This window comes from Heterocephalus glaber, unplaced genomic scaffold (genome assembly GCF_053883595.1).
Source record: "Heterocephalus glaber isolate CG9 unplaced genomic scaffold, H.glaber_assembly_v1.0 deba00000281, whole genome shotgun sequence".
NCBI lineage: Eukaryota > Metazoa > Chordata > Mammalia > Rodentia > Bathyergidae > Heterocephalus > Heterocephalus glaber.
The window spans coordinates 30,867,692-30,989,110 of record NW_028258139.1 but is presented as its reverse complement, the minus strand read 5'-3'; the positions used below and the strand labels follow the sequence as shown (position 1 = coordinate 30,989,110).

General features: G+C 42.0%; 2 protein-coding genes and 1 long non-coding RNA gene across 11 annotated transcripts; 2 read left to right on the top strand and 1 right to left on the bottom strand.

Annotated features, from left to right (window-relative positions):
• Positions 1 to 3,100: 3,100 nt before the first annotated feature.
• Atad2 (ATPase family AAA domain containing 2) lies at positions 3,101 to 76,128 on the bottom strand. 8 transcript variants are annotated; one of them, XM_087184362.1, is made up of 31 exons: positions 76,001 to 76,128; positions 72,663 to 72,742; positions 70,371 to 71,209; positions 61,607 to 61,755; positions 57,550 to 57,583; positions 54,864 to 54,906; positions 54,010 to 54,169; positions 53,672 to 53,774; positions 53,341 to 53,428; positions 52,161 to 52,355; positions 50,253 to 50,370; positions 45,144 to 45,248; positions 42,383 to 42,491; positions 41,662 to 41,777; positions 40,617 to 40,791; positions 33,618 to 33,706; positions 27,947 to 28,106; positions 27,080 to 27,170; positions 26,078 to 26,392; positions 25,829 to 25,958; positions 25,324 to 25,510; positions 24,368 to 24,553; positions 17,984 to 18,119; positions 16,844 to 17,040; positions 16,178 to 16,337; positions 14,595 to 14,717; positions 14,308 to 14,451; positions 9,022 to 9,381; positions 6,800 to 6,933; positions 4,767 to 4,895; positions 3,101 to 4,402 (listed from the first exon to the last, which is right to left on the bottom strand). In XM_087184362.1, the coding sequence occupies exons 3-31, from the start codon at positions 70,962 to 70,964 to the stop codon at positions 4,358 to 4,360; spliced, it is 4,575 nt and encodes a 1,524-aa protein (XP_087040488.1). In that variant the 5' UTR covers positions 70,965 to 71,209; positions 72,663 to 72,742; positions 76,001 to 76,128; the 3' UTR covers positions 3,101 to 4,357. The 8 variants fall into 8 exon arrangements, with proteins under 8 accessions (XP_087040488.1, XP_087040489.1, XP_012925072.2 ...); XM_087184363.1 differs by having other exon boundaries at positions 70,371 to 71,090; XM_013069618.3 differs by lacking the exon at positions 57,550 to 57,583 and having other exon boundaries at positions 3,105 to 4,402; positions 54,864 to 54,910.
• A 325-nt stretch (positions 76,129 to 76,453) lies between these two features.
• Positions 76,454 to 95,885, top strand: Ntaq1 (N-terminal glutamine amidase 1). Of its 2 annotated transcripts, XM_004837995.4 has the most exons (6): positions 76,454 to 76,644; positions 83,590 to 83,689; positions 84,663 to 84,713; positions 89,785 to 89,933; positions 90,603 to 90,727; positions 94,862 to 95,885. In XM_004837995.4, the coding sequence occupies exons 1-6, from the start codon at positions 76,559 to 76,561 to the stop codon at positions 94,969 to 94,971; spliced, it is 621 nt and encodes a 206-aa protein (XP_004838052.1). In that variant the 5' UTR covers positions 76,454 to 76,558; the 3' UTR covers positions 94,972 to 95,885. The 2 variants fall into 2 exon arrangements, with proteins under 2 accessions (XP_004838052.1, XP_021108079.1); XM_021252420.2 differs by lacking the exon at positions 84,663 to 84,713.
• An 8,384-nt stretch (positions 95,886 to 104,269) lies between these two features.
• LOC110347524 (uncharacterized) lies at positions 104,270 to 108,438 on the top strand. The gene is made up of 2 exons (XR_015440212.1): positions 104,270 to 105,121; positions 105,420 to 108,438. It is a non-coding gene; the product is annotated as an uncharacterized LOC110347524 (long non-coding RNA).
• The last annotated feature ends 12,981 nt before the right edge of the window (positions 108,439 to 121,419 follow it).

The following is a 121,419-nucleotide window of genomic DNA, read 5'->3' as shown; positions in this document are numbered from 1 at the left end:
AGGTCCACGCTACCTTCCTCACCTGCTCTCTACTGAGGGTGGCCGACTCATGTGGACTGCGTCAGCAGGGTCCCACTCTGAGAGGTCTTCCTGGACCACCTCTGGTATCTCCAGTCGTCAGGCAAGAGGGGGCTTGCGGAAGGGAGAGGAGACTGCTGGTGAATCCTCGGCCCGGTCCGAGGCTGTATTATTGACCAGAGACTTTTCTGTGAATATCGTACAAACAGAAAACTGCTCACAGCACTGGAGGCCCAAATGGCAGCACTGGAATCCTCTGAGGATCCCAGGGAGCCTGCTTCCTGCTTCTTCCGGCTTTGTCATCGCCTGTCTTGTCTCCTGGGCAAAACCTCCACTTCCCTTTTACAAGGCCACGCCACACGTGACTCACGCGGAGGATCCAGGTTGACCTCCCAGCTTATCTAACACGTACAAGTTCCAGGGATGGCCACAGCCTTTCGGGATCATCGAGCCCACCAGGCGTTATGCGCAAATGTGAACTGTAGAGCACACTCCTGCTGCCTCGAGTCCCGGAACCACCCGAAACCTGCACGCTTCCCTAAGTATTCAACTCTTACTTGAAATGGCAACTTTTCTCCAGTTGCCCGTGTCCCTCCCAACCCTCTGAGAGTCTACCTTTACAACTCTGGAATCGTGTTAGTGGGCACTGACTCTGAAGCGGGCCTTGCTAATGAACTTCCCTTTACAAAATGGCTCTGACCACTCCCCGCCTCCCCTGCTCCCAGCCTGTCACCTTCCTGGACCAGGCACAAGGGCCTGACTCGCATCCTTAGGTCCATTTCCTAGTGTAAGATGGCTTTGGGAGTTCCAGCTGCTGTGACACATGCAAATCCATATGAATTCCTCCAAGAGGCAGAAGGGAAGCACTGAGAGCCAAAAACGCCCTCCTTACTTTTCCAAAAAGCTTTTCTACCAACTGCACACTTCCCTTTGTATCTCAATGGCCAGCACTTGGTCACACGGCCGCGTTTTGCTAGGAAGGAAGCAGCAGGAGCATCATGCACCAGCTGAAGTCCCTGTCCACAGCCCTTTATAGAACAGGGGAGTGGGAATGGGTGTTTCAGGACACCACTGGCAGCTGTTCCCTGTGTCCTAATGGAGTTTCCAATCTGCAGTCCCCAACACGGGGGTCTTTCAGTCACACATCGGAGTGGAGTAGGAAACGCCTACTGGACTAGTAAAGCGCAGCTCTGGGACCCACCCAGATACAGCAGGCGCATGGCGTGGACCAACAGAAAGGGAGAGGGTACCCCGTCGGGTGGTGCCTCCCAGGACACCAATCTCCTTTCATAGCCGTGAACTCAGACTGGCACAGGACCCTGCAGGGGCTCCCAGGCCTTCTGCTGGGGCTGGCACTGCACCCCGTGTCCCTCTTGCTCAGCGGCTTCCGACGTCTTGGGCTGAGCAGCACTGTGGACTCTCTGGCCTCCGATCTTGTGGCAACCAATGTGGACTCAGCCCCTCCGACCCTGTAAACCACCCAGTAAACCTTGCAGTCACATGTATTTTCTATTGATTCTATTCCTCTAGAGAACCCCAATAATTTATTCTTTTAAGCACATAAGTTTAGGCCTTTGAATGATTTTGCTTTTATAATATGGTATGAGGTAATGATCTAACTTCATTTTTTTGCATGTGGATATCCCGTTATTCAAACACTATTTAAAAAAAAATTCAGCTCCAAATACTGTTTTTGCACTTGATCTTAGCCAAAAGGCTGAGAAGCGATCCAAATACTGTTTTTGAAGACTGCCCTTTCCCCATTTCACGAACTTGGGTATCCTTGTCAAAAGTCAATTGACCAAGCTGGGGGTGATGGTGCATGCCTATAATCCCAGCACTTGGGAGGCTGAGGTAGGAGGATCACTGTTGAGTTTGAGGCCAGCCTAAGCTACACAGTAAGTTCAAGGCCAGTCTGAACTACGTATCGAGATCTTGTCTGAAAAAACCCAAACTAACCAATGAACAACAAAAAATCAACTGACCATCTGGGTGAGGTGACATATCTGCAATTCCAGCAGAGGAGCCGGAGGCAGGGGGATCACCCCAAGTTTGAGGCCAGCCTGGGCTACACAGTGAGCTCAAGGCGAGCGTGAGATACAGTGAGACCGTCTGAAAAAACCCCAAAAAACCAACTGGCCATAAACTGGCTTTCTGGACTTTTCTCTTCCATGGATCTGTTTGCCTGTCTTTATGCAGGCACCACACTGCTTTCACTAGCGTAGCTTTGTAGCAAACTTCAACCAGTTTTTCCTCAAAAACTTTTAGGGGGGCTACTTCGAGTACCTTGTGAAACTTTATGAACTTTAGAGTTGATTTTCCTATTTTTCAAGAAGTGATTGTGATTTTTGATGGAATTGAAAATAACTGAAGATTGCTTTCAGGGTCACTGCCATTTTACCAACATCCTGTCTTCTAATTTAAGACTACAGTTATGTCTTCCTGTTTACCTAGGTCTTTCTTCTTTCAGCAATCTGTAGTTGGTGTATAAATCCAGCACCTTTATTCCTGTGTTTTAGATGCTACTGCAAGTGAAACTGCTTGCTTTCTCAATTTCTTCTGGATTATTCAGTGCTAATGTATATATAATGGATTTTTGTGTACTGACTTTCTACCCCGTAACTTTGCATAGTTCATTTATTGGTGCTAATATTTTTTTGGGGTGGATTCTTTAGGACTTTTTACCTACAAGATTAGATAATTTGTGATTATCGTTATTTTCACACTGGAAATATTCCTTTCCAATTTGGATAACTCTTTTTTTCCTAATTGCTCCAGATAAGACTTCATCTTTGAGAGAGAAAAAAAAAAGAATATTCTAGGGGCCAGGGATTTAACTCAGTGGTGCCGCTGCCTGCCTCGCAAGGGGAAGGTCCCGAGTTCAATCCCCGGTGCCAAAAACCAAAAAAGCAAAAAGAATATTCTGTTCTAACTTTGCGATTTCAACAGGGTTTTCAAACACTACACATGAATGCAGGCATGACTTTGGAAATCTACAGAGAGAGTGTCCCGGAAAGGATGGTAAGCACTTCCGTCTCTGCAGCTGAAGAGCAGGGACCACATAAACATTCCAGGGCCAACAGAATTTATTTATTCATTTATTTAATTTGCTTTTTGAGACCTGATCTGATTATGTTGCCCATGACAGTCTCAAACTCCTGGGCTTAAAAAAAAAAAAAAAGATGCATCTGGAAGAGTAAGTTATAATAAAGCTCAATAAAAATTAGTATGAATATGTATATCTCCACCAAAATGCACATATTTAAATGTTCTCAGTGATTGGCATTTTTTAAATGGATTATGTAAGAGTATCTACTAACTAAGGTTTCCAAATTACTGGGTTTTAGAAAGCTTTAAATATCCAGCTGATAAATCAACAACAAAGGCAGCTCAATTTTGAACTGTACCAAAGCTCAGAATCTGGGGCTAGAGGACCAGCTCAGCTGTGGCTCGTGCAGACTCGTGAGGGCCCTGGGTTCCATGCCCAGCCCACCTCTGCAACCACAGAAACACAGGACTTTCACTTCAGGCTCCTACTCCCCATTCCTTGCAAGCCAGGTTTCCAACAGAAGCTATTTCACAAACTGAACGAAAATGTTCACCCACCCACAGAAAAACTCTGCATATGGAGGCAACGGTTTTAGCTTTAAGAGATGTATTTTTGGTATCGGTAATACATTTTATATTTATATATTTGTATATAATAGGTATCTATAGAATAAAACCTAAGCACAATTACAGAAAGATATAAACACTTTTCAAATATAAAAACTGTGTGCTATTAAAGACCTTTAGCAAGGTAGTCATACATTTGTTTTGTATATAATTATAAAAGCCAAAAAATAAGAAAAATCTCTATTATGCCAAATTAGCATTATAAAAATGTTTATCTAAAAACCTTCAATTTGGATACTCAAGCAGAGAACAGGATGTGACCTGGACTACAGTGTTTCAGTGAGGAGCGAGGGATGTGAAGGCAGAGCCAAGGTGGCCAGAGTACAGCCACAGCGGATGGTGATTGGGAAGATTGAGACGGGCGGGTGCTTACTTGGATGATTCAGTGCTGCCAGGTGTTCCTGAGAGCCACGAGGCCTCAGTTCACAAAACAGGTTTATTAAAAACTGGCTACATGTCAACTATTACTACTGCAGTGCCTGTCCAAAAAAGCTTGGTGTTGTCAGTTATCTTACACATGTGCATAATTACCAGGAAAGTTCAAATATGTTTTCCTGTTTCAATTGTTTAAGACGCAGGACTTCATCTTGCATCAGTTACTCTGTGCACACGTGAAAGTAAATTAAATAGAGTCTGAATATAAAAAGCACTTGATAGGGTGCCATCATGATCTGGAACAACTGAAATCTTCTACTTCCTGCTCCATTTTCTACAGAAAGGGTAGGGAAGAAAAAGTAAGTTTTAATATGGAAAAAAATTGAAGAACATAATTTTTTTTCCCCCAATAAACACCCTTAAGGATGGTACTTATGCAGATATCTAACACCGAAAACAACAATTTAGCTCAGTATATGGACTGTCCGATGAACTTTTTACTGATGGGATTTTATATCATACACTCATGGGTACGTGGCAGGCCCCACTTTATACCTTGTAGGTAGTGGTAATACATATCATCATCCAGGGACTATTTTTCAAAATTAGCACTTTAATACTGTCTATAAAGTTAGACTTTAACAATCATTCTGAAAAGGAGCTGTACATCTTCACTAAACACGTAACCAACAGCTTACCTGAAGGAGTGCTGTTTTGTCGTAGTCCTTGCGGTGCTGATAGATACACTGGCTGATCACTGCGTACAAATTCTCCAGTTGAAATATATTGTAGGCTTCACTTTTTCTAACAACAGTCTTCAAAAGATTCTAAAGAAAACACGAGTGTTTAAGAAAATGAGACAAATTCCTTGAGAGAAACCCAACTGTGAAGTTGGGGCTGATCAGCCTCTGAGCCAGAACAAGGGCAGCCTGGTCCCGCCCTTGTGGTGCTCTGCGCACAGGAGCTGACGGTGTCTGTCAGCTATGTCACTCATGCATGGAATGCAACCATTATTCTGCGGCCTTGGCTCTGGCCTGGTAATGCCTGTCCTTGAAAACTGCAGTTGACTGCCCCTGCCTGGCAAGCACAGGGTCCTGAGTTTGATCCCCAGTACCAAAAAAAAAACAAAAGCAAAAACAAAACTACAGTTGAGGAGCCTGCCAATTTCAATTCTAGCCATAAACCTCTACAGAAGCTGCCAGGCATGGTGGTGCATACGTATGATCCCAGCACTAGGGAGGCAGAGGCAGGATGATCTCTGCATGATCAAAGCCAGCCTAGGCTAAGTGAGTTCAAGGCTACTGTATTTTTTTGAAAATAAGACCTAACTGGGAAATAGGCCTTAGCATGATTTTTCAGATGCTTGTAATAGAAGCACATAACAAACATACTGAATTCTAACATTATAAACATTACTGACATTAATACTTAAAATAAATAATACAAATCATAACTATTTGTAAATGCCTAAGTGGGCACCTCTGGATGAGGCAAACGCCTTTGTAAATACGTGAACTCCAGACTTACTGTGGAGAGGCCAATTGGATGCAGACACATGCTTGAATAACACACGCACTGGACAAACAGCGATGTAGTTGTGTCTAATGTGAACCTTCATAACTCAATATGCCGTGCATTGTGACAGACCTGGTTAACACACTTGTGTGAAATAAAGAAAGTTTTCTGAGTTTTGGTGCCTGCAATTTTTCATCGCTTTTGTGGGGACCATCACTCTTAACTGTCAAGATTTTTATTGCCACTCATGTGTCTAAGTCTTCAGGTAACACTTGACATAATGGAAGCCGTGAAGTCCAGCCCACAGGAGGCGGTGACTTGGGTGAAGAGTTCACAGGATGAAACCACTGACGGCTGTGTGGCCAATGCACTGTAAGCAGGCTGCAGGGCCAAGAAGCACTCACTTAAGGAGAGCTCAGCTGCTGGACATGAGAGGTCGGGGCCAACGGTTCCACAGGAAATGGAGCTGCAAGAAACTCAGGCCAGAATTCAGGGTTTGGAGAATTATGATGAAGTTCTACAAGATGACATGACTGTGTTTGAATAAATGTAGATTTTTTGGGTAAATGAATAAATGTAGATTGTTGTCCATGAAAAAAATAAGATATCTCCTAAAAATAAGCCCTATTGCATCTTTTGGAGCAAAAACTAACCTAAGACCCAGTCTTATTTTTGGGGAAATATGGAACATATTGTAGCAAGACCCTGTCTCAAACCATCCCTCCCCCCAAAAAAAATCTTTACAAATTTAAAAATAACATCAAATTAGAATAGAGGAAGAAGTTACTTTTGCCATGTACTTTATGGCAGTAAAAGTATATTATAATTAATTCAATTAATTCCATTAATTCCATTATGTGAAACTCAAAATGGTACTAACTACATAAATGGTGAACTATTTTACCTCTTCAGGGATTTTTTTTTTGGTACCAGGGATCGAACTTGGGACTTTGCGCTTGCGAGGCCAGTGGAACCACTGAGCTAAATCCCCGGCCCTCGAAGTTCTTATCTGTACAAGTAACTGATTTCGAAAAGTGCTTAGAAGCTCAGCTATTTTCCCTTGGAGTCCCGTGACAGAACATCAGATACAATTCCCACATAGGACAGGGAAGGAGGGGGCAGCAGAGGGAGCTTCCAGAAGGAAAGCTGCAGAGTCTCTGCCGCCTGGAAGTTCCTAATGTGCACGCTGAGAACATCATGATTTCAGGGTGCTTACTTTTAATCGCTCATGGTCCACGACAAGTAAGGGTGTGGGCTGAGAGAGAATCGCCAAAGCCTTCTCAACGCTGATGAGCTGCTGCTGCTCAACTTGGGAGCGTCTTGCTCGAGTCATTCGCAGAACACGTATGTCTAAAACAAAAACTTAAATATTATCCTTTGGTTCATTGAAATAATGCATAAGCTATGTATTATACAGGTTAAAAATAATAGCCAGCAAGGTGTGGTGACACAGCCCTGTCGTCCCAGCACTCTGGAGGCTGCAAGTCTTAGGCTGGCCGGAACTGTGTTAGCCAGACCCTGTCTCAAGGAGAGTAAGTTTCCCAAGGACACTAGCTCTGGCTGATTGACTCTTTCTGTTATGAGATTATGATACTGACACACTCAAAAACTAAGTTTGAGCATTCCTCAAATCATACTTCAGGGGGTTTTCCACAGGTTAGACTGTTTTCTACGTGGGCATAAGATTCACAGAATTTGAAGAACTGGGAGGGACCTCAGAATCCGAGGCACCACATGCTCATAATCCAAGCACTCAGGGAAGTTGAGGCAGGAGGGTCTTAAATTCAAGCTCAGCCTGAGCAACTTAATCTCAAAATAAAGAAAAACAGAACAAAAAAATGGGAGAGGAGGGCTGGGGATGTTGCTCAGTGCAAAGGAGCCTGGCTCACTCCATCACTGTCAAAGCAACAACCCCAAGCAGGGGCTGCAAACTACACCAGTGCTGAACTCTGGCCCACGTATGTAACCAAGCTCTCTGAGAGCACGGCCAGGTCTGTTTCACCTACCATCAGCACAGTTCCCCCAGACCACACGGCCCTGCCTCGCCCCTTTCACAGGACAAGTTTACTGATCCTTGGCCTAGAACTTTATTCAGCCATAAACAAGAAAAATGACGTGAAGAAACAAAAAGAGGCTTTTCTAAGATCATATACCTAATTATTGTGAGAGGCAGGACAAGAATCTCCTAATATCTAAGCAGCAATTCCCCATCCTGCTTAACAGTAGCCTAATGATAAAAGATAATATAAGAAAAATCAAACAATTATGATTCTAAATAAAACACAATAAACTGCCAGAAGGTTAATATTTAAAGTAGCCATATTAGGGCTGGGAAAGTAGCTCAGTTATTAGAGTCCTTTCCTGTATCCATGAAGTCTGTGTTCCATCTCTAACACCACAAAATATAGTTTTTGTTTTGAGACTTGCTATGTAATTCAGGCTGGTCCTGAACTTACTATGTAGCCCAGGCTCACCTTGAACTTGCAGCGATTCACCTGTCTCAGCCTCCAAGTGCTGGGATTACTGGTATGCATCACCATGCCGGACCAAGAATTCACATTACCAAGGCTACATCCTCATCAGTTGTTTCTATGATTATCCACATTGAACTCATTTAGTCAATATCTTTTTTAGTTTTGATTTTGGTACCGGGGACCGGACTCAGGACCTTGCGCTTGCAAAGTAGGCAGCACCACCACTGAACTAAATCCCTGGCCCAGTCAATATATTTTTTTAAACAATAAATTTTTGACCCTGCTACCAATCTATTGTATGACTAAATAAAGCTATGCTTTCTCAAAATCCAAACAAATCTTTTTTTGCGGGGAGGGCAATACTGGGGAATGAACAGTCCTTGAGCATGATAGACAAGTGGTGTACCACTGAACTGTATTCCCAGCCCCTCCAAAATTCAAACGAATCTACTGCCAAAAGTTCAGGAGCCAAGGAAGACAATTCTAAGGGGAAAATTCGGGAAGGAGGACCAGAGGAGTAAATACGAACAATCTTGAACTGACTAAAACAGGGGCAGAATGATAGTGTGGGCAGGAAACTTTATCTTAGAAATGAGAGTAGCTTGCCAGGTTTTTAAAGCTGCATACCTAGGCCCTGGGCTCCATGCCTTAGACAGGTTCTTTCAATTTAATTCTTAAAATATCTCACTACCCAGCATCTGTCTACCCCAGATTTGCAGACGAGCAAACAGGCTATCAGGCTAAGTATCTCACCTAAGTGATCCAGAGACTCAAATCCAGGTCTGTCCAATGCCAAGTGTCATTATGAAAATAGTGATTTACTAGTCCAAAGGGAACTAAAGTTAATTTTATTTTTAAAAATTTGCTAACATCTGTATTCTGAAGGCCAAGCAAAAAGCAATAAACCACTACGTAATTAGTTGTTTAGGAACTCTAAGCAACATGTCTTATAACTGAGACTTACCTTTTGCTTCATTTTCGTCAGAAATGTCTATTATTTGAGAGCCAGAAATATCTCCGTTGCAAACAATCTTATCTTTTCTCAATTCTACACATGCTGCAACCTTCCTGGCTTTGAGCTCATTCTCAGTACTGTAAGTACTTGAGTTGTGACTTCTCACTTCTGTTTTGCTTCCAGAGGCATCTTGTTCCTTCTCATTTTCTTCTGAGGACTCTCCTGTGTTCCCAGCCTCCTCCATGTCGCTGTCCGCTCTGTCATGCACAGTGCTCTGGCTGCCATCTCTTGCCTGTGAAATCTTCCGTCGCTTTGTTATAGTGCCTAGGTGCCACTTTGACTTTTTGTGGTTTTTTCTTTTGAAATGAGCTTCAAAGAATAAGAAAAAGTCACCATGCACTAAACTAAGATTGAAGTGGATTAAAGATCTAAATATTAAGACACAAACATTAAATTTGCTGGAAGATAAGTTAGGTAGAACTCTTGAGGCATTGGCATAGGAAAAGACCTTATGAACTCAACCTCAGTAGCATGGGAACACATAGAATCAACAGCTGGGATCTCATCTTCTTAAAAAGCTTCTGTGCTGCAAGAGAAACCACCAACAGAGCTGAGACAACCTACAATATGGGAAAAAATTTTCAGCAGCTGCACCTTAGACAAAGGTCTACTATCTAGAATTTATAAAGAACTGAAAAAAATCAGACTCCCAAATTCAAAGACCCAATTCAAAAATGGGCATCTGAAATGAACAGACATTTCTCAGACAAAGAAGTAAAAGCACCAAATAAACATATGAAACAATGTTCAACATCAGTGGTCATTCGAGAGATGCAGATGAAAACAACACTGAGATCCCACCTCACCCCAGAAAGAATGGCTGCTATCAAGAAATCAACCAATAACAAATGCTGGCAGGGGTGTAGGGAGAAAGGAACCCTTCTCCATTGTTGGTGGGAGTGCAGACTGGTGCAACCACTGTGGAAATCAGTATGGAGATACCTCAAAGAACTAGGACTAGAGGTCCCATTTGACCCAGCTATTCCCCTGCTGGGTATCTTCCCCAAAAGAATTAAAAGAATCATACCACAGTGATATATGTGTACCCATGTTTATAGCGGCACAGTTTGTAATAGCAAAAACTTGGAAACAGCCCAAGTGCCCATTAACTGGAGACTGGATAAAGAAGATGTGGGGTTTTTCTACAAGGTGGAGCACTACTCAGCCATAAAGAATGAGAAACTAGAGACATTTATAGCTAAATGGATGCACATTGAGACCATCCTCTTAAGTGAAATAAATAGGACACACATGTGTAAATACTGAATAGTTTCTCTAGTGTGAGAAACTGAGAGTGTAAATGAGGACTAAAACGAATAAATGACAATTTGAAATAGGAAGAAAAGGTTCAAAGGGGTAGGGGTGGCAGGAGGGGAAAGGGAGAGATCAGAGTTACGGGCTGGAATCTGGAAAGAATCCATATATAGATTGTGTTTAAAACTATAGGAAGAGATGTAGATAGAGACTAGCTGGAGCTCATCAGTGGGTTGGGAAGGAAGAGTCACTGAGATCAAAGGAGTGGAGGGTGTGTTTCCAGGAGAAGCACATACAACTATGTACAGCACACAGTACTCGACAGTGTGATAAATGACTGTTACTGTTTTAGGTACTCATCATAATATGCTGTGCTTTTCATCCTTTAGAGCATAATCCTACTTATATAAGAGTTTACTGTAAAACAGTGTGCTCCTATGCCAGTGGTAGCCTCATGTATCTCGTTTAACTGCATATTTGGATAATACCAAGGGGCCATCACAGATGATTGACGTGTACCTTCTCAGTTTGCACTTAGAAGTTGGCACTCTGTGTGGTACTTTGCGATACACACGGCTGAAATTGCCTAATAACATATTTCTCAGATTATATTTCCATCATGTGTCACATGACTGTATTGAAATTTAAATAAAAAAAAAATTTGGCCTATGTGGAGTCTACTAGTTAATTAAAATTTTTTCTCCAGACCACTATTTGTTCAATATTAGTTTTGAAAATCTTTCTAAAACAAGTCACATCTTCTGATGTCTTGTTAATGCTTGATTGGTTTTCTTTGAATAATTTTAACTTTTGTGTATGTGTTTAGTGAACGATAATAAAGTTATACATTATTTAAAAATTTTATAAAAACAAGAATAAGAAAAAGATGGCCCTGGGATTTAGCTCAGTGGTTCCGCCGCCTGCCTCGCAAGCGCAAGGTCCCGGGTTCCATCCCCAGTACCAAAAAAAAACCCCCAAAGAATAAGAAAAATAAATCATCTCACGACTTTCTAAATTCCAAGATGAATAAGTAAAAACTGGAGATATGAGACAATAAAGAGTGAGGAATCACAGTACTGCTGGAATACCAAAACAGAAGCAGAGTGCTGTGAGGAGCCAGAGAAGGTGACAAGGCCAGGATCATGAAATGGCCTGTCACCCTGGAACTCAGAGATTATTTTTGGTTGTACAAGGACTGAATCCAAGGCCTTCACACTGAACTATGTGATCCAATCAAAAAACATGGTGAATGTTTAAATTAGAAACAAAACATTACAGTAAAAGACTCTGCCATTAAGCCCCCTCAAAATGCTGCTCCTTGCATTAAACACCCTTACCCTATCATTACCGCCGCTTTCTGAAGCAGCTGTCCGAGATGAGAAATACAGTGAATGCTGCTGTTTGGTGCCACCCCAGGATGGCGCTGATGAGAACTAGTGTCCTCTCCCACTTTCCCACCACTTCTGGCCCTGCGACTTCGGGCCCTTCCTCTGGAGTAAAATGACCATGAAAGGGAAACTGTGAGTTCAAGACACCAAGGCAGCCATAGAATTGCACTTAAAGGCACTCACAAAACAGCGTGCCAGAACTGCTTCAGAGGAGGCAAGAATGATGGGTATGTGTATTTGAAGAGAAAGGGAGTACTGTGAGGATTAATGGCGATGCATCTCTCAATGTAATAAACGTTTTAGCTGGGCCAGGTGGAGCACGCTTGTAATCTCAGCACTTGGGAGGCTGAGGCAGGAGGAATGCTTCGAGTTTGAGCCCAGCCTGAGACCCTGTCTCAAAAAACGAAACAAAACAAAACAAACAAAATTCATATTTACCATATTTTTCAATCACACCTGATATCCTTTTTTTTATTTTGAGACAAGTTCTCACTAAGTTACTAAGTTGCCCAAGCTGGGCTTTAACTTGCAATTCTCCTGCCTCAGCCTTCCAGAGTGCTGGGATTATGCACCTCCATACCCAGCTAGGAGTTTAGATTTTTATAAGTGATGTGATCTGATGCATATTTTTGAAAGATCATTTTGGCAGCAGTATGAGAAACTAGAAAGAAAGCCAGAAAGAGCCTAAATTCATTCACAAACACTAAGAACTCTTTTAAGCATGTGATATACAACTCAGTGAAATTTCACTTTAACCCACTAAGGGTGAAATCATCATCATTTTACAGATGAAAAAATGAGGGACCAACAGGATTCTGTGTAGGCCAAGTCCAGTAAAACCACACTTGGAGCTGTCCGGGGGAAAGAGCAGAATGACAAAAGAAAAACGGAGGGTAAGGAGTAGATGTCAAAGGACTTGAAGGGAGCTGAAGACTGGGACAGGAGGAGGAGGCAGGAGCTCAGAGTGGCTCCAGAGTGAGCATTGCTGCCCGCTAGAATGGCACAGCACTTGTCAAGATAAATATGAAAAAGAGGACCTGGTTATTTATACTTTTAGTGGAATTAGGTGACAAGAATCCAGTTCAGTCTGAGTCTCTTCGAATTGGGATATATGTGTGTCAAGGCAAGTGGAAGAAAAGGAATTTTCCAAGGGAAGGAGAGAGCCTGGAGGAAGTGAGCAGCATTCCTGATGTCAGAGGCCGCCTGTGAGCAGGACCAACCCTGTGCTGTTATAGCCACTTCCACCAGAGGTGTGAAAGGCCTCTGGTACACACGCTGGGATCTGCTTTACCCAGCACTCCTCCAGGACTAGCGGGGAGCTTTTCTTCTTATTCTGATGAACAGGTATTTGGCCATTCCCCACCAACAAAACAAAAACCAAATTTTTAAAAAGGATACAACAGGCTTGTTTAGTTTTAGCTTCTGATGGACACATACCAGGCATACATAAAGTACTTGAGACTACACATACAGTGACTCCACAAACAAGAAACCACGTGACCAGCATGCAGCCCACACAGCAGAGCACACCCAGGTCAACATCCCACTCCTGACACCTTGGGTTCGTCCCGCCTATGCCTGAAAGCACATGAATAATGTGTACCAAATATGTGTCCACAGATTTTAAAAATATTTCTATCTGAAAGTACATCTAAATTGGGTAACTCATCTACACAGCTCCAAGTGGCTGAGGTTTAATTGTTCTCACTGATGCATAATAATCATATTTTAAAATTTTGCATAGAGGCGTTTGAGTTGCTCCCAGTGCTGCTTCCTTGAACGTTCTTGTACGTGTTTCTTGGCAGACCTAACACCGTACAGTACATGCAGCCCCCTCGGGCACACAGCTAAGCAGTGACTGACCTAACAGAGCTCATTTCCATACATACACTTGCTTGCAGTTGGTCTGACTGAAAGCTTTCTGGTGGTGCAGGCTTCTTGCTGATTCTCTCTTACCATGCTTTCTTTCCCAGTTACCTCCCTGCTAAAGAACAGCTTCTACTTTATTTCAAATCAACTACCCAACAGGGGTGCAATACAGTAAAAGGTTTTAAGTCTAGCACACGCACACATGCACACCTGCAGGCATACACATACGCCTGCACACACACACACACACACACACACGCATGCTCTAACAAGGCAGTGAGGAATTATGAGGCCACAATCTGGGAAAACCAATGATGAGAGGCTAAGAATCTGTGCAGAGCCTGACATTCATGGGCCTCAAAAATCAAAAACTGGAATGAAAAGACTCGCAAGGAAAGTACGCCCTGGAAAAATCTGAGGTTTTTGGTTGAAATCTGGGAGTTACACCCTAAGAATAAGGGGGGAAAGGAAATAAAAAAAAGAGCAGGATTAGCAAGAAATGGAAATGAACCTCCAATCAAGTCAATTCACAGTGAGTTGGTGAGCTGAGACTCCAAGTGGCACAGGGTAAGCTTGGATTCCAAGAGTGTAAGGTTCTCTTACTTTTTAACAAGATCAATGTAATTTATTGTATTAATCAAGAAAACTGAAAGAGAAAGTAAACTGCACTATAAGAGAATAAAGCTTCCAATATCACAAATGAAAACTAGCCAAGAGTACTTACCAGGCGTGCTGCAAGCCATGGGAGTAGTGAGAATCTTTGGTTTTTCATTCTGGTCTAGATCTGACCTTCTGTCAGCAGCAGGAGTGGCATTTTGCTTTGGCATCACATGGTAGTAAGATGGGGCGTATCTGGAGGAGCTACAACCTTATAAAGAGAGATGTGGGATTTCAAAAAGGGTTCCGACATTTCAAAATTACACAAGGCATTAATTAAAAGTTGCAATACAAAAAAAAAAAAAGGCGCAATACATCTGAAGCATTTTTTCTGATGTCAAATACTTTTCCCACCTCTTTTCTTCCTAGATTCCTGAATCTCTTCACAAAGTTTCTCAAAGTCTTCATCAAGTTCTTCTTTAATTATTGCATAGGCAGTGTCTCTTAATGCACACGCTCTGTGCCTAATAAGACGATCTGAAAAGCAAATAAACAAATACAATTAATTTTCCCCTTTCAATAACTTACCAAAATAAACTTGATATACTGGACTAAAATACTGTAGTAGCCACTGTAATTCCTTTTTATTTTTACCATAAATAAGAAGTTACCAGAACTGTGTTATTCTGTTTGATACTTAAGTCTAATGTTCTGAGCATCCAATTGAGTATGGAAGACAAATTATTTTATTTTTCTGCCCTATTCAAATCCCTTGAAAATATCAGAAAAAACCTAAAAATCAACAGTAAGACTAAATAAAAATGACAAAACCAAAAGGAAAGCTATCAGTATGATCAGTAAACCAAGAATGTGAATTTTGTAAGAGGTACAGAGAATGCTACTAGTGACAGAAAAACTAAGATAAAACAGCAACTGTATTCAGGAAGCAGACTGTGGTCTGGGCCAGAAGGGAGGTAATATGTGTTAACTGCTGGATCAGAACCTCTCACAGGGCTACTGGCTGCTGCTATATTCACTCCCAGGTTCCTGATGACAGAAGTAACTACAACGTGGCCTGAAGGAAGGAAAGGTGGCTGCTCCCAAAGTATGGTTCCTGGACCCAGCAGGAGCCTTAGGAACTTGTCAAAAATGCAAATTCATAGGCCCTGTACGCTACACCTAAACTATCAGAAACCCTGGCAACTGGGGCCCAGTGATCTGTATTTAAGAAGTCCTTTAAGAGGTTCTGATGCCCACTGAAGTAATTTTAGACTGTCACAGCAGAACAAGCAGCACCAGCACAACTGGAATGAACAGAAACATCCCTCTGCCTTAGGTGACGAAGAGATGTTCCCAGCTTGCTGGACAGAGACCCCCCCCAAGTCTTAACAGTGTCCCCTTCGTGCTCTCTTCTGCAGTACACACACATTAACAGCGTCCACCTTTGGAGAAAGGAAACAGAGGAACTGGATTTTTTAATATTACATTAGCAAGTATTATATTATGTTTGTTATAAAAATTATAATGGTCTTGGGCCAGGGATTTAGCTCAGTGGTTCCGCTGCCTGCCTCGCAAGCACAAGGACCCAAGAAGTTCAATCCCCGGTAACCCCCGGCCCCACAAATTATAATGGCTTTAGCTACAAAAATCTTTTAAAATCTATTTTACTGTAGTGTTTATTGTTCTTAGAAAAGGATCGCTGATATACAAAGTCCAGAAGCTGTTTTGGGTCTCAGTAGATGTATCGCATAATTGTTACTGAGCAAAACTTGCATTCAGACTTTGCCTCTGCCCTTCTGACAGTGTGACTTCGAGCTTGGTTAGCCTTTCTGAACTTCACCTTCCTCATCTGTAGAATTCAGAAAGGTGGTTGTGAGGATTACACAGCACTGTCAATGTAAATTATTATTTATAAGATAGCACCTGACATGAAAGTCAATCCTCATTAAGTTTAGTCAGCCCCAATAAGCCCTGAAGAAGAAAGCACTAACATTTACCTCCAGGGTCTCTATCTGGATTGTATTCTAAAGCATTACTACAGATCAGGTCAATATCTCTCAAATAGTCTTTCACAGTCAGATACTTGTGTAGATCAATTTTACTGATTACAGATGAAAGGTCCATTGGTTGCTTTATCACAGTGACATAATCGGGAACCTAAAATTCAAGCAAATGATTAAATTTCTAAATTAATTCAAAACATAAAGCATTTGACATTTCTTTGCCAACCAATATTATAGGGCATAGAGAATAAAAAGGATAAGACATTCATATGAAAGCTTTGACTCTAAAGCTATTTATTTCTACTCTTCAGCAGCTATCTCCTCCAGTAACATCCTGTATTTCTCCTAGTCCAATTGTCACCCATTGCCAATGTCAACTCAAGCCCTGACTCCACTCAATTCCAAATGTGCGGCTCATGGTAACACCATGCAGCACACAGACATTCTCAAATAACTTTCAGAATGTTTGGCTTGGACAGAAAAATTGTCTATTCTTCGCAGGAAAGGACAATGTATTACACGTCCAATTAAGTCTTCATATGCTTAGGACACTACAATACCTGTTTTCATACAGAGATAACCAGTTCAGCATGTAGCATGGAACTACATGAACTATTCCTGTAGTTTAGAACACATTTGATTCAAACAGTAAATTAATACCTCATCAGGGTCAACAGGCTTAGTAAACACTCGGAATCGTTTGTCGATAGCAAGCCTATGTGTGACACTTCTTAGGAAAATCCTCAGTTCTCTGAAAGTATCTTCTTCTTGTTCCTCCAGTCGTTTCACTTCTTCTGCTGTCAATGGTCTTGGCTCAGGTGGTGGTGCTACTGGCAGGACCTCCAAGGCCTGCAAAACTTCATGGGAAGGGAAGACTTTAATTCCTACTCCTGCATATTACCACGGTGACAGTGTAAAGACTGTGAACAGTGCCAGCATCTGAAGGGTTGTATTCCTTGTATCTGCCAGGAACCCAAGAACTTAGAATATGGAAGTACCACCATAATCTAACTACCCCTACATCTCCTCTAGAAATAACTGTTAACTTGTTATTTACAATGGTAATTCCTCAAAGACATTGCCTCTGTTCCATTTCAAGATAATTTAAGAGACTATTAAAATTTTGAAAATGCATTATTTTTCCAGGTAAGAATATTCTAACTATAAAAAGTTATCTTCACTAGTTTTTGAACTAATGAAAATTGTGATGGTTCAAATAACAAAAAAGTTTAATTTTTGCTTAAATCAATATTCAGTGAGTACGGATGCTTAGAAGAAAGAAAATGAGATCTGTCCCAATAATTGGTGACTAAGAATTAATTAACAATGTTAATTAATTAACAATGCCCAATCAGCAGTATGAAGAGAACTATGATGGCTGATTAATTCTGCATGGATGAATCAGGGAAGGCCTCATAATAAAAACTTAAATTCTAGTAAAGGTCAAGTAGATCTTGTAGGCAGAAATGAGGGCCATGTAGGTGTTATTGACAGCAAAATTGTAAGAATGGGAACACGTTGTGTATAAAGACAAAGTGTTTTCTAGCAAAAATAGGTAAGGGAAAGGGAAAACATAAGTCAAAAATATGCCCAAAAGGATAGACTGGGGCCATACTTTGAAACACTTGTGTGCCTCAAGAATTTTACCTGAACAGGAAGCACAGATTTTTAAGCAGTCGCTGTTATCAATGTCATGACTGAGACTTTCAACCTGTGCTATTAGCTGTCAATAATATTAACTGATATTTCATTGCCATTTTCTCAAAATTATTATATTAAACTTTGATATGGTTAACGAACCTGCTTTCTTTTTTGACACAGGAGGCCTAGCAGCTTGTTTCAGAATTAAATCTTCAAAGAATTTTGTCCGTTCTTCTTTGCCTGGTAACTGGACATTAAAAATCTCCCCATAATCATGGAAAAATAATTCTTGCACCTTAAAAAAGGAAAAATGCAATATATATAGAATAAATCCAATAGCAAGCTGTTATACACATATCTTTAATCAAAATTTATATAATCAAGAAGTGATGTTTTTAAACATGTTTTTTAAATATGTTCAATTTATGTATAAACTGCCTATGCAATAAATTACGAACTGAAAATCATAAATTCCTCTTAAAACACAAGCATTCAAACTACAATTAACGTACCAACTGACTAAAGGGTTTGGGGTTAATTCACTTTTACAACCCAACGTGATATGTGAAATATGAAAATGAGTGGTTGCTCAGTAAAAATTACAGACAGAAAAATAAAGTGTTGGCAAAGGACATGGAGAAACTAGAAACTGGATTGTGGGTAGGAATGTAAAATGATACAGCTGCTGGAAAACAGGATGATAGTTTCTCAAAAAGTTAGACATAGAATTACTATGCGATCCAATAGTTCCATCACTATGTATCAAAAAACTAAAAGCAAAAATTCAAACAGACACCTTTATACCAATAATCATAGCAGCATTATTCACAAAAGCCAAGAGGGAGAACAGCCCAAATGTCTGTCAGATTAATATATAAACTGGTGCACATCACAATGAAAAATTATTTAGCCTAAAAAGGATTAAAATTTATGATGTTGCATGAACACTGAAGACAGTATATTAAGTGAAATAAGCCAGAAACAAAAGACAAATGTTCTATATTATATTCTTCTATCAATAACTAGAATAAATCCTTAGAGTCAGAGAGTGTAACAAGTTACCAGGGGTAGGAAAGGAAGGATGAGAAATCATTACTAACCCTTAAATGTCTAGTGATCCAGTTTGGGAACACCCATAACAATGGAACATAATGTATTCTCTTCAAATGCTTGTTCCTTGAGTTTTTCTTGGTAACATATATGAATTTCATGCAAAAGTTAAAAAAATTTCAATCAGGGCCGGGAATTTAGCTCAGTGGTTCTGCCACCTGCCCCGCAAGCACAAGGACCCAAGCTCGATCCCCGGTGCCAAAAAAAAAAAAATTTCAATCTTCGGCATAAGTGGGTTAATAGGTACAGAGTTTCTACTTGAAATAATGAGCAAATTGTGGAAATGGGTAGTGGTAATACCCAGCATTAGGAATATACCTAATGGTACTGAATTGCATGCTTAGTTATGGTTCAAATGTTAAGTTCTGTTACCCAAAATGTTCACACCACAAAAAATTAAAGGCAAAACAGGTCCCCAGAGATATTTCACAATAAAGCTCTCCACCTTTCCCAGTATTATTATTGTTCTTAGGGGACATTACTCACAAGAAGCATGATTTGTGTGGTTTCCTGACAGTGTCTTTGACATGGAGAGGTTCACATGCATAGCTGTTGCCCCTTCAGCCCTGAAGGGTCTCCCGTACCCTAAGACTACTGCTGTAATTCATGATGAGACGTAATCCCTCAAAGCTAGGCCATTAACTGGTAGAACCATCAGGAAGGAATAAATAAATAGTGCCCGGGCCGGGGATGTAGCTCAGTGGCACCGTGCCCACCTCACCAGTGCAAGGTCCCGAGTTCAATCCCTAGTAGCCCGCCCAAAGCGTCACAAAAAGGCCGGAGGGGACTAGCTGGCCCTTTGTGTGTGTAAGGATGTTTACCACATCACAACACAAGGGTGCAAGCAGCTTGGTGACGTCTTGAAAGAACAGAGCTAACCAGTGAGTCTGCTATGCCTAGACTGAAGGAAAAAATTCCCGTTGTTCATGAATTACTCAGACCAAGACCTTTTCATTACAGCAGCACAAAGACAACCATGCAAATGTTTTCTAATGCTTCACACATTTTTCCTGTTATTCCAATGTCATTTACGAAACGTGTCCCTGCTTCCGCTAATTCCCCTTCTAAACCATTTTGTACGCAAGCCTACTAAGTCCTTTATTTACTTATCCATTCTGACCCAATGCCCACCGCTTTAGTTACTGAAGCTTTGTGGAGTGCTTTTGGTAGGCTAGTCCCCAGCACTGCCTGCTATTTAAAAAAAAAAACAAAAAAAACACCTAGGCCAAGGTTCATACTAAGTCTTCAAAATTCTCTTAGAAATTCTAGTGCTTAGCTGGGTGTGATAGCACATGCCTGCACACCAGCTTTCTGGGAGGCCTACACTGGAAGACTCTAAGTTCAAGCTCAGCCTGGGCATCTTGGTGAGACTCTGTTGTGTCAATATTTAAAGGTGTGTGCTTGATGGGAGATACTGGGGATGTAGCTCAGTGCAAAGGTCCTGGGTTCAATCCCTAGTAAGTGCCTCCCCCAATCGAGGACTTTATTCTTCTACATTAAAGTTTAGAATTAACTCTTACATTTTCTTGAAATTTTTACTGGAATTTGTACCTTTTCCTTTCCTGGTGGCCTGGAAGTTATGTGGTGCATTTCTATTTTTTAGTGTTACATGTTTTAACAGACATATTTAAGCTTCCCTTTTGACCACAATATGAGGCCATTCAGGATCTGTGTCATCTAAGATAAATCTGTACATAGCTTCCCTCCCCTCCTTTCATTCACTATGCTAGAATTACTGCTTTCCCACTCTTCTACCTTGTTCATTTCCTCTTCAACTGTGCCTGCTCCTTTCACCCTTCAGAAGTTTTACTTTAACTAGGGAGGGTATTTGATTTATAAAAATCTCTAACTGGTTCTTTGTCACAGCAGTCTGTGACACACATGAGACGGGACTGCCTGTGAGGCGGTCCTCTCTCCACTGCTTATCTGTAAGCTTGTCTTTGCCTCTGACAGCTCTGTCCACAGGTGATGTTCTGGTTTCTGTAGCCTCCACCTCCAGGGATTCTGGAAACCACCTAACTAGACACAGAATGTGTTTTCATGTCTTCTGGGCACAGGGGTTCCCTTCCTCTCGTGACTGTGGCACCATGTAGAAGACACCGTTCTCCACCTGAGGGGAGATAGCCCTGTTCACTGCCACTTGGTACAGGGCTGGAAATGAAGAAATCCCATCACCTCAGAGCTGCCCAAGGTGTTCTTCAACTTCTTCCTAGCACTGACCCAGAGCAAGAAACCACGACGTTTCAGATTTGTGTACATACTTTGGTTCACAGCTACCTTTATCACTCTAATCCCACTGCTGAATTTCATGGGTTCGTGCGTTTCTAGTCTACAGGTGGCATTCTCTGTCACCCCTTCAGACCGCGGAGTTACAAGAGTCTAAGTGTTCTTGCATACTGGTTCATTTTCTAACTAGTTTTGAGATGGACAGACTCTGAAACACTATTCCTCATGTCCAATGCTATATAGAGGGTATCATGGACTCACTAAAACTGTGACACTCAAAGTGGACTTGTATCCATAGAGACTATTCACTTACAAAAATGAGCAATTCCTAATCTAGTGCCCGTTTTCCTCTACTACAGTGTGGTACTGGGATACTTGCTGGGAAATAATACTCTGAATTGGGAAAAAAGTTGTTCTTTTAGAAAAGATCTTTTTGCTGGGGAATCAGTGGTAGAGTACATGCTTAGCACATATATGGCCCTAGATTTGATGCCTAGCACCAAAAAATAAGATAAAAATCTTAGTACAGAATTCTCAGACTCAATAAAGTTTTGCCAGGCTAAAATGATTATAGTTTTTCATATTTTCTACATTCATACAAAGAAAAGTTTGGCTAGTCTATCTTATTAACAACAGCATAAATTCATAATTGGTATTTCAAACTGCAAAATGACTAACGAAGTTTTAGTTGACAGTTAACAGAAGACAATGGTATAATATGGATATTAAGTAGCAATCCTTAACGGGGTTAGTTGGATTCTCAACTGGGGTACTTCATCCTTCATTCATTTTGGCTACAGCCTTTCAAAAGAACAGGAAAAGTAAAGTGACTCGATTTTAATGTGTAGCAGGGTCTGCACATTTCATGTCCGATTTCCTAGCCTCCCTTGCAGTGAGATATGGCTGTATGCCTGACTGGCTGAGCCGCCACTTCCGATGGGGTACACGCAGGGCCGGTCCTTTCAGCTGGCCTGAATGGAAGCAACCTGGAGTGAACAATGGAATGAGAAACCTATTGGCCTGCCACAACCACACGGCACATTGCAAGTTTGCCAAGCTATCAGCTGCTCTGTGTTGTTAGCTGAGCAAGAGAGGAACTATTTTATTAGTAATTCTTAATGAATGTCACAGCATAGAAGAAATTAAGTTAGTATAAAGAAGCGTGGGGCAGAGGGGAGACAGAAATGAACATAAATATTCTCCTATCATTAGATAAGTTCTATACTTCTACAGCTATTTGAGACAGATTAAAGAAGCCTCAAAATAAACTAAACTTTTAATTTTTTTTTGGTACTGGGGATCGAACTCAGGTCCTTGTGCTTGCACAGCAGGCAGCGAAACCACTGAGCTAAATTCCTGGCCCTAAAACTAAACTTTTAGAAGTCACAGCTAACAGAATTGTGAGGGAAGTTTTCACTCTATGCAGCATATTCACATGAAGGAGAGGCTGTAAAGGAGAGTCCAGAACTAGCTAATGAACCAAACCAGAACCCTTTGAGGACTCTCCCTAGCCAAAGAGCCTGTAACACTCACCCAGTCGTTCCCTAGTTTACCAAACTCTCGGGTTTCTGAACTGCCAGGGACACCTGGTTCCTCGCCCACTCCTCTACTCAGCTCCAGCCCCTGGCTGCCTCAGGGCCTCGGCACTTGCTCTGCTGCCATCAGGACCTTGTTCTGGTCCACAGAGACCTGGACGCTCCCTGCCTTTCTCCGGAGGTCTCTGTGCAATCACCTTCTCACTTCTCAGCCGCATGCCGAGGCCTCTTCTACCCGCTTGTCCCTGTGCCCCATCCACACGCTGCAGTGCCACTTAACTGACATTTTCTTCCTACCAAGTTACTATTCTACACTTTTAAAACGTATTTATTTCTCTTTCTGTCTCAACGTGTTATCCCTATATAAGTCAGAAAGATAAAAATTTTTGTCCGTACTGCTTACTGCCTGTATTCTCAGGGGCTAGAACCAAATGTTCTACTAATAGCATAAAAAGTGTGCAAATCCATGGATAAAAATTATTAAATTCATTAAAAAAAAAAATCACACAAGCTAGACAGGGAGGCGCACACCCTGGGCAGTTTAAGCCTAATAGGTTTTGGGCCAAGTTGGGCAACATAGCAAGATCTTGTTTCTTAAAAATAAATAAAGAAGGGCCAGGGATTTAGCTCAGTGGTTCCGCCGCCTGTTTCACAAGCTCAAGGTCCCCCTGGTACCAAAAAAAATAAATAAATAAATAAAAATAAAGAAAGAAAGAAAGAGACATGTAGACAGGGAAATAAGTAAAATTTAAAAAGATGAAAATGTATCATAAAATAAAAAACAAGTCACAGAAGCCTAGCGCATACGGGGCATGTGCTCAGTAGACACGGAGGCAGAACCACTCTCTGCCCTGTATACTCTGGAGGACAGAGCCAGACAGATCCGCGTTTCCTAACAGGCAGTGATGTGAGTTAAGCTGGGATGAGAGCAGAGTGATGGCAGAGAAAATCTGAACAAGATGACATCAGAGGCAATGTCAGAGCACAGACCTGAGAAAAAGGACATCATCTGACAAATCTGTAAGGGAACACTCTAGGCAGAAGCAGCACAAAGTTTTGTTTACTACTGGTAGTTGTTTAAATTAGCACAAACTGGGATATTAATTTAGTACTATCACTACAAGCTATTCCACTTCTAGGAATCAATGCTTAAAAATCCATGTAGCAGCCAGGTGTGGTGGTACACACCTGTAGTCCCAGCACTCCGGAGGCTGAGGCAGCAGGAGGATCACCAAGATTTTGAGCCCAGCCTGGGTTAAATAGTGAATTCAAGGCCAGCCTGAACTACATAGCAAGACCCTGTCTTTAAAAAACAAGACAAACAATTCCCAAAAAACCATATAGGAATGCTCATACAAATTAAAACCCAAGGATACTCGATGCAGCAGTTCAACAGAAAAAATTTAAAAATAAAATACCTGCCAAAGGAAACTTGGGTTAATAAAGTATAGCGCATGAAGACAATGAAAAGGCCATTTTGGTAAGAGAGCAAACTATAATTTCCTTACCACACACAACATCCTAACCATCCTACACAGGCCAAATAGCTAACAGAAAACTTTATCCTATTTTATTTACTTCGGTAGCACTTGAAATTTTACATTTAAACTATGATTACTTTTGCAGAAACAACCGTCTTTTTAAGACTAATGATGCTTCCTCCATACATTACCTCTTCTGGTAGAGCAGAGTGGGGTTTGTCAGAAGTTGCAAGTAGTAAAACTGGAGCAAATGAAGGAATATTCTGTAATAAGGTGGTGAATGTGGCTTTGAGTGTTGGTCCAACCACTTCCCACCACAAGTGGATATGTGGGACATAGACTATACTTGGGGCAGTTCTCTTAGCTTCATGAATCACCTAACAGAAATGAAAGAAAAACCTCTCAGTTTAAGAGTAAGCACATTAGTAATGCTAATTCCATTCGCTTGAAACAATCCTAAAGTTTTCAAAATGTTTTCTTGGGCTGGGGATTTAGCTCAGTGGTTCTGGTGCCTGCCTTGCAAGTGCAAGGTCCTGAGTTTGATTCCCAGTAACCCCCCCAAAAAAGTTTTATTTCCACTCCCACAGCTCTGTTTTTAGCTGTGTTACAAAAGTCTCATTTTTGGGTAAACATAATTGCTTCAAGAAAGTAGAAAATAGCTCAAGAAACCTCAAATACTTTTTGTTGTAATCAAAGTTAAACAAAAATATAAATAAAAATACTTTTGTATTTTAAAAATTAAATATAATAGCAACAAAATCACAGAATACCTGATACTAAGGAGTACTCATTGTTTTAAGTACTGACTCATTTAATTCTCACAATAACCATATTATTATCTCTATTTTGCAAATAAGGAAAACAAGACTGAGATCTAAACTTTCCTAAGACATAAGCTTAAGTGGTACATCTGAGACTTAAATCTATATTCTTTAATGATCAAGCAATTATGCATAGGTCTATTTAATAAACCAGAAATTAGGAAGCAGAACAACAAAAACCCAACTCAATCCAAACCAAAACACCACCAAAACCAAAAGCAAAGCCCTTCCCCAAAACACAATGTGAAAGTAATAAGGTAATTTCAGTTTTGTCTCTGGAAGACAGCTTCCCCCTATAGTTGTCTGTTTAGGCAACAAGGAAGTACCTGGGCACATGTTTCTTCAGGGGATGCGGTGCTGACTCCATAGAGAACAGGAATGTCCAGTGTGTAGACAGTGAACTTTTCCAAAGCATGAATGACAGCTGGTGCCAAATGAGAACCCTGCCCAAATCCAGGTTCTCCCACGATTAATATTCTTGGTCGAAAAGACATGGGTTGGTAACAAGCATTTCTGAAAAAATGATTAATAAACCAATGTTTTAGCAAAAAACAAGCTTGAATGTTTTTCCCAAATGACTAATTATGAAACTCTGTAAGTCCTGTCTATACTACCAGCCAATCACAGTAACGTGCTTCGCATAGTTTCTGGTAACAACTGACTATCACACATTTTGAGGAGTACTTCCGAACAGTGACAATTGCAACAAAAGATTTCTGATACTTTAACTTAAGTAAAAAGCAGACTGGTTGCTACCTGTTATCCTATCAAATAAATCTCACTTATTTTAGGGAATTTACACCAAAAGATTTGCTCCCAAGGAAAATATACCTATTCAAATGAAGAAAATTAAAATTTTCTTTTTTATGAAAGGGTTTTTGAGAAGGTCCATTTTCATAGACTGATGGAACATCATCATCACTGTATGCCAGGTCGCTGTCTAGAAGAGGACAAGAAATATCTACAAAACAGAAAACATTAGTACGTTTTCTTTATGTAATTTTTCAGTTAGCAAATAAGCATGTTTCAAAGAAATTTTTAAAAATTCAAAAATATCTGTGTAGTTATGAAGCTCTGTACCTGCACCTAGTGCTTTACTTGCTTCAATTTCTGCGTGTGGAAAGACTCTCTGTAGGGCTTCTAAGACTCGGCGCACAGTACTCTGCAGGAGGGGCTTCACAATGGCAGACAGGGCCTGCCCGGGGGACACCACAGCTCTCTGAGAGGCAGGTACCATCCTCTGCATGGCTACCTCGAAGTCCCTGGCAGAGATATTAACTGAAGCGAGGTCCAGCTGCAGCTTCTCACTAGTCGTGTAGATCTGTGGGTAACGCCGCCGCAGAGCACACAAGGCAGCTTCGGCGCATACGGACTTAAGGTCTGCACCACAGTAACCTGTCCGGAGCAGCCGGAGGGAAAGTGACAAGCAAACCAGAGAATCTGAAAACTCGACGGACATGGTCACGGCCAAAATAATTAAGTCAACCTATCTACATAATAGCAAAATATTTATAAGTAACACTACTAAAATTCTCCTTTATGCAACGAACTTATATGATGTTAATAGCCATCAACCAGCCAGCCAATCAATCAATCAACCAATCTGTGAATGAAATACAGTACGCAATCACTAAGTACCGTACAACCTAAGGATTAAGAGAAAGGGTTTAAAAATCATACCAGGTTCAAATTTTAGTTTGTCATTTACTAGCTGTGTCATCTTTGGAGAATAACTCAGGCTCTGCAGAAATCGGAAATGACACTACCACATTCACAGGACTAATGTGAAAATTACACGAAATATACAAGGAAGCTAAACAGGGTGACCAGGAAAACAGAAATTTCTATGAAGGATTATTATCATTATTATTATTAGCAGCTACTTTGCTCTCAAATTCTCCCAATGGCCAAGGTGCCAGGAATCTATTTGACACCTAGGGATTTGAAGATGAAAACATGCCACAAGTAAGAGAAGAGAAACAAATATAATCTTGTTTTTAAACATAACTTTGCAAGACTACAACATATTCCAATTTTGAAATGAATGTAATATATCATTTAACTGCTTAAAACAATGTTTACCAACACAGTTTTCTGCTACTTCTTCTAGAAATATGTCCAATGGCTTGGGATTCCAATCCCTTGTGTGAATCTTTAGAATCTCTTTTCGCGCCTGTGAATAAAAACAATTTAATATTTTTGAAACTATAATAATAAAGTGTTCTTCAGTTTATGGGGTGGAACACTCTGTAAACATCTATTAAGTCTATTTGTTCAATAGCTTGGTTCAGTTCTAAAATTTCTTCAGTTTAGAATAATTTCAATATAAATTGTCTAAAATTTTAAAGTAATCAATACTTAATATAAACAGAAATATAAAACAGTAAAAATGAGAAAAAAGACATATTTGTAAGAGTTCAAGGAAATCAGCTTCATTGTTAAACACATCTGCATTTACAATGCCTGGGTTATATTCTTCACAAAAGTACATGGAATAAATTAATAAATTACTGAAATACTGTTCATTCTGGCACATATTAAGAACTGTTTTTAAAGCACTGACAGTTCTACCCATATTTTCTTATATGGTTAACAAAAGCTGTGGCTTTAAAATAATGGATGAAAAGTACTATATGGTGATGTTCAGGAAAAAGCCAAGAATAATGAATTGGCCAAAGACTGAATACTCCCCTTAAGCCACTGAAGTAAAACTGACAATCCAAAGGCTGTGCTTAAACTGAAAGAATTTTAAGAGTAACTTTAGGTGGGCATTACTATACTTAAAGAAAAGAATAAAAAATCACCCTCATTTGAGTTCCTTTCAGCTATCATTTGATTAGATCTTGATACTAAACCTGAGTCTTCAAATTTTTTATTATATCAAGACTTGTTAATAATGAAAAGCAATGTATTTTGTCAAAATCTGAGTGAATGTTATTAAATTCTCACATCTTTATCAGGCAGACTAAAAAGGAACTCTCTGTCAAAGCGACCAGGCCTCCGTAACGCGGGGTCTATGGAGTCCAGTCTGTTGGTGGCACCGATGAGCACAACTTCCCCTCTGCTGTCCAAACCATCCATGAGGGCCAGAAGAGTGGACACGATGGAGCTGAATCGAGAGACAAAGAAGCAGTCGCGCTACGAACACCGGACATGTCACTCAGTAATTCCTTCTTTTGGTAAGATTTAATGCATTAAACACAGAAAGAGATTCTCTCAGTGTACCTAACTACTTTCAATGGATTAAAAAACACCATGGGCTGGGGATGTAGCTCAGTGGTTCCAGTGCCTGCCTGCCAAGTGCAAGGTCCTGAGTTCGATCCCTGGAACCAAAACCAAAACCAAAAACAAAAAAAGCTGTAAAATAACATATTAGATGGAACACAGAAACTGAATTAACAGAAAACAGTCTTTAGTGTGCAATAAATGAATCCTGGAAGTTATTTCACAAAGCATAATTTCACATAATTTCACCAGAGTTCCTGGTCAAGGACACATCAAAAAAATTATTAAAAAAACCAAAACTTGGGGCCGGGGATCTAGTTCTGTGGTTTCGCTGCCTGCTGCACAAGCGCAAGGCCCCGAGTTTGATCGCCGGTATCAAAACTAAACAAAACAAAAAAACCGAAACTCCCTAATGAACCAACTAAAACCATTAAAAAACAAAAAACCCCCACTACAGCAAGGCATGGTGGTGCACACCTGTAATCCCAGCACTCAGGAGGGTGAGGCAGGGGGTTGGCCACAAGTTGGAGGCCAGCTGGAGCGAGCTATATAGTAAGTTCAAGGCCAGCCTGGACTACACAGAAGACCTCACCTCAAAACACCAAACCAGGGCTGGGGATTTAGCCGAGTGGTTCTGCTGCCCGCCTCGCAAGTGCGAGGTCCTGAATTCAATCCCCAGTACCAAAAAAAAAAAAAAAGCCAAACCAACCAAACAAAAATACCCCCAAACCGCACATATTACTTAATCTATAAAATAACCCACATATTACATGTAGATAATGTGATAAGGGATTAAAAACCCCCACAATACTATCACTCCAAAGTAAATAACAATAATTCCTTAATATCATCTAATATTCACTTTAAAAAAAATCTTTTTCAATGTGGTGCTAGGGATCAAACTCAGGACCTTGGGCACGCTAGGCAAGCACTCTACCATTAAGCTCTACCCTCAGCCCCTCAAAGTATCTTTTGTTTGATTTGTTCAATCCAAGATATCCACACAAGGTGGACACTGCATTTAGTCATTTGTTTTGAATTTTAGTAACAGATTTTTGCTAGATTTGTTCCACAAGATGGAGACAACCCTGCGGTTTCCTTACTTCTCCAGATACAGCCAAATTTGAAGGACAATCTTTCCTGCTCACACTGCTTAGAGTTTAAAAATCTGGAAATGGAGCTATTAAAATTTCAAGAAAGGTCCATCTGGAAAAATAAATTCCATGAGCTGCGTGCAGCACTTGAGAAGATGGAGTGTGAAGCAAGGACAAAGGACAGCCCAGAGGGTAGTTCTGAAAATGAAATCCTTACAGTGTGGAATCTGCTGCCAAATAATTTCAAGTCAATGAAAGCACTTGGGATTGCTTTTCTTACTTTGTTTGGATCATCATATGCTTGTGAGCAGCTATCTTCAGCTTGGAATTACATGAAGTCTGGTACCGGAAACAGACTGGCAGATGACCCAAGCGCTGTGTGTGCTGCTGTGAAACTAACAGTGTGAGGCGCGGTTTGACAAATTATCAACGTGCACACAACAGCAAGATCACAGTAGTTGTGCAAAAGCACACCCAATGCAATCTTTAACCCTTCAATAAAAAGCTGTACTGTTAAAAGCTCCATTACTATGTTTTTCTTTGGTACTGGGGATCGAACTCAGGACCCTGTGCTCACAAGGCAGGCGCGATGCCACTGAGCTATGTCCCTGGCCCTGTGGTGTTTTTCTTTTTAAAACAAAATGTTAATGTGAGTTGTTTTTTCTAGACTAAAACCTCAGCCTTTAGGTTTAATTGCAGTGTTGGCACTTTGCGATAAATAAGTGGGATCTGGTGGCAGTTTGGGCACTAGTCTCTAAAGTCCTTGCTATCACTGCTACAGGGATACAGTAAGTCCCCAACTTATGAAGGAGTTAGTTCCACGAGAATGTTCATAATTCAGATCGGTTCCTAATTTGTTGACAGAGTGGGCCTTATAGAGTACACCAAAGTTGAGGACTTGTATGTTGGCACAATTCTCAACAGCTCAGATATGGCACCAACCTATACTTCCATGTGGATGAAGACAAAGTGGTGTAAATACACAACAGAGTACCACAGAGCGGTAAAGAAGACTTTGTCATCTGCAAGAAAATGGATGAAACTTGGGATCATGATATCAAGCTTTTAATAATACAAACACAGAAAGATAAGCATTACATGTTCCTGATATGTGATATCTAAAAAAGACACAAAAAGAGAAGTGAGACTATTAGACAAGAGGAAAGGACAAGGTAAGGGAGAGGAGAGTTTACAGAAGGGTAGAAGTAGCTAGGCGTGATGGCGCACACCTGTCATCCCAGCACTCAGGAGGCTGAGGCAGAAGGATCACCATGAGTTGAGGCCAGCCTGGGCTACATAGTGAGTTCAGAGCTAGCCTGAACTACAAAGCAAGACCCTGTCTCAAAAAAGAAAAAAAAAAAATACGGAGGAGGATGAATATGATCAAGATATGTATATATATATTTTTATAAAAATAGGCAACAGGGCTGGGGATTTAGCTCAGTGGTTTCGCCGCCTGCTGCACAAGCACAAGGACCCGAGTTTGATCCCCGGTACCAAAAAAAAAAAAAAAAAAAAAAGGCAACAATAAAAAAATTTTTTTAAATGAGGCAACACAAAGAAAAATTCTCCCTATCAGCATTTCTATCTTAACTCTTAGCAGCTATCAATAATTATCGTTTAGGTCAAGGTTTCTCAACCTTAGAAATTCTTACATTTCGGACATAAAATTATTTGCTATGGCACACTATCGTGTAGAGGGTACGATGCTGAAGAGTATCTCTGGCTTTCACCTGCTAGATGCCAGTAATCAGACCCACCAGTTTTGACAATCCAATATGTTGATAGGCCAGGCTTGGGGGTGCATGCCTATAATCTCAGCATTAGTTCGAGGCCAGCCTACGCTACAGTGAGTTCAAGGCCAGTCTGAACTACATAGTGAGACTCTGTCTCAAAAACAATAAAAAATGTTGCCAGACACCAGATGTGTCCTCTGAAGGATGGGGGCCGGCAGTGTGCACAGGGCAGAAATTGCCCAGAGTTAAAACCACAGGTCTAGTGATCTACTATTTTATAAGACGCTGCAAAATGACAAATTTCTAATTCGATCAGTCCACTTGTATTTCTCAGGTGTGACTTTCCTACACAGAATTACATTTGTTCATCGACTACTGAATCACCCTAAATTATGCTCTGTACAGGACAGGAAGAAGAAATTTTCACCTTCACTGGTTTTCAGAGCAAGAAGTCAATGATTCAGAAACCTCTGGGGCAATCGACAATGTTTTGTTAAAAAATCATTAAATCCCAACAGGATTCTGTATTTGATGCATCTCAATCTATTCTAATCATCACTTCCGACATGCAGATCTTCCCAACTTTGGTGAACGAGAGCACTTCACGACACTGTGATATGAGCCCAATGTATTTTAACTGTTGGCAGACGTTCACAGGAGGTTCCCGGCTTCTGCTCATTTCCAATTCACTGCTGCACTCTAACATCTCCCGAGTTCTAGTACTTAAAGACCACATTCTAGGGATGAAGGACACTTTATTGCTACTAGGTCATGATGGCTCCTAGGTCATTCTAATGACCACACTTAAGAACTACATTTTCCATATTTAAAAATTCATCTGCAGTTCATGTTATTTCCAATTCAAAGTAAGTATTTTAGGGTTTTAATATAACTTTATTTTTTTTGGTACTGGGGATCGAACTCAGGTCCTTGCACTTATGCAGCAGGCAACGAAACCACTGAGCTAAATCCCCAGCTAACTTTATTTATATTTGCATAATTTTCCTCAGGCTGAAAATCTTATTTCCCAGTGATATTCACATAATTTGTATTACTCTACAATATTATTTATCACTAACAATAAGATACAGTAGAATCAGAGAGCAGATAGAATATGATTTATTCATTTCTAATGTGCTAAATTCTTAAAAAATTAACAAAAATGTCAGATTTTAAGTTTTTGGCATAAAAAACTTAATAAACTTGCCCTATATGTGTGTATATGTATTTGAAGTGGCATATTTCTGGTTGCTAAAATTCCTCCAATTTTTAAAAAATAACCCCAAAATACAGTAAGTAGTGTACTCAATTTACCTGAGTGATGGGAGTATTGTTAAATGTTTCCCCCTATTAACACAAGGAATTATGTTTTTGGCACAATTCTTCTGAGCTAATTTCTAGGAAAAGTGACTCAATGCAATATCTACGAATGGTTGATAACGACATACAATCATATGTAACAGTTTATGATCACTAACAGAATATGGCACAGATAAAACTATTTACTACTGTACTTGATATTTCAATTTACTCAATAAATGAAGTAATCTTTCATCAAGTAAAGAAAGTTATTAGGCTACAGTAAATACTGTTCAAGATTAGACAAGTCAAAACCTACCTAATCACATTATTGTCTTATTCATCCGCTTTATCTACAATATGAAACAATACTGCCATATATGAAGGCATGCAATCATATGCTTTAGAGTCAAATAATTCATGGGACCATTTGAAAAAAACTCTGAAAAATTAAAGACAAAGTGGGACTACAGGTAATTTAGATACAAGATGGGACAGTGGCTCTAGGAAAAGTGTTCCCTTGGTAAGTATCTAATCATGGGGAAAAGGTGCAGTTTTTCCATCCTTATGTAAAAAGGCTAAGCTAGGAACAGTGGCACATGCCGCTAACACTGCCCACCAGGAGGCTGGGGTATGAGGACTCTAAAGACAGCCTGCCAACTTAGCAAGGCCCTGTGTCAAAAAAAAAAAAAAAAAGGACAGGGATGTAGTTCAGTGGTAGAGCACTTGGCTAACATGTGAGGCCCTGGGTTCAAGCCCCATAGGCGAGTAGGGGTGGTGCTGCTAGCATTAGAATCTTAAACAAGTAAATAATACCTTAAGACATATTTTGATTGACCCGGGCAAGATCTTCAAAACACATTAGTTGGAAGCATTTAAGGTATTTAAAATTCAATACAAAACCTGAGCAAGATCTGATTCTCAAGTCTCAGTTCACACAGAAGTGAGCAGGATGAAGTTAATGATGGCTGGCCATGCACTGTGCAAGGACACTAGGCCACATTCCCCTCCAAAGCCCTCCTCTGAACACTGCTCACTTCACTTATCTCAATGGCCTGGGGACACCTGTTTGCATCAGGAGTTAAATCTTCTGTAACCAAGATTTAAAAGCTGTGTTTGGAATACCCTGACTCAAAATATTTACCCTTTCTTTTTATATGATGTACTAGGGTTCTGGTAATTTGCTTGCACAGTTTGTTTCACAATGTAACATTCCCTCACATAACACTGACTCGGCTCAAATATAGGAAAAGGTAGAAGTATTACCTGTGAATCTGGTCTTGCCTGCTTGACCGTACTGGAGCCAGACCATCAATCTCATCAAAGAAAATAATGGATGGGCGCATCTGATAGGCCTAAAAGCAGGTCCAGTGGTCATTCACATGTTAACATAAAAAGCTTCAATTATGTAAATCCAGTATTACCATTTTCAAACTTGCTCCAGAATGTGATTTACAAATATGCATACACACCATTTCAAACTATTCAAAACTGCTTACTAGTACTAATTTGTAAACTTAAAATACTCATGACTTATAAAACTGTAAATTCTAAGAACTATGTCTTATGGACTCAAAGCTGCAACAACATATTCAACTGCAAACATTCAAAGGACACACTCTGCTGGTTATATATCTGAGATTTCATACAGCTATAGTTACTGGGACACACACACTACACCTACTGAAGGCTAACTACGAAGACAAAGAAGATAATGCCAGTTTTCTTCCATGTCAGGATGGAAAAACATTATAAAGAGAACTTCAGAGAATTCCAGAGATTTATAAGCATGTACACTGTAAGTTTCAGAAGAGCAAAATGTATTCTCTCACAATGTGCTGTCAATACAAAGCCACTGTAGGGCAGACTGATCCCCGACTCCCCATTGAGACATAATGCACTACTACTGCCACTCTAAGTACAAGACTAGGTAATGAGACCTACGACTCCAAAGAATGCAGACTAAATTATTTCCTTCTCTTCTAACTTTAAAACGGTGAACTATAAATCAGTGTTATCTTGACATAGAAAATAATATAGAAAAATTATGGTTTTGGTGCAATTGAGTTAATTTTTTAAAAATAATTTTTATTTTATCCCATTCCCCCCCAAACCCTGTCCCCTATGTACAAAAGTTTTGTTTCCATTTTTTTCCTGCTATTTTCATGTCCCTTCTTTCCTTTTCTCTCTCCTTCCTCCCCTGTTCCCTTTTGCATTTGGACACTTTTTTCCCATTTCCAACATCCATTATACATTTCAGTCCTATTGCCACTTTCAGTTTCTCACACCCTTCTGAGTTAATTTTTTTCCCCCTTAAATTCTTTCATTGGTACATTTTAGGTATATTCATTGACATTTATCATTGGGTACTTGTGCCTGTACATGATGTACCCCAGTTCTTATTTTTTCCCCATTCCCTGTCCTCCCTTCACCCTTCCCTATTTACAAACACTTTGTTTCCATTTTTTTCCTCTTATATTTTTTCTTTTTCCTTCTTTCTTATCCCCTTCCCCTCCCACTTCCCCTGTCCCTTTGGGCCTTTTCTTCCTATTTCAAATTATTAATATTTCATTTCAATCATTTTAATCCTTATTTACACTTTCGGTTTCTCACACCAGAGAAACTATTCGGTATTTACACGTGTGCCCTGTTTATTTCACTTAAGAGGATGACCTCAATATGCATCCATTTAGCTATAAATGACTCTAGTTTCTCATTCTTTATGGCTGAGTAGTACTCCATTTTATTAAAAAACCACATCTTCTTTACCCACTCTCCAGTCGATGGGCACTTGGGCTGTTTCCAGGCTTTAGCTATTATTACAAACTGTGCCGCTATAAACATGGGTGCACATATATCACTGTGGTATGATTCTTTTAATTCTTTTGGGAAGATACCCAGCAGGGGAATAGCTGGGTCAAATGGGACCTCCAGCCCTAGTTCTTTGAGGTATCTCCACACTGATTTCCATAATGGTTGCACCAGTCTACACTCCCACCAACAATGAAGGGTTCCTTTCTCCCCACAGCCCTGCCAACATTTGTTTTTGGTTGATTTCATGATAGCAGCCATTCTTTCTGGGGTGAGATGGAATCTCAGTGTTGTCATCATCTGCATCTCTCGAATGACCACTGATGTTGAACATTTTTTCGTATGTTTATTTGGTGCTTTTACTTCTTTGTCTGAGAAATGTCTGTTCATTTCAGATGCCCATTTTTGAACTGGGTCTATAAATTTGGGAGGTCTGATTTTTTAAAGTTCTTTATATAGTCTAGATAGTAGTCCTTTGTCTGAGGTAGAGCCGCTAAAATTTGTTTTCCTCCATTGTACATTGTCTCTTAGCTGTTGGTGGTTTCTCTTGCAGTGCAGAAGCTTTTTAATAAGATGAGATCCCAGTTGTTGATTCTTTGTGCTACTTCCCGTGCTACTGAGGTTGTGTTCATAGTCTTTTCCTATGCCAATGTCTTCGAGAGTTCTACCTAACTTATCCCCCAGCAAATTTAGTGTTTCTATTTTAATATTTAGATTTTTAATCCATTTCAATTTCAGTTTAGTGCATGGTGAGAGATATGGGTCTAGTTTTAATCTTTGGCAGGTTGAAACCTAGTTTTCCAGCACCATGTATTAAAGATGCTATCTTTCCTCCAGTGAGAAGAGTTGGCTCCTTTATCGAAGATGAGGTGGCTGAGTGTATCTGGAGTTGTTTCTGTATCTTCTAATCTATTCCACTGATCCTCAGGTCTGTTTCTTTGCCAGTACCATATTGTTTTTATCACAGTAGCTTTGGGCTGGGGATTTAGCTCAGTGGTTCCGGCGCCTGCCCTGCAAGTGCAAGGTCCTGAGTTCGATCCCCAGTACCAAAAAAAAAAAAAATCACAGTAGCTTTGTAGTATAGTTTCAAGTTGGGGACTGTGATACCCCCTGCCATGTCTCTGTTGCCTAGAATTGCTTTTGCTATTCTAGGTCTCTTCCAGTTCCAAATGAATTTTTGGATTGTTTTCTCTAGTTCTGTGAAGTATATTGTTGGAATTTCAATTGGCATTGCATTAAATCTATATAGTAGTTTTGGAAGTATGGCCATTTTCACTACATTGGTTCTCCCTACCGAGGAACAAGGGATGTCTTTCCATTTTCTTATATCCTCCTTGATCTCCTTTTTCAGACTGCTATAGTTTTCAGCGTAGAGTTCTTTTGCTTCCTTTGTTAGGTTGATACCTAGATATTTCATTTTTTGGGATGCTATTGTAAAAGGAATTGTTTCCCGAATTTCTCTCTCAGTGAGTCTATTTGTGTATACGAAGGCTATTATTTTTTGAGTGTTGACCTTGTATCCAGCTACTCTACTGAATCTGTCAATTAAGTCCAGAAGTCTTTTGTTAGAATTTTTTGGGTCTTCTATGTAAAGTATCATATCGTCAGCAAATAATGACAGTTTCACTTCTTCTTTTCCTATCTTTATTCCTTTCTCTTTCCTAATTGCTGTGGCTAATGTTTCCAGGGCTATATTGAATAGCAGTGGTGATAGTGGGCATCTTTGCCTCGTTCCTGATTGTAGCGAGAAAGTTTTCAGTTTTTGACCATTTAGTATGTCAGCTGTTGGTTTTTTATAGCCTTAATCAGGTTGAGATAGTTTATCATGAATGGGTGTTGGATTTTGTCAAATGCCTTTTCTGCATCTATTGAGATGACCATATCGGGTTTTGTCCTTGGCTCTGTTAATATAGTGTATTACATTTATTGATTTATGCATGTTGAACCATCCTTGCATTCCTGGGATAAATCCAACTTGGTCAGGGTGTATGATCTTCTTGATGACCTTCTGTATTGTTTGCCAGTATCTTGTTGAGGAATTTTGCATCTATGTTCATTAGGGAGGTTGGCGTGTAGTTCTCTTTTTTGGTTGGGTCTTTCCCTGGGTTTGGAATCAAAATAATACTTGCTTCCAGGAATTAATTTGCAAGTATTGCTTCCCTTTCAATTTCATTGACGAGTTTAAAGAGTAATGGCAATAATTCTTCTTTAAATGTCTTGTAGAATTCAGCAGTGAAGACATCAGGACCTGAGCTTTTCCTTGTTGGTACATTTTTAATTACATTTTCAATTTCACTCATTGTAATAGGGGTGTTTAGAATTTTTATATCTTTTCATTTAACTCTGGCAATTCATATGTATCTAGGAATCTGTCCATTTCTTCTGTGTTTTTCGTTTTTATTAGAGTACAGGTTCTCAAAGTAGGTACTGATGATCCTCTGGATTTCTGTTGACTTCACCTTTTTCATTCTTAATTGCCCTGCATTCTTAATTGGATTTGAACATTTTCTTGGGTACCAGGGATCGAACTCGGGTCCTTGTGCTTGCACAGCAGGTGGCGAAACCACTGAGCTAAATCCCTGGCCCTTCTTTCCTTTTTTTTGATCAGGTTGGCTAAAGATTTATTGATTTTATTTATTCTTTCAAAAAACCAATTCTTGGGTTGATTTTTTTTATCGTCTTAATCTCCATTGCATTGATTTTGGCTCGGATCTTTATAATTTCCTCTGTTGTACAAGCTTTGGGTTTGTCAGGCTCTTCTTCTAGGAGCTTGAGGTTCAGCATTGGGCTATTTGAGCTCTCCCTGTTTTCCTAAAATGGGCCTTCACTGCTATGAATTTCTCTCGTAGAACTGCTTTGTGTCCCATAGATTCCTGTATGTTGTACTGGCATTTATCATTTACTTGTAGAAACTGTCTAATTTCTTTTTTAATTTCCTCTGTGACCCACTGGTTGTTCAGGAGAATGTTACTCAATTTCCATGTGTTTGTGGGGGTTTGGGGATTTCTTATGCTATTGATCTCCAATTTTATTGAACTATGGTCTGATTATATACATGGGGTAACTTCAATTCTTTTACATTTACTTAAACATGTCCTATGAGCTAGCATGTGGTCTATTTTGGAGAATGACTCATGTGCAGCTGAAAAGAATGTGCATTCTGATTTTGTGGGTGGAACATTCTGTAAACATGTTAAGTCCACTTGATCAATAGGCTTGTGTCAGTTCTAGAATTTCATTATTGATTTTTTTGTCTGAATGATCTATTTGTGATAGCGAGGTACTGAGGTCCCCCACTACAATTGTGTTAGTGTTTATTTGGTTTTTTATGTCCATTAATATTTGTTTTGTATAGTTGGGGGCATTTGTATTTGGTGCATATATATTTACGACTGTCATCTTTTCCTCTTGGATTGCTCCCTTCACAAGGATGTAGTGACCCTCTTTGTCTCTCTTAATTAGTTTTGGTTTGAAATCTACTTTGTCTGCAAATAAGATTGCTACCCCTGCTTTTTTCCAGGTTCCTCCTGCATGGAGAACTGTTTTCCATCCTTTTACTTTCAGTCTATGAATTTCCTTTTGAGTTAGGTGTGTTTCTTGTATACAGCAGATTATTGGATTTTGCTTCTCAATCCATTCTGTCAGTCTATTTCTTTTGATTGGTGAATTGACATTAACACTGATGGTTATAATTGATAGATTTTGACTCATCCTTGTCATGATGTTTTACTATTGTTGGCTGATTTATTTATTTCCCCGCCTTCCCTTTAGTTTCTTGCCTTGCCTGGTGGCTTCGCTGTTGGGCTTCATGCAGTTGTGACCTTCATTGTCTTTTTCTAGGATATTGTTTAGAATTGTTTGGAGTTCTGGTTTGGTGTTCATGAAATTTCTCTGGTGTTCTTTGTTGTGTAAGTATCTAATTTCCCCATCAATTTTGAAAGATAATTTTGCAGGATACAACAGTCTAGGTTGGAAGTTATTTTCTTTTAGGGCTTGAAATACTTCACTCCAGGCTCTCCTTGATTTGAGGGTTTGTGTTGAGAAGTCTAACGTGATTCTGATGGGCTTTCCTTTGGGGGTGATTTGTGTTTTTTCTCTAAGTGCTTGTAGGATTTGTTCTTCTGTTGGGTTTCTGGGATCTTGACTATTGTATGTCTAGGTGTAGATTTTTTTTGATCATGGCTAGTTGGAGTTTTATATGCTTCACTTATCTGTATTTCAAATTCTCTACCTGTGTCTGGAAAGTTTTCTGCCATTACTTCTATGAACAGGTTTTTATGTCATTTGTACTTTCTCCCGCTTTTTTGTGGACTCCTATCAGTCTTAAGTTATTCTTCTTTGCATAATCTAGCAGATGCTGGATTGATTTCTCCTAGTCCCCTCCTATTTTCAAGAAATCTCTGTTTTTAGGGTCACTAACCATAATCCTGTCTTCTATATCTAATATTCTATCTTCACATTTGCTCTATCTGGTGCGAATATTTTCAATGGATTTTTTAATCTCCTGGATATCCATTTGAATCTGTTTCATTGATTCCATTTCTTTCCCATGTTGGATGATCATGGTTTCCACTTCTTTCTTATGCTGGGCATTCATGGCTTCCAGAATGGTTCTGAGCTCATCTATTTATCTGTTTCCGTTCTAGAGCCTCTAAGCATGTCTTTCACTCTGCTCACCATCTCTGTAGTTATCTGGGAGATTATTTCTGCGCTGAATTTTTCTAGAGCCTCATTCATCTGTTTCGTTACTTCCTGTGCTCACAGTTCAGGGTGTCCAGGCTGTTGATTATCAGACTTTTCCACCTCGTTTCCCTCAGAATTTGCCTTTGGTGGGTGGAAGTCTGGGTTTGTCCCTTGCTTAAATGTCTTCTCAGTTTTGCTTTGGGTACTGTCCTTGGTGTAATTCCTGGGTTGATACTTTGAAATTGCTTATTGTAAGTATCTTTGTTGCTTATATTTAGAACCCTTATGGAATGATTACTTCTCAGAGGTGTCTTCCAGATATATTTGGTCTTTAGGTTTTGAGTCTCTAATGGCGCGGAGGCTATCTCATTTTCATCATACCAGGAAGGACAACTGATTAGATCAATCACAACACATCAGCCCAAGTGATACAATCAGCAACACCATAGAATCAAGCACAGCTTAGAAAATGACAATTTGTGGTAGTTATTAATCTATCACCTTTAACTGTGTTAATTAAATCAAAATCAAGGACCTGCCCAACACATGTTTATAGTGAATAAACTCTTTAATATAGCAACTTTACCCTTTGGGATGGGGAGCTAGGAGTTGGGGAGCGAGGGATAGATAGGTAGAAGAATAGGGAAAGGTTAGAAAGTGTATTTACTTTCCTTTAAAACTAGTAACAACTGTCTTCTGAGTTAATTTCTATGAAATGGACTCAATGCAGTATCTACAGATTAGAGATTGAAATGAACTGTAGTCTCATACCTGATCAAATAGCAACCGAAGCTGTCTTTCAGACTCCCCAACCCATTTGCTCAGACAATCAGCACCTTTCCTCATGAAAAATGCTACTCTTTTATCTCCTTGACTGCACTCATTGGCAAGTGCTCTAGCAACCAGAGTTTTTCCAGTTCCAGGTGGGCCATAAAATAAACAACCTCTGTAAGACAATATGTTAAACACTTTAGCACTATATTAAAGAGTAGACTATTGAGACAAAAATTCGGAACTAATACCATGATTTACTTAGTGGATTAAAAAGTATAAAGCAATTGAAAAATAGTTATATTCCACACAGTACAATTTAAAACCTGGTAGTTGATATTGATACTGTAAAATTCATACAGAAGGTGTAAATAAAGCCTATTATTTGAAACATTGTCTTTTACTTGCCACATTCACATCACTTCAGCTTACAAATGCACTCATGCAACAAAATTGTGTAATTTGATTTTGATGGGGAAGTGCATATTTGTTTCTTTTTCTGGGGGTACTGGGGATTGAACTCAGGACCTTACACTTGCGAGGCAGGTGAGGTGTCACTGAGCTAAATCCCTGGCCCCTGAGTAAGTGTATATTGTAAGGTAGGAAAAACAACAGAAAATTTGAGGAGTTTGTTGTCTTTTTTAATTCACAAAATTACTTCAGGTACTTCCCACATGCTTATGTTATTAATCTTAATTTCTTAAATTATGTTTACTTCAAAATTTAAGAATGTTTAAATTGGTCTACAACATTACCTTTATAAGGAAAAGAAAAAGCTTACTAATTTAAAATCAGTGTCTCCATACTAGGTGATTCAGGGAGAAAAGTTGTATAAAGAAAAGGGAATTGGCTGGGGATTTAACTCAGTGGTGCCAAAAAAAAAAAAAAAAAAAAAAAAGAAAGAAAGAAATTAAGAAGAAAAAAAAAAGAAAAGGAAATTGAGCACTAGGATTTAAAAATGGGTTAATCAGTAAAGGTACATGAACCAGAAGCAGTAACATCATAGCACACACTATGGCTAAAATTAAAAATACAATTAAATTACCGTGGTGGTTGAATTTTGAATTTTTCAAAGACTTCTGGATAAAGTAATGGAAACACCACCATTTCTTTTAGAGCTGCAATATGATTGGACAGGCCACCGACACTATCAAATCGTATCTGGTCATGGAAAAGAACATTAACAATATTAGATTAAAAAAAAAATCTAGTTCTGAGATAGGGTCTTGCTATATAGTTTAGACTACCCTTAAACTCACTATTTAGCCCAGGATGGCCTTGAACTTGCAGCAATCCTTCTGCTTCAACCTTCCAAGTGCTGGGACAATAGGTGTGCATGCCCGGCCCAACAATATCACATTTTGATCAATATTAAAATGCTACCCTACCTCTAAGCTATACCAACCCATACATGGTAGTAGTCTCTTAGTTGTGCCCCAAAGACTCAAAAATAAAAAGTATACAAATATCAAAGTTTCTGATAAGAAAAAATCCCCTGCCTTTTTTCTTAAGAGTTCTCCAGTAGCAAATGAACACAGGGCCTTTGCACTGAGACACTCCTTTAGCCCTTCAAAAAGTTTGTAAAACTTTGAGACAGGGTCTCACTGGGTCAACCAGGGTGGACTTGAATTTGTGATTCTTCTGCCTCAGCCTCCCAGAGTGCTAGGAGTACAAATGTGTGCCAACACACCCAACTCATGGGTTTCAACTAAATAAAAATAAAGAATACTATAGTTCAATTATACATTTTAAAACAAAGTACTCACTGAAGAATCCAGTTGCATTGGATCCACATCAGCAAGGCTTGCTCCAATTTTCATTCTATCTTTATAGATTCCTCTTAACTCATCTTTCCGAAAATTTAATGGGAGGCACCTATTAAAAAGTTTAAATAACACACCCATCAACTCAACTTCCTCCCCAGATTCCATGTTAGAAATTATCATTTTTTAATAATCAAATGAAAGTATTCAGTCATTAAATCATAACACAAGTACATAAAGTAATTCATGGTGAATTCAGTGACAATATTCATTGCAATGGCTGTGTCTCATACAGATCATTTATCATTTGCCAGACACTCTTAATTTTAGGTACTATGTATTAAGTCATTAAATACTCACAACAGTCTCATGAGGTATGATTTTCCTCATTTTAGAGGAGCCGAGGCATAGAAAAGGGTAAGGAATTTGCCCAAGACCACCCAAGTAGCAAGAGCCAGGGCTAGGAATGAAAGCCACTCTGTCTCCAGCTCTGAACAATTCTCTCCACCTGATCACCTCTCAGCAAAACATTCCTCACTTGTCAGCAATCCTCTCAAGCAACAATGTATCACCAGTTTTCCAGAAGAGCTACACAGACTATGTTAGAGGAATACAACCCGAATGTCTAAGCAAAGAATTACTGGTGCAAATGAACACAAGTAAAGGCACACCACGCTGGCTTCACGTGGTAATTCTTTCTGGACTCAAACTACATGAGAAACTTGTTTATTTCATTTTTAGTTGATGCATTATATGTTTATGTGGTACACTGTGATGTTCTGATACATGTATACACTATGATGAAATCAGGGTATTCAGCAAATCCATCACCTACTACATTTATCACTTCTTTGTGGTGGAATGTTCAGAATCCTCCTTGCTTAGCTACCTTGAAAGGCTCAACAATATTGTTAACTAGTCATGGTACTCTGCAAGAAAGCAACACCAGGAGGAAATTTAAGAATGAAATTTAAGATTCACAAATTTTCAATTATAGCTTCTTAAAAGATATTTAATTGAGTAATATAAAATATATTCAATTCACATTTCCAAGAATAAAGAAAAAAAAAATCCACATAAGGCTGGGGATTTAGCTCAGTGGTTTCACCACCACTTGCCGCGCAAGCACAAGGACCCGAGATGGATCCCCAGCACCAAAAAAAAAAAAACAAAAACCAAAAAAAATTCCACATAGAGCTGGGTATTTAGCTCAGTGGCACTGCACCTCAAAAGAGCAAGGTCTTCAGTTGGATGCCCACTATGGAAAAAAAAATTCAAGTAGTCTAATTATAGAGCTTTTGGATGATTTAACTCATGGCTGTCTAATAGCACAAACTGCAAGTCACAAATGTAATTTTCCATTTTCTATCAGCCCAACTGAACAAAGAAAAACAAAAGTAATCTTAATATTTTATTTATCTTAATATATCCAAACTATTATCACTTCAACACATGACCTAGTATTTGAAAAAAACAGATTATTTGACATTTTTGGGGGTATTTTGTCTTTGAAATCTAAACGTGTATTTTATACAAAGACTGGCATTTTCTACCACATTTCAAGCGTCAACAGCATCATCTGGCTAGGCTGCCTAGCGTCTAATTGGCAGGGCAGATAGAACATGATAGACAAGTAGAGCTCAGGATACAAAGTTATAAAGTTGGTTGGGATGCTCCTTCAACTATCATGCTCCCACTGCTTGGCCAAGCATTATTTTTTACTCTGGAAGCATTGTATTGGAGTCCAAGCACTGCATTCTCATTCATCCACCTACACCTATAAAATTGTAGGGATAGATAGGATCCCCTAGGCAGGCTCAGAAAAGGGAGGGTCCCTTTAGAACTTGGAGCAAAAAAACCACCCCTGTGGTGTTCCAATAAGCAGTCTGCATACTGCTTTTGCAACATTGTCCACCCTAGCTCACAATACTGAACCAAACCCCTAACAAGAAGACGGACAAGCTACCCGGGGTGGGGAACCCACACCTCAGCCCCATAAATACAGGACTGCTGCCGGTGCTCAGCAGTTAGCCTGCTCTGGGGCCCACTCCTCATGGTGGCTTTGTACCTCTTTCTTCTTGCAGTAAACTTTCCTCTCGCTCTTTCTACACTTGAGAGAGACAAGCCCAGAAAAACCTGAGGGTGGCCTGGAGACCCCAGACCCATCCAGGGACACGAAATGTCCTTGACCTATCTGTTCATAAAATTATTGTGAAAAATCAAATGAGTTGATTACTATATGTGGACTTATGGAGTTATAAAAACAGCAAATCTTTCAATTTTGTTTGAGTTCCTCAGTAAGAATGCATTGTAAGAGGAAAAATATATTTGAAATGAAAAAATACTCCCTCACATCAGTGTTCCCCAAGCACCACTGTGGGCTACATAATGGTCTGACAGAAACCTTCACATGCTCTGACCTACTGTTTCAGCTGTAGATATTTCTAATAAGACAGTATTCTGCTTCGTATGTTAGCCTGTGATACAACTTCTTTATTAGCCAAGCTGTTTCCATTCCCAAATTATTCTATTTTCTTACCACTTTTTAAAAATAAGCTGGTATGCTGGGCATGGTGGCACATACCTGTAATCCCAGCACTTGGGAGGCTGAGGCAGGAGGATCGCCATGAGTTCAAGACCAGCCTGGAATACATAAGCGAGTTCAAGGCCAGCCTGAACCATATAAGGCCATGTAAGGAGACCCTGTCTCAAAAAACCTAACAATTAGCTGGTAGTTTATTTAAAAAGTCAATATGGCACTCACCTATTGATAGCTCTGTTACGGCTCCTTTTCCTTCGCCTCTCAAAGTGCTGTTCATCTTCAGAGGAGGAAGAAGTAGAGTCACTACTGTGGATTGCATGCCTTCGTCTAAGAGGAAAATTGAAATCATGGATAAGGGAGGGCAAGGAAAAGAAGAGGGCAGAACATAAGCATGAAAAATACCTAATGATCCAAAAAGGTTTATCATGAGATTAATACATTTGTACAATTGCTGAAGTAAGCTTTGCTAGTTCAATCTTTTAAAAGTAATGAACTTAAATACCTGAGAGGAAAGGGGAAAAAAGATGGAAGGGCTGTGGTACAGCTATTTAATGTTCATTAAGATAAGGGATTATCCATGCAAAGCGTTTTCTTAGTTTTGGTATCAATCAGTTATTCTCAAAAAGAAGGGCAAACTGGGTATTACTGGCTTATACCTGTAATCCCAGCACTCCACAAGGCTGAGGCAGGAAGATTACAAGTTCAAGCCCATCTGCGCAACTTCACGAGACCCAGTCTCAAAATAAAACATAAAAAAGCACTGGGGATATAGCTCAGAGGGAAGGTCCTGGGTTCATCTCCAGTATGAAAATAAGGGAAGGAAGGGGATAGAGTACTATAAGTTTTGGGATTGTAATCTGCATTGTCAACCAACTCTGAAAAGATGAGATTAAAAAAAATATATATGTATATATATGCAAAAGAGTATCAGTTAAAGTTTAAAAAATGCTGTTAGTGCTCTGGGTGCAACTCAGTGGAAGAACACCTGCCTACCATGCACCAGGCCCTAAAAATAAAAATGCTAGGAAATAGTAAGAAAAATAAGATGTACATTATGTACAGTGTATCATCAACCATATATTCACAACTCTGTCATTTTACAACTTTGTAAATGTGGATGAGTTATATACCCATAGTAGTTTTCTTACAATAAAAGCTAAAAAAAAAAACCCCCAAATTCTTAGACTGGTTGATAATATTAAATAAGATGCCAAGCGCTGTAACTACTCACCCAAAAATGTCATAATCACTTCTATCAAAGCACTCACAGATAAACAAAGAATCTGGCTGGCAAAACTTTAATCATTCTATTGGCTCAGAGTCTATTCCTGAGTCAGAGCATAGTCATGGTAAGCATACAGGACAAGGCTCATGATCTACTATCCATATAATGTAGGGCCAGAATTTTCTATCAGAAACACTCTCCAAACCTGTTCTCCTACCTCATTCAGCACCAGCTATCATGATCTAAAGTGGTACAAGGTAATTTATGGTCTCCGTTTGTCCTATTTTCCTATGATTATTCATGTTTTACTACAGGATTATTAATACACTTTAGAATTACTAGTTTATTTGAATATGCAGTACTGACTCAAACAACTGGTGATTTTTTTTTTTTTTGGTACCAGGGATTGAACTTAGGACCTTGTGCTTGCGAGGCCGGTGGCGGAACCGCTGAGCTAAATCCTTGGCCCTGGTGATTTTAATGTTACCTAAAAAGAGAAAAAATAATTCTCCACTTGTCCACATACCCAAGACCACTTGTATGATCTTTAAATAAAATTATCTAGTTATAGGGCTGGGGATTTAGCTCAGTGGTTTCGCTGCCTGCTGTGCAAGTGCAAGGACCCAAGTTTGATCCCCAGTGCCAAAAAAAAAAAAAAAAATTACCTAGTATAAGCCTGCAATTTTAAAAGAATAAACTTGCTTATTATAATCATTACTATCACTACAAAGCATCCACATAATTAAGACAAATTTCATAATAATAAAACTAACATTTACTGAATCTTCCTGTACCTGCTTAAGATATTATCCCAATCTTAATTAAAATTTCAGGCAAGTAAATTTTTAGTGGGCTCATTTTACAGTCAGGGCCAACATGGCTTACAAGTTAAAAACTTGCTCCAAATACCAGCCATAGTCACTAAGGGTGTCAGAATTCAAACCTACATCTGTGTATCCTAAAAATCCACACTGAATACATTACTACCCATTTCCAGTTATTTCACAAGCCAATAAGGTTATAAGCAAACAATAACAAAACCGTATGTACCCACATAAGATTTCCAATATTTGACTTAGGCAGAAATTTTAAATACCAAAGTACAGCTATGCCAGACACTGTTTTAAAAAGCTTTTACATGCGTTAGCAAATTCTCACATACTATGAAACAGATGTTATTATCCCTATTATATAGATTAAAGAAATAAAAAAAGAATAGAGGCTAAGGAACTTGTCAAAGGCCACTAATAAATGACAGGGCTTAGCTCTCAACCTAGACAGTCTTACTCATGGGACCAGGTTCTTCGTGATTATTCTATACTGCAAAAGGTCATTATTTCAATGTAAAAAAGATTTTCAACACCTATATCCACATCTGCTCATTTTCCCACCATTTTACTAAAAACCAATGAAAAAACCTGGCATCAGCTGGTGTGGTGGCACACGTTTATAATCTCAGTAACCTGGGAAGCTGAGGATGTAGATCAGTGCAAAGTGGACTGGGACATTAACCCTGACCTGAGCTTTAAACCACTTGCCACTTTCCATTCTTTAATAAGGGATACTGAGTACTGTGGATACTGGTAAAACAAGTGCGCTATTATGCTACCCTATTCAAAGGGTCTAGGTTTGTTCCAGAAACTACAAACCAAAGTAAAAGAAAAAGCCTGAAATTATAAGAGGTTAGAATTAGGGAAATGGAGACCACCAAAGAGTACAGAGCTTCCTTTTGAGATGATGAAAACAGATGCACAACTCTGGGTATATACTAAAAGCAATGAAATGTACACTTTAAATGGGTAAACTGCATGGTATGCGAATTATATTTCAATAAAGCTGTTACCAAACAAAAATATGTTTAAGGTTATTCACAACCAATATCAAGCGGGATGTGGTGGTGCACACCTGTAATCCCAACGTTTGGGAGGCCAAGGCAGTAAGATCGCCACAAGTCTAAAGCCAGCCTGGGCTACATAGACTCTCTCTCAAAAAAAACAAAAACAAGGGCCGAGGATTTAGCTCAGTGGTTCTGGCACCTGCCTTGCAAGAACAAGGACCTGAGTTCAATCCCTGGTACCAAACAAAACAAAACAAAAAAACCAAGCTGGGCATAGTGGCACCTGTAATCCACACTTGATTTTAGCCAAAAGGCTGAGAAACGATGGCACCTGTAATCCAAGCACTCAGGAGGCTGAGGGTGGAGGATCACTGAGAATTAGAGGCTGGCATGAACTGAATAGCAAGACTCTTGTCTCAAAGAAACAAAACCACCCTCCCCCCAAAAAGTCAAAACAAAAAACCCCACAACCCTTAAGCAAAACAATCAAACCAAGAAGGTCAGCAACTCAAATAACATGACTTGGACAGTTTAAAATCTCAGTTCATGGGTCAATTTCAATGTGCTAGAATCCTTCACTAGCCTATGACAGTGGTGGTGAATCTATGGCACGTGTGTTACTGTGTTTTTAAGACAAAAGATGTTAATGTGGAGTAGTTTTTTCTAAGCTAAAACTTTAGTGTTCAAGTTTAACTGCAGTGTTGGCGCCTTGTGATAAGCAGGTGGGTTTTGGGTTGCACTCTGGACACATGGTCACTAAAAGGTTCGCTATCACTGATCTATGAGATACAGGGCAGGAAGCACGCCTTAGTCATTTTTGTCTGTTGTGCTTGGCATCTGGGAGAACTGAAACATCTGTTAAATAACCAGAGGAAGGGGCCGGGGATTTAGCTCAGTGGTTCCGCCGCCTGCCTCACAAGCTCAAGGACCCGAGTTCGATCCCCGGTACCAAAAAAAACATAACCAGAGGAAAAAAATTGCTGCTACTGAACAAGACATTTTTCATAGAGAAAGATGAAATATCAGGAACCAAATATGCAAATTCATGAGCTCCAAAGGTATGAAAACACGAAACAAAAACTACCACCTGCAAAATACACTGTAGATATTAACTGTAAGGACAGTGAATCAGCGAGTATGCTATTCCCAGATGGGAGAAGAAATTAAATCTCAAAATAATTGCTGGCCTCAACTCCTGACCAAACAGAAGGCCGCCCAGCCCATGTCAGGTAATCAAGGAGCTGCCTGGGCCTGTGGTGGTGGTGACTGCAGGCCCCACTGTGCCCCTTGTCCTTTCTAAGGCCATTAGGTTTCCTGCACGTCTTTAACAATACTCTAAGAGGTCCTGAGAATATTGACAAACCAGCTCTCTGAGGCACCACTGACGCTGAGAAGCCCTGACAAGCTGTTTATTCTCCTGAACTCCTATTCTGGACCGAAGTCAGATGGAAAGGGATAAAGCAAAACAAAACAAAAACCCAAGCAACCAACCCACCCAAAACAAACAATGTACACCCGTGATTCTGATAGTGAAAGGGAAAGACCCAGGGACATAGTATATTACTTACTTTTCCTAAAAGAGAGAAATTGTCAGTACTTACAAAGGCGCTGCCTTCCATGACCAAAACATAATCGGTTTACTCCTAGAAGACTTCCCAAAACTGTTCCAAAGCTGCAATCTCCAAAGACTCTGCCTTACATCTGAGCAAATTAATATTAGGGGAAAAGTACCATTTCCCACACTGATGTTATTTCCCCTACCTTTCCAGTCTTTGCTCCTATTCATGAACCGTCGTAATCTATCCCAAAGCATCAGAAAACCTTTCATTACTCAGAAGAATGAGAAATAATCACAGATTACCTCCTCGGATTTAAGCTATATACCTTAACATTTGACATGGTGGGAAAATATGTGAAAAGACTAAACCCATACTCTTAAATGTAAAGATTAAATAAAACAATCTATGAAAAATGCTTAGAGCCAGGGATATAGCAAACACTGACTCAGTGGCAGCTCTATTATTCAAGCATGGAATAACAGAATGAACCCCCTTACCAAGGTGGTTACTAACACTTCCTATTTATGCGGACAAAAGCAAAACTGGTTGGTAGTACTGTGAATAACAGCACCAACAGCATGGAGTAAGGCCTCCTATTTGTGCAATCCTAGAATTCTATCCTAATGTTCTCAACCCAAAGACTCTAGAATCTTGCCCTAACAGAGCCACAATTGTGTTGTCATAAACGGATCACTATTTCAGAATCAAACCTGTTCATTCGTTTACAATAGGGGCTTCTTGGTCCTGCTGAAGATAATCGATATCTTGGTCTTGCAGGAGAAGCTGGGCCTCTGTAAAATATGTTGGGCTTTCTCTGGTGGCGAGGTTCTATGAAAAGAAATATGTAACATAGAATACGTATGAAGATAATTTTTCTCTTCATCTAAGTAATTACAAAGGTGCTACCTTCTGTAAAAGAACAAATTATACTTGCAGACCAAGGTTTTACTATATTATAAATATCTACAGTAACTTGTTCAATCAGTGTTCCCCAAAATGGGCAAATGTTTCTAATAAACTTTAACTTGATGATTAACAAGCACTGTCTCGGGCCAGGGATTTAGCTCAGTGGTTCCACCACCTGCCTCGCAAGCGCAAGGACCCAAGTTTGATCCCTGATACCAAAAAAAAAAAAAAAAATAAGCACTGTCTTACAACACGAGCAGTATGTGAGAGTGAACGTTACATGATCAAAACTGAGCCAATGGTTTTCTCTTTTGTTGCGGGACTGTGGGTGATCATCTCCCAACTGCCAAGAGGTTATGGAGATCTCATCTGCAGAGGAGGAGGAAAAGGTGGTGGAATCCCTCACTTCAAATTAGGGTAATGTGTAAAATGTGGGAAACAGCGCAAAATTTTGTAGAAAAATCACACACATGCCTGTAATCCCAGCATCTGGAAGGCTGAGGCAGGATTACTGTGAGTTTGAGGCCAGCCTAGGCTACACAGAAAGATCAAAGACAGCCTAAAATGTGTAGTGAGAACCCGTCACAAAAAAAAAAGCAAAACAAAAGCAAAGCACCACCCAAATAAAGCTGTAGCAGTGGGAGCCAGAAATCTGTTTATCAACAATGCAATGTCACATTTCTATGAAATACTCAAAAGAAGGGAAAAGCACATTGGACAGGTTGTTAAAAGTTGTAAGAAAACAGATTCCACTGATCCAAAAGAGAGCAGTGATTCCATTAGTAACAGCGAAAGTCGTCATATTGGAATTAACCCTCTTCTCTTGTCTCCCTCAGACTAGCCAGGAAGGTTTTCAAAGTTAAGTGCAGGTTGTTTCTTGTTCTTTATATTTTGTATTTTCTTTATTATTTTGTATTGTCTTACAGTACTGTCATTTTGATATGAATATTTTTGGGTGTGGAACAACTCATCTGAGTTCCCATTATTTCTTATAGGGAAACTCACTTTGATATCTGAGTGCTTTAGATTGCAAGCATGTTTCTGGAACAAATCATGCTCGCAAACCAAGGTTTTACTATACTGTATAGTATTTTACTGTTTTTATAAGTATGTACTGTATAATATTTTGCTGTTTTTGTCTTATTTTTATCTATAAGGTTGCTACTGAAAATATGTGTAGCAGACACCAACTGACTATCAGAAGCACAACGGCCAAAAACAACCACAGGGGACTCCGATGCCCAGCAGAGGACCACCAGCCGCGAATGTAAACGCGCGTGTTGAGCACGCATGCACAGTCAAAGCAGCCCTGCACATCTAGGCCAACAACACGAATCAGGAGGGCAGTGCAGTCTGAAGTCACATGAAATTGTGAAGCAGCTCAATTATTTGCTTTGCTCAAGGATAACATTTAACTTTTCTTTGAAATAATGATGTCTTATAAATTTAGAATACGTTAAGACAGTAACGGGCTGGGGATTTAGCTCAGTGGTTCTGCCGCCTGCCTCACAAGCACAAGGACCTGAGTTTGATCCCTGGTACCAAAACAAAACAAAACGACAGTAATCATGAGTATTTAGCAAAATGAAAACATGAAAATGCCAAAACTCCCCCCAAAAAAACCCAACCCACAACACCAAAGGGTGTCCAGTAGAATTAAAGGTAATATAAATATATCTTTTCCTGCAAAAAGTATACACTACACCACTTACTTTCCAATGGAGCCTGGTAGTAAACAGTCGCTTTCCTCTGTCTAAGATAGTATCGTTTCTGATTATCTTCTTCTCCATCTTCTTCTTCATCATCATCTTCTTCATCTTCACCATCATCTTCTTCTTCTTCTTCATCTTCACCATCACCATCATCTTCATCTTCATCTTCCTGGTGCTCACCCTCTTCAGATGACTCTACAATTAAGAAACTCTTCCAGAAGGACAGTCACCAAGCAGTTAACAATCCTCCCCACAAAGAAGAAATTCACAATTATTTGGAATTAATTAGTACTGCAATTAGGGGAAACAGATTCAAATAATCTTGAAAATGTATTCCCTGTTAATAATTTTAAACATGGGGATCAGGAGAGAAAGACTCTTTTTCAATTTACCTACACCTAGATCATTCATAGAAAGAATTAATGCTTTTGCAAATTAAATGATTTTTTTAAAATGGGAGTAAAAAATTATAGAACTAAAAACATCTAAAGGAAAAAAAAATGAGCACAGAAAAGCATGAACACCAAACTAAACTTTACAATGTTCCTGTGAGCTGTATTACCATAGGCAAATATACTGAAGCGCCCAGTTAATGTAACAGGTTTCACCATCTCACTTCCCGTTTGCCTTTTATTTTATTTATTTATTTAAAAAAATTTTTTTTGGTGCCGGGGATCAAACTGGGGTCCTTGCGCTTGTGCAGTAGGCAGTGAAACCACTGAGCTAAATCCCTGGCCCCCGTTTGCCTTTTAAACTTAAGTTTGACATCCCATCCAGCCTTCCTGGCTGTCACTGAGTTACACAGAGCATAACTCAAATAATCTGCTGCTTAGGATAATATTGAAAGATCATCAAACATTTAAAAAAATTGATTTCACCAAAAAAATACTACTAAGTCCTAAATGAAACCATTTTTGTCTAAGTTATTTAGATATATGATATAGTGTCTGTAGACATATAATACAAGCAAACCAAATTTTTGCTTTATAGTTATGGATTTTACTTTCTGAAACAAAACAAACTATTCCTTAAAGCTCTACCTTGTCTTCACTTTTCAAAAATTATGACCAATACTATGACCTTCAAGAACTACCATAAACACCAGTTTCTGAATAAAAACGTCATTTCCTACTAAATAAAAAGTACTGAAATTTGAATCCAGAAAACAGAAAAGACGAACCTACGCTGCCTTCTTGGTTATCAGTTGTTTCTTCATCAGCTCTCTGAATTCCTTTCTGTTTTCCCCTTGTGTACATAGTAAGATTGCCCTACAAATATTCAAATAAAAGCCATTTAGCATATATTCATTTAGCATATATTCATCAAGTAATTCAGTAAGATCCTCCAAGCATTCTTACAATGAATATATTTATAGCTACAAATTCTTAAAACTCCAGCAATAATTAGTGACTGATCAAATGCTGGACAAAGTGATGAATAATTTAACAAAAAACAGATTATATACTACAGAAAATGATTAAAACATCCCCTTAAGGAAAGAAAAAATTTACTTCTTTTGTTTCATTATACACTCTCAAGTCTCCAAGTTTTCTCAGTCGCTGTCTACGCATCTTCTTCATGTCATCCATTTTTTGAAGTACAGCTTCAGCAGTGCTTTGAAAACATAGAGAAAATATTTCAATAAGCACGGAATAACTTGTGCAAAGATACTTTAAAATGTAAACACATATACAGAATCATCACAAAGGCCTCAAACAGCCTTTTTCCTTTATGCTTTACATAAACTCAATGTACTATATATATTCAGGATGGTCAAAACTCATGATCCTTTTCCAAAAAAAAAGGCTCTGCCATTTAAATCATCTTAAATTAGGAATTTTTTACTTACTTTGTTATAAGTTTGTCAAATAGCACAGACTGATTCACAGCACTATAACGACTTCTAATCCTACAACTGCGGCGAACTTCAACGTCACCATTCTCTTCATGCAAGCGCTCTGGAGTTTGAACAATGTTTCTGGTCCTCAATGACCGTGTAATCACTTTATCTTCACAGATGTGTACATAAAAATAAAGATTGAAATAATAATACAAATACACAATTTGAAAATGAACAAGTGAATAGCTTTCATTAACTATAGTTATCTTTTTTCTAAATTACAGTATCTTAAACTTACCTTTCTTAAAAATATTAGAAAACAAAAATTAAAGCTACAACATACACCTACTGTATGATGTAGCCCTTCCACTCCCAAAGATACATAATAGAGACTTGTACATAAATATTCAAAGCAGTTCATAACAGTTCCAAACTGGAGATAACTCACATCCATTAAAAGATGAGATACTGTGCTGTACCCATTTAATGGAATACTATCCAGCAACAAAAAGAACATGAAAAAGACTCAAACCTATTATTCTGAATGGAAAAAAAAAAGCTAAACGAGTACATGCTGTATGATTCCATTTATATAAAATGAGACCATGAAAATTAATCTGTAGTGAGAGAAGGCAGACTGGTAGAGTGTTTGGGAACCTAGAACTAAGAGGGTTATGGTGGGCTTGAAGGAACCCGGGAAGATGGGTATCTTCACATCTATTGTGGTAATGGTTTCATGCACATACTTCTATGAAATGATAACAAACTATACATATGTAGGTTAGTGTAAGTACCTCAATGAACTTGTAAACACAAAACTAAATATATGTTTCAAAATCCGAAATGCCATTAACATTACTTACCTTCTTTGCACTCTTCTTTTTTATCTGCCTGTTGTCTGGCCAGCTGCCTATATGAACAAAAAATATCAAATAATTCAAAATAATTATAATTTTAATCTGATATTGTATAATACTACAAAAACAAAAAAAATTAAATCAACCTAGACAGTAAATACTGAGATACTTAAAAGCTCCCCCCAAGCTGAAAAAAAATAGCTTGAAAAGATCTATGCTTATATAGGTAATGGCTTAAAAAGTTTTAAGATTCCTGTTTTGAAATTCAGCGGTATAAAAGCTGGGGGTGGTGGCACACACCTGTAATCCCAGCACTTAGGAAGATGAGGCAGGAGGATCACTGTGAGTCTGAGACCAGCCTGGGCTACATAGTGCGTTCAAGGCCAGCCTGCACTACAAGGCAAGACTCTGTCTCCCCTCGCCCCCAAAAAAGTGGTATATGCATTAGATCTTAGCTGAACAGAATTAAGCAAAGTATCTTTCTTGAAAGATGTGAAATCCTTTAACTGTTTAAGTATAGTTGAACTAAGTGTTGCACAAAACCAATACAATTTTATACATCACTGGGATATAGTGGTCCCATATCCTTGAGGAATTTATAACTATAACCAGAACTAATGTGCTTTAACGGTATGTTGCCTTCTAAGAACATCTGCTGGCAACAGCCTTTACAGAATATCCATTATCATCACTGACATGTAGAAATGGTCCCATGTGTGAGGTGGATATTCCACCTACACACTGGCAGATGGAATCTACCGAAATGGAAAGAACACTTTCCAAGTCTTTAAAAAAGTACCCTTCATTCATCTTTTTTCAAAAATCCACTGATCAAACAAAAGAACATGTCTCATTAGCTTATATTTGATCATTTAATTTCCCGTATCAGGCTGTTATCTGTTAATCAACCTATAATACATATCGTGCTACTTTCAAGTGGACTAATTTATATATGTGGAATTTAAAATACTAGACTTTAAAATAAAACAAAACATCTTATCCAGATGACCGAATTCATATATCCTCATAACAATGTAAGTCATCATTAATGGCTTACCTCTCTCAGAACCCAGTGGAGAACCAAAAACAAAATAAAAACTTTTGATCTGCCCATCACCGTTCATTCAGACGCTCACAGACTTTTCTCGTAAGGGCTCCTCCCACTACACCATGGAAGAGGTAAGATGTTACGAACACAATGATTAATTAGTAATTGTTCCTTCTTTCTTTCACTCTCTTTTTTCCCCTGCAGGGGAAAGGAAGTGCTTTTATCTTTGTAGGGGTTGATAAACTTTAACTTTGCTAGATACTAAATGTTTTAGGCTTATGAGCCATACAGTCTCTGTCACATCTACTTGACATTGTGGCATGAAAGTAGCCATAGAGCCAGGTGTGATGGCACACCCCTGTAATCCCAGCACTCTGGAGGCTGAGGCAGGAGGACTGCCATGAGTTTGAGAGCAGCCTGGACTATAGAGTAAGTTCAAGGCAACCTTGAATTACACAGTGGAACCTTGTCTCAAAAACCACAAACACACACACACACACACACACGCACAAAGGCTGGGCCGGGGTTGGAGCTCAGTGGTGCCGTGCCTGCCTCACAAGCAAACACAAGGTCCTGAGTTCAATCCCCGGTACCAAAAAAAAAGGTAGCCATAGATAAGATGAATGGGCATGGCTGTATTCCAATGAAATTATTTACAAAAACAAGTGAGCAGACTTTGCCAACCCTTGCCATTGTGATGAAAGCCATGGATCTTTATTCCCTAGAAAACTGTACATATACAGAAGTTTAAACATTACTTCAGAAATTTCAGACTATCCATAATCACTGGACCCTAGTTAAGAACCCTAGGATCAAAGAAATGTGTAGATTCCACCTTCGTGCTATAGTTACTCAAAACTTTTATGTATTTTTCTACAATTAATTCTGGGTTCTTTGAGGCCCAAACAAATGAAAAACAAAGACAAGGGAAAAAAAAGGAAGCAGGTAAGGAAGTTAAAAAAAAAAAAAAGATTAACTACAGTATAGCATACTGGTAGCAGTAAGAAGAAACAGAAATCAAAAATACAGTAGGCCATTTGATATGTCTTTTTTTTTTTTTTGGTACCAGGGATTGAACTCGGGTCTTTGTGCTTGTGAGGCAGGCATCGGAACCACTGAGCTAAGTCCTCGGCCCTGATATAAGTCTTGTACAAACAGACTCTGATGTTACTACCATGCAAAACAAACGGTATTTGTAATAATAATATAGGAAAATGATTTTTATACAGGAATTCTCAGAGAAGACATACAAATGACTAATAAGCAAATAAAAAAGATATTCAACATTATTAGCCTTTAGGGAAAGGAAACTTAGAGCCACAGTGAGATGCTTTGTACCCTCTAATGGCTAACACCAGAAAGACCACAACAGGCAGTGACAAGAACACGGAGATTACAATCTCATTCACTGCTGATGGGAGTGCAAGACAGCGCAGCTGCCTCGGAAAACAGCCTGCCAGCGCATCAAGATGCCAATGCTGCAAGTGAGCACACAACTCCACTCCCAGGTACTTTCCCAAAGGAAATGACAAAACTTGTACCCCAAATGTTTATATCATTGTTCACAACAGCAGAAAAATGGAAAGAAGCAACATGCATGAGCAGAATAAACAGGCCGGGGATTTAGCTCAGTGGTTCCGCCACTTGCCTTGCAAGCTCAAGGTCCTGAGTTTGATCGCTGGTACCAAAAAAAAAAAAAAAAAAGTAAAACAGAGAATAAACAAATCACAGCCCATTCATACAACGGAATCTTATTCAGCAACTAAAAAACACTAAGTATGACAGCACATATACAAACTCTGAAGCATTATACCATGTGAAAAACGCCAGATACAAAGGCTATATATTATATGATTTTTGTTTATATAAAATGTCTAGAATAGTCTATTCAGATGAAAGTAGATTCATGATTACCAAGGAGCAAGAGACAAGGGTAGGAGATGTGAAAGTTAAGAGACACAAAGTTTCATTTTAGGCTTGCAAAACTCATGAAATTAGTGATAATTAACAACACTGTTAATATATTGGAATGAATGAATTTTATACTTTAAAATTATTAATTTTATAGTACAGGAATTATATTTTAGAATACTATCAAAAATACCAAATCAGCCAGGTGTTGGACACATACCTGCAATCCTAGCACTTGGGAGGCTGAGGCAGGACAAAGAACAAAAAACCCAAAAACATACATACACAAAAATAAACCAAATCATTCACCTTTAAACTCAGATCAAAAAGCACTTATTTTTAATACATTCCCTTAATACCTTTCTAGCACAGAGCTTAGAACAATGTTTTACAAATTTGTACGGACAGATTCTTCTAAAGGTAGTAACTTTTGAGAACTTTGAGCATCACATTTTTTCTATGACTATGTGAAGCCCAGTTAAGTTCAAATATACAATTTTTTTTTTTTGGTACTGGGGATCAAACTCTGGTCCTTGAGCTTTCGAGACAAGTGGCAGAGCCACTCAGCTAAATCCCCGGCCCTCAAATATACAATTTTATATGCATAAACCAAACCAATCATTAAAAATATTAGCATCGGGCCAGGGATTTAGCTCAGTGGTTTCACTGCCTGCTACACAAGCGCAAGGACCCGAATTCAATCCCCAGTACCAAAAAAATATATATATATATTAGCATCAGGTTTTGTTGAAATAATTCAGCCTTTTGCTGTGAGAAAGTGGGGTCAGTTACAATCCGTTTCTCCTGCACCTGATTTGCCTATCACGTACAGCCATGGGTTGCATGGCCCAACTCATTCACGCTGTATTTGAGGGACTCCAAACCCCCATTTACAGTCAAGGTCAGGCTCTGTTATCTCATAAACCTGAGATAACCATGGCAAGACCTGGTGCCAATTCAACTGTAAAAACAAATGTAGGGCCTGAAATTTTATGGCAATTCTCTATAAGAGCAGTTTAGGTAGTTCAAAATGCTTATTATTTTTTGAGACCATGAAAAAGAATCTTTAAATTCTCACAAAGAATTTACAGACTATTCCCACAGCCTTGAGAAGAAACCAGAAGACTTCAAATTTCAAAAACAATGGACCTTAATCAGTTTAATTGCCTCAGAAATTGCAATGTGTTGTATAACTGATGGCATTATCATAATTTAACTATCAGTATTTTCCCTTTTGGTATAAAACTATGTTGTGTTTCAAAGGCTGACACGCTGGATTCTATGAAATACAGCAGTAAACACTCCCCAAATAATGGATAAAATAAGATGCTAATTTAAAAATACTTAAGACTGCTTAAATAAAAGAAAAATAATAACAAAACCTTAGGAACTTAAAAGATAACCTTACTTGGAAAATTGAGTAGAAAGGTTCTAGTTTTCTAAGTCATTATGCATAATTTATTTATGAAGATAGTGTAAAAAAGTTTTTCATCAAACAAATTTTACTCTAATGGTGCATTCTCCTTTATGTTAATCCACAAAATTGTTGAAAACAGGGAAGGTTTTGAGCTAAACTTTGATTTAAATCTGCTTTGTACCAAACTCCAGTTCCATGAATTTAGGCAAATTATATAAGCTACTAAAATTGGTTTCTTGAGTGTCAAAATGGGATTTATGCCAACTACCTCAGGGTTCTAGAGAAACAAAATTTACTACAACTACTACTGACTCATTTCAGTTTTATAGGTACTACTCATAGGTCCTTAATACCCATAAATTTAATGTTTTATAAAAGTAAAAACTGTTTATGCTACATTTTTATTTGTAAACACATTACATATTTGTAAAATAAAAACATTCATTTTCAAAATACGTAGGACAAAGTTTCTTACAGCACTGATTACAAATTGGCATTTTACAAGCATTGTGTTGGGTAGCAGTTTTTCTGTCCTTGCTGTGGGGGACACGTTGTATCTTCTGCTTTTGTCAGTAGGTTGTCTGGGCTCTTCTGTAACAGGATTTCTGCTATGAGTTTTTGTACTTTGATGAGCACGAGCACTTTTTTAGTAGCCATTCTGGAATACAGATTTTCCTCAATTAACTGCATCCCAGAGGCTTTCATAAAATCAAAATGTTTTATTATTTCACCTTGTTGTGGAAACTGGTACCATACATGGGAGTTAACACTCACAATATTTAAAATAGCATAAAAATTGCCACTGGCCAAAGGTTAGTTTTCCTGGACGTCAAATGCAGTATAATGCACATCTTCATCTAAAGTGCCAACAGAATCACTGTGGTGCACACTTGACATTAATATGACACTTTCACCTCTTCAGTACATACTAAACTAATGTGCTGAGAGCAGAAAATCCCAATTCTGAATCACTGAATGATTTGTTTTCTATTTGGTAAAACTGCAGGTGGTACAGCCCTCTGATATTTTTAATTGTCTCCATAATTCAAGTTCTTTGTAAGTTCATCTGGAAGTTCCACCGAGCTACACCAACTGTGGCCATGACTTTTCCTTTCAGTACCTGTGGTACACTCCACAAGCCTAAGAGCAGCTCTTCCAGGACTCACATGGTGGGTTTGGTCGAGAAGCTGTTTTTACCTCTGCACCAGCAGGTATTTCTGCACCTAGCAGATAATGTGACCTTAGCATCCGCTGAAATCTGCACATTTACGCACCTTTAGCTGGCTTGTCAGGCATAAACCTTCTAAATCTGCATCTTCCTCGAGATGGTACTGGCATCTCATCTATGCCTGGGTGAAACCCAGGAGAGTAACAAGAATGCTGACAAATTCATCAAGTAAGTTGGAAACAGCAGCTAATTTATTTATCTTGACTTTCTGTCTTTTAGTTCTGACATGACCAAATCTGAGGCCACACACTAAAAATGAAAATCGAGCACAACTCATAGAAGCACAAAAAGTGTGTCTTCCCGTTCCACCTGTTGCTCACACTGGATGGCTATCTTCATGACCAGACTTAAAAATCAGTGAAAATTATATAGAAACTTAGTGCTTTGACACAAGTAATGTTGTACTTACTACCGACGAGTCCTTAGGCCCCGATATACTGTATTTCTTCCATGTAGCATCAGATTCTGAGCATGACTCTCATGTATGCTGATTAAGTACTCCTTATGTTAGGAGACCACAGAAAGGCTGAGTAAGCGATACAAAGTAGGAAAACAGCACTTCTAGAAATGCTCCAGGAGCTGGGTGTGGTGCACACCTGTGATTCCAGCACTCTGGAGGCTGAGGCACGAGGATCACCTGGAGTTCGAGGCCAGCCTGAGCTACAGAGCAAAGCACCAGTTCCTCAGGACCCACTTGTAGTAGTTGCAGGTTAAATATTTATAAAAAAATCTAGTCCCAATAAACAAATTTTTTAAAACTCAAAAAAAAAATTTTGAATCACATATTTTGCCTCCTTTAAGGACTGCCTTAGAAGACAAACATACAGAAATTTATAAGTGACTCATAAATGAGGAAAACTTTTCGATAGCAAGAAATCACATGGAATTGTCTTGAGTGAGACAAACTGAAGCAGAGCCACAAGTCAGTCCCCTCATACACTGCTTTGCTCAGGAAAATACAGACAGACCTGACCGGGTGCAGACACAATTTTAATTCAATAGTATTAATTTGTGACAATTTCCTTTCAAATAAATTACATTTTACAACACTGAAATATTGATAACTGGCCAAAAATACACTTTAAGAATTAAATGCAAATTCCTGGTTTAAAACAATCAATGATTGGCCGACCATCTTGTGTTACCTTGTAAAGTGCCTGCCATTAGCATGTTTCTCCGTTATGTCCAATTTCTTATCAAAACTAGAATCTGAAGAAGTCTGTGCACTTTTTCTCAAAGACCTTAAAGAACGTGTCCGGTGATACATTCCAACTTCCTTAACTGAAGATCCATCCTTTAAGAAAAATTAAGAGAGCAATCAAGTTTTTTAGACAAAACCTCCAACTTAAAACTTCCTACTAAAAGTTTTCTCTGGTTACAAGTTAGTAAAAATCCCTCTTACTGCAGAATCATGTATCTCTTCAAGAAACATTAGTTGAGATCTAAAACAATCATTTCAAAATAAGTATCAGCAAAGGATACAAAACAGCTGATATAAGATTTACTGATGATTCATAGTTCTATTTCATAATAAGTAGACTAGAGAGTGAAGTTTTTCCAGCACTGATTTTTTATTTATTTATTTTGGTACCAGGGATTGAACTGAGGACTTTGAGCTTTCGAGGCAGGTATAGTGCCACTGCGCTAAATGCCCGGCCCACCATCACTGATTTTTAAAAGTATTTTAAGCCAGGGATTTAGCTCAGTGGTTTTGCCACCTGCTGCGTAAGCGCAAGGACCCCGAGTTCAATCCCCAGTACCAAAAAAATAAATAAATAAATAAATAAAAGTATTTTAATACCTGTCCTGCTCTGTCTTCCTTCCCAGGCTACCTGTACTCTGTCATTTAATTTTGTTTTGGGTAGAAGATCTGACTCGCTGGCAAGTAAAATAAGGATATTTATGTCACAAGGATCTAAAAATTAGACGGGTATTTTATGAAATATTAAATGATATGTACCATGTTACTACCCTTATTAGTATGCCTGTATTTAAGGATATCTGAAAAAAGAATACCCACATCTTAGATCAGTACAGCCTAACAATAAGGTTTTCTCTGGAATGTTTTAAAGGAATCTAATTTCAGATTCTCAACTTCCCCAAGTTCTTTTTCTTAAAAACTAATCTGCCTGAGAAGCCATGGTGCCCCACTCACTCCTTTGCCTTTCTCATCTCTCATCCACTCAGGGCTCCTCAGGGCACTGAAAACCTCCATCAGCCATCCACAGATAACCACTGCTAACCTTTTGCTGAATAAGCCATTCTTTTTCTGTATCCCAGCACTCCCATGATTTTAAAATTGAGACCAGTATACATGTTTACTAATACACTTTTCCATCTCATTGAGTATTCTAAAATGTTTAAAAATGAAGGGTGTGTCACTCCTGTGATGAAATCTATTAACATATTGTTTGGGTATGGGGGTGCAGTTAAATATGAGGAATAACTTCTGATGTTCTACAGCACAGTAAGACAAGTATGGTTTAATTCGAGTCATTTGTGGGAAAACAGAAGCACCCTGAGACAGTAATGTTAAGTGAAATAAACCAGACACACAAGCTCAAATATCACACGGTTTCTTCTATAAGAGAAACCCAAAGTATAAATAATTTAAAGAGCAAAATAAAAAGTTGATAAAAGGACACAGGGAGATAGGTCTTTTGCAAACGTGGAAACAACAGATGGAGGGAGGAGGGAGTAGTGCAGAAGAAAGAAGTAAAAGAAGATATGGAAGTATATGTGCACCAACTCCCCACAATGAATGGAATCATGTATGGCAGACATGTACTAATAACACGTTTTAAAAAGACAACTGGTTTAGCCAGGCATGGCATACACGCCTGTAATCCCAGCACATGGGAGGCTGGGACAGGAAGACTACTGCAAGTTTGAGGCCAGCCTAAATTATACAGTGAGACCTTGTCTCAAAAAAAAACTGATTTAAAACAGGGCCAGGGATTTAGCTCAGTGGTTTCGCTGCCTGCTGTGCGAGTGCAAGGACCTGAGTTCAATCCCTGGTACCAAAAAAACAAAAACACAAACAAAACTGATTTCAAACAATTAACTAACCCAGGAGTAGCGCAGTACACCTGTAATCCCAGCATGCTGGGAGGCTGAAGCAGGAAGATTGCAAATTCAAGCCCAATCTGGACAATTTGGCAACTTAGTGAGACCCCAAGAATATGAAAGAGCTAGAGATATACCAAAAATTTTTAATGTTCCCAACATCAAGAAATGAAGTGTCCAGGACTGGGGATTTAGCTCACTGGCACCATGCCTGCCTTGCAAGCACAAGGTCCTGAGTTCCATCCCTGGTACCACACACACAAAAAAGAAATGTATCTGAAGTGACACATGCCAATTAAATTGATCTGATTGTTACTCTTTGTATATATACACAGTGAAATATCATACTGTGCCCCATAAATATGTACAATTACTATCCATCAGCTAAAAACGAAATGTTTGTGCTTGCAAGGCAGGCGCTATGCCGCTGAGCTAAATCCCCGGCCCCAATCTGCAATTTTTGATGTTATAAATACCTCTAGATGAATTATCTTGTATCTGATTTCTCAAGGAAAACTGGCAGTTAGTAAGTCATAGTTCAATATGTCTAATCAAATTAATTCCTGAGAAGTAAGTTAAATGTCAACTGTTAAGACTGACAAGGGCGACAGAGCTAGGAACTTTCACTTTGTTTTTTATTTCACAACATGAATCACTAGGAAAAAATCCTAAGAAGTAGAAACTGAGAAAACAATCTGCTAAACCTGGAAATGCAATAGCCTCACTTATTCTTTTGCTGAAATCTACTTAAATACTTTGAACACTGAGTTCTTTAAAAGTGAAGTTTTGCTAGATGCAGGGGCGCAGCCTGTAATCCCAGCTACTCGGGAGGCTGAGGCAAGAGAGATCCTATCTTAAAATAAAATGAGCTGGGAATGTAGCTCAGGGCAAAGGCCCAAGTTCAATGCCCAGTACTGGGGGTGGCGGTGGGGAATGAAGTTCTAAGACAGGGGAAATTACATTTTGTGAAATTTTTACGTCTGCTGAGACCTCCCAGAGCCTTTAAATCACAGGAAGCAGACAATAACAGAACAACAGAATCTCTCCTAAAGTAGAGACAACTGCAGAATAAAAACATTCTGTCATTCTCCACAAAAGATCAAACTTGTTCAAGCTTTAAATTCCTAACAAAAAAAGTTGGAGGAGCCAGGTATGGGTGGCACACACTTATAATCCTAGTGCTGAGGAGGCTGAAGTAGGAAGATCTCTTAAATTCAAGGCCAGCCTGGACTACATTGTGAGACCTTGTCTCAGAGAAAAAAAAAAGTTGGAAGAATTAGTTGGTTGAGTCAGTTTAAATGTCAATTCAAAGTCCAGGGGTGGTGGCGCACACCTGTGATCCAGGCATTGCCTCAAGTTTGAGGCCAGCTTGGGCTATAAAGTGAGTTCAGGACCAGCCTGAATTACAGAGCAAGATTTGTCTAAAAAAAAAAAAAAAAAAAGCAATTCAACAAATAAAACTTAAGTAGCATTTAACAAATCCCAGTTATAATACTGACTTAGAAAATGAACTCATCCACCCGGAGGCTCCTAGAAAGCCTGAGCAGCAGTGCACTGTGACGCAGACGGAGGCTTGTTCTGTTGAATGTGGCAGATGCCCTCCTGAGCCTCGCTGTCTCCAGCTCCCCAACTCCTGAGGGGCAGCCCCATCTCCCTACTCCCTGGCTCCTGCAGTCCTCACCCCTCCTTCTAAGGCCTTTTCGGGCTTCTGTAACTCAGCCTCTTCTCACCTTTAGCATGCTGCAGGCTTCCCTTCCATTCCCTGTGCCCTGCCATTCTATTCATTCTTGCTGCCAAGTCCTGACGTCTTATGAGCTCCTGGTTTAAGGTTCACCTGTTTGGCTGGAAGTAAGTCTTCCCATCCTGTTTCTGAACAGCTTCTAGATTCCTGTTGCACTATTTGGCATTTTCCTCTCCATTCCTACTATTACCACCTTGGCCTAAACTCTACTTTTCTGTTTTGGTCTTTTTTGATAACTGTATTAAGAAACCTAACTCTGCAGAGACCATACCTAGGTTTGATTAAAGTCTCTGAGGGATGGATTTATAATAAAGAGACTTATGGGGCTCAAAAAAAGGCTCTGGTCCTTAGCTTGCTACTTGAAATGAGGATAAGCAGGGCATGGTGGCCACACCTGCAATCCCAGCAATTGGGAAGTAGAAGCAGGAGGATCCCTGTGAGTTGGAGGCCAGCCTGAGCTACACAGTGAGTTCAAGGCCAGCCTGGAGCACATGATGAAACCCTGTCTCAAAAAACAAAACACAAAGCAAAAAAGGATAGATAATAATGGTTACTTTATATGGCAAATAAATGCGTGTATCTATTAGGTTCTGTGGCTAGCGTAAATCAACTGCACTGTAAATGATAACTGCTACTATTACAATCTTTTAAGTGGTTATCCAAACTCTAGACTTGATTACAACAGATCCCTGTTCTAGCTCCTTCCTAAAAAAGTAACTTTTGTTTGGAAACAGGGTCTCCCTACCTAGCTCAGGCTGGCCCTGAACTCACTATGTAGCTCAGGCTGGCCCTGAACTCACTATGTAGCTCAGGCTGGCCTCCAACTCCCCACGATTCTTGTCTCAGTCTCCTGAATGCAGGGATTTCAGGTGAGCACCACCACGCCTGGCAAAAACGTTACAGTTTTTGGGGGCCAGGATTTAGCTCAGTGGTTTCGCCACCTGCTGTGCAGGCAGCAAGGACCTGAGTTCAATCCCCAGTACCAAAAAAACCAAAAAACAAACAAAAAAAAGTTACAGTTTTTAACCTAAAATCAAGGCCCTTTCCTACCTGACTCCAAGGAGCAACATTCACTCTCTTATTCCACACATCATTTTCCCATGTTCTATATCCTTCAAGTTAAAAAAAAACCCTGTACATATTGTACATATCTTTGTTGAACATGGATACATTTCTAGACTTTTTAAAAATAAACATATAATTTAAAAAATAGTAACTTCTACATACTGCAGCATGTTTTGTTTTACCTAATGTAAGGAAGAATGAAAGTATAAGTAAATGCTACTTGAAATGTACAGTCAATACACACACACTCTACTGTCCATCCTTAAGTGACTGCAGAATAAAAACAACCCCAACCCTGCAGAAATCGATGAGCTTCAGACCTATGAAAGTACAGAAATAGTGGCTAGTCTGATTCTGGAGGAAAAATGATGAAAAATGCATCAGTCTAAGGTTGACAGGATGAAAATGAAAGTTAAAACCAAACAACCAAAACAGCTGAATATGGGCACATGCCTATAATCCCAACTCTGGGAGGCTGAAGCAGGAGGATCTCAAATTCAAGGGCAGCCTGGGTAACTCAGCAATATCCTGTCTCAGAATACATAAATAAAATAAAAATAAAGAGCTGGGGACATATTTCAGTGAGAAAGCCCAAGGTTCAATTCTCAACAGAAGGAGAAAAACAGAAGAAAGTTAAAATGGAAAAAGATCTACGATGCAACTCAGGTAGAGTGTTTGCCTAGCAAGAGCTGGACCTAGGGCTCCATCACCAGCACTGCAAATGCACATGCACCCCAGCCTGAGGTGCTCCTCAAAACGACAAGCAGAATCTAGCTATCAATAAACGCTGACGGCAGGTTCCTTCAGGACGTGAGGATAAGGTCGACCTCTGAAATTAAACAACTTCTGAGCTGGGTACGGGAGTAAGCCCAGAGGCTGAGGCAGGAGCAACCCTGCAAGCCAGAGCCCTGCCTGGGCCACACAGTAGGTTTAAGGCCAGCCTGAACTATATAATATAGCGAGACCCTGGCTCAAAAATCCAAAATGATAATAATGATAGTGACAAGAAAGTAAAAAATTCAAATTAATGAATTAAGTAGGAGTAACCTACCCTAAGAAAGGCTGTCAATATGGCTAAAGCGACTAGGAAATGCCCAAATACAATTAGTGATCAGGGAATGCACCTTGATGTAGAAAAGACAAGGTATAATCCAACCAATATAATAAATGTAAGGCCTCCAAATAAGGAAATATTCTAACCACAAAGGTATGCTTCCTCCTTTGGTATTGGTGAGTTTTGTTAAGTATTGCTTACAAGTATTGCCTCAAGATTGTATTGCTTTTACTCCAACCTGCTCACTAAATAACCTCTAGTTATAATTTTGTCTACCTAGGCTCCTTAATTTATAGAAGTGATCACTTTGTTTCAAAAAAGTGTAATCCAAGCTAGGCATGGTGATATATGCCTATAAACCTAGCACTTGAGAGGCTGGGGCAGGAAGATTGTGAGTTCAAGGACAACCTGAATTACAGAGCAGGACCATGTCTCAAAGAGGTACACATAGTCTATACTGGTGCTGGTGAATCTATGGCACGTGTGCCACAGTTGGCTGTTTATCTTTGAAAGCTCTAAAAGGTTCACATCACTGGTCTATATTGAAAAACGTAGCCTGGAAAAAATCTTCACCCTACAACATGCAGCTGAATGCATTCTAATTGCTCAACCACTTACAGCGTTTATGGCAAAGTCTCTGTATCCTGCTGTTACTTGGTTTCTTGTGGGATTACAGGTATGTGCTACCATGCATGGCCTCAACTAAACTCTTTGGAGAAAAAACAAGTATCTATTACCTATCTACTACATAACAGGCTCTGTTCTAGATGCTGGGAACACACCACTCAACAAGTAAAAATCCGAGGCCCTATGGAGCTTCATTCTAACTTGGGGAAAGATGAAAATATTAAAAAACTAGGAAATCATAGAATATGCTGCTAGAAGGTAGCAGGTGTTAGGAGAACATAAAGCAGAATAAAAGGTCATGTCAAAGGGAGTAGTTTGTGATTCTGAATAGGATGTTTAGGATAGAATCACTCAAATGATATTCTAGCAAACACCTGAAAGAAACGGACTCCTAAGTCTGCAAGAGTTCCACAGTTCCAAGATGAATGTGGCTAAGTTACTTAAGTCTCCATGCATTCATTTTCTCATCTGAAAAAACAAAACAAAACAAAAAACCAAAACAGAACACATCTATCTCACAAGATTATGAGGACTGAGTTACTATTTGTATAAATCTTGTAACATTAAGCACTGTGAGTTGAGGATTTTCTGGGTTTTTGGTTAAAAAATATAAAATCTGATAAAAGGGATGTGCATGTCGTTATAAGGGGAGAGGGGCCAAGGATGTAGCTCAGTGGTACGACTTCTGCCTCGAAAGTGCAAGGTCCTGAGTTCAATACCCAGTACCAAAAAAAAAAAAGATATCAGGGAAAGTATTCCTGATAAAGATAGAACAAGGGTAAAGGTTTTAGTATTGAAGGGGCAGCCAAGCCAGTGGCTAGAAAGGGAGTGAGTTTTGTCAAGAGAGAGTTATCATTACAGTGAGAAAGGGAAGATGGTGAGAGGCTGGGGCTGCTCCCAAACTTTTACATGAGGTGCCCCTAGACAGGTTTTAAGCAGAGGAGTGATTAACTGTTTTGACTTTTTAAAAGAATCACTGCATTAAAAACTGACTCTTGGGAGTGGCATAATGTATATATATATAGTGGTAAAAAACATGGAGGCCAGCCAAAAATCTATTCTAATAACCCCCGTAAGAGATAAGGACAAACCAGCAATGGTAACAATGGAAATTAGACTCTGAATATGTTTTGAAAAAAAAGCCAATAGAATTTGCTAATGTATTGGGTATGAGAGGAGTCAAGGATGAATCTAAGGTTTTTGACTTGAGGAAAGATAAGAGCGGCTATTAACTAAAATCAACTATGGTTTTAAGACCTAAAAACGACCAAGTCCTAACTATATATAATCAAGTGTTCAGTAAATCTTACAAGCATGATCACATTTAACGCACACACATGGTGGATGTGGCCCATTTAATAAGTAGAAAAACCTGCTGATTACTGGTAAGCTTGGTAAGATGAGATTCTAAACTAATAGTCGTCTCAAGAGCTCATGTACCTAACCAGTATTCAATATATCATATGGTCGTAGAATCTAGCATTATCCTTAAAAAAAATAAACACTCAACAAATATTTATGTAATTACTAGCTTTTCCGATCACAGGTTAATAGGTCAAATGAAATGACCTGGGTTGAGCACAGAAGTGTTTAGCCTTTCCAGATCTCGGTCACCTCCTGCACCCGACTGAGGAACAAGTCTCGAAAGTCAGGAAATTACGTATCTTTTCCATTCAGAATCACAATTACAGGGATACCAGGGATTGGTCTTTCAACCTCTTCCCCTAGGAGGGGGAGCAACCAACATGGCCCATCCCCTAGATGATACTAACTCCACCCAGGGAGCTTCACAAGGGTGAAAGTCTGAACCAACGGAGTCTCTCTGCACGGTCACTCCCTCCCCAGAGCCTTCCAGAGCCCCCAACCCTGTCTGTCTCTAGGCGTTTTTCCTATTCAGGACTTGGCCTCACTCCAGCTCAACTACGCTACCTGCTGTGAACCTCCGTGCCGCCTCAACTGGTGCGACCTTTTAGGAACGCCGTCACCCGCAACAGCTAGGCTGGCGAGGGGAGGGAGGGTCCTCAGCCCCAACCACCCACCGAAACTCCCAGTAAGGCAGCACTTCCCGCAAGGTCCAGCCTCCCGTGAGCCGCCCTCGCCGTCGCTGTCTGCAGCACGGTTTAACAGGGCAGGATCTGGCAAGCAGGAAATCCACCTTCCAACTTCAGATCCGCCACTTCCCGGTCACCTTTTGGAGTCCGTTTACTCCTGTCACACAGATGCTGCAGCTGTGCACTCTCAAAGGCCCAAGTGGAGAAAGCGGGCCCTACACGTCCTGCAACCTGGGACTCACCCGCTCGAGCTACGGAACCCTCTGGACCGCGGCCCGCACCGCCCGGCCCGGCCCCGCACTCACCCCCTTCGCGCCCGCTGAGCGGCGCCGCTTCCGTCTCGTCTGCTCCAGGCTGAGGAACTCGCCGGACAGGTCCAGGGAGTCCGAGGACGAGGCGGCGGAACGGCCGCGCAGCTCCAGGCTGCTGCGGAGCACCACCATCGCGGCTTCCCGCGCTCTGCGCGTCCGCGGCTGGAGGTTGCCCGGGATCGGCCGGCGCCGCCCCGGCTTCCGCGCTCCGAATTCTGGCGCCACAGGCTCCGCGCTCGGCCGCGCGCGCCCGAATCCCTCCGCCGGCGGCCCCACTGCGCCGCCCGAGCCGGCGGGCCCCGCGCTGCACTCCGCTAGGCGCCAAGGCGGCCGCGCCGAGGGGCACCGGATACACGCGGCCGGGCCTGGCCGGGCCGTACCAGGCCAGGGAGCGGGACGGGGCCGCTCGAGCACAAGTCTCCCCTCACGTAGTTCCGGCTGCGGCGCTGGCGGAGGGACACGCTGGGCGGCGTGCGAACCGTTTGGAATTTTGGCGCGGGCACGGGGGGGCACTCGCTGATTGGCTGGCGGCCCGGCGGCTCCGCCCCGCCCCTTCAGACACCTGCCGCCGCCGCCGCTTCCCGCCATCCCGGATTCAAATGCGAAACGCGCAGTCCTCTGTCGGGCTTGCGGAAGTGCTTCGTCTTTGACAGGCTTCCCTCTGAGCCAGCTGGAAGAGGTCTCGCTGATGACTGAACCAAAACGAGTTCACCACTCAAGAGAAAGCAAACAGGACGAGCTGGGAGTCAGTTGAGCAGGGACGTAGGTTGTGTCCCCAGCTCTGCCACAAGATCTGGAGTAAATCGCTTCTCCGGTGCTCATTCCCTCCTGGACTGTAAAATAACTAATTATAAAACCTAAGATCCCAAGATGGCATTATTGTATCTTGTTACCGAGACTGCACGCGCCAACTGCCCAGGAAATGTTACATCGCAGAATTACAGAAAATGGCCTCTCCAGGTGACAGCAGTTACTCGCCTACTTTGCTACATGATCAGACTAGGAGAGCAGTCCTCGTGAGGCAGAAACAAAAGCTACTTATTGATCTGGATATCTGTGGTTTATTAATTCAACCTGTGTTAAATACTGAGTCTCTCTTGAGTCAGGCATTATTCTAACCACCGAGAATCACAAAATAAGCTCTCAGGAAGGCCGGAGATTTAGCCCAGAGGTTCCGCCTCCTGCCTCGCAAGCACAAGGTCCCTTGAGTTTGATCCCCGGTACCGAAAAAAGAAAAAAAAGCTCTCAGGGACTACATTCTGGTGGAAGGAGAAAGAATATGCGGAATAGTGAATATGTTGATTTAAGTGGTTAAGTGTTAGGGAGATACAGAGAAGGGGCAGGGAAGATTAGAGACGTTTTCCCTGAGAAATCTGACCCCCTCCCCCCACCCAGGTGGGAGAAAGAGAGGCGGACAGAGGGAAGCTGAGAACATGGAGGCCATCGGACAAACTTTAGCTTCCTGGAGCTTACATTCCAAAGGTGGAAGGTAGTCAATAAACGAGGAAATGGAATAAACAAGATGAGTTCATCAAAGCAAGTAGTATAAAGAAAATAAGTCAGGGTTTTGCCTGACTTTTTAGTTTTTTAAATAAAAATTCTCATTTTAGCCAGATGTGGTGCACACCTGTAATCCCAGCACTCAGGAGGCTGGGACAGGAGGCCCAGGAGTTTGAAGCCAGCCTAGGCCACATCATGAGTTCAAGGCAAACCTGAACTACATAGCTTGACACTGTCTAAAACAAGCAGACAAACAAAACTAAAAAAAAAATCCTTAATACAATGTTGAGGGATGGGCCTGTTTCTTGAAGATAGTGTAGCAATGCTTAAAACCTTTGGCCCAGGAATTCTACTTCTAGAACTTCATCCTAAGGCAATAATCATGGGCATGGATCAATTTTATGTACAAAGATGTTGACTGCAGCTTTACACACAATAGCATAGGATCTGAAAGCAAAGTAAATGTCCAGCAGTAAGGAAAACTTAAGTGAGAATAGTCTACCCACACATAGCTATTTAGGTTAATATTGGTAGGTTGGATTTTTAGAAGTGTTTTAAATATTAAAATGTCTTAAATATTAAAATAGAGTGGGCCAGGGATTTAGCTCAGTGGTTTTGCCGCCTGCCTCACAAGCACAAGGACCCAAGTTTGATTCCTGGTACCAAAAAAAAAAAAAAAAAATTAAAATACAGTACGTGTTAAAAAAAACAATCCACCCCTCAAAAAAACCCAAGAGCACAGAAGTGTAAAAATAAAGGTTATTAGCTGGGTGTGGCAGCACATACCTGTAAGTCTAGCTCCTCTGGAGACTGAGGCAGAAGACCATGAGTTCAAGTTCAGCCTGGGCAGTTTAGCAAGATTCTATCTAAAGATAAAAAAATGAAAAGGGCTGGGGATGTAGTTCAGTGGTAGAGGACCCTTAGGTTTGATTCCCAGTACTGCAAAAACAAACTAAAAACCAAAGGCACGAGTCATTCTGTGTGATTGCTACAAGGAAGAAGAAGCTGTCGCACTCAGGTTGCTGAGCCTGGGCAACATGAACATGGGGCTTCCCATGGCTGCCCAAGCCGGAAGTGAGGAGTTAGTCCCAGAATGAAGCCAAGCATTGAGGAGCAGAGTTAGGTGGTGAGAAGGAAGGGCCGGGATATGGCCCTGGCTCGGTCCCTCAGGAGCCCGAAGCTGCTCCTTTTCAGTCTTTCCTGTTACATGGAACAACGCAGCCTTTCTGCCTTATCTTTAAACAGAGGGGTCAGGACTAATACATCTGGGCTAGCTGCTTTGCTAAAGTCAAGATATAATGACTTGTAAACCTCTCCTACTACTGTAGACAGCTAGGCTAGTTAGAAAATATTCTAAGGCTGTTAGGCTAGGCCGGGCCGGGCCAGGCGGGGCTGGGCTGGGCCAGGCCTCAGCACCGAAGACAACTGTGCCTGAGGCCCATTCACTGTAGGCCGGGCTTCCAGAGAAAGAGAAAGCGCTACACTTACACACCTCCCCAGAGATGAACAGCAGGGACTGATATTCTTCTAAACAGGCATCAGTCACCGGAGGAGGGGACCAAAACCTCCCCAGCCCAGGGGAGATTTCTTCACAGAAATCCTTGTTAGGTCAATGTACACTTGCTACGGGACTAGCTTCCCCATTTAATCAATATTACCTAAGCGACTATACTTGTAACCTTATTGTTTGGTCATAGTTTTGTCCCCACCTCATGATTTCCCATTGGATCAATATTACCTAAGCGACTATACTTGTAATCTTATTAGTTGACTGTACTTTTGTCCCATGTTGCACACACTTCACCTGTACCTTTGCTCAATAAAACACCTTTTTTTTTTGGTACAAGGGATCAAACTCAGGACGTTTCCCTTGTGAGGCAGGCAACGGCACCACTGAGCTAAATCCCCGGCCCAATAAAACATCTTTGAGAAGTGGCAAGGGCAGGCAACCCACTTTCCGGTCCCTTTCTCTCAATAAATTCTTCCTACTCTAAACAAACCTCTGTTGTTCCTAGAACTCATTTTTCCATTTTAAGAACACGAACTTGGTGTTTTGGATATCTCGAAGGTTGGGAGTTGTATTTCCCTTATATTATTTGGATGTTCATAGGTCATATACCCTCTATCACTATCAGTCAATTCTTACAAAACTAAGACATTTATGGGAAGTGACCTTTTTTTTATTCCTTAGTCACAGATGGTTGTGGGAATAGACATTAAGTTTATTAAGGTATGATGGCATTTGGAACACATATTTTTACCATTTATGAAACTCAAGTATTTGCCAGGCAGGTGTGGTGTCACGAGCTACATCCCCAGCAGCAAGTATTTGTATTTAATCTTTTTGATTGTCTTTTGAAACAGGGACTTGCTGTGTAGTTGAGGCTGGTCTTGAACTCATAGCGATCCACCTGCCTCAGCCTCCTAAGTGTTGGGATTATAGCCGTGTGCTACCACGCCCCTCTATTTAATCTTAGTCCTCTCCTCTAATGTATTTTTGCAAAGATCATTAAAATAGGCTTTGGAGTTATAACCTAAAACTCAGTACACATCAGTCTAGACTTGAAGACTTTTAACCCATTTAAGACAATTTAGTACTTTCTATCTCTGCACTTATCTTTAGCAACTCTACCCAGACCTCTGCTGTAAGAGATCTGAGCAAACATTAGTTTGGTTTCTAGTAGCATAAGCCTGTGTTTGTAGGATAAGCTCACTCCTTGCTCCCCTAAAATGCCTACCTGAGAAAGGTAAACCCTGCCAGGAAACGTTACTATTTGTTCTCAATAGCACCTAACTATAGTCCCTCATCTCACTGCTCTATGGTAGAGCAGTTACCATATTTATGACAAAGGTGTAACTCTGAGATATAAGGAAACCCTATACTGTACCAGTGAGGGAGAACCTTTTAGAGACCCGAGTGCCAAACTGCAACCCAAAACTCACTTATTTATTACAGAGGGCCAACGATGAAGTTAAGGTTTTAGTTTAGAAAAAACAACTCATCCGTTAACATTTTTGTCTTAAAGTAAAACACAGTAAACACAGCCCATAGGTTCAACACCACTGCCCTATGTGGTACCTAAGGCTGAAGAAGAGTACCCTAAGAAGGACAAACTTGAAACAGGTTCAGACCCCCTTGGTGATGGAGTGGGCTGGTACCAAATCACAGAGAAGTACGCTGGCTCAGCGACAGTGGAGTGCTCTGCATTTGCTTGTAAAAAAACAGAATGTGGGGAGCAATCAGAATTCCGGTGTAGGCTGATGCAGGGTGAGTCCAGGAAACAGCAGAGGCAGAGGCCTTCAGAGAGCATGGGGACAGGGTGGAGTCAGGGAGGAGGAGAGGCTGCTGAGTGTGGCCGCAGGTGACTACAATGAGAAGGGTGAGAAAGGGATATTGGCGGGTTCAGAGGGCTGGGTCCTAGGCCTGTGGCTGAAGCACAGGGTACCAGGGGCTCTCAGGATCATCCCTCAACTCTGGCCCCCTTCAGGAAGTGCAGGGCGCCTCTTAGACACCCCTGCAGCACTCTGCTGAGGCTAACACTCAACTCACTTTAAGGGCAAAGACTTAATGGAATGTTATGCATAGAACCTACAATGAAGTGTGTACTCAGAGTGGAGGCAACAAATTGACAAAGGAGATAAGGATTATATGCAAAGTCTTTAAGATTTATGGGGTTTGGGACTCTCAGGGGTGAATAATCTGTCTGTGTGTGGCCTACAAACCAACCTAGGAATTTCAGTTTTTATAACCGGAAGTTCCCTATCAGTTACGTGTGTCCAATGTAAATAAGGACAATTCACAAAGTTATAAAGTGTAAAGTCTTCAATGTCCTTCAGTCACAGAGAGAGACACTTTTAAGAGTTTGGTGTTTTTCTTTCCAGGCTGCCAACAAATAAACAAACATATGATTAAAACGAAAAGAAATACCATTCAGACTCTTCAACTTCTTTTGCTTACTCTATCAAGGAATCAGTCAATCTTCTGGAGGCAGTAAATACAGATCACCGAATTAAAAAATTGAGTTCGAAAAGGATGAGATTTGGGGTGCTATTAAATTGGATCCTTGGATCCCTTGCCCCACTTCCCGGGCCCCCAGGCGTCGATTTTCACACAAGGTTCTCACCTGGCTCCGCATAGCGGGCAATGCAGCCCGGCAGGCGTCTCTGAGCTCCCCCTGGGCGCCGGGCCTGCGCCGTCACCACTCGGAGCCGCCCGGAGCTCCTCCCCGCACCGGCCCGCAGCCACGCCCTGCCCGCACCTGTCGCCGGCCCCGCCCGGGCCCCGCCCGGGCCCCGCCCACTGGAACGCTCCGTCGGACACGCCCGCCGGGCCACCCACCAACGGGCTCTGCCCACCTGGACTGAGCCTCGCGGTCCTACGCATCCCGCGCTCCGCCCACCAGAGCATGTGCTGCTGGCCCCGCCCCCTTCAGTTCCGCCCACCCGGGCACCCCGGAATCACGCAGTCCTCTGCATCTCGGCCCCGCCCCGGGAACCCTCATTCGCTCTCCTCACTTCGGATCCGCCCCTTTGTCCTGGCTCCACCCACCGCCCCTACCGCCCAGTCCCCGCCCACAGGCCCGGAAGTCGCTGCGTCCGCCCCGGGTCCTGTCCGCCCCGGCGGTGGCGCGCGTGGCTCGGGCGGGCTGTTTCCGGGTCAGATCTGTGCGCCCTGCCCTGCCATGCAAGGCAACCCTGTCCCCGCCGCTCCGCGCTACCAGCCCGCCTGCCCCACGAGGGTCGCGTGTGTCTACAGCAGCTGCTACTGGTGAGGGGCGGGCTCGGCGCCGCGGGCCCGGACTGTGGGTCTCTGGTTGGCGGGGGGCGCGGGAGCCAAGGCTGGGCCTCGGGCGGGGCGGAGTGGGGGTCGCGTTTGCCTCCACCCGCGCTCTTGGTGGGACTTGCTCCGGGGTTGGGGCCGAGGAAGGGGAGTCGGCGCGGAGGGCGGAGGCCAGAAGCCAGAAGGTTCTGTCGAACCTGTGTGATTGCAGGTTGAGATGCAGGTCGGTTTGGATTTGGCAGGAAGAGCGGCATAGAGAATTTGAGGGAGTATTCCCAAGGGTACCCGGCTGCTAGCAGTCGGGAGAGCAGGTGTGGCCCCGGACACCCGGTGTTAACCGCTGTGCTGTCGTAATGATGTTACGTTTGTGCTGCGCGATGTTTAGGAAGGCTTAAGTCGGCCGACTCGCGTGAGCCCCACAGCAGCCCCAACTACTGTTGTGCTTCCACTTTGAAGATGCGAGCACTGAAGCTCAGACCGATGCAGGTAATTGCTCAAAGCCTCCCTGGAGTCCAGGCCCTGCCCCGCTGCCCTAGGCTGCCCTGCAGCTGAAGCTGTACTCTACCTCGGCCTTCTTCTCTCCCACACCTGCCCTCTCCTTTCCTGAGCAGTGACTTCTTCCCCGACGGGGAGGAACCTCGGGACCTTGTAAGTCCATCCTTCTCTCTGCTGGTCACTAAGCCAGTGCCAGTAACAGCTTAACATTTGCTCAGCTTTGACCACCTCAGCAGGTGCTTCCATCCAGGCCCAGGAGACAGATTCTGTGAATGTTGTTATCCTTATTTTGCTAATGAAAAGCCACAGAAATGCTGTTTGTTATCATTAAAGGCTCTAAAAGGTTTGCCATCACTGTCCCGAATTCTTTGTTTCTGTCTCTAACATTCATTCACTGTTTTACTCATCCATTCTGTGAGACCTAACTAACTCCATTTTAAAGTTTGACTCCATCTTAAAATAAGACAGTGAAGTGGCCTTGACATAAATTCCACTTCAGTGAAGTCAACTATTCCCCTAGTCTCCTTTGTGCCCATAAAATAATGATAAAATGTCCTTGCTGTGGAACAACAGATTAAAAAAAAAAACACAGCTCCTAACTCAATTCTCTGTCTGCCCAGAAAACAGATGCTCCCGGGCCCATTATCTATAGAACATTCTGTCAATGTGCTGATTGTTCCTTTTTCCCATAAATTCTACATGTAGCCACCCCTCAACCCCCCATGCTTGCTAAATATCAACCAATCATGTAACTGCTAAATGGAACATCCCCAAACCTTGCGGTAGCCACAATAAAAACCCTGCTGATTTGGAATTCGGGGCTCTCAATCCTGATCCGCTGTGTCGGTGACGGTTGAGTGCCCCTGCTCGAGCTTGAATAAACGACCCTCGTGTGTTTACATCGGAATCGGCTCCTTGGTGGTCTTTGGGGACTTCGCGATCTGGACACAACAATTCAACAGATGTTTGTTAGGGGTTCTGTGCATAGCTGCACCAGACGGCCTAATAAAGCCTCTTTCAGATGGCAAAACAAAACAAAACATGTTTCTTAAGTACTTGGATTGTATGGTGCATGATCTAGGCACTAGGGATATAGCAGTGAACGAAACTGATAACTTCCCTGTTGAGATCTCATAGTCCTACATTTTGATGTGGGAAAAGCAGACCAAAACAGGTAAATCCTGTTTAGGCAATGGTGCTGCGAGGACGGGAGAAAGTGGAAGATGGTGACTCATACTGTTTTACGTGGGCACATTTAAGGAAGGTGGGTTGGTGGGGGATACTGAACAGATCTGCAGACGTAGAGGGTTCGAGCTTTGAGGTGAGTGGAGGAAGTCTTCAGGCAGGGAGAGTGGCAGGCGAGAAGGAAGCAGGGACACGAGGGTGGCAAGGTTGGAATGACCTGGTGGAAGATGACAAGAGATGAATGTCTCCTTGGGAGATGAGTTCTTTTTAGTTCCATCAGCTAGGGGTCAGGGCCTCCTCTTCCACCATGGAGACTATTGCAGTTGCTTCCTTACAGGCCTGTCTTCCTGGCTCTCATACCCAGTCAAGTATTTACCCTTTGCTGACTTTGCACTGTCCACAACTGTCCTAAATACGAATGTACTGCAGAATCATGAGAGAGCTTCGAAAACCTGAAGATCTTATGGTTCTACCCTAGAGGGTCTGGGCCTGTAAGTAGCACAGTGGAGGAGTTGGAGGCTACTCAGCTCATCACATTTCCGGGGACATAGGCACAGATGAGTATCTTCTGAGCGCAGCAGGCTCTTCCTAGATCTGGTTGTTGTTCTTCTGACCTTGTTTTGAAGCTGCCTCCTCAGTTCTAAGGCAGGGTTCCTCAACCTTCCCCCTGCTCATGTTTGGAGCGCGGCCGTTCTTTATGTGGTTCTAGCTCATGTACTGCATCATCCCTGGTGTCTTACTTTCCTCGTCACTGGGACACTTTATGTGACATCCACAACCTATAGGAGGAGAGGTTTATTTTGGCTCCTGCTTTGGTCCATAGTTGGCGGGCTCCAGAGCAGCAGCATGGTGGAGGAAAGCTGCTCTTGGTGACAGGAAGAAGAGAGCGTGAAGGGAGGAGCCAGGAAGGGAGAAACTACGTCCTTCCAGGTCACACTCCCAGTGACCCACCTCTTCGAGCCAGACCCACCTTCAGCAGCAAGCCAGGGCACACCTCTATAACCCAGTCACCTTCCGAAAGCACCCTGTGAGCACGTGAGGCTCTTGGGGGAAGTCTAGCTAGAAGCCATGAGACCTGGGCTCTACAGGCTGATGCTTTAGCACTCGCTTCCCAGTGGTGACAACCCAGGATAGTGGAGCCATTGCTAAGTGCTCTTTTGGGGGACAAGGCCAGCTGTGGTTGAGGACCAGCACCCTGCCCTGGCTGAGCATGTCAGGTGGGGGCACCTTGCTGCTTTTGCTCCTGCACCTTCTAACTTGAAAGAAATGCCTCTTCTCTTTCTCTTAGCTTCTGTCAGCTGTTACTTATCTTTTCATCCCCTATTTAACGAAAATAATGGCAGCCAATGTTTCTATGGTACTGTGTAGGGTTTTATTTATTTATTTAGCCTATTTTAAAAAATTAGTACGTGTTTGCCATACATGATGATCACATTCATCAAAGGGGATTTGTCCCTGTACATTATATATCTTAATTCTTATTTTTCCCACTCCCTCCCCTCCCATTAACCCTTCCTCTCCTCCCCATTTACAAAGCTGTTTCCATTTTTTCCCTTCCACTGTCTATTTAAAAAATTTTTTCTCTTCCTGCCCTTTCTTCCCCCCTGTCCCATTTGAACATGTTCTTTCTGCTTCCCAATATCTATCCTCCAGTTTGCTCCCTATTTACTCTTTGTGTTTCTCACACAAGAGAACCAATGCAATATTTAAATTTGTTTTTCTGATGTACTGTATTTTACTTAAAATTAGTCTTGAGATGCATCCATTTACCTAAAAAATGTCTCAAGTTTATCCTTTATGTCAGAGTAGTACTCAATTGTATATCAAAACCACATTTTCTTTATCTGTTTATCTTTTGATGGGCATATGGGCTGTTTCCAAGATTTAACTATTATAAATTTTGCTGCTATAAACATGGGTGTGCATATATCACTGTGGTATGATGCTTTTAACTCTTTTGGTATGATAACTAGAATAGGAATGGCTAGGTCAAATGGAACCTCTAGTTTTAGTTTTTTGAGGTATTTCCTTACTGATTTCCATAGTGGTTGCACCAGTCTACACTCCCAGGAACAATAGCGAAGGTTTCCTTTTTCCTCACAGCTTTGCCAGCATTTGTTATTGGTTGAATTCTTTTTTTTTTTTTTTTTTGGTTGAATTCTTGATGATAGCCATTCATTTTGGAGTGAGATGGAATCTCAGTGTTGTTTTAATTTGCATTTGTCAAATGACCAGGAATGTTGAACATCTTTTTCATGTATTTATTTTCTGTTTGTACTTCTTCATCTGAGAAGTGTGTATTCATTTCAGATGCCTATTTTTGGACTGGTTCTTTCAATTAGAGGGATTCTGATTTTTTGAGTTCTTTATATATTCTAGATATTAGTCCTTGGAGAAATAGTTGGTAGAAGTTTTTTTTTCCCCATTCTGTGGGTTGTTGCTTCACTCTGTTGTTGATTTCTTTTGCTGTGCGAAAGCTTTTTAGTATGATGAGATCCCAGTTGTTGACTCTTTGTAATATTTTCTGTGTGATCAGGGTTTTGTTCATGAAGTCTTTGCCTACACCAATGCCTTCAAGAATTTTACCCCTTCTCTCTTGCAGCAGATCTACTGTTCCTGTTTTAATATTTAGATCTTTGATCCATTTTGATTTTAGTTTAGTGCATGGTGAGAAATATGGGTCTAGGTTTAATCTTCAGCATGTGGAAAGCCAGTTTTCCCAGCACCATTTAGTTGGAGGGTTTCTCTTCATAGTCCAGGCTGGCCTTGAACTCACTATGTAGCCCAGGCTGACCTTGAACTCACAGCGATCCTCCTACCTCAGCCTCCCAAGTGCTGAGATTTTACAGGTATGTGCCACTCCCAGCACCATTTATTAAAAAGGCTATCTTTCTTCCAGTGAAGATGTTTGGCCCCTTTGTCAAAGATGAGGTAGCTGAGGGTGCTTGGAGTTGTATTTGTGTCTTCTACTCTGTTCCATTGATCCTCTGGTCTGTTTTTTTTTTTTGCCAGTACCATGCTGTTTTTATCATGGTAGCTTTGTAATATAACTTCAAATCAGGGATTGCAATATCCTCTGCCTTGCCTTGTTGCCCAGAGTTGCTTTTGCTATTCCAGGTCTCTTGTTCCAAATGAATTTTAGGATTGTTCTCTAGTTGTATGAGGTATGCTCATGGTATTTTGATTGAGATTGCATTAAATCTGTGTAACAGTTTTGGAAGTATGGCCATTTTCACTATATTGGTTCTGCCTATCCAAGAACAGGGGATATATTTCCATTTTTTGATGTCCTCTTCAATCTCTTTTTGCAAAGTACAGTTATGCCTCTCAGTTCATGAACTTATTTTGTTCCACGATTCTGGAAAAGATGCCCACATTTGTGTTCATGTGGGAAAGATGGCCCTGGTCATTTGTCACCTGATGCAGAGTTAGCAAACAGAAACAAAATTATGCCAAATGCTTCTGTTTGTGAACCGAATTGTTTGAAAAAAAAAGCGATCATGAACTAAGGTACCACTGTACTGTAGTTTTCAATGAAAAGGTCTTTCACTTCCTTTGTTAGATTGATTTGTAGGTTTTTCCTTTTTCTTGATGGTATTATGAAAGGTGTTCTTTTCTTTTTTTTTTGGTACCAGGGATCAAACCCGGGTCCTTGTGCTTGCTCAGCAGGCGGCAAAACCACTGAGCTAAATCCCCGGCCCTAAAGGTGTTGTTTCTCTTTTGGTGTTGATTTTTAAAAAATTTTTTTGGTACTGGGGATTGAACTCACGACCTTGTGTTTGTGAGGCAGGTGTGGTGCCACTGAGCTAAATCCCTGGCTCAAAGGAAAGTGAGGTTTCTTTCTTTTTCTTTTTTTTTTTTCTGGTACCAGGGATCAAACTGGGTGTTGACATTGTATCCTGCTATGCTGCCAAATTTGGTTAGGAGTCTTTTGGTGGAATTTTGGGGGTTTTCTATGTAGAGTATCATGTCATCACCACATAATGATAATTTAACAACTTTTCATATCCATATCCTTTTATTTCTCTTGTCTAAGTGCTCTGGCTAGTGTCTCTAGAACTATATAGAATAAGAGTGGTGACAGTGGACATCTTTGCTTTGTTTCTGATTTAGAGTGAAAGCTTTTTAGTTTTTGTCCATTTAGCATGATGTTGGCTGTTGGTTTTATCAGGTTGAAACAAAGACCTTCTATTCCAGTTTTCTGTGGGGTTTTTATCATGAATGGGTGTTGAACTTTGTCAGATGCTTCTTCTGCATCTATTGAGTTGATCATGTGGTTTTTGTCCTTGGCTCTGTTAATATGATCTATTACATTTATTGATTTGCATATGCTGAACCATCCTTTATCCGTGGGATGAATTCTTCTTGGTCATGGTGTATCCTCTTCTCGATAATTTGCTGCATTCTGTTTGCCAAATATCTTATTGAGGATTTCTGCATCTATGTTCATTGGGGAGATTGGCCTATAGTTCTCTTTAATGAGTTTGAGGAGTAGTAGCATTAAATCCTCTCTAAATTTCTTGTAGAATTCAGCAGTGAGTCTATCAGGACCTGGGCTTTTCTTTGTTGGTAGGGGGTTTTTCTATTAGGTTTTTTTTTTGTTTTTTTTTTGTATTGGGGATCGAACTGAGGACCTTGCACTTGTGAGACAGGTGCTGGAGCCACTGAGCTAAATCCCCGGCCCTTTTTTTATTACTTCTTGAATTTCATTGACTGATATCAGATTGTTTAGAATTTTTATATCTTCTTGATCAGCTTTGGAATTTTGCTTCTTATTAGAGTACATACTGTCAAAGTAGGTATTGATGATCTTCTGGATTTCTGTATAATCTGTTGTGATTTTACCCTTTTCATTTTTAATTGCATTGACTTGAGTCTTTGCTTCCCTTGTTTTGATGAGGTTGGCTAATGGTTTGTCTGTTTCGTCTTTGAAAGAACCAACTTTTCGATTTGCTGATTCCTTGTATTGTTTTCTTAGCCTCAATTGCATTAATTTCTGCTCTGATCTTCAGTTTGGCTTTAGATTTAGCTTATTTTTCTACAACCTTGGGGTGTATGTGGACCTACACTGCAGGTTGGGTAGCAGCATGTTGGCGATGTTTTAGAGGAGTTTCAGACATTAGCCAGCTGTTGGATGAGAAGATGTCTAAGGGTTCTTCCAATTCATTTTATGTCATCAATCTTTTGTTCAAATCTGAAAGACACAGAGTGTTCACTTTTAATTATATTGATCAAACCATTGTTTTATTTCAGTGAAGAAAATATTTGGAAGCTCTGCGAATACATCAAAAACCATGACCAGTATCCTTTAGAGGAATGTTACGCTGTCTTTATATCAAATGAGAAGAAGATGGTAAGTTGGTGAGTGATTGCTGAAAGAAATCGAGATTTTAGGATTACTTTAGAAGCTAACATGGCATAGTTTAGTACTGTTGTAAGTTGTGTCTTTTAAATACAGCAACATTGTAAAGTTAGATTTTTTTTGTTTTTTTGAGACAAGGACTCACTATGTAGTTCAAGTGGCCTTGAACTTTCTATGTAGCCCAGGCTGGCCTCGAACTCACAGTGATCCTCCTGCCTCAGCCTCCCAAGTGCTGGGATTACAGGCGTGTGCCACCATGCCCAGCTAGTTAGTCTTTTTTTGTACTGGGAGTCAAACTCAGGGCCTCACGCTTGCCAGGAAGGCGCTGTGCCACTGAGCTACACACCCAGCATGGCTGTTTAGTTTTTGAATGAGATTTACTTTTTTCCTTGTAGGGCACAGTTGAGTTGGAAATATTTAGTCCCTTGTTTGTAGACTTGTAGTTAAGGAACTATATGTAAGAGATTGTGATAGTCTGTTTAGACAGATTGAGTCTCTTAGATGTTAAAGAGCTTTTTTCTTTGGAGTGTATTGGAGATTGAATCCAGGGGTATTCTAACCTTCTTTTTTTTTTTTTTTTTGGTACCGGGGATCAAACTCAGGACCTTGTGCTTGCAAGGCAGGCGGCAGCACCACTGAGCTAAATCCCCGGCCCAACCTCTAACTCTTTTGTGTCTTTTGAGATAGGGTCTCATTGCATAGGCTGGCCTGGAACTTGCAATCCTCCTGCCTCAGCCTCCTAACTAGCTGGAATTGCAGGTGTATACCATCACACCAGGTTTAATTTATGTTCTTATGAGTTTTCTTTGTTGAGAATTCTTATAGGGAGAAGGATCTGGATTTCTTTTTATTCATTCTTTCACCTTGATTGTTAGTTGATTAGAAATATTTTCTATTCGTGTACTGCATTAAAGAATCTAGTAGTGATTTAGCTGCAGCTTGTGGGAAATACTGTGTTTTATAGATACCTATCTGGAAGCAGCAGGCAAGACCTGGAAATGGACCTGTGATCTGGGTAAGACAGCCGGCCTGTTCCTGAGCATCCCATGCACCATCCCTTGCAGGAAACCAGCCTGCTAGGACTGCCTAACTGGAGGCGGCGAATGGAGATTAAAGACAAGACAGATAATTTTGAAAGAGGGGCCAGGGACTCTGGCCTCCAGTGGATAGAGAGCCCTGAGTGTCTGGCTCGCCTTGCCTTTATTCACCTTCAGCAAGGGAGCAAGCAGTTAGGTTAATGGAAAATTCATCTGTTTCTCATTATTTGCAAAGTGTGCCCAGGTAAGCATTTCTCTGAACTAGAGCTCAGCCTTTGTTGATTTCACTGAAATTTGCTGGCACATTGCCAAAGGAGGATCAGCTCGCTGTCCCTCTTTTGTGTCCACAGGGAAGGTCAACTGGGCCTCGATCCTTATGCCTAGTTTCCCACAATTCCCTGTGACCTCTGAGGGGTATGTATGCTCTGTTAAAGCAGAATTGATAGGGACAGAGAGAAAGGCCATGGCAATTATTAATAAATGGATTGTTTGAAAATAGATGTTAGGGCTGGAGATTTAGCTCAGTGGTTTCGCTGCCTGCTGCGCAAGTGCAAGGACCCGAGTTCGATCCCGGGTACCAAAAAAAAAAAAGAAAATAGATGTTATTTGGTCTAAGGTAGGACTACTGGGATATTTTCTTTTCTATTAACTTTTTTTTTTTTTTTTCAGTACTGGAGATTGGGAGATTGAATCCAGGACCTATGCTCCCAGCCATTTTTTAGTTTTTTATTTTGAGGTCTTGCTAAATTGTGACTCAAACTTGGAATCCTCCTGCCTCAGTCTCCCAGAGTACTGGGATTACAGTTGTTTGCCACCATATCCTGCTTTTTAAAAGTTTTTATTTTGGGATTATTATAGGAATGGTTTCATTTTATTTTATTTTTTTGGTACTGGGGATTGAACTCAGGACCTTGTGCTTTCGAGGCAGGTGTGGTGCCACTGAGCTAAATCCCTGGCCCTAGGAATGGTTTTAGGTTTTGTTTTGTTTTTTTGGTACTGGGGATCAAACTCAGGACCTTGCACTTGTGAGGCAGGAATGGTTTTAAATGGCCAGTGTGGGAGATAATATTTGTGATCTTCAAGACATTTAATTTATTTTTGTTTTTTGAGACAGGGTCTTGCTGTGTAGTCAGGCTGACCTTGAGCTCACTATGTATCCCAGATTGGCCTTGAGCTCATGGTGATCCTCCTGCCTCAGCCTCTTGAGTGCTGGGATTACAGGTGTGTGCCACCACGTCCAGCTCTCATTTATTTAGCCTGTGCTTATTGAATGCCTTTTGTATGCTACACATAAAACGGACTAAAGCCCTGGCTGTGCTTGCTTCCTGTGCCAGCATCTGCTCATCATCAAGCCACAGCCCAGCCTGTCAGTACCTGGAGGAGTGTTGGGACCCCGTCCTCCTGCTGGTCAGCTGTGTGCCTGGACAGGTTATGTGGCCTGTCTCTTTAGTGTGCCCTCAGGTTGTGATGAGGTAATGTAGAGGAAGCTTAAGAATGTTGACGTCTGGTTCTCAGGAAGGCAAGCCGTGGTTGGCAGTGCGGCAGACCCCAGTGTAGGCTGCTCCCTTGCTGACCCACTTGGCTGACTTCCGGGTGTGGTCTCGCTCTGTTGGATTGCAGGGAAGGGACCTGTGGTCACTGTCCCTTGTGCCGCAGCTTGCGGCACCGTGGAGGGATTCTGCTCCTGTTCATCTCCCTACACCGGCAGAGGCCACCCTGCCCCCATGCTGTGCTGCTGAAGGAGGTGGGTGGGCCTTGGTGAGTGGGAAGAGACATGGAGCCCTGAGGAACAGGTCCCCTGCAGGTGGGCTTTGCTCCCCAGCTCGGACAATCCTCTCTGGCCAGCTGAGTGGACACGGAGCCCCTCAGAGTGAGGCCACTGCTGGAGTCTGCGTTCTCTGACTCAGTGCTCAGAAGGCCCGCTTCCCCTAGGACCAGCCGCGTGCAGTGGAGGGCTGTTGGGTGGCCCCTGCAGGTGCTTTTCACGAGTTGTGTCTTTCTCCTGGAAAGCTCTCCCTTTAGGCAACCGTTAGCCATTCCATCACTTCTATGTGGTGCTATCCTTGGCAAGGCACCCCCATCCCCTCTGTTCCTTGACAGGATTTTGAAAAGGCTGAGCATTTGCGCACTACTCCCAGTATGCTGTGAGGTAGAGGCCTAGTGATCTGCCCTTGATAGAGAGGAGACTGAGGCTGGGAAGTGGAGAGGCTGGGCTTCGAGCCCGGCCGTTACCTGCCCTAACCTGCACATCCTCTTGTCTTCTGTCTGTCCACACTGAGCCTCCCTGCCTGCTCTGCTGGCTCCCTGAGGGAATGGACTTGCCCTTTTCGTTTTCGTATCTGCCGCTCAGCGGTAGTCTTCCATGAACAGTAAGGAAGATATGCTTCAGAAAAACAGTTGAAGGGGGCAGGAGAGAAACAGACTGGGTAAGGCAGAGATTATATCTGATGGGTGTGTGAAGACTGAGAAGGATTCACGAGGAGAAGGCCTTTGAGCTGGAGCTTGTGTGGTCAGGAGAGGTGGAGGAAGTGGTCGTGGTGAGGGGAATGGGTAGCCAGGCAGAAGGAAGTGGGGGGCTTTAGTTTGTTCATCTGGAGCACAGGATGCATTAACAGGAGTTTGGGGTGTGTGCTCCATGTTTCTGCTTTACTAGAATGGAGTTGGAGCCGAAGAAAGCACTGGGGCTCTGGTGACATTTCTGGTCTCAGTTGTCTCTCACCTCACAGGAGCTTTGCAGTGCTCACATGGAATAATGGAGAATGTGCTTAGGAAACTCGGAGAACAGTGCTGGGAATGGAGGGTGGCCCAGCTGAGGCTAGACTGGGCATTGGATGTGTGTTCTCAGTGGCGAGCACTTTTCTTCGGAGGAGCTGAAGCACCAGCCTGCACTTGGGCTCCCTGATGATCCTGGAACCCTTTCAGCCCTCTGCTGGCGTTGGCGGCGGCTTCTGTCTGGGAGTGAGAAGGAAGAGCCAGAGCTGTCTGATCCTTCTCCTTTCCTGGCTTCAGATGAGGCCTGCTTGGCTTTTCTTTCTTGTGATTAGAAAAGTAGTACAAAGCTGGAAATGAGCTGGGCATGGTTCTGCACACGTGTAATCCCAGTGCTCTGGGAGGCTGAGGCGGGAGGGTCCCAAGTCTGAGCCTAGCCTGGGCAGAGCTTAGTGGGACCCTGTTTCAAACTAAAAATAGGCAGGGAATGTAGCCCAGTTAAAGGGCCTGGCTCAGTCCCCAGTACCGCACCCCCAATGTGTGTGCGTGTGTGTATTATACTGTTATATACATATCTTCTGCAAGTCACTGTTTTATGTTTAGCTACATGGACATTTTCTACATAAATTTGCCTCTTTTTGTTTGTTTGTTCGGTTTTTGGTACTGGGAACCGAACTTAGGGCCTTATGCCTCTTTCTTTCTGTCTGTATGTCTTAGTTACTTTTCTCATTGCTGAGACAAAATACCCAACACCCAAAGTTAATGGAGGAAAGGCTTATTGTAGTGCACCGCACCATTTGTAGAGGTTTCAGTTCATAGTCGGGTGGCTCCAAGGCAGAGGGGCATCACAGAGGAGGATCAGCCCATGGGAGCAAAGAGTGAAGCAGCAGCAGCAGCCTGCCTCTCCCTCCTATCCTTTCCAGGATACCTGCCCTTTGGGTGGTGCTAGCCACACCCAGGCTGGGCCTTCCCATTATCCACATGCAGAACTATGTCAAACCAATTGTGGATCCATTTAATAATCACACACCCTAGAGCCAACCACCTCTGAAAAGCCCCACCTATGACTGCATGAGCTTTCGGGGACATCTAGACACAACCATGATACTTTCTTTCTTTCTTTCTTTTTGGTACCAGGGATCAAACTTGGGACCTTGCAGTTTGGAGGCAGGCGATGGAACCACTGAGCTACATCCCCGACCCTGAATGTTTAAATTAAATAAAAAAGAATTACAGGGCCAGGGATTTAGCTCAATGGTTCCGCCGCCTGCCTCGCAAGTGCAAGGTCCCGAGTTCGATCCCCAGAACCAAAAAGAAAAAGAATTACAATGAAAACATTGCCAAGAACAATGGGACAAATATGTTCAAAGTGAGGGGGAATATTTTGCCAATATGTGTTTTACTGTAAAAAGGGTTTTTAACATTTACTGTACTTTTTGATCACTCTCACTTACCAACTGTTTGCAGCAGTTTCTGTCAAATAAAATCATTGTGGTGTGTCTTTATGCACCTTATCACCATGGATTTGGCACCATGCATCTTCTGACTTCCTCAAAGTAATAATGACCATGCAAGGTAAATGTTTTGAATCCATTTAGGACGTGAGGCAGCCATTAGGATGCAACTAAAGACTCTCATGAAAGAGGACTTCCAGAACTGATTCAAAAAGTGGCGAGAATGATGGGATATGTGTGTTCGAAGGAAGGGAGAATATGTGAGGGGGATTAATGGCAATGATTTTTACTGTAATAAATTTTAAAATTTGTAAACATTCACCATATTTTTTGATCATGCCTCGGCATAGCTCATGACATTGAACTCACTATGTAGCCCAGGCTGACCTTGAAGTCCTGGTCCTCCTGGCTTAGGCTCCTGAGTACTAGGATTGCCACTATACCCAGCTGACATAATTTCTTTTGGTAGCTGCTTAATTGTCTACTATAAGACTCTATCATAGTTTATTAACCATTCCTCTCAGTGGATTTTGTGTTGTTTTGGAATTTTCACTATTATAAACAATGCTGCAGAGATTATATATATATATTTTATATATAATACATTATATATACAGTATACCTTTACTTGCTTATGACTATTTTTCTGTATGATAGTTTCCTAGAGGTAAAATTGTTGAGTCAGTTTAACCATTTCCCTGTCACTGGACATTTGTTCTAGTTTCCGAGTTTTGTGCGGGCTTTATTTTCTTTTGCTGTTACAAGGTGGGCCGTGTTAGCGTTGTATTTTGTCTGTTTTTGTGATAATACATGTGCGCTGACACTGGCACCTTGGGGTTCATCATCCTAGAGCAAATTGGTTAACTTCAGCCGTTTTTACTTCCAGGATTACCATGTTGTTTTGCTTCACGTTTCGAGTGGAGGACAGAGCTTCATTTATGATCTTGATACTGTGTTGCCATTTCCTTGCCCCTTTGACACATATGTGGAAGATGCCTTTAAGTCTGATGATGACATTCATCCACAGTTTAGGAGGTGAGGAAATTCAGGGTGAATTTATTGTTGGGCACACAGAGGTTCTCTTTTCACATTGAATTTGTAAAGATCACTTCCTTTGGGTATAGCACTGAGTTGATATTTGAAAATGATGCACTTGTCGCATGGGAGATTGAAATACATTAGAGCTATAAAGCTTGTCTGCCATACAAAAGGTTGACAGTCTTTTAAAAATTTGTGTGATAAGATCTTTCAGGCATTTGGGGATTTCTCATACTCTTGTTTGGGGAGATGGGGCTGCCTCATGCTGCCAAAATTGAGACAGTTGCAAAGGCAACACTAGAAAATCCTGCTCTTTGTCCCTGATGTGCAGTTGAATAAATAAAAGAACTAGACAGATGTATTCATGTACCTTTGCAGCTGTGGATTGCATTTCCCATAGCCTTTTTTTTTTTTTTTTTGGTACCAGGGATCGAACTTGGGACCTTGTGCTTGCGAGGCAGGTGGCAGAACCACTGAGCTAAATCCCCGGCCCTCCCATAGCTTTTTTAATAGGTGCAAAACTGTACGTGTATTTCTCCATTGCTAAAGTAAAAACCATGCATGAGTAGCTTTGTGTACGCCATGGAAAATGAGTCCATATAAAAACTGAGTTAGAATTTCAAATGTGACACCTCCCTAATGTGCTGTGTTCTGATTTATCTACAGGAAATTTAGAGTGATCCGTGCCGATTGCTATTTGAAGAACTTTGCTTCTGACCGGTCTCACATGAAAGACTTCAGTGGGAACTGGCGGGAGCCTCCCCCACCTTATCCCTGCATCGAAACTGGAGGTGAGTCGGGGAGGCTCCTGGAGGTTTCTGATCCATCACTGCAGATCGCCTGTCCCCTCAGCAAGGACGATCAGGTCACTGTTCGGATGAAACTGAGCATTGAGGAAGTACTAGATCTGTGTATTTACTAGATTCAGAAATTAGGCACAAGGAGCAGGAATGGGAGGCATGAAAACTCCGGGAAGGAAGGAGCTGTAGCACTAGCGGTCTGCTGGATTGCTGGATGTGCCTGCTGCCTGACCCTGGGCATCGGATCTGCACACCTGTCGCTCTCAGTGGGACTAGCACTTTGCCACGATGGGGCTTCATCTTACAGAGAAAAAAATCGCCCGTATGTCCCTCTGATCTGTGAAATGCCGTTTCATTGACTTTGTAATAAAACCTGCATTAGAAGGAGGCGAGAGCTTGGAGGTTTTATGTGTTTCACTTGCTTCATGTACGTGTTTCCAGGCAGCAGTCCAACTGATAATTTCCTGAGTTGTAAGAGATAGGTTCGTTCACCCCTTTACTGTTGTCTGCCACTCATACGTGTTCGGAACCTTGTTTATGACTGCAAGTCTTTCGCAACATTCCCACTTACGGGTGAGCTCATCCAACACCTGGCTAATACAGTCTATGGGATTGCACGAGAGCAGTGATGGCGAACTGTTCAGAGCTTTCAGTGATTTAGGCAGTCTGCCATGGCACATGTGCCATAGGTTTGCCACCACTACTCTAGAGGCTGTTGCAGGATGCCAGAAGAATAGGGACAATAGGATTAATAGTTTAATGAAAAAAGTAAAACGTGTTTACATATTTGAAGGTAGTAAGTGCTTATAGAGGGTTTGGACTCGATATTTTACATTCCCTTTAAAAGCTCTCATTATTTCAAAAACTCACTGCTTCTTGGTATACCAGCTGCTTCCCAGCTTAGCATTAGAACTGGGGAACAGCTAGGTTAGCCGAGGGCCTGCTGGTCTGTCGTATAGACTTCGTTAACTGCCATGCTGTGCTGACCCAGGCACGGTGCCTTCGGCAGTGGCCCACTGCTCTTTCAGATGTGGCTCCCTAAGAACTTAGTGCATGGTAGACATTTAAAAAGCTCGGCTTTGCCAGCCCTCGTCTTTTGTTGCCATTCCTTTGGTTTTGACAACCACAACCCATTAGGTGCCATTTTATGCCAGGCATGAGCAGCCCCTTAACATTTTAATTTTTGTCACCACCCCGGGAGGCAGGCACTGGTTTGCTCATGGGATAGATGGGTCACATGGAGCATGTGAGGCAGAGTCCTTCCTGTGAACGTGGCCCTTGGGATGGCAGTGTTGGTGAGCTGTTTGTCCCAGAGGACTGATTTCTGACCAGTCTTTTCTAGCCATGTAAGTGGTTAGTTCACCAAGGGCCTCTTGAGCCTGAGGTTGAATCTGAAAGGAAGGTACTCTGAAGTGTGGGGTACCCACGCTGGCTTCTCATGGAATTACTTAACCAAATTTTAACATCTGTCTTGTGGTAAATGTATTAACTTCAAACCCTGTCTTTGTCAAAGGAACATAGTAGAAAATAAGATAAGTGTGAATTACTAATAGCTAATTAGTAGTGTTTTATAAAAATAAAGGTCTGAAAAGATTCAAGAAGACAAAGTTAAAAAAAGACAAAGTTTAAATGAAAGCATGTTTTAAATGTATGCATTAATAGTGATACTTTTACTCAGCTCCTTGCATTTAGTTATAGGAGTGATTCTTATGACAAAAAGTTTAGTGTATTTGATATGTTGTATATTGAGATTAAACACTTTTTGTGAAACAAAACATTGGTACATTTTAGATATACATAATGATCACATTCATCATAGGGAATTGGTAGCTATGCGTGATGTGTCTTGCTTCTTCTTTTCCCATTCCCCTCCCCCTCTTAGCATACACATTTGATAAATATCAGTGGCTGTGTCTGTCTGTGGGACCACTGCTTTCTACTCAGCATTTAATGTTGCTTTGTTTTGTTTTTGTTGTTGTTGTTTTGGTACTGGGGATCGAACTCTGGACCTTGTGCTTGGGAAGCGGGCACCAGAACCACTGAGCTAAATCCCCGGCTGTTTTGTTTTTTTGGGACAGGGTCTCACTATGTAGTTCAGGCTGGCCTTGAACTCACTATGTAGCCCAGGCTGGTTTCCAACTCACGGCAGTCCTTCTGCCTCAACTTCCCAAGTGCTGGGATTGCAGGCATGTGCCAACACACCCAGCATAGCATTTAATGTTTTTAAAAAAAGAACTGTTTTTTTTCTCTTGGAAGTACATTTACAGTGGGAATGTGAATTATGCCTGCTTTGTGGTGCATTCTTCCTGGCCTCATGAAGTTTCACTCCATATAAAAGACAGGATTAGTACTTGTCTGAAGACTAGGAAGTTCCCTCTGGACAGCTCCCTCTTCTCTGATCCTCTGCATCCCCCACACCCCAGATCCTACCAGTGGGTACTTGGACCCTCCCAGATCTGATTTCTGTCTTCTCAACTTGGAGATGGCCAAGCTGCTTATGTCCCTGCTCCCCGAAGTACCCAGGCATGGTCCCACATTCCCTTCACTTATTTTTGTTCCTGTGCTGTGTCTGGGAACAGTTGCTTCTATTTCATCCAGTTTTCTAGTATTTTATTGTAACATTTCCTGTAATAGTTCTTTGCTGAGCAGAAACAGAAATCTGTACATACTTTAATATTATTATTTTTGGTGGTACTAGTGATTGAACCTGGGACCCTGCACATGCTAGGTAAGGACTCTACGACTGAGCTACATCTTTGGTCCCAAAAGGACTTTAATCTGGAAAATGTAAGTCATGGACAAGAGCAGACATGTTAGTGCATGTTATCGTAACAGACTCCCAACACTACTGAAGCTCCGGGCCAGCTGTTTGGTTGTATCCCATCTACTTTGTTCCTCCTACAGACTTGGAAGTGAATCTGAGATATTATGAACTTTTGACTCTGTAAATATTTTAGTATGTATCTAAAATATAAAAGTACCTTTTTTACAGATTTTTTTCTTTTTTTTGTACCAGGGATCGAACTCAGGACATTGCGCTTGTGAGCAGGTGCAGTGCCACTGAGCTAAGTCCCCGGCCCTTAAAAGCACCTTTTTCAAAATAAGCCACAGGGTCGGGGATTTAGCTCAGTGGTTTGCTGCCTGCCTCACAAACACAAGGTTCCAAGTTCAATCCCCAGTACAAAAGAAAAAAAAAAGCCACAATGCCATTGCTGCATCTAGAAAAATGAACAATAATTCTTTAAAATCATTATATATCTATGTAGTCAATGTTCACATTTACATATTTACAGTTATAAAGCCATCATCTTTTTCACCCAGCTTGTTTGAGTGAAGATCCAGTCTCTAGTGTTTGCCCAGATTGTCTCTTAAGAGTCTTTTTTTAATGTACTGATTCTTTATCCAGTTCTTTCTTTGTAATTTTACTTGTTGGTGAAACCGGGTCTTGGGGTAACAGATTGGATTTTGCCGATTGTATCTCTATTATATCCTCTGAATTTCCTATAATTTGGATATTGAAGCCAGGAATTCGCAATTTGATTATTCATGCATTTTTCCAGCTTTTTAGTTTGAAAGTTTTAGATTTCAGGAAAATCTGCTAAGCAGGACAGAGTTTCTGTTTATTCTTCCCTCAGATTCCTTTACTGTCACATCTTATATAACTGTAGCATAATTACCAAAACCAGGAAGATGATACAGTGACACTAAAATATTGATATAATATGATATAAAACTAGTAACTTACAGATTTCTTTAAATTTTGCAAGTTTCCCCACTAATTTCTTTTTTCTAGGCCAGAATCTAACCAAGGGATATTACGTAGTTGTTCATGTCTTTTCCAATTAGAGATAATTCCTTTTTGTTTTATTTTGTTTTGTTTTCCTTTACAACCTTTGTGCTTGTGAAGAGCACCGGTCAGCTATTTTGTAGAATACCCCTCAGCTCAGGCTTGTGTGATGTGTTGCCATGATGAGGTGGACGTGTGTTGGAGGCAAGAATACCACAGAAGTGATCTTGAAGTGTTACCGTTTGAATAATTTCCTCACTTTTAGTCTTCTGTGTTGCTTCATTGCTGCTAAACCAAAGCTGGACTTTCAGCAGGCATTTCTTTCATGTATTTTTCAGACTGCAAAATGAACCTGAATGATTTCATCAGTATGGATCCTGAAGTTGGATGGGGAGCTGTCTACACACTACCTGAATTTGCACACCGCTTTAGCAGTAAAAGCTACTGAGCTGGACATCGGGATGTAGAACTGTGAACTCGGGGACACAAACAGGCCAGCCTGTCCCATAGGACAGCAAACGTGATACATTTGGCTCGGAGCTACATTTCCTCTCTTAATTCAGTGGAGTGGGAACATGGATGAACACAAATACAAATGAACTAAAGAAAACCTCTTTCGTACTCGGGGAGAATGCATGTGTAGCCTGTGTGAGGCCCTGGGTTCCAGCCCAGCACCGCAAGGAAAAGAAGACCTTTCCTTTTGGTGTGTCGAGTGGCAGCTCAGCGTGGTGTCTTTTTGCCCCCGTGTGATGGCTGCCAGGCCTGGCTGTGTGCAGATGGAGGAATCTCTTCTGCATGTCTCTTGTCTCTGTGGCCACACTGTATGCCCCTGTGGGCAAGGCTCTGTTTCACGGATATGTGAACGTTTGGTGCGCCGTAAAGATATTCATGAAGTATTTCTAGAGACAGCACTGCTGCTTGGAAACGGATTGTATTGTGAGCTGAATCAGCAGTAAGTATTAGTCTTTTTGGACCACAGTGTTGTTAACGATTGCATTTCTCTCAGGCTGAGTGATATTTGGCCTACTTATAAGTGATTTGTTTTGGGCCTTATGAATGATTTTTTAAAAATAAGATTTAAAATTTATTGTGTTGAAGGTTTTGTGTCATTCTTTTTTTTTGGTACTGGGGATCGAACTCAGGACCTTGTGCTTGTGAGGCAGGCGGCGGAACCACTGAGCTAAATCCTCGGCCCTGTGTCATTCTTCATGATCCAAAATACCTAAGAGTGTCAGTCATATATGAGAACCATCTATGTGCGTTTGAAAAATATGCTTTAAAACACATTTGTCATGTCTGCCTTCTTGGAAAATTGGCTTTAATCATACAATTCCAAATAAAAGATATTTGGCATTAAACTGGGATATAGTATTGGCTCCCATTCATGTTTGCATGGTTTTACTGTATGTCCTAGTTACTTTCTTGTCACTGAGACACAGTACCTGACACCCACACCTCTAAGGAGGAGAGGTTTATTTTGGCTGACAGTGTGTAGAGGTTTCAGTCCATAGTCGGCTGGCTCCAAGGCAGGCAGGGCAGGCAGGAGGCAGAGAGGGATCAGGGAAGGAGGAGGGATACTGTACCGCTTCCAGGCCACACTCAGTCATCACCTTGTCCCACCAGACTTCACCTCCCAACATCGCACCAAGCTGTAAACTCCGCAGGGGACCAATCCAGCGATGACTCTCACACCCCCACGAGCCAGTCTTCTCCCATAAGCCCCCCCATCTGAGTGGATGTGGCTTTCGTGGGACATCGAGATATAAACCACAACACTAAAAATAAAAAACTAGGGCTGGGGATTTAGCTCAGTGGTTTCGCCGCCTGCTGCGCAAGTGCAAGGACCCGAGTTTGATCCCTGGTACCAAAAAAAAAAACCCAAATAACTTCTTATAGTAAGGATATCCAGGCTTTTGTTCTTAGATGAGCTTTCTACCTTTGTTGTTTTGCAGTATAGGGGATTAAACTTGACTTCCTGTTTGCTAGGCAAGCCCTCTACCATAGCGCCACATCCTCAGCCCATTTTCTGCGTGTAATTAAGTAGCTTTCGTTGAACACGCGTCCTCTGTCCTCCAATGTAAAGGATTCACTGTAACTACTCCAGCAGCTTGCTCAGCTCACCAGGAGGATTCTGGTAGAACACAGGTGAACTACTTTAGTATAAGCAGAATACAGCTAAAACTGCTTAAGTTATTTGATCACTAAAGCTAAATATGGACCCCACGCTTAGACATCTTCATTGGGTTTCAGATGGTCATTTAAAAAGTTCGTGGCTTAAATGAAGAGGATGAAGTTTGGCAGGCTGCACCATGGAAATACTTTTTCCTGAGCAGAAAATGTCAGAGGAACCAAAGGATTGTAGTCTGATTTACAGATTGTGTTTTTGGAGATTTTTCTTGACCTGTTTTATATGTCTCTGATTCGGATATTGAGTACATCTAGTACAGAGGACCAGACAATGTCTTTGGAAGTTAGACTTCCTAAACAGATGTCTCTTTGGACTTTCCAGCCACATTCTCTAAAAATTGAAAACCTAGGGCTGGGGATTTAGCTCAGTGCTTCCACTGTCTGCCTTGCAAGCGCAAGGTCCCAAAGTTTGATCCCTGGTACCAAAAAAAAAATTGAAAACCTATTACTGCTTACCAATGTAGGGAGCAAGGTTTTATACTTTGGAGCCAGTTAAAATGTCCCGAGGAGCTGGGCATGGTGGGCTTGGAGACTAAGGCAGGAGGAGGCAGCCTGGGCATCTTAGTGACTTGGTGAGACCTTGTCTCAAAAAGTTAAAAAAAAAAAAGGCTGCAGATTAACTTAGTGTGAAAGCCCTGGGTTCAGTCCCCAGTGCTGGGAGGAGAAAGGTCCCATGGTCATAATCATGACTTGCTAGAGCAACAGATCCCCCACATCTCACTGCCCCCCCCCACAGGGTCTCACTAAGTTCCCCAGGCAGGACTTGAACTTGCAGTCCTCCTGTCTCAGCTGCCCTCAATGTTGGGATTACAGCCAGGTGCCAGGACACCTGGCTTGTAACCTTCTAGTAGCACTCCTGCAGTGCCCTTGGGGATCTCCGCCTTGCACATCACAGTAGTCTTGTTAGCCCTTATGTATAAGCAAATTGCCTAAACTAGGCCAGGCTGGAGCCTCTTGCCGGGACAGGTCTAGAGTGACTGGTAGCATGTTCCCTGGATTTGTGTGTTGCTGTTCAGAGATAGGCAGTCTCCCTCCATTGGTGTTGCTAAGCTGGAGTCCCAGAGCTTTGAGGGGCAGTGGTGGGAATCCTGACTACCACAGGGAGAGGCCTGGCTGCTGCCTGCAGCCAGGAGAATGGAGAGTGGTGCAAGAGCCCCAGGATCAACCTGTGTCTGAAGCCAGCCTCAACTACTGAATTTGCCAGAACCAGTGGATTTCTCTTCCCCTTCAGCTTGTGTGACTTGGGTGTCTGTCAGTTTGTACTGGGGATTGAACTCGGGACCTTGTACTTGCGAGACAGGTGGCGGAACCACTGAGGTAAATCTCCAGCTGTCAGTTTGAACTGAAAGGTTCCTTTATAAGTTTTTTTTCCTTCAGAGTTGCTGACAGTGAAATCAAGATAAATAAGGTATCTGAAACTCACCAGTAGGGGAGCAAACATGGAAGGATACAGAAGCTCTCAGGTCAGTAGAATTGCCTGTTCCTGATTCGAAATGTTAGCTTATAAGCTTATAAGCAATGGCTTTTATCTAGATGTCCCCCAAAGCCTCATGTGCTCACAGGAGGAGCTTCTCAGAACTGGCTGGATGAGTGGTGCTAAATTAGTCTACTGATTGGTTTAGCATAGTTCTGGGGTGGCTGAATGGATTTACTGAAGACAGAAACCCCACTCTGGGTGTGTGTGCCACCAACCAAGAGGTTTATAGCCCGGATGGAATGAAAAGGCAGAGGGAGGCTGGCTGCTTCCTGTCTGCCCTGCCATGGACTGTTTCTCCTCTTCGATGCCCCTCTGCCTGCCTTCCTGCCTTGGAGCCAGCCCACTATGAACTGAAACCTCCACAAACTATGAGCTGAAATAAACTTTTCCTCCTTTAACTTGTAGATGTTGTCCCAGCAATGAGAAAGTAACTAAGACAATAGCTTTTAAGAAAATTGGTGTTTTGGAAGAGGGGGTTGGTTGGCAACAGTAATGAAGACAACCTTTTTTTCTTCTTAGGCAGCCTTTCTTGTATATATGGTTTTCAACATTTAATTTTTTTTTTTGGTACCGGGGATCAAACTTGGGTCCTTGCACTTGTGCAGCAGGGGGCAAAACCACTGAGCTAAATCCCCGGCCCTGTATATATGGTTTTGCTCAATTTATTTTTATTTTTTGTGGTACTGGGATGGAATCCAACCCCATGATTTAATTTTTACTTAATTCTTTAAAAATAGATGGTGTATGTACGTTGTGCAATTTCAAAATACATAAAAGAGTAGGGGCAGGGGATTTAGCTCAGTGGTTCCACCGCCTGCCTTGAAAGCGCAAGGTCCTGAGTTCGATCCCTGGTACCAAAAATAAAAAGGTACATTATATAAAAGTGAAGACTAAACTTTCTTACCTTTTTGTTGTCTAGTTTTCTCATGTCCCTAGCCAGAGACAAACTCTTTTCCAGTTAATTTCATATCCTCCCAGGGATTTTCTGTGCCCACAGAAACCCATAAATACTACATAGTAAATACTAAATTTTGTTTTTCCCTCCAGTGGTAGCGTGGCTTCCAGGCCTTATCATCCAGACTGGTCCTTTCAGACGTCCCCTTCATAGTGACATTCTCTTGGGGACTTTTATGTTTCCTGTTATCGCTCTCTTCCGGAGTTGGTAAAGGAGCCCAGGGCCTCAGGCATGCCCCTCAGCTTTCTGCCTTGTTACCCTGGTCTGAGCCTCTGAGCCTTCTTACTGCCACCCAGTCTTGTTATACCCTGTCTGAGTGGACTCAGAGTGTAGCAAATTAGAGCACATAGCTGGGTCACCACTTTCCAGCAGCATCTGAACTACCCCAAGGGAAGGTGAGACACTCCTGTGCTCCTGGCTGGTTGAATGGAACCAAAAAATGAGTTTTGCCTGCTAGGGACTCAGCATGGGCTCCTGATGGGGGTCTTTTTCTTGGTACTGGGGACTGAACTTGGGACCTTGCGCTTGCCAAGCAGGCATGGAGCCACTGAGCTACAACCCCGGGCCTCCTTCCCCCTTCAAAAATGAACAGTAACAGCCCAGTGAAGTGGTGTATGCCTGTGATCCCAGCACTTTGGGAGGAGGATCTCAAATTGGAGCCCAGTCTGGGGAGGTTAGTGACTTAGTGAGACCCTATCTCAAAACAAAAAATTAAAAGGTCTGGGATGTAGCTTGGTGCAAAGGCCCTAGGTTCAATCTACAGTACCACAGAAAACAAACCCACAACCTCAGGATGGCTTCCACATATCTGTAAGCTAAAATTCCCTGTCCTTAGCAGGCCCCATGGCCCTGGGTGGTCGGGACAGGCCACCCCTGTGATTACTGCACATTCAGCCTGTGCCCGGCCTACCTCCTCTACAAGGTTTCAGTTCCTGAGCAGGACAGACTCATTTCTTCCTCGGGGGGCCCCGTTCTGCTGATCCCAACTGGGCATTGTGCCCTGTTTCTTCTGTTTGGTGTTTAGGTCCTGAGCTCCAGCTAATGTCCTGTGACCTTTCAGCTGTCACCAACTGAAATGGTCTTGCATATCTGTTTGCTGAAAAGTGTTTTCCGTCTCCTTCACGAGACTGATTTCCCTGCCTTCTTCTCCCCAGTGGAGCTGGTGTCTGGTACACTGTGTGACACAGTGTGGTAGGCACTTAACAGACATTCCTTGAATATTTAACAAAGGAACAATTTCACTAAAGGAATCTGGAATGCCCAGCCCTACTTTACTGTATTGCTGGACAATGCTGGCAAAGCACTGCTGAAGTTTTGCTCTCGATTCTTCCCCATGACTAGATTCTGATCTTTAAATCATGCTTTTCAGTAGGATCCTTTTGCAGTATTTCAAGCCCTTATTCCAAGCCCCAGTCTTCCACCTTTTGGTTTGGGAAGCACATTACAGATGGCTTCTGCACGTAGCCCAGAACCATGAGTTGATTTAATTAGCTTGCTCTGCAAGTCCCTCATTCCAGCCCCTGGCCACAAACATGGGGGGAGTCCCTCATCTGTTCTAATCCTGACTGTAGCAGCGCACGACATGTTTCCCCTTCCCCTCAGTGCCCACACTGCAGGACCCCATAGGACGAGCTTTCTTTTATCCTCTTGGTCAAGGAGAGTGACAGCAGATGTCTGTTGGAAGCAGGCTTTTGATAATATCCATTTGTTAGCAAGGAGGAACTCCTGGTGAAATTTTGCTTGGTCATAGGCAGTCTTTTCAAGGTTTCCATGGGGACCTGGAGGTTTAAAGCAATTCCTGGGAAGCAAAGTGAGGCGAATGTGAATGCAGCCTCACAGGTCTTTTCTGCAGCCAGGGACCCCTCCCTGAGGCCTAGAGGTGTGGAGCTGGGGCTGGACTTCTTGGGGCCAGAGATGACAAGATCTTGTCCCTGGGCGCAGATTACAGAAAAAAATCAGATTTGAGTCCTTGGCCTCTGTTAGGGTTCTCTCCCTGCTAGTTGTGTGACATGGGACTGTCGCCTAACCTCTCCAGGCCTTGCCTCAACCATAGTTATTTTGAGGCTTAGATAAGATTGTGTATGGGTGTGTGTGTGTGAGAGAGAGACACAGACAGACAGAAAAAGCGAGAGAGTAGGAATCTTTCACATTGTGAAAGGTAAAGTTTTTGTTCTGTTTTTTGAGACAAGGTCTTGCTATGTAGTTCAGGTCGGCCTTGAACTAACTATGTAACCCAGGCTGGCCTCAGCTGTGTGGGGGGCCTTGCCCCCCCCCCCACAACTCTTGAGTGCCTTTTACAGGCATGTCTAAGCCTGCTGCAAGTCTATCCGGCAACAAGGAAGTAGCCCCAGTACCCTCCCCTTGCTCCCTCCCTCTAGCCCTACGGTATATATGCTGTAGCAGCTTCCGCAATAAACGAGACTTGATCAGAAACCTGTCTTGTCTCCATCTCTTGTGTCCCCTGTCCTTTGTCATTCTCACTCCCCCTCTAGGGTCTCCGTTGACTTACCCGCGGGCCAGGACACAGCTGAACGTACAGTGATCCTCCTGCCTCAGCTTCCCAAGTGCTAGGATTACAGGCGTGCACCACCAGGCCCAGCTAGTAAAATGTTTTAAATAGCTAATATTTATGCCTAGTATGCACCAGTTAGCCCTTCTAAGCTCTTTACATATATGGACTAATTTAATCTCCTAAACAACAACATGGGTATCTGTTTCATTTCCCCCATTACAGGCGAGAAAGCCAAGGCACTGAAGTAGAGTAATGTACTCAAAGCCACGTGTGAGTGAGTGGCAGAGAGAGGGTTTGAGTCCAGGTGTTACAAGTTCACCCCCCACTCTAAGCCCAAATTCAGGTCAATAGAATAGATGCTCTCTGTGGTCAATGGGAGTGGTTGCTGAACTTTGCCACGTCCTGAGTGACACGTCCTTCAAAGGTGTCCACTGAGTAGGTTACCTTGGCGTTACTCCAAAGAACCTTTATGTGAGAGTCTCAGACTGCAAGCACGAGATTCCTTGGGAGTTTTGTTCTGTCCCTGGCTCAGGGCATCTGCTGCCTCCTGTAGGATGGAAACTCGGCACCACTCGGTGGACTTCATTCTCCGGCAGGTCGTGCACCTGTCCCCAGTTCTGCTCTTCTGGGTTAGGGGGACTATGATAAGACCAGAGTACTGGAGGCACTGGCACCCTGACTCATTCTTTTGCTGTAAATGGATTTGTTTGATCAAGAGCAAAGTTGGAGGCAGGCTTGGTGGTGCATGTCTGTAGTCCCAGTGCTTGGGAGCCTAAGGCAAGAGGATCACCTGAATCCGTGGTTGAGGCCAGCCAGGCAACACAGCCAGACCCTGTCTCAGAAGAAGAGCACTGTTGGTCTCAGATGTCATGACAGTAGATAAGGTGTCCAGTTAGTTGCAAGTGGTTGGCAGAGGCATGGCAAGGAAATTCATATGCAGAGTTAGTGCTTATGCAAGGAGGGGAAAAGTCACCACTTTCCATGTTGGAGGGGAAGCCTTGGTGACCATTGCAGCCTTCAGCACAGAGAGCAGCTAGGTCAGCTTTGGTGAGGCAAGGACAGTCATCAAGTCTGTACACAACTCTGTCCCTGCCATCATGGCCACCAGGCTCATGGGCCCACCGTGAAACACTTGGGAAACAGCGGGGTCATCTCACACTTGGTTCTTCAGTGCAGCCTCCATAGTGAGGACCTTTAGTGAGAAACAACTTGGGCTATGTAGTTAGGGTTCACTAAAGGAATGGATTTACTATTTTTTAAAATATGTGATATATAAAGGATTTGCAAGGTGGGCTTACGATGGCCACCTGCAGGGTCAGGTGTGGAAGACTGCAAAAGGGCTTTCTGTGTGCTGGAGAGCTAGAGGATCCAGTCAGAGGTTGAAGGCCTGGAGCTCACTCATGTGAGTCTGTCTGGAAGCTGAAGGGTCTGCACCGGAAGCCTGGAGATGGATGTCCAAAGGTGACGGCAAAGACTGGAGCTCCTCCAAAGCAGCAGAAATGAAACTTTCATCTCCTTTCCCTTTTTATTCCATTCAGGCTACAAGCCTATTGGTTGGTGCCAACCACACCCAGGGTGGGGCTTCCCTTTTCAGTAAGTCTGTCATCCAGACACACCCAGAACTGTGCTCAGCCAATCTGCTGGGCGTTTCTCACTCGAGTTGGCACCACGGCTGCAATAGGCTGCCAGTGTGCCAAACTCCAGGGCCCAGGAATCTGCTTTCTCATAGCCGTACCCTCTCAGCCTGTCCTTTTCCCCAGCTGTGATTCCACTGCAGGCCTTCCTTGGACCAGGCATTCTGAAACAGGGATTTAGATCTAGTGCTGGTCTAAAGTGTGATTAGGCTTTTGGATTCAGTCAGTAAACTCTAGCGCCTTTCCAAAGTGGATGCCAGTGTGACTCATTATGAAAAGTGGAGATATGGGATGGAACTTTAGCTGGGCTTGTCCACATTTGTCCTAAACTGTGCTCCTACTCCTGATGGAGGTATCTGGTTTTTGAGGGAAGATTCTGGTGGGGATAACAGAATCTGACTTTCTCACCTCTCTGAATCTAAGACTGTCTTTTAAACTCCGATGCCTTCGGACAAGACGGTGGCCTTCCCCAAGAGCACGGCAACTGGCTGGATGCATCTGCAGTGCCTGTCAGTGGCTGTGACATTCCATGTCAAAAAGGGCCCTATAATCTGATGCTCACTGCATTTCTGGATAAATGCTTTTTATCCTCCTGCTTGTTCCTGATGCTTTTGAACATTGAGAGAATTTACATATTGCAGGGATTTTATTTCAAAACTTGGAATGTAAGACACACATTTTTGGGGGGTGGCATTGGTACCCAGGGGTGCTCTACCACTGAGCTACATCCCCAGCCCTTTTTATTTTTATTTTGAGGCAGGGTCTTGCTAAGGCCCGGGCTGGCCTTGAACTTGAGGTCCCCCTGAGGCAGGCTTCTGAGTAGCTGGGATTATCGGCATGTGCCACCAGGCCTGCTCCCGAGATGCATATCTTAAATATTTAAGGCAGCAGCAAATAAAATCACAAAAATGTTATATTGCAGGAAGCAATTATTTCTGTCAGTTCTGAGCAATATTAATCTTCACAGGAACTAATAAAGTATGTGTTTGGGTCCTTCACAAAGTATTGTAAGAAAACTCAAGTTCTCTCTCTCTCTCTCTCTCTCTCTCTCTCTCTCTCTCCCTCCTATACTAGGGATTGAACCAGGGTTTTTGTACTGAGTCCATCCCTAGCTCCTTCTGAATTTTTTACATTCTGACATACAGTTTTCCTAAATCACTAAGCTGCCCAGGCTGGGCTTCAATTTGTGACCCTCCTGCCTCAGCCTCCCAGGGTGCTGGGCTATAGGCACGTAGCACCATGCCTGGCTAAAAAAAAATGTCATTTTAAAAATGATCCCTTTGCTTTCCTGTTGTTTTATCTCTGTCACTTAAATGACTTCACTACCTATTGAACTTCTAGCCATCTCGAAAACTAAAAAACAAATCAGCTGGGCCTGGTGGTGCAGGCCTGTAATCCCAGGACTCTGGGAGGCTGAGGCAGGATAATTCCAAGTTTGAGCCTACCATGGGCAATTTAGCAAGACCCTGTCTTAAAATAAAAAATAAAAAAAATGGGCTGGGCATGTAGCCTGTATCACACACATACACAAAATCAATTAGTCCAAGCATGATGGAGAGCTCTTTAGATATTTATCTCTAAAAATGACGTGTGATCATCCCTTTTGATTTAGTAATTCCTTACTGGGATTTCCCTTACAGATGGGTGTACTGCACACACATAAGATGGTGGATTAGCAGATTAGTCACTGTTTTCCTGAAGATAACAGAAGACTGGAAACTGCCTACCATTCACCAACTGGGCACGATGAAGCTGTTACCATGGTGATAGGGTCCCGGATGGGTGTCCAGGTTCTTGTGTGTAGGAATAAAGAATTGGACATGGCATGTGAAGGTAAGGAGAAGCAGAATGGGGGGGTGGTAAAGAAATAGAAGAGGAAGAGATTAGAAGCGAGGCTGGAGGACAAAGGAAGAGCATGCAAACGTTGGGGAACTGGTGAAGGAGAAAGGGAAAGAGAGAAGGAAGAGACGCAAACAAGAACAGGAAGGAGCAACAACAAAACTAGAACCCGTGTCCACACTCATATAAAAATAAGAAAAAACAAAACAAAAACAAGAAAGAGAAATTTTTTTAAAAAGGAAAAGAAAAAAAGAAAAAAAAGTCACTTCAAGGCCTGTCTCTGCTGTCACAGGTGGACAACTTGGGCAGTGTTCAGATGGGAGTTGATTCACTCCAGCAAGCCAGCATGGTTTTACAGCAGGAGAGTGGATCATCCCAGCAGGCCTGCGCCTTTACTTCTACTCAAGTTCAGGCTGGCTTCTGGCCGTGAGGATGGAGCTGGACCTGTGGAGCCTGCAACAGTCCGCGCACCCCACACTGGCTCAACCCGGGCTCCCTGAGCTCCTGACACTGGAGCCCTTGGGGCCCTCTGCAGAGGCTTCCAGCCAATCGCCCTGTCCTGGAGGGGTCCGAACCCCAACAACTCATCACCTGCATCCGCTGCTGCCCTCCCCTGTTCTTCTCCATGGAGGACCCCACTTGCCAGTGGTCTGCAGGTTCAAGCCCCCTTCCCACGTGCGAGTCTGGGCTCGGGAGAAGGCGCTGTCCCCTACAGCCTCCTCCTTTGTTGGACACGCTGTCATGCTCTTCCTGAGGGCTGGGCTGTCAGAGGACTGGTGGGGCATTGGGTCACATCACTGTCCTCTGCTCATGTCCTGTCGCACAGTTCACTCTGTTATTACTGGATGGATGAGGCGAGGCCCTGTGCACCAGCCTTTAGTGGGCTCCAGGTGAGAAAGGGTCCTGCCGGTCAGGATGAGGCTCTGGCACACGGTCATCTTGCTTTGGGACTCTGGAACTTTCCAAGGTGAGCCTAGGTGTCTTTGTTTTTCTTATCTCTGTCTCTGGGTAATGAACCTTAGGACAAAAAGGATGGGGTCAGCCCTGGGGCTTTCCCCAGGTGCAGGTGAGTGGCCCTGTAGCCCCAATGTGCTGTCTGTATTAAAATTATGATACAGCTGTAGAAGGAAACATAGGAGGAGGTTTGTGGTTATTTGTTTGTTCTTTTTGATATGGGAGGTCTTACTATGTTGCCCAGGCTGGTCTTGAACCTTGTGGGCTCAAGCAATCCTCCTGACTCAGCCTCTCAAGTAGCTGGAATTACAAGGAAGAAGCACTGCAGCTGGAGAACGTTTCTGTTTCCTAAATTGAGTAATGGTTTTCAAAACATGTTTTTGTCTTAAAGTTATAAATATTCTTTTGCATGTAGTAAATATTTAATAAGATTAAGTTTAAAAAACCAAGTGAAACATAGGTATGAAAAGAGAAAAATACAAGTCTGTACTGAATGCCTAAAAGAATAGTCTGGGCATGGTGGTGCACATGGGTGGTGCTGAGTGTAATCTCAGCACTCGGGAGGCTGAGGCAGGATCACCTCGAGTGTGACCAGCTCTATCCGGGACCCACCAAGAATCACCCCATTAGAACAAGAGATGCTCCTACAGCTTAGGAAATTCCCAGGGGCTCAGGAGCTCGGTGTTGGACGCTCCTGCCACTAGGAAAATCACGAAGGTCTCAGGCGCCCTGTGTCAGGAGCCAGGGTCAAGGACCAAAGGTGAGGACCAGATTCTCCCAGCGCCCTACCTATGAGGGGCTGTTTCAGGAAACTGGAGCATAGACCAAAGATTAGAACAAGTTTTTCCTAGCAATCCTATTGCTTAGGAAGTTACAAGGTTTTGGAAGCTTTGTGGTAGGAACTGAGGACGATATTTATGGTTCTTGCCTGGGGATTTAGCTCAGTGGTTCCGCCGCCTGCCCCTCAAGCTCAAGGTCCCGAGTTTGATCCCCAGTACTAAAAACAAATTTATGTTTATTTCATAATCAATGTCTTTTACAAAGTCTTAAAATAGCACCTTGATGGTCTCTGCAATGATAGCTAACATTCACTGGCTACTGAGTTTGCGTGAGGCATTGCTCAAAGCTTGTATATAAATTACTCTTTCCCCAGGGAAGGCAGAAGGAGTAAAAATGACCAAGATGGGATGAATGTATGTACCATTTCCTGGGGATGAATGTAATTATTATGTATGGCAAACATACACATAAAAAAGAAATGTACTCATGGGGGGGTCAATAAAAGAAGGAGAAGTAAAAAATGATTAACCCTTACAATAACCTTATGAAGTAGGAGTTATTGTTATTATCCCCATTTTTCAGATGGGGCAGTAGGCACGGGGTAAATTGCTGCAAAGCAGCACAGGTAGTAGAGGGGCATGATTTGGACCCATCTCTGACCCAAGTTACTGCATGCTGAGAGGAAGATACAGTCACAGTGGAGCGAATCTGGGGCAAGATGAAGACCTTGTTTCTCTGCTGACCATAGGTCTGCAGAGTGAGAGGCCTGGAGAAGTGAGAACCTTTGGCGTGCAGATGTCTTTACTACTGGAGGACCTCGAACCATAAATGAGATTTAAGGCAGGATCTTATAGGAGCAAAAGGGGCCCACTGGAAGCTCTTACCCGTGGGTTGGGAGAAAAATAGCATTTTCCAGAGTGTCCTTTGTGGTCCACAGGTTGGGCTGGTGGGGTGGGGGGAGCCCCTGTGCACACACATTCGGGGGCCAGGAGTAGATGTCAAAGGGCAGGTAGATCTAGGAGGTTTTGTGTTGAGGATTTGGTAGGGTTGGAATCAGCTCATGGTCACAAAGGAAGCAAAGAACAGTACACTGTGCATCAGAAGGGCAGGCCACCCTCTGTTCAGGGACTTTAGTGCTGTGAGGTGCTCTGCTCATTCAGAGTTTCTGTCATTTGTGCCCTGATCCAGCTCTTCCAGGTGGTGTGGCAGAAGGTGTCACTCCCTTCTTTCCTCTTCCTTACCTGGTGAAGCACCTGAGACTCAGAGGGGCTTTCCTGGGACCAACACTCTTGTCCCTGGCCTGTGTAGGATGGAAGTGTAGAGGAGTTAATATACCCTGGGGCAGCCTTCTGCTGCTGAGGGGAGGGAGCTGCTGGATGAATGCTTCCGCTTCCTTGTTCTACAGAGGGTAAAACTCAGAGCTGTTCCATCTCCTAGTGTGCCCTTGTTCGTGGATACCCAACTGCCCACCATGCCATGCCCATTGGTCACCTACTTAGTAACCTGGCTTTCTTATGCTCCTGACTCTCTGCTTGTGCTCCCCAGGATTGCCTCTCCAATAAACTATTTGTATCAAGTCCTCTGTTTCAAGGTGTGCTTTTGGGGGACCTACCCTAAGGCCACTTATAATAATTAGAGGGCATTTCACTTACCTAGGCTCACATTTCTAGGATGTGGCTGTCTTACTTTCTCTTTGCTGGAACAAAACACACCCACGAGTTAAAGGAGGAAAGGTTTATTTTAGCTCACAGTTTGTAGAGGTTTCAGTCCACCTTGGACTGGCTCCAAGGCAGGAAGGCATTGCAGAGGAGAAACAGTCCATGGGATGGGGGGCAGGAAGCAGAGAAGCTTCCTCCTTCCTTCTCTTTTTATTCTTTCCAGGCTACAAGCCCATTGGATGGTGCCACCCACACCCAGGGTGGTCTTCCCTCCTCAGTAAGTCCATCACCCTCACCCAGACCCATGCTAAACCAATCAGTGAACTATTCCAGTATCACCCATGATATCATCCAGTGTCACACACAACTATGATCCAGTCATTCCTCAAACTCCCACCTATGAGTACTCGAGGCTTTTGGGAGACAGCTAGATATAAGCCATAATGGTAGCACATCTACTGTTTTAACTCAGACCTCCTTAGTCCAAGCTAAATGTTACTTTCTGCCACACTATGTTTAATATCTGCCGTAATGCTTCCCTTTTATGGGTCTGACTTGCCTACTAGAGTCTGGCTTATTAGACAATAAACTCCTAACAGGTAGGCACTGTGGCCTTGATAATTTTGTATGTTCACGACTAACAAAAACTGTATCTTTCAGAGTAGGTGCTCAGTGAGGATTTGTCAAAAGAGAGCAAGAGGAGTGGTATGAAGGAGGAAGAGGAAGCAGTTAGGTACATGACACTGGAACGTGGAAGAGAGATTCGGCAGACACCTTGACATATGTACGAGGGACTTGGCTGGAGGAAGCCAAGGTTAGAGTGTCAAAGGTCCACAGAGGAGCAGAAAAGTTGGAGAACCCGAAACGTTCATTTTTTTGTGTGAGAAAAGGAAACAGATGGCAAAAGTCCATTTTGAGTGCATGTATCTCTGAAGGGAAGTTTTTAAAAATTGGTTTTTATTTTTAATATTAGCTTTGTAGGAAGAATATTTACTGGGTCCTCACCAAAGAATAGAGTCTGCAAATCAGGTACTGCAGGACAAGGAGCTCCTCCAAGGAGCCCTCTTAGAAGCCTCCTCAGGAAGGGCTGAATAGATACTGAGGTGATGAACACTGCTCTCTAGCTGGACCACTGCCAGGCCCTGCTGAGTCGATCTGCCAGCTCCCGTAATGCTCCTCCCTCCTATTTGATCTCGGTCCTCTTTTCATCTCCTTCACCGCTGAAGACTGAAGAGGCTAATGCTTTAAAGGGGTCACCCAGCTCATGTGCAGCCAGGCTGTTGGGCTCCCAGCCCCTCGCACCCATCCACACTCACTCTGCATCGTGGGGATCGTGTCAGGGCACAGGGGCTCCGCTGTTGCCTGGGGGCTCGGAGTGGATGTACTAAGCCTGTGACCACTCCGCCGGAAGGGCCCTCTGGGCGTTGGGCGGGTGATCCGCTCTCTCGGGACAGCAGGGGAGCATGGGAGCCAAGGACACATGGAGAGGACGCGCTCTCGCTCCTTTTGCTCAGGGTGAAACTTTGTTTTTTCTTGTTTAAAGGAGCAGGGAAGTGGGAGGGGCAGGCGAAAGGAAAGAAGGGAAAAGAAAAAATATGAGAAAAGGAAAAAATGGAAACAAAGTCTTTGCAAATAGGGAAGGGTGGGCAGGGAATGGGGAAAAAATAAGAGCCAAAATGCATCATGCAAAGGTACATGATCCCAACGATGAATGTGACTGTACTTTGTACCTAAAATGTACCAATAAACTTAATGGGGAAAAAAATAACTAACCCGAAAAAAAAAAGTTTGTTTTTTTTCCTGAGCAATTTGAAGGCAATTTGCAGACATCATGAAACTTCACTATAAATACGACAGCAGGATTTCCTAAGAACAAAGACATTCTTCTGCCTAATCACAATATTATTATCATGGCCAAGAAATTTAACATTGATCCAACAATATTACCTACTGTACAGTCCATACTTGAATATTTGTTTCCAGATATCTCCAAGATGGCTTTTTTTTTTCAATCCAGAATCAATTTTGAATTCTCTTAATATTAGATTATTTTTCTGGAATGTTTTGCTACAAAACATTCATAATTTCCTTTTACGGGCTATTTAGTAATCCACAAGGCTGATTTGGTAGAATTTATTAATGAATTTTTTCTTTGGTTGTTACTGTTTGTTTCTATTATAAATATGACATGGTCTTGAATGAGACTTTGCCTTTCTCAGCTTTGAGCCCGGCACAGTTCAGTAGACAGCAGAGTCCAGTGAGTGTGACCCTGACTGTCATCAAGCGTCCTCCCCACTCGGAGTCCGCCCCCCAGACTCTGAGGGAGATTTGCACACTGGAGGGTTACTGCAGAGGCCTTGGGGCTACACTTGCGGGGATCAAAGGCAGCAGGATGAGACAGAGGAAGGCGCTGAGCTGCGAAGCAGGTAGCCTTTGGCTCCGTCTCTCCTTGAGGCGGCACCTGGGTCTTTTTACTCTGGCAGGGATCAGTCGCCGGATTCGATCACCTCTGGGGAGGAGCTAGGACCTTTCTGGCTCTCTTCAGCTTAGAGCACTTTTCAGAGAGATGTGGGGCTGGGTACACGGGCCTCAGTACTGAAGAGGAGATGCGAGCAGGGACCCCAGCATTCATCTCACCATGCTGGAAATGCTTCATATCTTGGAGTCCCCTCAGCCAGACGGAATACAGAGTGGGGTGAGGGGCGAGAGCCCAGAGGAGGGCGGGAGTGCCAGCACCTTCACGTCAAGTGCACGGAGCACACACTGGACGTGACACACATCTCCTGGGGGAAGAGGACCAGAGGGAGGGGCCTGGGGCGGCCGGACGGGGCGGTCTGTGCTCCGTGGGCCTGTTGGCGGCAGAGGATGGGAGCACACCCTGAGGTAGGTGCAAGAGTGGCCCTCGGAGGCAGTGCTGAGCCAGGCAGGCTCGAACAGCCTCTACTTGGAAATAATGTAAGACTCAGACACTGCAAATAGAAAGGGATCCTGGGTGCCCTTCGCCCAGCTTCCCTCAGTGATAACAACTTGTATACGCACTGCGCGTTCCCGGACGGAGGAAACTGACGCTAGAATCGGTACAATGTTACAAATTAAACCGTAGAGCTTACTTGGTTTTCATCAGTTTTTACATTGTGTGTGTGCTTGTGTAGTGCTGTAAGATCCTATCACACGTATAGATTTGTGTGATCATCACCACATCGGGACACACACCTGGCTCATAACTGCAAGGAAACTCCCTTATGCTGTAGCTTTGTCACTCTGTTGTCAGTCTAATCTCTGGGAACCAAGGATCTGCTCTCCATCCCTCCATTTCTCCATCGAAATGTTGTCATTTCAAGAGCACCATATAAATGGAATCAAATAGTTTGTAACCTTTTGAGATTGGCTTTCTTTGCCCATTTAGCATAACCCCCTTGAACTCCAGCCATGTCGTGGTGTGTATCAGTAGTTCATTCTTTTTTGCATCTTAAGAGTGGTATTACGTTGTGCATCCATACACAGTTGTTTATCCATCTGAGCGGGAGTCGCTTTATGACTTGCTCAAGAAGACCCTACTGGAGAGTGCAGGAAGCCAGTGAGATCTGAAGGGAAAAAATTACTTAGGACCAAGAACCGAGGATGAAATCTTTTCCCTTGTCCTGAGAATTAAAACTGGAGAGGTCCCCAGCGATGGGAATTGCCAAGATCCCTTAGAAAGTGTCCCAGCGGGAGGCAGCTTTAATACTGCTGCAAACCCGGGAGCAGGGAGTCAGCTTGCAACAGTGCGGGTCAGGAGCCAATTAAAATAGCTCCGGATTTAAGCCCTTCCCTCTTCCCTTCCCGTCCTCTCGGTCAGCACCTTGAGGGTGGAGGATGCTTGGGAGGCAGAGGCCAGGGAAAGAAGCTGTGTGGGAACCCAACTTTCCCTCACCTTCCTGGGGCTGCGAGGGCGGGCTGGGGGTGTCTTTTGAGTGAATATTTGACTAAGATAATGAAGTGGTGGTTGAATTCTCTCCGTAAAGACCGTGTTTGTGACTTGATCATCAGACTGTCATTACGTAAAAGTGACCACAGCAGCCAGTCACTTTCAAGTAGACTCAGGACCAGCTCCTTTCTTCCTACTGGGTCTGTCTCCCTCCCGCCAAAAACTCGAATCCATTTTAATGGGATGATAGGAGAATAGCAACAAAGCTTGTTTCGATTATGTCAATATAGCAGTTACATAAATAGCTTGGAAGTAAACATCTTCCACACATAAACTTTTTTCCTTTTATAGTATAATTTCCCTAGAGCAAATTCTGGAAATAGGATCAAGAGGTCAAAGCAAAGGCACATTTTTGTGGTTTTTAAAACATGTTGCCAAATTGCTTTCCTAAAGGTTTTGCCAATTTACGTTGCCACTAGGTATTGTATGAGTGTTTGATCACATTCAGTAGCACAGGATAGTATCATAAAATTGTTATTGTAATGGAGTTTAAATGCTATTTTAATGTTTGGAATAATTTTAAAGAGTTTTAATAATACAATTTTTTCCTGGTACCAGGGATGGAACTCAGGACCTTGCGCTGGCACCACTGAGCTACATCCCTGGCCCAATAATACCATTTTTGCACTAGGTATTTTATCAGTTTCCCTAAACTTGCTGTTAATATTTTAAGTACCAAATGTCACTGAGGCTCTGATTTCATAAATTAATGACAAAGTGTTTTTATCCAGCTGCCAGAGGGTCCCCTGCAGCATTTGGAAGCAGACAAAGCCCTGTAGTTTAGGGGTGTGCCATGGACCAGAGGTAAGTGCTGCCCCAACCCCAAAGTCTGTGCGTGGGCTGCTGTCTCCTGACTGATGGCATGTGGAGGTGGGGCCTTTGGGAGGTTCTGAGTGCAGATGAGGCTGAGAGTTCCAACCCCCTTGGGATTCGTGCCCTGATGAGAAGCAAAGGGAGACCTGGGCTCTGCTGCTGGGGAGATGCAGGGAGGGAGGCCGTCTGTGAGCCAGGACAGACCCCTTACTGGGAGCCTTGGTCCCTGCCAGGCCTTGTCTTGGCCTCTCCAGTTGACAGAGGTATGGGAATAGAGTTCTGTGGTTGGAGCTGCCTCCCAGCCCATGGCTTTTGTTACAAAAACGTGAACAGACGGCTGTAGGACAGAAAGGGACTGAGCTGCTGCCCGTGTCCTCCAGGGCCTGCATGAACTTGTTCTTACCATGCATATTCCTTGCTGAGGGTTGATGTTTGACGAGAGGACACCCCGCATAGCTGGGGTCTCCAGGATTCCAGGCTTGAGGGTTCTGGGCCGGTGTTTGAAGCAGTATCCAGGTGCACACAAACTGACGTTTTTAGCATTTCAGTCACCTAAGTACTCCATGCAAGAGATAGAAGGAAGGGCAAAGGAGAAGTGGCGTTGCCTCTGCCCGACACAGACTAACAGGAGACATCCCAAGGATCCTCATTTGTGCGAACAGGCAGTGGTGCCTGAATTACTGTGTGTTTTGCAGTTGCTTGGAGAGGGTTTTTACTTCTTCTTGTCAGGGTGAAGATGCACTGCTGAGTTGGAGTCAAGCTGTTCTCTCAGCTCTGCATGATGAAGGCTTTTAACTCTGAGAGAGAGAGAGAGAAAAGAGAGAGAGAGAGAGAGAGGGACCAAATTACACAAGAAACCCAGTTTGTAATATTCATAGTAGTAAACAAATTATTTATGTTTAAGCTACCTGTCAACCTGTATGTAGTTTCCACTCCATAAATGTAGGTCCTTTAAATATATGTACATTTAAAAAATAAACTTTACTTTGGAGTATTTTGGGCTACAGAGAAGCTGCAGGGAGACCCTGTATCTCAGTTTACCCTCACTTCAGTGGTCAGAAATGCCAGGCGTGAATGGGGTTGTTAGTCACTGGGGTGGAGAGATGGCAAGGTATGCAGGGGAATAATCTCTCAGTCTCCTTGATAGTTGGTTTTCTCTTGTTGCAAAACGGGGAAAATGAAACTTCTCTCACGTGGTGGTAGTGCATATTCAGTGAAGTCAGTGGATGAGGAGATACTTGAGAAGATCATTTAAGGTATGCAACCCTGAGGATTTTTTGTTTTTTGGTACCGGGGATCGAACTCCAGTCCTTGTGCTTGCAAGGCAGGCGGTGGAACCACTGAGCTAAATCCCTGCCCCAACTCTGAGGATTTTTATAGAAAAATCTTCTGAAAGTTAATGAGTGAATTATTCACCTAGAATATTGACCAATTTATTTCCTTGAATTTCTACCTTGCTGACATACCTTGAGGTTTTAGGCATGTGAGCTAGGAACAGAAATAATGTAGCACAGATACTGAGCATTACCCATAATTTTAGGTTACTCACCTTTCTCAGGAAGTAGTAATTCGCTTTCATCTTCTCTGCTAGGTTACAAGAAAAAGTGACATCATAGCTCTGCCACTCAGTAGAAATCTCACTTTTTATTTAACTTTATGTCTTTAGATAGGCCAAAGGAAAGAACGTGTAACCTCCTAGCATAGCTCCTGCATGGTATTTTTAAAAAATCACGTGGTATTATTATTACTATTAATATTATGAATATAATTGGTATTCATAGGCATGGAATTATAAATGCTTGGCTTGTGGACGTATTTGTTGTTTTAAAACTTTTGAAATATTTGAAATAATTTAGACTTAAAGAAAAATCACAAAAATAGTACAGAGAACTCTTATATATTTTTCATCCAGTTTCCCCTAATGTTAGCTTACATAATATAACCATAATATAATGATCAAAAAGAAGAAATTTACATTGATGCAACATTGCTCTTAACAATAGATCTCATGGGCTGGGGATTTAGCTCAGTGGTTCTGCAGCCTGCCTCGAAAGCGCAAGGTCCTGAGTTCGATCCCCAATACCAAAAAAGACAAAAACAAAAACAATAGATCTCTCTTGAATGTGGCAGTTTTTTTGATCCAGGATCCAGTCTTGGCTCTCATGCTGACCTTGTCATGAGAAGGAGTCACACTTGGTCTTCTCTAATTAGTTCCTCCTTGTCTCGAAATTTGGACCCATCTGAAGAGAGCTGGTCAGTTACTTTGATGCAGGTCCTCCATTTGAATTTTTTTTTATTAAACAGAAATAAACCAATTTTACCACGAATATCTCAGAAGTCACGCAGTGTACTTCTGGCCACACCGTATCAGGAGGTACACATTGTCAATATATCTTATTACTGGTGATTTTAACCTTGATCTCAAGGTTACATTGGTGTCAGCCATGTTTCTCCACTGTAAATACTATTTTTCCTTTTGTGACTAACAAATACCTTACAGAGATACTTTAAGACTATGCAAATATCCTGTTTCTCATTCTTTCATTTACTAGTTCTAGCATCCCTGGATAATTTTTGCCTGCAGCAGTGATTACTGTGGTGTTTTTCTATTAGTAATTTTCTATTTCCTTTATTCCTCCTCCATCCATTAACCGGAATTTTTTTTTTTTTTTTGGTACCAGGGATTGAACTTGGGTCCTTGCGCTTGCGAGACAGGCAGCGGAACCACTGAGCTAGATCCCCAGCCCTACTGGAATTTTTCTATAAGGAAGAGAATCCCTTTTCTCCCATTATTTATTTATTTGGCACTGGGGATCGAACTCAGGACCTTGCGCTTGTGAGGCAGGCGCTGGAACCACTGAGCTAAATCCCCAGCCCTTCCCATTATTTATTTATATCAATATGGGTTTATGCATACCTATTTTATGGGTTATAATCTAACACTGTATTCTATTGCTTAAATTATTCCTGCTCTGGCCATCGGAGCTGAAACAAGTTGACTCCTATATCACTTTAACATACCCTATTATTTTTGAGTACTTTCCTACTGTTTGTCATTTTTTATTTCAGACTTGGGTTGTATTTTCTTTACCACAACGCTGGAACCAACCTTTCCTCCAGAGAGCTTTAATTCTTTTTTTTTTTTTTTTTTTTTTTTTGGTACCAGACATCGAACTCGGGTCCTTGCACTTGCAAGGCAGGTGGCAGAACCACTGAGCTAAATCCCCAGCCCAAGCTTTAATTCTTTTTATTGGCGGATGGATTTAGAAACTGAGATCTTGGCACTGAGTGCATTGCTGGAGTTTCATTGCTTCCCAGCAGTCAGAGTCAGGAAATACATACATGCATACCAAGACGCCTAAGATATCCGTATTCATTTCTATATGTGGCCATGCAAGCATTAGGACCCGTATGAATACATTCCTTCCGAGGTTGGTGCATGAGCACCTGTCAGGCGTTTGTTTCCCAGGGACAGAGAGAACAGATACTTCACAACACTGCAGGGTCAAAAGTGCTTACTTTCAAGTTTTATGTTGTGATTCAGAGAGCTGAGGATGTCAGAGAAGAGACCTGATCTCATATAATCCTGGAAGCAGAAATTAAAAAAAAACAACTCATAGAAGTTTCCTAACTGGTATTCCGTGGAATACTATTCTGGAAGGTGGTAATGGGATTATTTTAATAAAAGGGTTCTGTGGTCCAGTAAGTGTGAGAAACTCATCATCTTAGATGCTCCACATTTGTGTAATGTTGTCCATGGATTATTAAAGCAGTTTCAGAAACTCTGTTTAATTTATGTAGAGGTTAAAAGTAAATGTATCCAATCCGTATGCTTTGTGGTTGCACACTTTGACTTAGGGTTATGTGTTGGTCCGTACAGTGACTGAAAGTTTCCTGGTGGCTGTGACCACATCCCTTGGAAAGAGAGGTTGCCCTAGCTGTGTCTCCAGTGACTTTTAAAGCCCAGGAGAAAACTGTATTAAGCTCAAGGGGCAAATAATGTCTTTAGAAAAAAAAGTCTCAGGTCCTGCTGTTGAAATATGGTTTCACAGGACTTAATGGAAAAACTAAAGACAAAAAAAAAAAATCCTGCTTTAAAGTTGTTATTTGGTGGGCAAAGATGGAAACCTACAATCTTTCCTCTGGCACGGCATTTCATATTTAAACATTCTATTTTTAACCTGATGGTGAGACTCACAGCTAATGCTTATGAGAGCTGTGTCTAGACAGCTGAGAAAAACAGGAAATAAATTACACTGTCATAGTTTCAGAGAATTTAACCTTATGTCTTCCAGTTCCATGCTGGGCCTTCTTTTTCAAAAAGCTTTCCTTTTCTTCTGAGAATTTCAGGTCATTTGAGGAACTATAATAATCCAGGCCTCTTCAGGGAGCACCGATAGCTATTTTGGTGGAAGAGGAAATGAGAACATGAGTTTACTTGCTTGGACTGTCAACCAAGTGTAGCTACTTGGAAGGGCCTGTTTTCTGTCCTCTTCTGACTCTCAAGTTTGTGCTTGTAGCAGGCTCTGATTGTGTGTTCCTAAAGGGAAGGCATTTCAGCCTGGTGGCTTTTCTCTTGCTGTGCTGGCCACACAGTGGGATGGCCCAAGAGGAACCAGTTAAGGAGAGGTAGCAAGCATTTATGCAGCACTTTCTGTGTGCCAGCCACGGAGCCACACACATCACATGCGTTATATCACTTACCCTTCACAACAGTCCTCGGTGTGATTACCGCTCTGACCTCCATTTTCCTGAAGAAGTGGAAGCACTGGGCAGTTAAGGAGTTTTCAAGAGTAGCAGAACTGGTACTTGAACTCAAATCAGTGTCATTCTGGAGCCTATGTTCTTGGTTGGTATGCTTCACGGTTGTAGAGCTGCAATGAAGGTTCAATGAGACAAGGTACATAGCAATTTAATCATTGTCCCTGTTCCATAATAAGTGCCACATTAATTCCAGTTACTATTTGCACGTATAAATAAGAGAATGCCATTCTTCAGTGTTAGGTAGATGATGAAGTATTTTCATACCGATATAGGATACAGGGCTCTTAGTGCCTGTAAGAATCTGTTGAATTGAAATGGATTGAAGATGGTGGTAGGGATTTGTGCCCAAGATATTCATTACATGCAGCATGGCAGTGAAAACGAAGAGCCAATGATGGGGACAGTCAGTCAGGTTAGAGTTTGAGACAAGGTCTGCAATGTTGGCCTTATTAACTCTAGCTTCTTAGAGTCTAAGAAGTGACTAATCACATATATGACAAATATTACGCTAAGTGCCTGCTTTGTCAGATTCACTTAATATTTATGAGACGTTGTTATAGTTTATATTTAAGATGCCCAGCAAGTCTCCTGCGTTCAGAGGTGGGGCTTTTGGAAGGCCACTGACCATGAAGACTCCAGTTGCATGGCTGGATGAATCCACTGATGGATTTGTAATTTGATGGCATTCCTGGGAGGTGCGATCTGGTTGAAGGGAGAGGTCATGGTCATGGTCGGGGGTGTGACCCTGGGACTATATCTCATCCCCTAGGACAAGGCCTCTCTAGCTCCTTCCCTCTCCCCTTGCTTCCTGCCTGCCATGAGACAAGCAGCTTTTCTCCACCACACCCTTCTGACATGATGCATCTGCCTCACCACAGCTTTGAAAACAATGGAGCTACTGACCATGGGCTGAAATCTCTGAAGCTGCAAGCCAAAATAAGTCTTTCTTTCTTTCAGTTGCTACTCTCATGCATTTGTTCTAGTGATGGAAAGTTGACTAACACAGACATAATTCTATCTTTTTGTTCATGGAATTTATAGTCCAATAGGGAGTACATAAAAACAACAAAAACAAATGAAATTGCAAATCTGTGGTAGGTATTACTAAGGAAATAATAAAAAGATTATGATACAAAATAATGGATTTGGGAGTGAGGAGGCGGTTTATATCCTACTATGTGATGGGTAGTAAAGGAAGGCATCCTTGAGTAGGTGATACATATTTTGAGGGAGGATCTCACTAAATTGCTAAATTGCTCAGTCTGGACTTGAACTTGTGATCTCCTGCCTCAGCCTCCCAGAGTGCTGGGATTAGGCATGCACCATATGGGTGTCTGAGTAGATGACATTTAAGAACTGATGATAAGGAAGAGCCTAGAAGGGGGAACCATACAGACAAAGGCTCTGAAGCAGAAAAAACCTGGCAAGTTCAAGGGCCTGAAAGAGGGTAAGTGTGGCAAGAGGATGAGCCGAGACTGGATAGGCAGGAGGTGCCAGTGCATGTAGGTCCTCACTCACTCTTTGTTTTTTTGTTTTGTTTTGTATTAAATTCTTTTATTGGTACATTGTAGGTATACAACACAATTACATTTCTCATTGGGAATTGTACCTTTACATAATGCATCTTGGTTCTTATTTTTTCCCCATTCCTAGCCCTCCCTTCACGCCCTCCACCCTTCTCTATTTACAAAGACTTTATTTCCGTTTTTTCCATTTCTCATCATTTTTCCTTTCCCTTCTTTCCTTTCCCCTGCCCCTCCCACTACCCCTACCCATTTGGACCTTTTCTTCCTATTTTACATTATTGATTATTCATTCTAATCATTGGTGCATTTTAGGTATACAATATAATGACATTCATCATTGGAAATTTGCACCTTTACATAGTCTCTCTTGGTTCTTATTTTCCACCCTTGCCCAGCCCTCCCTTCAACCCCTCCAGTCCTCCCTATTTACAAAGATTTTGTTCCTATTTTTCCATTTTCTCATATTAATCCCATTCCCTTCTATCCTTTCCCCAGCCCTCCCACTTCCTTCCCCTTTACCCCTTTTCTTCCTATTTCACATTACCTATTACACATTTAGTCCTCATTTACACTTTCAGTTTCTCACACCAGAGAAACTATTTGGTATTTACACATGTGTGTCCTATTTATTTCACTTAAGAGTATTGCCTCAATGTGCATCCACTTAGCTATAAATGTCTCTAATTTCTCATTTTTTATGGCTGAGTAGTACTCCATTTTATAAAAAAACCACATTTTCTTTATCCAGTCTCCAGTTGATGGGCATTTGGGCTGTTTCCAAGTTTTAGCTATTACAAACTGTGCTGCTATGAACATGGGTGCACATATATCACTGTGGTATGATTCTTTTAATTCTTTGGGGAAGATCCCCAGCAGTGGAATAGCGGGGTCAAAGGGGACTTCCAGTCCTAGTTCTTTGAGGTATCTCCATACTGATTTCCACAGTGCTTGCACCCTCACTGGCTCTTTGTAAGAAACTGGGTTTTATTCCAAGTCTAATGGAAATCCTCGAAAGAGCCTGATTTGCTGCTGTGTGGACTGTGGGCCAGCCAGAACAAGAGAGCTGATGAGCTTCCTTATACCAGCCAAGAAAACGACAGTGGCTTGGACCAAGCAGCAGCCCTGGGGAGAAGAAAGTGGGTGGATTTGAGAATAGACAAGACATGGTCCATGGATGAAGTGGCGGGCAGGGAAAAGTGAAAGTGACTGTTAGATCTCAGTTTGGATAAATACAGCCTCAAGGCAGTACAGTGAGCAAATATCCAAAGCCATTGCGGTCTTAGCTAGTTCCTGCCAGAGGTCCCAATTCTCTGTCGTTTCTTTACCATCTGTGTTGTGTGTCCACCGTACGTCTGCTGTGTCTTCCCCAAGTGGGATCTAGGCCAAAAGAGCAGCCCTTGTCAGGGTCGTGGCAGGCTGGGACAGATGCAGAAGGGCTGTATGGAGCTGCATGTGCTGACAGAGAACTTCCGCTGGACGGGGTACCTCCTTGCGCTTACAGTACACTGGCAAGGCAGAGTCGCGTGTCCGAATCTGATGTCACAGGCAAGGAAGTATTCCTTTCTTTCACAAAGGGATGATCATTTGGAGCAATTACGCTGTATGTGTACCCTATTTCAAATTCTGGGCTTTACCACAAGGACACAGCTTGTTATGTTAGAAACTAAGAAAACAGTATATTTTCAGGATTTCTGTGTGGCTTACCTAAGAATGGAAAGATGTTATATAGGATTTGGGAATGGATATTTTATGCGTTTTCTCAAATAGAAGAAAACTATTATTATTATATTTTTGAGACAGGGTCTCACTATGCAGTGCTGGCTGGTCTTG

Bases quoted from the DNA above. Each gene is read 5' to 3' on its own strand.
- Atad2 (XM_087184362.1), bottom strand. From the start codon at position 70,964: ATGGCGGGAAGCGGCGGCGGCGGCAGGTGTCTGAAGGGGCGGGGCGGA. The intron at 9,382-14,307 runs GTAAGTACTCTT...TATTCTTTGAAG, and splicing joins CATGGCTTGCAGCACGCCTG to CTCATTTCAAAAGAAAAAAC. The intron at 4,403-4,766 runs GTAAGCTGTTGG...CCCTTTCTGTAG, and splicing joins ACAAAACAGCACTCCTTCAG to AAAATGGAGCAGGAAGTAGA.
- Ntaq1 (XM_004837995.4), top strand. From the start codon at position 76,559: ATGCAAGGCAACCCTGTCCCCGCCGCTCCGCGCTACCAGCCCGCCTGC. The intron at 84,714-89,784 runs GTAAGACAGCCG...TTTTACTTCCAG, and splicing joins GAAATGGACCTGTGATCTGG to GATTACCATGTTGTTTTGCT. The intron at 90,728-94,861 runs GTGAGTCGGGGA...TGTATTTTTCAG, and splicing joins TCCCTGCATCGAAACTGGAG to ACTGCAAAATGAACCTGAAT.